The sequence below is a fragment of the Lissotriton vulgaris genome, unplaced genomic scaffold (genome assembly GCF_964263255.1).
Source record: "Lissotriton vulgaris unplaced genomic scaffold, aLisVul1.2 SCAFFOLD_4523, whole genome shotgun sequence".
NCBI classification, from domain to species: Eukaryota; Metazoa; Chordata; class Amphibia; order Caudata; family Salamandridae; genus Lissotriton; species Lissotriton vulgaris.
This window is the reverse complement of record NW_028254896.1, coordinates 40,029-162,756: the sequence shown is the minus strand read 5'-3', so window position 1 is coordinate 162,756 and position 122,728 is coordinate 40,029. Positions and strand designations below refer to the sequence as shown.

At 45.9% G+C, this 122,728-nt stretch overlaps 1 protein-coding gene across 1 annotated transcript; it reads left to right on the top strand.

Moving 5' to 3' along the window:
- Positions 1-1,423: 1,423 nt before the first annotated feature.
- On the top strand, positions 1,424-52,020 carry LOC147659377 (ubiquitin thioesterase OTUB1-like; the record flags this gene model as incomplete). The annotated part of the gene is made up of 3 exons (XM_086951788.1): positions 1,424-1,508; positions 8,926-9,120; positions 50,281-52,020. Coding segments are annotated over 3 exons (478 nt in total), but the record flags the coding sequence as incomplete, so codon positions are not given.
- Positions 52,021-122,728: the final 70,708 nt, after the last annotated feature.

Here is a 122,728-nt window from a genome sequence, read left to right as displayed (position 1 = left end):
TCTCCCTCTCTCTCCCTCTGTCTCCCTCTGTCTCCCTCTCTCTCTCCCTCTGTCTCCCTCTCTCTCTCCCTCTGTCTCCCTCTCTCTCTGTCTCCCTCTCTCTCTCCCTCTGTCTCCCTCTCTCTCTCTCTCCTCTCCCTCCGTCTCCCTCTCCCTCTGTCTCCCTCTGTCTCTGTGCCTTGGTCTGTCTTAGTCTCTGCCTCTATCTGTCTGCCTGTCTGTCCCTATCTCCCCCCTCTGTCTCCCTCTCTCTGCCTCTCTGTCTGCCCCTGTCTCTGCCTCTATCTGACTGCCTGTCCCTGTCTCTGTCTCCATCTCTGCCTGTCTCTGTCTCCCTACCTCTGTCTCCCACCCTATGTCACCCCACCCCAGCTTCCCGGGCGCGCACACTGCCACCCGAGCACTTCACAGGTCTTTAAAAGAACATTTACTTGTTAATGAGGCTTTGTTGTGAATAGCCCCCATAGAGCAGAGTGTCTAGGAATGCCTCCTAATTAGTAGCAGTTAAGTGCTAAGTGCCCGCGACACACCCACCTTTTGCAGACGACACAGTACTGTGTCGGGACACACAGTTTGGAAAGCTCTGCCTTAGCTATTGTACAGTGTAGGAGTTTTATCACAGCCCGAGAAATTAACAGAATGTTACGATCTCTTGTGCAATGACTGGTCTCTGTGCAACCCGAATGATAGCTTCACACTGTCTCATAACCCCAAGTCTGGCAAGTCAGTGCCCATGTGTACCACACTCATGTAGACCCGGACCAGTGAACATATCTTCCTTTCTACCTTCTGCTCAGAGTCCATTTTTCAGGTAGCACCATGCCAGGCTCTGCATTTGGATCAAGGCAGATTCAAAATCCAGGAAGTGTGCAGACAGGATGGACCCTATCAGGGTTGGTGAGGCTCATCTCTTTTTGGGCTCGAAGTATATATTATTGTGCTCGCAATATAGTAAAACTAAAATGGGAAGAATTGTTTTTCTTTTTGGCCCCAAGTACCAAAGAAGGATTTCGTGTGAAATACTGATTGGAGAGACAAAAGATACCTAGCAATGGGATAGGCCAGTGTGAGGAGCATTTGAATGAACAGTTCAAATAAGATAAGATGGGGCAGTTGAGGGCATGACATTTTTTCAGAAGTTAGTTGAAAATTGATAATTTTGATTTGTTTACCTGTATGAGAAGAAATGAGCATTCTGATTCTAAAAGTAAGCCCTGTGAGGCTAAACCATAATCTAGTATTGCACAAAAATCAATTCATTTCAAGCAGAGGTGGGTGTAGGAGAGAGGTTTATTACTGCCAACCTGACAATGCAAGATTTTATTTAGGGGTGAAGGAGATAGACAACATGCAGGCCTTACTGCAGAACATGTCACTCAAAAAGTGAACTCTTGTGTCTTTGTACTTTTGTTTGTGTCTCCAGGTTCAAAATAATAGCAGCCAAAAGCAAAGAGGATCTTGTAAACCAAGGCTTTACAGAGTTCACCATTGAAGATTTCCACAATACAGTAAGTCCCATGGAGAATGGTAGGGGTGTCTGGCAGAGTTGGCGAGGAAGTAGCTTCCATTGTTTATCCTACTGCATTGCTATGTGTTTTATTTTGGCGATTGGCCGTAGTTTTGTGCTCAGTATGTCTAGGGCATTGAATGCACTTCCATTACACATCAAAACCCTGCCCAATTTGTTGGCCTTTAGGTAGGCATTAAAAACATTGCTCTTCTCTTCCTGTTAAACTTTCTTTCTGGTCTTTTCCCCTGGCTCTGTTTCTTCAGCTAGCAGCAAGCGCTCTTTTTGGGTATACAAGGACTTTATAAGATTCTCTAACATAACATACTGCACTATCCGAGAGAACTGTATCCCTCTGTTTCGCAGCATGAATCTTTCTGGATTCACTATGCTGTGCATTATTCTGCAGTCTAGTGGTTGGGTCCTGAATCGTAGTCTTTTTTTTTTTTTTTTGTAGCCCAGGTGGGCGTCTACGTCCCACCTTTTGGTGTACTTCCTGTGACGTCGGCACGTTTCCTGCGGAGGCTCCCCCCTCTGGGCACCATCTTCAGTTTATTTTTTCCGCAGTTGTGTCTGGATCGTCACCGAAAGGCTTCAGTGTTTTTGGAGGAAAGAAGAAGAAAAAGGTGAAATTTTCACAGAAAAGATTGGAGAAGGTACTGAGGGAGGAACAAGATCAACAAGCCGGGACGACGAAGAAGGAGGAGAACTTCGAGATCTTCGACGTCCAACGGAGAATGCACACACAGGGGGCCCCCTGAGCGCAGGAATGGACAAAACACCCTTTAAATTCTGCCGTAATTGCCTCCACAAATATGCGCAGAAGGACCAGCACTCGGTCTGCAACCTCTGCTTACCGGTCGACCACGAGAGCAAGGATTGCAACGCCTGCTCTGCCTTCACCCCGAAGACACTCGGGGTTAAAGAAAGGCAGAGGAGAGCCAACTACTCCATGCAAAGCAAAGGCCAATCTCCGTCGCTTCCGGACCTGGGCCTCCCCAGCGACGAAGAGGACAACATTGCCGAGGGACCAGATGACTACACGGTCGTAGAGACCGATAAGAAGGCATCTTAAGAGGTAGGAGAGACATCGACCCCTAAACCCCGACAGACTCTCGAAAGCCCGATCAGGACTCTTGAAAAACAGAGTCTAAGTCCTCGAAGGGAGCACCGGTGCCGAAAACACGTCGGCCGCAGCTGCATCCAAGGACAAACAGCCCAGCAGATCCTTCGAAAAGGACTCCCAGGCGCCGAAGGTTGCTTTGACGTCGTCGACTAAGTCGAAGAGATCGGCCGAAACGCTCGACGCCGAGCATGCCTCCGAGAAGGCTCGTGGCCGAAATGAAGAACATCCTGCAAAGGAAGAGAGAGTTCGACGAGAAAATGAAGAGGTTCACTATTCCTTCTAAACCCCGACTACGATTGTCGAAATAGAAGAGGAAGAGGAGTTCGACTCCGAATGGCCGCCGAAAACTCCTGAGCACCAGGAACACCTAGAGGAAAAGGGCCTATACTATAAGAAAGAAGGCGACGATGACCAGCAAACTACTTTCGGCTCGGCATTCTCGATGACACAGGACCTGGATTGGCAGGACCTCGACTCCGAAAACCCAGACGAGCCCGTGGAGACTTATCCTTCAAGGCCTTCGCCACCAGATGACATTGGGGCCTATAACATGGTTATCAAAAACGCTGCAGCGGCCTATGGAGTTAAACTGGAGGAGGAAAACTCAAAGGCATGTTTCCTTTTAGAGACCCTGCTCCCCACTCAAACAAAGAGTCAGTTCCTCCCCATGCTTCCGAGTGTCATGGACCCAGCGACCTGCAGGTCTGTAACTCCTACGGCAGAGATAAAATACAAACACTCCTCTCAGGACCCTCCCTACATCCAGGGATCCGTCACAGTGAACTCCATTATTGCGACAACAGCCAGAAAGAGGGCAAACGTCCCAACAACATCAGGGCCACCACCAGACAAAGAAAGAAGGAGAATGGACCTAACTGGGAGAAAAATAGAGAGAAATGCAGCAGTACACTGGCGCATGGCGAACTCCAATGCCCTACTGAACAGACACCAGTACCAGCATTGGAAGGAGATGGGGCAACTGCTCAAGCACCTCCCCGAGGAATACCAGCAAAGGGCATCACACCTGGTGGAGGAGGGAAAAAATATAGCAAATGCTTGCCTGAAAACTGCCTTGGATGGGGCGAACACATCCAGCAGACTTATGATGCTAGGAATCACAGAAAGAAGCTTAGGATCTCAGACTTCAAGTCGGAAGTACAGAACAACATTCTGAGCACTCCTTTCAATGGAGAGAGACTGTTCGGGGAACCGGTGGATGAAAAACTCACCCAGCTAAAGAAAGAAAATGAAACTGCAAGGTCCATGCGGGCCTTACAATTCAGAGGGATGAGAAGGGGTACCCCGACAGGGAGACCAAACGGAAGGGGAGGAACCGGGTCGGGAACGTCACACCAGACATTCCAGCAGGCACACCAGGGCGACAGTCAATCCCAGCAGGGGCCGCAAAAGCAAACCTGGCAGTACCAGCCTCGGGGCCCGTCCTTTTGCGGGCGGGCGAATGGACGAGGGCAAACAAGAAGAGGGGGCCAACAACCCAGCTCAAAGTGACTCTGTCACGCAAAGCGTGCCCATCCACACGATCCCTCAGAGGGTGGAGCACAAGAAGGCCAACAAAGGGAGTTACACAGACCAAACATCGACGACCATGTAGCATCAGTAGGAGGCAGGCTAAGACAATTCTTCCAGGAGTGGAAGAAGATAACTTCAGACAAATGGATACTCAACATCATACAGTTTGGATACTGCATAGACCTGGAAAAGAAACCACCAAACAGAAAACCAAAGAGATAGGCGCATTCAGGAAAAGAACTAGCGCTACTCCTAGAGGAATCACAAGAACTCCTCCGAAAGGAGGCCATCGAACCAGTTCCATTCAGAGAAAGGAGCAAGGGAGTGTACTCAAACTATTTCCTAGTTCCAAAAGTGGACGAAACACTAAGACCCATCGGGATCTAAGGTTCCTAAACAAATACATAAAGACAAAAAAGTTCAAAATGACATCCCTCCAAGAGGTCATTCCTCAGATAAGGGACGGAGACTTCATGTCCACCATAGACCTCAAAGATATCTACCTGCACATTCCCATGAACAGGCAGCACAAACATCTGCTAAGATTTACCATCGACAAAGAACACTACCAGTTCACAGCCCTAGCCTTCGGTCTAAAGTCCGCACCAAGGGTGTTCACCAAATATCTCGCAGCCTTGGCAGCGGTCTGCGCAGGGAAGAGATTCATGTATACCCTTACCTTGACGACTGGCTAATAAAAGCAAGTTAACACAGGACATGCAAGGAACACGCACAGCTGGTCACTGAGACACTAACAGACCTAGGATTCTCCATACACTGGAGGAAGTCCTCAATTGAACCAGAGCAAGTGAAGATCTTCCTAGGGGAACAGATCAACACCATACAGAGCAAAGTGTTCCCCAGCGACAAGAGAACACTGGCTCTGCTGAAGGAGACACACCACTACCCGAAGGGGCGAGCTCTGACAGTGAGGACAGCGAGCAAGATCGAGGGGATGATGGAGTCATGCATACACCTGGTCCCCAATATACGGCTCCACATGAGACCATTCCAGGAATGGCTGCTACAACAATGGTCACAAGCTTCAGGAAGTTGGGAAGATCTAGTGGTTGTAACGCATGCAGTGCAGGAGGAGATTACATGTTGGAACAGGGAGAACATAACAAGGGGGAATCCCTTAACACCACCAATCCAAACGGTGACCATCACCACAGACGCATCCCAGATGGGACGGGGAGCACACATGAACAAGCTCAAAGTGAGGGGTCTGTGGATTCCAGCAGATGTGGCCAGACACATCAACTACCTGGAACTGAAGACCATGTTCCTCGCCCTCAAGGCATTCCAAAAACTGTACAACCAGAGAGTTTTGATACAGACAACACAACATCGATGTTCTACATCAACAAGCAGGGAGGAACACAATCAGTCGCACTGTCCAACCTAGCACAGGAAATGTGGAGATGGGCCATCCCACTCAAAATAGACCTGCTAACCATACACCTACAGGGAAGGACAATGTGAAAGCAGACTGGCTCAGCAGACAGACTTCAGCATCCCACGAGTGGGAGCTCAATGCACAGGAAACGCAAAGGCTATTCAGGATGTGGGGAACTCCGACGATAGACCTATTTGCAACACACCAGAATGCAAAATGCCGATACTTCGCATCCAGGCATCCAGAGGAGCGATCCCAGGGGAATGCCCTATGGATAAGCTGGTCGAAAACATTTGCCTACGCTTTTCCCCTGATACCGCTGATACACAGGGTACTCGACAAGTGCAGAACCAGCAATATGACACTGATCTGGGTGACGCCTCTGAGGGCAAGGCAGACCTGGTACTCACAAATAATGAAAATGGCACTGGGACCACCCCACAAGTTCGGGGAAAGAAAGGACTTACTCTCTATGCAAAACGTAGAAGTACTACACCCAGAGCCAGAGAGCCTCAGCCTAGCGGCATGGCTCCTGAAGGCATAGAGTTTGCACACCTAAGGTTACCTGAGAGCACCCTACGGGTGCTACGAGCGGCAAGGAGACCTAGCACACAAAGGTGCTATGTGGCAAAATGGAAAAGGTTCACACAATGGTGCAGCAAGAAGAAACTACACAAGATGACAAGGGAATCAACTGTGCTAAGATATCTCACGCACCTTCTGAAAGCTAAACTAAGTTCATCCTCGCTAAGAGTACACCTTGCAGGGATAGTAGCCTACACAAGAGGAGAGACAGGAAAGAGCTTCTTTACATCACAAACAGTAAAGAGATTCATGGAAGGGGCAAAAAGGATCGCACCACCTAAGAGGATGCCGCCTCCGGCATGGAACCTTAATTTAGTCCTAACAGAGCTCATGAAAGCGCCCGTTGAACCCATCCATAAGGGCTCCCTCCAAATGCTGACAATGAAGATAGCCTTTCTTGTGGCAATCACCTCGCTTCGCATGGTGGCAATCACCTTGCTGCGCAGGGTAAGCGAACTACAAGCGCTAACACTGCAAGAACCTTAAATTCAGATACACAATGATAGGGTGGTAATGAGAACTGACCCACACTTTTTGACAAAGGTGGTTTCGGGGTTCCACATGAACCAGACTACAAATACCAAGCTTCTTTCACAAGCGCAGAGAGGGCACTGCACACTCTGGACGCTAGAAGAGTGTGCATTAAATAGAAAGAACTAAAGAGCACAGAAAAACAAAGCAGTTCTTTGTGTCCTTCGCAAGCAGTTTCCTGGGTAGACCAGTAACAAAGGGGACCATCGCATGATGGATCGCACAAACTATACAATTCTGCCACAAACAGGCAGGCCAAGAACTAGCAGAAGGGGCACAAGCCCACTCTACCAGGAAGAAGGGAGCAACAATAGCCTTCCTGGCTAACACACCCATTCAAGACATGCCTGGCGGCAACATGGGCTTCAGTGCACACGTTCACTAAGCACTACTGTGTGGATATACAAATGAACAAGGAAGCACAAGTGGGACAGAAGGTGCTTCAACATATATTCAACAACCAAAGCTCATCTTCCACCCAGCCGCCACAGACATAACAAACCGCTACAAAGTCTATGCACAGCACAGTGAATCCAGAAAGATTCACGCTGCAAAACTAATAGTTTCTTACCTGTCTGGGTAGTTTTGCAGCTTGAAGATCTTTCTGGATTCACTAGCGAACCCACCCACGTCCGCCAGAAAGATGAGGCAGGAGAAGAAGGTGGTAATACAAGGTCAATATAGGAACAGACACCTTAAAGGACAAAGCGGAAAAATCACTTACTTGAAGAAGAAATAGAAAACATTGCCAAAGGATTCACAAAGAACACAAAAACAAGAAAAAAGAATCCGAAGATAGCACCCAAAGGTGGGAGCTTTCGCAGGAAGTGCGCCAACGTCCTAGGAAGTACACCAAAAGGTGGGACGTTAACGCCCACCTGGGCTACAAAAAAAAAGAAAGAAAAGACTACGATTCCGGACCCAACCACTAGACCGCGGAATAATGCACAGCATAGTGAATCCAGAAAGATCTTCAAGCTGCAAAACTACACCGACCGGTAAACTATTCGTTCTCTGATCACTCTTTCACATCTCCACAGGTGAGAGCAACCTTTAAACCATTTTGCACCATGATTGTTTCCACACTCTTTTCTTGTGTTGTGCGGTTACTTTAATGAAGGGCTTGGACCAGCTGCACCACAGGTTTAATTGCGTCAGCGTTTGATCAGATAGTCTAACAGTTCTCGCCTCTCCATTGACCAAAAAATCATATTTAGAAACACAGTACCCTTTAAAGCAAATGTAGAAATCTCTTGGTTTTACTAGATTCCGAGAGCCAAAACTGTACAGCTTGTCACAGTGGTCTCAGATACATAACTGGGAGGACTAGCGCTATTGAGAAGGTAAGCATCACAGGATAACTGCTTTTACATTTATTAGAAAATGGCTGCTTATGTCCATTAAAGTATGCAAGTTAAGAATTCAGGCCAGTGAAAAGCGTAAAGAGAATTATATTAGGAATTGCTACTTCACTTATGGAAAATGACTGTGGCTCTCTACAACCGCAAGCCCACCCTCACCTGCACCATTACCAACCTACAGTAAGCATTTGAGATGTCACTAATGTGGAATACAAAGAAAGCCCACTAAGGAAATGTACACAAAATCTACAAACCTAGCTAATTCTTAACAGGCATTGTAACTGGCATTGTAGCAAAGCATGCAGGAAGTAGGTAATTCCAGCTTGTAAGCTGTTGTCCGAGCTAAGACCAATGACTATATGCAATCCTTCTTTGTGGGACCAGGAGAAAATTAATTAAGCTGTGACTGCCATTATCCCATGATAGTATGAGGCAAGGCATGATTTTTTGTAGTTGCTTTTTATTGGAGTAGTTGTTCAGGTGTAAGTTCTGAAATTTGAGGGGAGAGGAAAAGGAACTAGGTTCCTCAGCACTTGTGTACACCTAGGACAGTCACCCACCTCAGAGCGCAGAAGATTGAGTTTCATATGTTCTCATTGACTCCCACTGTCATCATCTCAGTCTTGTCAGGGTTCATTTTGAGCCAGTGACTGCATACGCCAGCCCCAGATCTCCTCCAAGCTCTTCTGGAATCTAGCACCTGTCACACACTCATCGCTATCCAGAAATTGGATGATCCGCTCATCCTCCTGCAACCTCTTATATTCAAGCAGTAACCCTAGATGGTAATGGATGTGAGTGTGGGGTGGGGGGAAATGCAGGGGCTGGATACGTGTTTGAATCTGTGACTCCAATGTCTTCCTCCAATATGTGTCCTTTCATTCAGTTCATGGACCTCATCGAGCTAGTGGAAAAGCGCATGCCCCTGACCGACCTGCTTGCTGCCTTCAATGACCAAGGCATCTCGGACTACTTGGTGGTGTACCTTCGACTGCTGACCTCAGGCTACCTGCAACGGGAGCACCACTTCTTTGAACACTTCATTGAGGGTGGTCGCACTGTCAAGGAGTTCTGCCAACAGGTAACGTTGCCTTGCACCTCTCTGTAGCAATGCTAGAGTTTGTAGCAGGAGCTCACTGCAGATTCCTCGTGCAACCAAGGCAGTTGCTATATATTGTCATGAGAAAAGTAATTTGCCATCACCCCCCCATGTCCCTTCAGAACAAGTAGCATTTAAGAGGTATATTTTCTCCACTCCGTTATCCCAGGATCCTCTCTCACTTCTTGAAATGTTCATATGCCCTGTGTCACGTTTTTACTCAAGGCTTTTGGTGGACTCACTTTACAAACCCCGAAAGATATGCATTCGTTTTTTTGTGCAGAACCTCACTTAGCCAGCAAGGACATCTGAACATAATCTGGTCTGTCCTTGTGCATCTACATTGTTTTGATCTCTGTCAGCATATTGGTAGACTGAGCCTTAGCTTGTGGATCAAAAGTGGGTTTTTCTGCCCTACAAGAATATGTAGGGAGTCTGTTGCTAGAGAGCAAACTGCTTGTTAGGGTTGTTTCTTGCAAAAACCATATGTATTCCCTCAGGTTAAAGAACCTTTTATTTCACCATTTTGCTCATGTGGAAATGATTATCTTCGTTCCTGATGGTGTAAGAAATTCCAATGCTGACACTTTAGACCCAGAGGTGGCCACAATCCACATAAGGTCTTCATTTTGGAATGGCAAGTGGTGCGATGAATGATCACATAGTTCTTCTAAGGAGCGATTAAGTCCTATTCTGGGAAGTATTCTGCTCAATGTCTGTGTGATACTTTCATAGCCCAGCTATTTATTAGGGGCTCACGATAAGTAAAGTCCGATTTTACAGACCTTTAAAGTTAATAAAAAATGTTCAGACTTCACAAAAAATATCTGATTGCATTTCAAATAAAAACCTCAATTGCTCACAATGCGAATTAATACCGTATGTGTTTAAAACAGGCTTTAAAAAATGTAGTCTTAAATACCATTAAAACAAACAATCCGTCAATATATATGAATTGGTACACTTCACGCTTAACCCACAGTTACAAATCCCCTCAATTTCTTATAGGAGTCTTGCCAACTCCAACGGGGCGTAAAAAATGGGTTAAGTCAATTCTATTTTTTTTTAATTGGAGGCCTCGTTTTTGGATTCAGGAGAGGGTAAGTATGTGGAAATACTGTATCTGCTTGCTATGAATCGCATAAAAAGATAATGGAGCTGTTCTCTATTAAAGAAATCTAATCATATTTCTAGGAACCACTTCAACCCTAGAGCACAATTCAAGTTTTTACAGACCCAGTATTCTTAATAGGGAGGCATCTAGAGATAACTGCTTTGCAATTACAACCAACTGCTCTCCCAGCCTCTGAGCCCTTTTAAATCACTATTCACAATTGCATCTCTGCAAAATATAGCAATTTTAGCGTGCATGGAATTAACAAATCCATGCCAAAGTCGTAAGGTTTACAGTGTACTTGTGCAATGTTCTGAGGTAAATCTGAGTTCCAACTGTATTGCTTGGAATATTGAAGATGTAGATAGACACAACATCATTTTCAAGCATTGCCCATCAATCAAATTCCAATCCAGTTTTCCACCCATACAGAGGATCTTGCCACCATATAACAGATTGGTTTGCACCATCACTTAAAAAACAGATGGTAAAGAAGAGCCATCAAAATTGTTACTCAATTTATGTAGCTTGGAAAGGATTCATCAAGCCTGTGATTTTAGAATACCGATAAGCATATTCCAGGATGCTTTATTATTAAAATTCATGGCTAAATATCTGTAATATATTTCCTCCACTTTAGCTTAACCAACATACTAATGAAAGGAATTAATGTTGGCCCCAAACCAGATTGTTTTAGTCTCGTCCATAGTAATTTACTTTTTCATTTTGCAATATTTATAAAATGCTCTTAACTTCCTTTAGAGTCCTAGTTGAGTCAAGTCAATAATTACAAGGCTGTATGTGTACATAGAACATGATGGCTTCCCATCCTGGGTGAAAAAGTTATTCTTAAAAGGGTAGTGGGAAGATCATGTAAACAAAGTGGAAAAAATGTTGGGGGCTAAAACAGTCTTGATGTAGACCAGCGCTTTTTAACCTGTTGTCCGGGAACACCTGGGTGTCCACGAAGCTCACTCCGGGGTTCCCCACCTGGTTCTGAAATTAATTTAAACAGGTTACTAAAGTGTGTATAAATAAAGAAGCAATGTGTAAAGTAGAACATCTTAAAAGGTTCTGTAAATGTGAAGTAATCTGAGATTCAAAGACTAGAAATTAGGTTGGCATCTTCAGATTGATTTGTGAGGCAGTGCAAGTGCATCAAATAGAAAATAGTATGGACAATGAGTTGCCTTAATTTACTTTTGAAAAGCTCCAACCTTCCTATTAAATTTTTTTTATTTTTTATTATTGGGAATTCAATAAAATATTTCATCGTTTTCCATTGTTTTGGGATTTAAAATATCAAATTTGCTTATTCCAGAATCCCCGGCTTCCAGTAATAACTCGGTGGGAGCCCCCATATCGGAATTACTATTCGGTGTGGTTCCATCGATTCCAGTAATGATTAAGTGGGGGGGTACACAGAAGTGAAAAAGGTTAAGAACCACTGGAATATTTTTTAGACCAGAAGCTACTTAAATCTAATTCACCCATGACCAATTCCCCTGTGGAGTTCTTGCAGTATTGATAATAAAACTTGAGTATTTTCAATTCGTTTAATTTCTCCCAGAGTATGTCATGAATGACCAATTCAAATGCTGTGCAAAAACTGAAAAAAACAGCAAAATAATTTGCCTCTTACCTCCATCGACTAACATACAGTTTTCACAGCTAAAGCAGTGGTCCACTATTGAATGACCTGCTTTAAGCCCACCTTACTTAATGGGGATTAATTCATGGATCTCAATCCAATATTTCATAGATTTGAGTATTCTCTTTGTGTAAACCTAAACCCATAAGACTTGTAAGTCTATAATTTGCCGAAGCAGAGGAATCATCCTCCTTAAAAATTGGTTTTTATAACTGACCCGTTCCAAGTTTCAGGAAAATGTTCACTTATTAGTACATGAATAAATAAAAGCACTTGCTCTCCAGTCAACAGTTGGATTTAATTATGATTGCTAGTAGCTTGTTACATACAGATTGAACTGATTGGTAATTCAGAGTGACCGTTGATATACATTTCCTCCAGGTGTTTATCCAAGAATTGTTTGGATCTATACAAACTACCATGACGTGTTTCCTACCCATGCCGTGCTGAACTAGTCTTCGACACTCGGTGTGATGTTTGGATGAGGTAGCTGATAGCATCTGTTCCCAGTTAGCATTATAAGAGTGCCCCCTTTTCCCCCTATAACATGGACATATATTATGATCTTTATCAAATATATTCCTCCTCTAGCAAGATTTCTTTGGCTATCCTCCTCCTCTACTTTAACCTTCTTGGGTGGTTTTTAAAGTTCTCCTCCAGGGGATACTCATCAATGGTCATAATCTATGAATAATCCCCGCCTATGTGCGGGATCCCAGAGCATATAGAAAATACATATAAAGATATATGTATATATATGTGAAAACATATATTTGCTACCTAAACATTTCCCAACTGGCAAATCTGCTGCAAAATTACATAATTAGCATACACCCAGTAGTACTCTCCCTACCCCTAAGGAAGAGAGAGAGAGTAGTAAACTTCTCCAGTATTAGGGGTGTCTTTCATAGATTCACATGCTTGAATATTCCCCGTCGTCGAAGTGGGAGTCTCACGGTACATAAAATAGCAATAAATGCTAAAATATACATAAATGTGAGCACATAACATAAGAAAAACTAGAAGTAAATACACAACTGAACCTCTAAAACAATTCCTCCATAGGAATGCATGGTAGAGAAAGAAAACACTAGTAACATATCACTGTCATTATGTTAGTCCACACTACAGCCAATCAGGCGCCAGCACCCTCTAGAACCTTCTCCTCAGAAGCTCAAGCCCTCAGATTTTCTACCGCACGTCGTGTGAAGGGAGTCTCCCTGAGCTCTGCTCAGTTTTTTCCTCTACTGCTTCTTGTTTCCAGAACTTTCATCATGTCAAGTAAGTCTTTATTCCGACCTTGCTCTTCTTGTGGGAAATTGCGTCTTTTTAAAGAAGACCTCCACAAGAAATGTATTCATTGTCTCTATCCTGAGCATGAAGTTGGCAGCTGCAAGTTTTGTAGAACCTCAGCGGTTATGTCAACTAAAAAAGTTCCGTCGATGACTGCACCGTCGACGACGGCTTTGTCTACGAGCCTACCGTTGATGCTGGATTCATCAAAGTCATCTTCGACGATGGCCATTTCAGCACCGTAAACGATAACGTTGACGGTGGCACCATATTCTTTTGCCTCGTTGCCCCTTGTGCCTCTATCTACTTCCGTTTCTGCATCCGTTGGCACTGATTCGTCACACCATCGCCGTCCACTGTCGTGCCACCAGTTGTCTGCTCCAGATCTGCAGCCTCCATCACCTAGGTTTGCCACTACCTCTGAGCCTGACTCTGACTCTGGTAATGATGTGGATGACACTTTGAGCGGCTCACAGTCCATCTGATCTCATCATCAAATGTCAAGATTCCGGCAGTGATAACGAAGGCGGCGACCAGGAGTCTCACGCTGAAGACCAGTTTGTTCAAGTTCCAATGGCTACTTTACCTTTGTCTTTGATTTCGAATCTCCAGCATATGCTGGACGACTACAACAGGTGTTTTCCACCAACGCCTCAAGGTACTCCTAGACCGTTATCTGCTGCGACTGCTCCGCCAACTGCTCCACCGCCTTTGCCTCCGACGCCTTCTCCTAAGGTTCAAACGTCGGTCAAGATTCACACTACTGTGTATCTTCAGGATGCGGATGATGAGGCAGTTCCAGAACGGGAGGACGGAGAGGTCCACGATGACACAGATAATGAGGATGCCTCAAACGGCATGGCAGAGTGGGACAACTACCAAATGCAGACGCCCTCTCCTCAACCATGAGAATCTGGAGATTCCCCTCCAGTCGATATTGCCAGTTTTCATCTTTTGATAGATCGAGCGGCTCAGCGCTTTAAATTGCTGAGGACACAGAGAGAGGATGACAGTTTCCTCTACGACTTCAAACATCAGCCTTTCAAACCAGTCCACACAATTCCAATAATCGATTTCATATGGAAGGAGGGAGTTAAGCTCATGCAGGCTCCGAACTCGTTACCTGCCCAAGTACCGCGCCTTGAAAAGAAATATAAGGCCCCAACTGGTTCACCAGCATGCCTGGTCTCTCATCCTAAGCCGGATTCGGTTGTGGCTCAAGCGGCACAGCGCTGGGCCCGTAATCCAGCGTGTATATTTCAAACTACAACTCCCATAATGCCACCTACGGCTAATATGGGCTAGTATTAAAAGGAAAATAGTAGAAGGACTTACTGACCGTGAACAAAGCCCTGTGAGGCTGAAACGCGTTGGTGGGGTGAAGCGCTGATTAAAAGGCTTCAAAAAGAAATTTGGTGTGCCGCTCCCTTTGTGACACAAACTCTAATTTGGGTCAGGATCCGACCCCTGAGCCGAGCACACGCTGTTGAGCGCATAGATTGTCTGCAGGATCACTTTGTGGCAAAAAATTCAATGCAGAAAGGTGCGCCCGATTTCCGTGATTCAAGGAGAATACTTCCTCGAGAAACTCCCTCCTCTGAAGGCAGAAGGACCGTGCGGCTGTGCGAAACCAACTGCTAATCACTTGGAGAGAGGTGAGTGAAACGACTGAATATTGTGAACTGCACAAGCTAAGTTAGCGGAAATCGAAGCGATCGGGCTCTGCAGAAGTTCAGAGACACCGCTTCTGTTTAATTAAACACGCGGCAAACTTCAGCGAACCGGACCAAAGTCTAAAGAGCCTTAAAGTAACAGTAGCCAAATAAGTCACCCTTGATGTAAATGGTGTGGAACTGAAACAAACCTAAATATGGAAGCGCGAGTGGCTAAACGCGCCTCCAAGGCAACAATGAGGTTTAAATCCGGAGCTACAACATCCAATGTAATTTAGGAAAATGTGACACCTGATAAAATAAATGTAACGCTCAGACAACAAGTGAACCTTTTGGAGCGTTTATACAAAAAAGAAATCTACAAAAGCTGGGAAGTGATATCACTTGAGAATTATGTGGAGGTTAAACGTATCCCACGAGGCCTTCGCATTTTCACTATGCCCACACACCCGGATACTAAAGAAGACTTAATAACAGAATGAATGGATGGATGGATAATAATACCAATTGTTCACTGAATATGATGAGACTGTTGATCAAACACGCCAAAATTGATATAGATGATTTAACTATCAAAAGTAAAGAAGCGGAGGAAATATTACAAAAGAAGGCCAATCAGGAAGAAATTACAAAATTAAGAAAAGAAATGGAAACACGACTTGATCAGTATGAAAAAGAAATTGAGGAGAGAAAGAACGAAAATTCAAACAAGATGAGTAAGACTACCTACATGGTAGAATCCTGACATTTGCAAAACGCTACGATAATTTGAAAAAGAACTATCCCTTACACAAAGTTGCATCAAGTGCAAGTGAGTCTGATATCAGTGAGGATGGAACCACACGCATAGCACCCCAGACAAAAAACTTGTCTGTTTTAGACGAGGTGACATTGATAAACTTGGAGAAAAGCATGTCACGTGGCGGAGGAAGGGGAGGAAGACCATATCGAAGAGGCGGACGAGGAACAACAACACAAACACAACCAACCCCCTCACCAGCACCCGAAAAACCCACAGATCCAAGCGGCCCAAGAAGACAATATCCCCTCCGCAACAGGAAATAGTGAATCTGATTGTCAATCTTTCCAAGTATCAATTAACAGAAAAAGAAAAATTGGTGCTTAATAAAGGACTGTCGTTCTGTCCGGGGTCTCATTTTGACTACACTCAGACCAAAATTGACATGTACAAGTTTGTCAGGAAATTAAAACTTGCCAAGATACACGCTAACAAACCCACCATGCATGATGATCAAGCCGTTAATGTTGAAATAAACGAAACAACAACTACCATTGAACAGTTACCTGATTTGAGGAGAACTTTTGAAATGCTATATGAACAAGGTGAAAACAATCTCTCAGACATCCAAATGTTGGAACAAATGGATATTAGAACAAATGAAAAACCAGATACAGGATTAACAAGCATTTACAATGCAATGGTCTCGGCAATATTATAGGTAGAGCTATTGGTATTGCTCATTATTTTTTTTATCTTTTTTGTATCCCTAAATAAATGGCATTGTCATTTCTATCGGCATTAGCTTTTTTTGCATATGTGATACCTATTGCATTAGCAGAGAGAGAGTGAGGTAGTGAGAGAGAGAGAGTGAGGTATTGAAATAGAGAGAGAGTGAGGTAGTGAGAGAGAGTGAGGTAGTGAGAGAGAGAGTGAGGTAGTGAAAGATTGAGGGAGGGAGAGGGATGTTGTGAGGTAGTGATATAAGCATAGAGTGATGTAGTGAGAGAGAGAGAGAGGTAGTGAAAGAGAGTGAAAGCGAGTTATGTTATTCTAAACTTTTTAAGCGCACAGACACCCAGGGGTTTCATGGTGAGTTAGTGAGATAGAAAGAGTGAGGTAGTGAGATAGAGAGTGATTGAGGTAGTGAGTTAGAGAGAGAGAGTGAAGTTGTGAGCTAGAGGGTGAGGTAGTAAGAGAGTGAGGTAGTGATGTTTTGAGAGAGAGAAGTTGTGAGATAGTGAGGTAGTGAGATAGAGTGGTGTAGTGAGGTAGAGAGAGTTATGTAATGAGAGAGAGGTAGATAGAGTGAGGTAGTGAGAGACTGAGGTAGTGAAAGAGTGAGGTAGAGGGATGTTCTGAGGTAGTGAGATAGAAACAGGGAGTGAGTTTGTGAGGTAGTGAGATAGAGAGAGAGAGTGAAGTTGTGAGGTAGTGAGATAGAGTGAGTTAGTGAGGGAGTGATGTAGTGAATTTTTGAGGGAGTGAGTCGTGATATACTGAGGTAGTGAGAGTGAGATTGAGATAGAAATAGAGTGAGCTAGTGAGATAGAGAGAGTGTGAGATAGAGAGTAAAGTTGTGAGGTAGTTGTGAGCCAAAAAGAGGGAGGGATAAAGCAGCCCTGGTTGTAATGCAGTGGTTGTAATGCATTCCTATATGAGCCACAGTATTGCCGCCTGATTGTCTGACTTTATATAAACTCTGCAGAAATAATCTGAAAACAAAGGGGAACTTATAGTAACGCATTCGTGGCTCAGTTTGTTCGTCACCAACAGACTGCTTTGTAGATAGATGACAGGGTTAAGGGACCTGTTGCACAGGTCTAGTCTAGCTGCAGTAAGCTTCAGGGCACTGTACTGGGGAGGTATGTCCAGCGTTAATGGACTTGCTCTGGTACCACGTTTGAAACAACGTGAAGCAGCTCAGAGTGTTGATGTGCCTGTTGCGGGGGTCGTCTTGGGACCTGCAGGTGACACGTGCCAGGTGTGGTGAAGAAGCTCAGTGGGTGAAGCGCTCACTGCAGACAGCGGCACGTCACCTGTATGACATCATCCGAATTGCTGCTGGGTTTAAGTGCACCCGCGGTGTTGCCAATTCCGCTGCCAGTTGTCTTCCTGCACAACTCCGCAACAGACCTGCAGGAAATAAAAGGAAACTAATTACGGGCCGCCGGTGGCCCCGGATCTGTGCCTGCGGGAACCTTCGTCGCTGCTCAAATTGTTGATGCCATGGCTGGACATAGTCCACGGAGCAACCTGAAACAGAAAAATAAAATTATTTGGCCCCCAGCAGAGGGGAAAGGAGGGAGCCTGGGTGTCCTGTCTGTGAGCTGAGTGGCACAAGTGACGAGTTTTTGAAAAGAGCAGGGGAGTGGATTATCACTGGGAGGGTGGGGGGGAGTTAGGGAGACCCTCGGAGGAGGCTGCTGGGCACAGGGAGGGTGGCAGGCAGGTGGAGAGCGCGGAGCAGGCATTGGGCGGGGGTGAGTGAAGGAAGACAGGCAGGCATGCGAGAGAGAGAGAGAAAATATGAATGAATAAATCAGTAGTACTATAAGTGCTTAGAATTTACTGTGAGAATCTGAAAACTGAGGGAGAAGAGGGGTGGGGGGGGCTGCAGGGCGGAGCCAGGAAGGACGGTCATGAATGCAGGCTGGCGGTGCAAATGCAGGATTTATATAAACTCTGCAGAAATCTGAAAACAAAGGGGAACTTATAATAACGCATTTGTGTTCGTCACCAACAGACTGCTTTGTAGATAGATGACAGGGTTAAGGCGCCTGTTGCACAGATCTAGTCTAGCTGCAGTAAGCTTCCGGGCACTGTACTGGGGAGGTATGTCCAGCGTTAATGGACTTGCTCTGGTACCACGTTTGAAACAACGTGAAGCAGCTCAGAGTGTTGATGTGCCTGCTGCAGGGGTCGTCTTGTGACCTGCAGGTGACACGTGCCAGGTGTGGTGAAGTAGCTCAGTGGGTGAAACGCTCACTGCAGACAGCGGCACGTCACCTGTATGACGTCAAGCAAACTAAATATGTCACACAGCAGAACACTACTTCTAAGCTTACATACACATTACTTAACTCAGTCGGTACAACTTGTACTATAAGGTGTATTTGAATCAATTTAATAAAGCCAGTGTTTAAAAAAAATAAAATAAAAGGACATATACTTGTTGAGGTGGGACGAAGTAAAAAAATATAAAGAGCATCCAAGCCAACACAAGTAAAAACTATAACGATGTATCGATACGCAAAGCGTAGCATTTTAAAATAAAAAAATAACAATGGCACATTGTACCATACTGTAGAAAAGAGTAGCATGGCAACCAGTCCATCCCGAAAGTTGTACTTGATAGCACAATAAATGTGTTATTACATAGCATTCAGATTATTGCTAGATTGAAAAAAAGATTCTCAACCCCTGAATTATGATGCAACGCTCATAGTAGAGGTGAGCCTGCTATTTGTGCCAGCATCACATTCGAGGAGACACTCCACACGTCCATGCCCAGTGGTTGGGACGCGTCCCAAAAGGACTGCATCACCATCATATGGTGGGGTGGGTGCTAGCTAGAGTGCAAGAGGAGCAGTTTTAAAATATGCCCTAGGACGACTCACTCAACATTTTTAGTGGACACTTCCCAGTGTTGGCAACTACTTTCTTGAACGTGTTTAGTTGAGAGCAGCTAGCATGACATTACTCCAAGGGGGGGGGGGGGCAGAGCAGGACGACGGAGCTGCGGGCGGAGGGAAGGGGGGGCAGAGCAGGACGACGGAGCTGCGGGCGGAGGGAAGGGGGGCAGAGCAGGACGACGGAGCTGCGGGGGGAGGGAAGGGGGGGGCAGAGCAGGACGACGGAGCTGCGGGCGGAGGGAAGGGGGAGGGGCAGAGCAGGACGACGGAGCTGCGGGGGGGGGGAAGGGGGGGGCAGAGCAGGACGACGGAGCTGCGGGCGGAGGGAAGGGGGAGGGGCAGAGCAGGACGACGGAGCTGCGGGCGGAGGGAAGGGGGGGCAGAGCAGGACGACGGAGCTGCGGGCGGAGGGAAGGGGGGCAGAGCAGGACGACGGAGCTGCGGGCGGAGGGAACTGGTATGCGATATGTCATGCCTCTTCTGGAATATTGCAAGGGAGCAACAGGCATGCGATATGTCCTGCCTCTTCTGGAATATTGCGAGGGAGCAACAGGCACGCGATATGTCCTGCCTCTTCTGAATATTATGGGACACAGCAATAAACTGAATGATAGCAACTGGGTGGCTTTAATATCTGAGAAGCATGCTGTATGTTTACAAGAGAACTGGCTATTGTCTACTGTACACGTAAATGGTTTTCACTATGTATTCTCACCTGCAACTGTGGCATCGTCTGGCCATCAGAGTGGGGGACTATTAACTCTTGGAAAACTCACGCTGGCAGTCAAGATAATAGACTTATTTGGACTCTCCTTTCTTTCAAATAGATTGACAATTCCCGAGTGACGAAACTTCAATGATATTTAAATATTTTTACCACAATAATTGTGTTAATAGTAATACACGAACTATTGATTCTCTTGCCTCTGCTCTAGAAGTTATTCTAACGGACATAAATGTGGCTTATGTGGTCTTATGGTGGAAGGGATTCCAACCTTAGACTATGCCCCATCTCCGATGATAGCCGGTGGAGCAGTGGGGTCTGATTTCTGCAACTTTTTGAACTTTGAGCATACTTTGTGTGGCAATGCAGTGAATCAGGTGATAGACAGGTTATGGTCTTATAATTAGGACTGATATGCAAACTAAGGAGATCTTGAATCAGGTAACATTTACAAGTAGAGGAAAGGCGTCTGTGATAGATTTTATTGCACTTCTCAAAGCTTAGGCGTGGAAGGTTTACAAGTTCCTCATACTGGAGTGTCATCGGAGTGATCACAATCAACTTGTGTTAAGCCTTGCCATGGGGTTGCCTCCAGCACGTAATAACAAGACGACTTGCCCAATTGAGTATACAAGAAATTGGGGAGGGGGTGTCGCAAGTGGAGATATATCGACCAACAGACCTTCCTAGCCCAGCTTTTGGAGAACCGGATGGATCATGGCAAGCGTTTCATGGCTGAACTTAAATCGAGTGTTGTATTTGGAGCTTATCATGAGATTTGTAAAAGGGCCTCAGAGCAGGACGACGGAGCTGCGGGCGGAGGGAAGGGGGGCAGAGCAGGACGACGGAGCTGCGGGCGGAGGGAAGGGGGGGGGCAGAGCAGGACGACGGAGCTGCGGGCGGAGGGAAGGGGGGGGGGCAGAGCAGGACGACGGAGCTGCGGGCGGAGGGAAGGGGGCAGGGCAGGACGACGGAGCTGCGGGCGGAGGGAAGGGGGGCAGAGCAGGACGACGGAGCTGCGGGCGGAGGGAAGGGGGGGGGGCAGAGCAGGACGACGGAGCTGCGGGCGGAGGGAAGGGGGGGGGCAGAGCAGGACGACGGAGCTGCGGGCAGAGTGAGGGGGGGGCAGAGCAGGACGAAGGAGCTGCGGGCGGAGGGAGGGGGGGGGAGCGGGACCGGGACGAAGAAGGGCTGCGGGCGGAGGGATGGGGGAGTGGGAGGGGGACGGAGCTGCGTGCGGAGGGAAGGACAGAGCTGGACGAAGGAAAGCGGAGGGAAGGGGGGACGAGCAGAGCAGCTCAGAGCAGCTCTGGAAACCACCACCGTCTTTCTCCGAGGCAAAGCAGAAATGCCTCGGAGAAAGCATGGTCATTTTCGCATTTGGGGGCGTGTGTTTTGCTGTTCTGAGTGACGGACAACGTCACTGTCTAAAGAACGCAAAAAATCACGCCCCCAAATCCGAAAAGGACGGGGCTACATTGGAGTGACTGATCTCTCCTCCAATGGCTGGCCTCCTTTTAGGAAGCCAGCCAATGGGGAGAGACAGTGCAGGGAGGCGGGTTCTGAAGCCTTACTACACAACATACGACTCCTACCGGAAGCTGGCAAGCCAGCATTTCCGGTCCTCGACCGAAAAAGGAAATCCCGGTTCTATCCTATTCTGTCACCAGGCAATAAAATTGATCTCTTCTCGGACGCTCTCAATGAAGAGCTAGATAAACTGACAAAGGCAAGAAAGAATAGCAGAGAAAACTTAACATTGGATGAAAGAAAGGCAATAAAATCTTTCATGGAAAATGAAAATATTACAATAAAACCCGCGGACAAAGGGGGGAATATTGTAATAATGGAAACGACTGATTATGTTGCAGAAGCGATGAAACAACTGAATGTACAACACAATTACTCTAAGCTCACAAATAATCCACTTGCCAAAATGACAAAAGAACTGAAACAACATCTAAAAGAGTGGCATGAAAGAAAATTGTTAAGTGATGATGAAAAGAAATTTTTGGATGCAGACTTTCCAACAATGCCCTGCATATATTTCTTGCCAAAAATTCACAAGACTTTGAAAAATCCACCGGGGAGACCTATTGTCTCTTCATGCAGCTCCTTATATGAGAACATTTCTAAATATGTGGACACGTTCCTTGCACCCATTGCTCAAAGCATGCCCTCCTACATTAAGGACACAGGAGAATTTTTAAGAACACTCCTTAATGTAATTTGGAATGAGGAATACCTACTAGCCACTATTGATGTGGTATCTCTCTACACATCAAATAGACATAATGTGGGGATTGAGGCATGCCAGTACTTTCTAAAACAACGCAGCATCACCACATTGGAACACACTAACATGCTTTTACAAATGATCAACATGTGTTTAACGAATAATGTATTTCTATTCAACAAAGAACTGTATAAACAGGAATGTGGCACCGCCATGGGCATCTCATTTTCACCGAACTATGCAAATACCACCATGGGATAGTGGGAAAAGACCATTGCATGGAATAGTACCAATCAGATGTAGATCGCATTATTTTATGGGTGCGATATATAGACGATTTGTTTTTAATTTGGCATGGATCTGACATGGAATTTCGAGACTATTTTTCAAAATTGAATACAAATGATGTGGGATTACAATTCACCTGTTCAACAAGTAACAAACAAATCTAATTTCTCGACACCAAAATCTATATATCTGATGGAAAACTAAAATCAACACTGTTTCGTAAAAAAACAGCCACTAATAGTGTGCTGCACGGGACAAGTTTTCATCCCAAGTCACTATTGAAAAGCATCCCATATGGTGAATACATAAGGTTAAAAAGAAATTGTTCTGAACCTGAAGATGCTGAAATCAAAATCCAAGAGAGCAAATTAAGATTCAAATCAAGAGGATATGATGAACGCATTTTAAAGAACTGCAAACATAAGGCTGATCAAAAGACACGAGCAGAAATCCTGATTGAAAAACCTAAAAAATCAATAAAAAAGGATCCACCAAGATTTGTGACCACGTACAGTAAAGAAAGTGGAATCCTCGCCAACAAAATGAAAAAGTATTGGCATCTCATATTGGGAGACCCGGATATTGGAGAACTAGTGGGTAAACAACCAGCAATCACCTACAAAACAAGCACTGGCGTTGCCAATAGGTCTCGCAGTAGGAAAGTTGGAGCTATTACAATTGCAAATAACAATGCCTTTTATTTTGCATGTTAAAAACATAAAGGGCTTTGTCATTTAAAAAACCAATATCTCCAACTTTCCTACTGCGAGACCTATTGTGCACTGCACAGTGTGTGTGAAAGTGGCACTGCGTGGCTGAGTGGCGTTGCGTGGCTGAGTGGCGTGTGTGGCGTTGCGTAGTTGAGTGGCGTTGCGTGGTTGAGTGGCGTTGCGTAGTTGAGTGGCGTTGCGTAGGTGAGTGGCGTTGCGTAGGTGAGTGGCGTTGCGTAGGTGAGTGGCGTTGCGTTGCGTGGTTGAGTGGCGTTGCGTGGTTGAGTGGCGTTGCGTGGTTGAGTGGCGTTGCGTGGTTGAGTGGCGTTGCGTGGTTGAGTGGCGTTGCGTGGTTGAGTGGCGTTGCGTGGTTGAGTAGCGTTGCGTGTGTGAGTGGCGTTGCGTTGCGTGTGTGAGTGGCGTTGCGTGTGTGAGTGGCGTTGCATGTGTGAGTGGCGTTGCGTAGTTGAGTGGCGTTGCGTAGTTGAGTGGCGTTGCGTAGTTGAGTGGCGTTGCGTTGCATAGTTGCGTGGCGTTGCGTAGTTGCGTTGCGTAGTTGCGTGGCGTTGCGTAGTTGAGTGGCGTTGCGTAGTTGAGTGGCGTTGCGTAGTTGAGTGGCATTGCGAGGTTGAGTGGCGTTGCGTAGTTGAGTGGCGTTGCGTAGTTGAGTGGAGTGGCGTTGCGTAGTTGAGTGGAGTGGCGTTGCGTTGCGTAGTTGAGTGGCGTTGCGTAGTTGAGTGGCGTTGCGTAGTTGAGTGGCGTTGCGTAGTTGAGTGGCGTTGCGTAGTTGAGTGGCGTTGCGTAGTTGAGTGGCGTTGCGTATTGCGTAGTTGAGTGGCGTTGCGTAGTTGAGTGGCATTGCGTGGCGTTGAGTGGCATTGCGTGGCGTTGCGTAGTTGAGTGGCGTTGCGTAGTTGAGTGGCGTTGCGGAGTGGAGTGGCGTTGCGTGGCGTTGCGTAGTTGCGTGGCGTTGCGTAGTTGCGTGGCGTTGCGTAGTTGCGTGGCGTTGCGTAGTTGAGTGGCGTTGCATAGTTGAGTGGCGTTGCGTAGTTGAGTGGCGTTGCGTGGCGTTGTGTAGTTGAGTGGCGTTGCGTGGCGTTGCGTATTGCGTAGTTGAGTGGCGTTGTGTAGTTGAGTGGCGTTGCGTATTGCGTAGTTGGGTGGCGTTGCGTATTGCGTAGTTGAGTGGCGTGGCGTAGTTGGGTGGCGTTGCGTATTGCGTAGTTGAGTGGCGTTGCGTATTGCGTAGTTGAGTGGCGTTGCGTATTGCGTAGTTGAGTGGCGTTGCGTAGTTGAGTGGCGTTGCGTAGTTGAGTGGCGTTGCGTAGTTGAGTGGCGTTGCGTAGTTGAGGCGTTGCGTAGTTGTGGCGTTGCGTAGTCGAGTGGCGTTGCGTAGTCGAGTGGCGTTGCGTAGTCGAGTGGCGTTGCGTTGTTGCGTGGCGTTGCATGTGTCAGAGGCTAAATGTAGCACAGGGAGACCTCCAGTGGTAAGACAATCAAAAACAACTTAGAAAACATTTCACAGTATGAAAAGATCAAACTCATGAACGAGCGTGATACACCTCAGCTAAAAGTCATGATAAATAACAACACACATTAGAAGTGAAACTGCAAGTACAGAAGGACCAGCTTTGCTTGTTTAAAACTCCCACTTCAGGCAGATGAGTGTAATGTGTAAAGCGTCTTGTGCACATGAGCAGATCGTGGAGTCTGGAAGCAAATACAAACAAGAGGAATGACTGAGGCGCATTGGTGTGAAGCACATCAAAGGGCTTCTCCTCCCCTAATTAGGTGAGGAGAAGCCGTTCCGGGAAACTGAAAGTACGGCCGGCCGATAATTAGGGGAGGAGAAGCCCTTTGAAGTGCTGGGCTGGCTGGCCCTGAATGCGCGTGCATGTTTTCACGTGGTTCACGTGAACAGCATGAAAACCGAGGGGCTGAAAGCCCTTTGGTTTGAAGATGTTTTCGCCACATGAATTCTCGCTCCGCTCGATGCGCTTGCGCACATTGATAGGTCGCGAGACCTAAAAAATATCTCACTTCATGATCTCCTGGTGAAAAGCTATTTTGAAAAAACACCGAAAAAGAATTGGCTACAAACGCAACGGAATGGCTTCCAACCATGCTCATCATGCAAGGCATGTAAAATAGGAACCTGTAAAAAAAGCTATGAGGAACCTAAAAAAGAGGATGTTAGAACACATCAGGGCGGTCAAAAACAAAAACATGCTCTATGCAACCGCCAAACACATCAATGCCTGCCAAGAAGGAGACTGGAGAACTATGAGATTTTATGGGGTGAAAATGCTCACAAAAATGGAAAGAGGAGGCGACACAGTTCGGAAACTGCGACAAATGGAGTCTCGCCTAATCATTCGATTACGAACGAAAACACCGAGAGGCATGAACTTTGGGGAAGACCTTCATATATATCTGGAGTGACCTTGATAGTACCAGCTTAATAGACTCTCAATTTGATGGGGTACTATACCCAATTACGAACTAACTGTAATAACAGGAACTATTCCAGTTACAAATATGAAATCAATTCAGCTCATGTGATTTAACATGTTAAGACAAGTGCATGAAATTAATGACACACCGGTCTTTCTGTTTTTTTAAATTGTGAATTGTATATATACTGTTTTCAAACTACAACTCCCATAATGCCACCTAAGGCTAATATGGGCTAGTATAAAAAGGAAAATAGTAGAAGGACTTACTGACCGTGAACAAAGCCCTGTGAGGCTGAAACGCGTTGGTGGGGTGAAGCGCTGATTAAAAGGCTTCAAAAAGAAATTTGGTGTGCCGCTCCCTTTGTGACACAAAAAAAAAAATTATATATATATATATATATATATATATATATATATATATATATATATATATATATATATATATATATATATATATATATATATATATATATATATATATATATATATATATATATATATATATATATATATATATATATATATATATATACACACTCCAACCAGTTACTTGTGCAACGCCTTTGCACAAAGTCCAGTACACAGATGAATGAATCCACAGCCAGTTTTGTATGGATATTTTTCTTTTATTCCATCAAAGTGCAGAGGTGCAACAAAACGCCGAACAGACGCGTTTCGGGCGTGAACGCCCTTGCTCACTGTCCTATATATATATATCTCTAATACTGGAGAAGAACAATTGTTACTTACCTGTAAACAGGTGGTTCTCCAGTATTGGTGTCTTTCATAGATTCACATGCGACCCACCTTCCTCCACTCAGAGGCTCTCTTCTCCTCATGCGCTCTGGGTCTCTTTGGTGCTACGAAAATCTGAGGGCTTGAGCTTCTGAGGAGAAGGTTTTAGAGGGTGCTGGCGCCTGATTGGCTGTAGTTTGGGCTAACATAATGACAGTGATATGTTACTAGTGTTTTCTTTCTCTACCATGCATTTCTATAGAGGAATTGTTTTAGAGGTTCAGTTGTGTATTTACTTCTAGTTTTTCTTATGTTATGTTCTCACATTTATGTATATTTTAGCATTTATTGCTATTTTATGTACCGTGGGACTCCCACTTCGACAACAGGGAATATTCAAGCATGTGAATCTATGAAAGACACCAATACTGGAGAACCACTTGTTTACAGGTAAGTAACAATTGTTCATTTGCATACAACAATGCTTTATCGCCATAGGAAAAACCTGTAATTGCAGGCATTTGCCAGTAGGCTGCAGTAGAGTATAAAGAAACAAAGAAAACTGACACCTTGCCTTTAAGGCATTAGAGTAGGGGTACCGTGCCTTTAAGACCTGAAGGCGACCCCTTGCTCCCATGGTGCACCACAGGTGGCAGTCGGGTTAGTTCTTTTTTCCGGCTCCTACTGTGAGGATCCTGGAGCTTGAGCTCTTCAGTTTTTGACTGAAATTGTTATTTTGAGTGAATTTTCTCAGAAAATTCGAAGTCTTCTGGGATTTTAAGGCTTCTGCTTTGTTTTTTGTGGTGTCCCACAAATTTCTCTTTTTAAGAATGCCTGCTTTATTCTGGAAGTGTCCTTGTTGTGACAAGAAGATGGCTCTGGCTGACCCACACTCTATGTGCATTGTGTGCTTTCCATCTGCACATGACCCGGACCAGTGCCTTCACGGTCAGAAATTCTCTAGGCGGACTCTTCGCGACAGAGAGCGCATTAGACTTCATGCCCTCTTGGAGAAAGACAAAAGTCATCAGGTAGGTGGCCATGGAGGCACCAGAACGTAGTCTTCAAGCAAGCATGCTCAAAAACGGCGACGTTCCGCACATCCTGCCTCCAGAAAAAGGAAGTCGCCGTCTAAGAGGCCCAGACGCTCTTCTGGATCACCATCGCGACGTCGAAAGTCTCAGTCGCAGCCAAGTAAGTCAATGTCGAGACGCCACACTTCGGGCTCGAAGTCTGTGGCTGCTGCTGCTGATGTGTCCAAGTGTCCGTCGATGTCGAGGATTCCGTCGACGTCGAGACACACTCCGCCGCCCTCGACGGGGTCAGCGTCGAGAGTTAGGACGCCTTCCAGATTGCCGCCGGCTGGAGTGCCGCCGTCGAGAGGGTCGTCGAGATCCCACCATTCGACGTCGAGGAGGTCGACATCTAGGCGACGTCAAGAGTGGTCGCCGTCGACATGACATCTAAGAAGGTCGTCATCGACACAATGTCGAAGGTAGTCGTTGACAGGACGCCATGGAGGTTCGCCTTCGACTCGACGTCGAGGTCACCGACTCGACGCCGAAGATCGCAGTCGAGATCGCCAAGGCGTGTACGATCTAAGTTGAGAACATCAAGGCCCCGTTCAACGCCATTGGTCACACAAACGACGTTGAAGCTTTCGCAGTCAAGGGAACAGGACACAGTGATTGTGGAGTCTCCTGGTTCCAGGTCATCAGGGGACAGATCTTCATCTCCTCACTTGAAAATCGTGGAGATCTCTCCAGAAGAGTCCCCCAGATCTGCGGACAGATCACGCAGTGTGTCATCTCACCGTCCTCAGGGTGCTGTTTCGGGCGGTCGCAGTAGTCCGGGCTCAGTTTACTTCTGCACGTTCTCTGTTTGCTCAGAGGACAAGCACTCCAGTCAGGCTGACTAAATCTCCTCCATGGAGGCCACGTTCTTCACCCAGACCAAGATCTCCTACCAGAGCACGCCCTCTGGTATGGCCCAGAACACCTGCCAAGACCTTCCCCCAGACCAAGATCTCCGCCTAGACATCTGACTAGATCAAGGGGTCGGCACAGCCATCGAGACAGGTCTCATCACAGAGGACGCACTAGATCTCCAACTTGGTCCTCTTCCACAAGGTCTACGGTCCAGGACTATTCTCTGACCTTCTCCTCCACTCCTCTGTCAAGAGTCTCACCTATTGATGGCATCGCAACCTTCACAGATGTGCTGGGCAGGGGAGCAAAGAAGCTGAACATCTCTCTGCATACTCCTGTGGTCCCTACTTCTATAATTTTCGACACACTTCATCACCGGACAGCACCAAGACCTCTGGTGCCTAGCTTCCTTGAACCAGCAATGGCTACCTTCCTTACGCCTGCAGTTGTAGGTTCTGTTCCATCAAGGCTTGCCAAGAATACAAGGCACCCGCAGAGGACCCCTTGTTCCTAAGATCGGACCCTCCGGCTGATTCAGTTATCGTGGCGGCTGCCATGAAGTCTCATTCAGCCTCTACCTCATCTTCGGTACCCCCAGAGAAGGACAGCAAACTAATGGATTCGTTTGGCAGGAAGGTATGCAGCACCTCTGCTTCACATATGAAGGTGGCCAGTGCTTCTGCTCTACTTGGGAGGTACAATAGGTCCCTCTGGGACTCCCTTACTCGCTTCGCAGAGAAGCTTTCGAAAGAAGACCGACAGGATTTTGTCGAAATCCTACAGGAGGGAGAACTCGTAGCCAACCAGGTCATTAGTGCCTCTGACCTCGCGGCCCATGGCTACTCCCATGGCATCTGTTCACGACGTTCAGCGTGGCTCTGCCTCACAGGCCTCAAACGGGATGCCCAAAAGAAAATCTTGAACCTCCCCTTTAATGGTTCTTCTCTCTTTGGTCCACACGCTGACGATGAAATTACCAAAATGAAATCTGAAATGGACACTGTGAAAGCTGTGGGTTTTGAAAATCGTAAGGAATTTAAAAAGTGCTTTCGTTAGAGGGATAAGCGTCCTTACCAGCAGAGGGTTCAAACCCCTCAATGGTCTTCCCAAACTTAACAGAAAACACAATTTCAGCAGTGACGTCCTGGCAGAGGCAACAATAACCAGCAGCAGTCTGCCTCCAAACAGCCTCGCAAGCCCTAAGCTGTTGCTTCCTCCTCAACTGTTCGCCACTCCAGTGGGAGAAAGTGTTTCTCATCATCTGGAAGAGTGGAGATCCATAACAAAGGACAGATGAGTACTGAATATTGTGCAGCATGGTTACTTGCTGAGGTTCAAGTCCCCTCCTCCGCAGGTTTCTCCTCAAGTAAAGCTACTTCCCCATTTCCACAGTGAGCTGCTGCAGGACAAAGTCTCTGCCCTCAAGAAGAAGGCTATAGAGGAGATTCTTTCCATGCAGAGGACTCGAGGAGTCTACTCCCGCTATTTTCTTGTACAAAAAAGAGGAGCAGTCAAAGAATACAGGCCCATTCTAGACCTACGACTACTAAACAGATTCATCCGTAAAGAAAAATTCTGCATGCTAGCCCTGCATCAGATCTTTCCCCATCTCCATCTGGGGGACTGGATGTGTGCCATCCACATGCAGGACGCTTACTTTCACATACCTGTCTCAGTGAGGCACCGAAAGTTTCTCAGGTTTCAGATAGGGCCCCAGTACTACCAGTATCGAGTGCTAACGTTTGGCATCAAATCCGAGCCACGGACATTCTCAAAGGGCATGGCGGTGGTGGCTGCTTTTCTCCACAGGCGGAAGATCTTCGTCTATCCTTATCTAGACGATTGGCTGCTGAAAAGCTCCACTCCGGCTCTGCTTCAAGACCATCTTTCGTTCGGTCTCAACCTGATGAATTCATTGAGGTTGAAGGTCAACTTCAAGAAATCAGTACTCAATCCTTCCCAACGGATTCATTACCTGGGCGCTTCCCTGGACTCCGTTCAAGCACGCGTGTGTCCTTCGGAGGAGAGATTGTCATCCATGCTTCTGAAGTGTCATCTTCTACTGGACAATCACAGTCCCACTGCCAGACAAGTGTCCTCTCTCCTGTGATCGATGGCCTCGTGCATCTACATCGTGCCCAATACACGCCTTCACATTAGGCCTCTGCAGCAGGCTCTCGAGGACCAATGGTCTGAGGTCAGGTCACTGGGAGGACCGTGTCTCTCTTCCACTAGGTTCCAAGAACTCAATCAAATGGTGGATGAAACGCTCCAACCTTCTCCGGGGAGTTCCATTCCATCGCCCTCCTCCACCTCAGTCCGTGATCACGGATGCCTCGCTTCAAGGCTGGGGTGCTCATATGGACCAGCTTCAGGTTCAAGGCCTCTGGTCCGAAGTAGAGCGAGGCTACCACATAAACTTCCTCGAGCTTCGAGCCGTTCATCTGGCGCTCAAATCTCTTTACCCGTCTCTGCGCACCAACTACATCCAAGTTCAGACGGACAACACGACAACCATGTTCTATCTGAACAAGCAGGGAGTCACCAGGTCAAGAGTACTATCCCTGGTAGCGCAGGTCATCTGGCACTGGCTCCTGGCAAGAGGTCTATCCATCGTGGCAGTTAATCTTCCAGGAATACAAAATGTCCAAGCGGACTGCCTAAGCAGAGACTTCATAGAAGCGCACGATCGGGTGCTCAACGAAGAAGTTGCGCAGGAGGTCTTTCATCTATGGGGCGTACCAGACATAGACCTGTTCGCAGACGCCGCAAATGCAAAATGCCGCGACTTCGCGTCCAGGTTCCCCCAACAGGGCTCACGGGGGAACGCACTTTTGATCAGCTGGTCGCAGACATTGCTGTACGCCTTTCCTCCCCTGCCTCTGATCACGGCGGTGATTCAGAAATTGTACAGGACCAACACCAGGATAATCCTGATAGCGCTGGAGTGGCCACGCCAGTGGTGGTACCTGGATCTCCTCCAGCTGTCGGAAGTCCCGCACGGGCGACTCCCTTGCCGTCAAGACTTGTTGATCAAGGACCAGGGGAAGGTGTTTCCTCCCAACCTCCCTTCCCTTCGCTTGACGGAATGGCTCCTGAGGTCATACTGTATTGACACTTAGACCTCCCAGCAGACTGCATGAACATTCTGAAAGAAGCCAAGAGTCCATCCACTAGGAAGTCTTACGCTTTCAAGTGGAAGAGGTTTTTCATATGGTGTCTTGACAGCTCTCTTGACCCTATCCACGGTCAGGAGCAGGTGATTCTACCCTATCTGTTGCATTTAGCAAGGTCAGGCCTCAAGCACCCCTCCATCAGGGTTCACTTAACGGCGATCACAGCCTATAGGAAGTCACCTACTCTGACATCATTCTTCCTTATGCCTGTGGTTAAAGATTTCTTAGAGGGGCTTAAAGTGTTTCCACCAGTGAGGTCTCCCTCTCCTCCCTGGAAGCTTAACATCGTACTTACTAAGCTGATGGGTGCTCCTTTCGAGCCTATACATAAGGCTTCTTTGCAGCACTTGACGTGGAAAGCTACCTTTTTAGTGGCAATTACCTCCGCCCGTAGGGTTAGCGAAATCCAGGTCCTGTGTTGTAAGGAACCGTATACAGTGTTTCACGCCAACAGGGTGGTACTGAGGACACACCCAGGTTTTCTGCCTAAGGTAGTCTGAGACTTTCATATCAACCAGTGTATCGCCCTACCTACCTTTTTTCCTCAACCTACCACTCCCCCAGAGTGGTCTTTACACTCTATAGACCTCTGGAGGGTTCTGAAGTTTTACCTGGCTAAAACCTTTCAACTTGGGAAATCTGACCGGCTTTTTGTTAATTATGGAACCACTAATACCGGTCTGTCCGCTTCAAAAAGATCTATTTCTCGCTGGATAGTCTCTTGTATAGCTCTGTCTTATCAACTAGCTAACAAGGCTTTACAGGGTAGACCTCATGCGCCTTCTACAAGATGGAAAGCTTCTACTACTGCTCCCCTTCGTAATGTAACAATCTCTGAAATTTGCAAGGCGGCTACATGGCGGTCTGTGCATACCTTTACCCGCCATTATTGCCTAGACTCAGATACACAGGCCAATGCCCAAGTGGGTCAGGCCTCCTTGAGGAATTTATTTGCATAAATTGTATGTGAAATGTACAATTTTTCAATGTCTCTATGTATACTTTTTTGCTCGTCCGCAAGACTTTGGGTATGAGTTTCCTAATCTATTCATAGATTATCACTTTTGATGAGTATCCCCTGGATGAGTAGGATTAGTTACTTACCTGTAATCCTAGTTCTCATCCAGGGGTATACTCATCAGTCATAAGCTCCTGCCCACCTCCCAGGGCGAGCATGTTCATAAAGTTATGAGATGTTTACTGTGGATCTACTCCGGTGTTATGTACCTCCAAAAAGAACTGACCCAACTGCCGATTGTGGTGCACCATGGGAGCAGGGGGTCGCCTTCAGGTCTTAAAGACACGGTACCCCTACTCTAATGCCTTAAAGGCAAGGTGTCAGTTTTCTTTGTATCTTTATACTCTACTGCAGCCTACTGGCAAATGCCTGCAGTTACAGGTTTTTCCTATGGCAATAAAGCATTGTTGTATGCAAAGGTTTTCTGCTCTATCTCTCTTCCTTAGTGGTCTCTTCCTTAGTGGTTGGGAGAGTACTACTGTGTGCATGCTAATTTATGTAATTTTGCGGCAGATTTGCCATTTGGGAAATGTTTAGGCTGCAAATATATATATATATATATATATATATATATATATATATATATATATTATATATCCTAGTTCTAATCCTGGGGTATACTCATCAAAGTCATAATCTATGAATAATCCCCGCCTATGTGCGTTATCCCGGAGCATATAGAAAAAATTAATAAATATATATATATTCACTGAAAAAACCATAGGTTTCACACCAGTTATAGTTAGGAATTAGCATTTAAAAAACCTATTAAATTCACTGACAAAACCATAGATTTCACACCATTTATAGTTAGCTGGAAATTTTACTGACATAAAACCATTGAAATTCCCACGTTATAGTTAGTTGGACTCACTATAACTTGCGCGCCTGTAATGCACTGCTGATGACGTCACATATTACATCACTCATGACATGGTCAGTGACATCACTCATGACATCACTGATGACACCATCCAGTGAATGTGTCTTTCTGAAAAATAAATATGTTTTATATATGTATTTGTAAAGGTCGATGGAAGAATAAATGTTTAAATAAGTGTGTAAATGGATGTTTTTTTTAAAAAAAATTGGTTGGGTAACTGGCTTATTACGTGTATCTTAGTGAATACATATATTAGCGAGTATTGTTTAAATATTTAAATGTTTGTATCAGTGTTTCTCTTTGTGTATAAGTGGCTGCAGGGGTTGGTGACTGACTCACTGTTTGTATGTGTTTTGAAGACAGCATATGTGCAGGACTGTATGGGTGGATGAGTGTGTATATGTGTGTGTTAGTGAGTGAATGACTGTCTCACTAGTGTCTTCATTAGTAACGACATATGTTTTAATCTAGTATATGTGAGTATTGATGTATATAAGTGAGTATAGTATATATAGTGAGAGATTGTAGGAGTTCCTGTTTAAATAAGTATGTGTTTCTATAAGTGATTTTTCAGTGAATTTCAAAGGTTTTTTAAATGCTAATTCCTAACTATAACTGGTGTGAAACCTATGGTTTTTTCAGTGAATTTCAAAGGTTTTTTTAATGCTAATTCCTAACTATATAACACCTGAAAGCCCACCAGGAATCTCCAGTATGCGCCAGGGGACTGCATTGCAGAGAGGTGTAATGAAGCCACAACCCTTTTTACACCTCTCTGCAACGCAGCCCCCGTGCATGTTTGAAGAGGGTGAACTAATTCCCCTTGCATACTGGGGGCCCCTGGGGGCCAATTAGCCCACCTGGAACCTCCAGTATGCGCCAGGGGCTGCATTGCAGAGGTGTAATGAGACTATGCCCCTTGTTACACCTCTCTGCAACGCAGCCCACTGCCGCGTTTGCAGAGGGGGAACTAATTTCCCTTGCATACTGGGGTTCCCTGGGGTTAACTGGTCCACCAGGAGCCTCCAGTATGCGCGAGGGAGCTGCATTGCAGAGAAGTGTAATGAGGCCACACCCTTGTTACACCTCTCTGCAATGCACGCCACTGGCGCGTTTGTAGAGGGGGGACTAATTCCCCTTGCATACTGGGGGTCCCTGGATCATATCTGCCCAAACACCGATATTCCGAACGATTATAAATTACTTTTCTTGAGAAACATTTGGATTATCATGTCCTATACTTTGGAATTTTTGAAAGACTGACTTTGAGGATGCTATAAATTACTCAAGTCTGCCCGAATTGTGTGGGTAAAATTGATACCTAGTCACTTTGAATAAGAATATACTTATGTCTCGTCTAACATTTGGAAGAAATATCTAGTTATATGACAACTGGATACCGACATAACTTGAAGGAAATAAGAACGCCCTAAAGAAGTTCTGTTGTACAGAACGAAACCTTTCGGCTGGCTGTGGTACATAAACTTAAGGAAAATAAAAGCATTTGAATATACACCAAGATTCAGCGCTTCAATAAGGACTCTAAGTGATATGATTTGATTGGACTCATTGTGAAAGTGGTGCTGTGCCAAACTTTGGAATATTCTCCACTACTCTCTACTACTTACTCTGTCCTACTCCACTACTCTCAAATACTCACTGTCTACTACTCATTCTCTACTACTCTACTACTCTCTACTACTCTCTCTCTACTACTCACTCCCTACTACTCGCTACTCACTACTCCCTACTACTCACTATCTACTACTCTCTACTACTCACTCTCTTCTACTCTCTCTCTACTACTCACTCTTTACTACTCACTACTACTCTCTACTACTCACTCTCTACTTCTCACTCTCTACTACTGTCTACTACTCACTCTCTACTACTCTCTCTCTACTAGTCTCTACTACTCACTCTACTACTCACTCTCTACTACTCACTACTATTCTCTCTGCTACTCATTCTCTACTACTCTCTACTACTCACTCTCTACTACTCACTCTCTACTACTCACTCTTTACTACTCTCTACTACTCACTTTCTACTGCTCTCTACTACTCACTCTACTACTTACTCTCTACTACTGTCTACTACTCACTCTCTACTACTCACTCTCTACTACTCTCTACTACTCACTCTACTATTCACTCTACTACTCTCTACTACTCACTCTCTGCTACTCTCTACTGCTCTCTACTACTCTCTACTACTCACTCTCTACTCTCTATTACTCACTCTCTACCTCTCTACCTCTCTACCTCTCTCTTCTTCTCTCTCTACTAATCTCTACCTCTCTACCGCTACCTCTCTACCTCTCTACCTCTACACCTCTACCTCTCTACCTCTCTCTACACGCACACATATACACATATATGCATATATATATATGCATATGCATTTATATATATATGTATGTGTATGTATAAAAAAAAACAACAAAACATTTTTTTTTTAAACAGCTACTTTTAAAACTGTCATTCTTTTTCCCCATGGTACTCTCCCCGGTGCGCGTACCGGTGCGCGTACCGGGCGCTCATCCCGCGAAAATCAAAATTTTTTTAAATTTTTTTTTTGCTCCGCGGGGCCCTTTTATGGCCCCCACATCAAACCTAGGGGGTCAAGGGGGGTCTACTCTGCCCCCTTATGGTCATTTCCCTCTTTGTTTTGGCCACCTCTCGTGTCTCGATCCTACCGAGACACAAGATGGCGGCCGCTCCGGACTGTTTAGAATGTTTACAGACACCCCAGAGCCAATCAGCTTTCTGCGCGCAAGTCGCGGTAAGCGCCTGGTGCGCGTACCGGTGCGCGTACCGGAGCGCGGCTATAGATATATATATTTTTTTGAACCTTAATTACTCAAAATCCACTGGAGCACATATCTTGAGACATAGCAAAGGCACATTGGGCTACCAGTCCCTACAATTTTGCCAAGTTTGGTGGAAATCCATTCAGCCGTTCGGGCTAAAAGTGAAATCGACCGCCCTATGGAAATTAACATGGGGAAAACGCGTTTTGGGACCCCCCTTTTATCTCGGCCCCCGCTTGACGAATCCCCCCCAAACTTTCAGGGAAGGACCGGAACGCCGCGAGGCCATTTTGAGGAAATTTTCAGGCAGATTCGTCAACCAGCGCCAAAGTTATTCCAAATAGAATTTTCAGATTTAACATTGAAAAAAATCCTAACTATAACTACCTACTGGCGACCGCCAGTAGGTAATATATATATATATATATATATATATTTTCTATATGCTCCGGGGTCCCGCAAATAGGCGGGATTATTCATAGATTATGACTTTGATGAGTATACCCCTGGATGAGAACTAGGATTACAGGTAAGTAACTAATCCATTGACAGTGTGAATCAAACCATCCCAAAATTATTAAATTTTTTTTCTCCTTGACTTGACCTGTCCAATTTCTTCAATTTTCAAGAGCTGACCACCTCTGTTAATACTCCATTACACCAGACAATTATTTTATGGTCCAATATTTCCAGATTATTCAAATTTACACTTGTCTGGAGTTGTGTAAGTAGCGCCAATTGTTCCTCATTTATGCAAATTGATAAACGCCTCAGAACTTCCACATGAAGAGGAAACACCTTTTGATGTAAACTTGTTACATAGACTTTTAGCTATACTCTTTAACACCTTGGCTGCTAAGGCAATTCCCATCCTGTGCTGGAAATTGCTATTCTACTTTATTCATGACGAGCTCAGCTCGTCATAAGCACAGCTCCAGTGTGCCTCATGACGAGCTGAGCTCGTCATGAGCAGGGAAGGGGTTATGGAAAGTGAACGCTACCTTCCTTATCCACAACATGGAAGTCTGAAACCCTTCTCAAATATCAAACTGGCAGAAAAATGCATTTTGTTACTCTGGGCAAACAGTTGTGATTCTATAATATAGGATCTAAAACTATTAAAGCACCAATTAGCCAAAGTTTTTTGCATATTTTTTATTTATTTGAAAAGTTTCATAAAGCGCGAACAAGACCCGTACGGGTATCGGAGCGCTGTACAAAGGAGCAAAAGCATAAAGGGACATGCAAGGTACCAGAAAATCAACAAAAGACATAGGGAGCACGTGCAAAAACAGAATAGCAATGTTGAACCGAGGTAACCATTTACAATATTTGGTTTGGTGGTGCACTCCTGTAGTTATATCCTTTTTAACTTTATTATAGCACACTTGTCAAAAATAACAATCAATCGGTGCGCCTCGGCTACGTGTGTTGTCTATACACGTTTACTGAAATTGTATCATAACAAACTGTGTTTGAAATAACATTTTGTTGTAAGGCAATAGGACCTGGTACGGTTAACGTGGTACTAAATGTAATGAACTAATTACGTACTGTATATAAAGAAATAAATGCTTAAACAGTAGAGCATGAAATAGATTGAAGTCGACATTGTGATTAATTTTGGCAAGAACTTTGGTTCACAGTGAACAGTGCACACTGCAATCAAGTCTGTGAGCTTGTTATAATTTGCTGAACCGAGGTAACAACTCCTCTTGTGGGACATGTAAAGTTCCAGCAGCGCAACAAATCTCATAAGGCAACTGAAGAGACAAAAATTAGAACTTTTGAACAATAGTATCAAAGAGTGTCAATAGGAAATAGAAGTTAAAATGACTATGGTACTATTGCTGTAAATGGTCATTCAAGGTAACCATTTGACATGTTTTTTAAACTAGGCTGTAGAAGGATTTAATCGGATCTTGGGAGGAAGAGCGTTCCATATTCTTTGTGGAAGACCAGGGAAAGTACGATTGTATGTTCTTTTCTTTATGAATTTGGGAGGTTTCAACAGGAGGCTGTTAGAGCTTCTTAGGTTCCAATTCGAACCCGAAAGTTCAAGTTTATTTGCCTGGTTCAGGGGGGTGTTGTAGTGATTAAATGTGTGTGTCAGGCAAGCTATCTTAAAACGTATCCTTGCTTCGATAGACAGCCAGTTTAATTGCATTATGTCCGGTGTGAAGTGGTCATATTTTCTGGAACAAGTGGTGAGTCTAGCCAAAGAATACAGAGTGGCTCCAAGAAGTGCCCATCTAGCTTTAGGTAACCCAGCTAGGGTCACCAATCCATATTCCAAGCGTGAGATAACTAGGGATTCGACTGCAGACTGAATGTCTTCAGAAGGCAAGAATACCTTGATTTTCCTTAAAGTTTTGAGCTGATGATTGGCTCCCCTTATAGTTGCACTGATGTGTTCTTGCATATTCAGGTATTTTTCCGAAGTTATACCTAAAGATCTCGCAGAGTCAACAACATGAGGGGTGCAGTTGAGCGCTGTAAGTTGTTTGAGTCAGTCTTGAGTGGGTGGAGAGTGATTGTGGGGGGCAATCGGGAGGAATTCTGTTTTGAGAGTATTTAGCAAAAGATGATTGAGTTTACCATTGTTGAGTTTTAAGCAACTCACAGTTTAGAGTATTTGTCACCTGGTGAAACAGTTTTCAAATACAGTTGAGTGCCGTCCAGCATACATATGGTATGGAATGTTATAATGGTTCAAGATTTCGATGAAAAAGTTGAAAAACATGGACGAGAGAGTTGAACCTTGAGGCACTCCAGCTGTGAACAAGGTTCTGGTTGCAAGGGAGTGGTTGACTTTGATTCTTTGCGTTCTGTTTTGCAGGAAGTAGGTAAACCAATTAAGACAGGGCCCGTTAGCCCCAACCTTTTTTTAAGAAGACCAATCAGGTTTTCATGTTTGCCCATGTCAAATGTTGAGGACAAATCAAGAAGGATCAAAAGACAATGCACATTCTGGTCAAGAGATCTCAAGGCGTCATCAACAATGTGAGTTAGGGCTGTTTCAGTACAGTGACCTACTCTGAAACCTGACTGGTAAAGGTCAAGGAGTTGAAAATTCTCAATGTGGTTGCAGAGCTATGTGAGAACGCATTTCTCAAGCATTTTGGCTAAAGTGATGATATTCGTGATTGGCCGGAAACTGTTATTTATTTTGAAGGTTTTGTATAGCGCAAACAAGACCCTTGCCGGTATCCGAGATCTTTACAGGGCAAATATAGGTGATGGAACTATACATAAAAATACAATGAATTATGTGAATACAATAGTTCTTTGGCTAGGGGAAGCGATTTAAGAGGAATTCAGTTTTGAGGGTGTTTAGTTTTAAGTCGTTTTTTGCCAGCCAGGTGTTTTTTTGGAGCGTTGAATTAAGGGACTTGATGTTGCGGAGCTGCTCCAATTTATGGCTTCTTTGAAACCTTCCAATCACTTCAACGATCCTCTACCATCTATTATGTGGGTCATGGCTGATTCGGTACTGTGTCCTGATCGAAAACCTGATTGGAAGTGATTGAGCAGGTTGAAGTGGTCTATGTGGTTACTAAGTTGCGTGTGAACACATTTTTCTAGTAGTTTGGCCAGGGTCAGGATGTTGGATATTGGGCGATAGTTATTCATGTCTGACAGGTCCGCCGATGGTTTCTTTAAGATGGGGAATACCTGACCAGCTTTGAGGATGTCTGGATGGTTCCTTGCAGAAGAGCGGTATTTGTAAAAGTGGTCCATAGGGGCATTAGCATTGGAATGAAGACTTTTAAGTGGATTGCTGGGAAGAGAGTCTGTTAGGATCCGGTAAGTCTGCATTTGGCTTTTTTGGGATGGGAATGACTTGACACATCTTGAGGCAGTCCGGAATCTTACCCTGCATGAGAGATTCATGAATAATCAGGGACCTGAGTGGAAGAATGGCTGGTGTGAGTTCTTTGAAAACTAGGCAGGTAGAGGATCGTTGAAGTGATTGGAAGGTTTCAAAGAAGCCATAAATTGGAGCAGCTCCGCAACATCTGGAAGTAGAAGGAATTTTATGTGGCATTCCTTTTAGGAGGGTAAACTGTGGGGTAGGAAGTAGGTGCTCTTGCTTATTAAACTACCTTTTGCTTTTGTTTAGGTATGTATTTGTACTAATCCATCAAACATGGGCATTTCCCTTAACAGCAAGCAACAAATTATCATTCTATACATTATTTACTTTATGCTGTCAGAATTTAGAAACATCATTAAACCATGGGAACTCCAAGACAAAAGTTAATTTTATATATTTTGAGGGATTTGTGGAGCGTGGACATGACCCGAGGGTATCCGAGCACTGTACTAGGCTCTAGTTTCAGTAATATAAAGGTCTACAAATGGAACTATTTACAGATGCTTATTTCATGATTCCAAGAGTCTGGGGTGTATCAGTGCACTGTCCTGGAGATAGTTTAAATATTCCAAGTGTCTACACTACATTCATAAGAGTCTGCCAGTGGCTGATGTTTGTAACCCATCGTTTCATAATTACAGAGAGACTGCAGTTGGAACAGTTACTCAGTTTGTGAAGTTAGAGCCGGCTATAGAGTGGCATATTCTCTTGGGATGATTGTCATTGTTGCTTCATTCCTTGTTGAGTGTTCTTGCAGGAAATAATTTCGTCATCAGTATTGATTTCACCTCCTTCTAGATAGCAGGTATTGAATCGGTGCTAGTTTCTGGTGGGAGGGGGTTCCAGATTATGGGTGCTGCTCTGGAAAGGCTTTGAGCTTGGCTGTGGAAGCATGTATTTCTCTAATCCATGTTACTTAATCTGGAATTATCACTTTGTCCTTGAAAATAATGACTCATACAATAATATCAAACCAACCCGAATATTAAGAATTGCATAATCTGCACTCTTGTGAAAATTCCGTGATTTTTTTTTTTTTTTTTTTTTTTTTTACAAAAGTGGCTGAAAAATTGTTGTGAAAAAAACCGGACCCCCTTGTACTGGCTCTGCGCTGCTGCTGAGCCCGTGCAAGCTAGTAGGCAGCAGAGGTGTTAACTTCCTCTGGTGCCTGCCTGTGAAATGCACAGATCTTCCTCCTGTGCAATTAGCCTGGATCCATTCCCCGCTGACTATGCAGGTGCTTGGACCTTACCCCTGCCCCCACACCCTCTGCTGCACTTTCTCACTCCTCTCTCTTGGCCCTCTGTCTCCTGTTCATCCCTAACATCCCCACGTTTTCCTCGTGTATTTTTTTAGTTTTTTGTATATAGTGTGATCTTGGCACAGACATTAGGCCACACCCCCTCCTCCTCTCATAACCAACCTAGCCCTCCCACTCCCCTCTCCAGTCTTATGCCCCCCAACCTTCTCCTATACCCCTCCCATCCCGCTCCTATGCCCCCTCTCATAAACCCTTGCTGCCCTGCAAGGAATGCAAACAGGTTGTCTGATGCCAGCGAGAGCGGGGGTTTCAATCCGCACTCTGGCATTAAACGTTCTCCAGTTCGAGGCGAAGTGCTGCTGGAGTCTCTGCGAGGTTACAGATTATGATGACATAGCACTGTCTCCAGCAGTGACAGAGAACAGGCATTGTAGTATTTTTGTGGCAGGCACATTTTCTCCCTACCCCAAAAATACTGCAAAAATTGCGGTTTCAGGCAACAATATTTGCCTTTTTTGGCTGCAAAATTTGCCACCCAAAGCCACAAAATCTAATAACAGTTCTTCAATCTAAGTGCCCATGTTTTCATCTTTCAGAGACCTCAAAATTGATTACAGCTTAAACCAGCATAGTTGTTTAGAAATGGTTTAACTTGCTGCTTTCCATATCTTTATTTTTAATTATTTTAATTCTGTAGGTATTGAGCTCTTGACCACGTGGAGTATCAGAAACTTGACCAATTGGAAAAAAAGAATCTTAAACTTCCTTTCCATCTGTTTTAGTTACAAAACACAATCTGTCTCAAATAATTAGATGAAATCGTTTTTAGGGAAGTTATGAAATATCTGCAGTAGACACCCCAAATTTAATAGTGTCAACTTTTACTGTCTTTTGCCGTATCTAATTAGGTTCATGTACACACAGATTAATCTCCCTTTCCTTGCCCTACTGTAAGGATACCTCAAACGTTACCTTATTTCCTTTACTTGAGTAGGGCTGTTCTATTTCTGTATCCCTTGGGCCTTATACTCCGATCCAATTTTTCTTATTATGTCAGCAGGTTATTTTGAACAGCAGCACAACCCCTATTCCCACACACCCCTGATGTTGGAAGAGATCACCTACCTTGGTGTTTTTCCCCTTCTTGGGTAGTTTTACATGGGACACAGTAAATGTTTGACTAGACTACAGATATTGTGTTTTTAGCCATCTCATTAGTACTCAACCCAAATGGTTACTTGCCCTCACTTTCCTGCCATATGGCCTTAACAGAATTCCTATGACCTGCCCTTGAGTAACCCCAGAAAAGTACATAAGCCCTTCTAGGTAAAACATGTATTTTTTAAAATCGCGCTATATGATCAATATAGCTCATTATGAAACATCAAATGACCTATCTACAGCTGCTCTTATATCAGCCCATTTGGGATTATTCCCCAGTGAATTTGTTGGCAATGCTTTGACCACCTTAATCTGATATGGCATACAAATGTTTAAGTTCCAAAGCCATAGTTTTTTGTGAGCATCGCTGTTTAATGCCAATATTTCAAATGTAACATGTAAGGTTCTCTAAGAATTTATCCTTTTGTTAAAAACCCCTCACTTACCAGCCTAGTGGTGACATGCTTCATCATCGGATTCCACCCTAGTGGCCTAGCGTCACCAGGGTGTGCCACAACACCTGGGTTACAGTGGAGCAGGTTGTGAATGTAAGTGCAGAAAAAATGTTAAAAATTGTCCTGGTTTAACTTAAATAAATTTTATTAACAAGAAACTGGACAATGTTAAAAAGGGTGAGGCGAGATACTGTGTGGGTATATTAAGAACCAGAGTATCTCCTACATATGTGATGGTCTACATGTTTCAACCGTGATTGGGATATACCAGTTTTTCATCAGGACCGGATAGTCAGGGAACTGGTAGGTATGTGCCCCCTAAAAGGCACACCCTGTCCTCGTTCTCTGTGACCCAGCACACCCTAGTGACGCTAGGCCACTGGTTTAAATGAAAATGTTCCTTGGGCTACTGTCCTAAAATAAGAACTTGAGAAATCTGCTGACCTACTTTTGAAAACCCCACGGCCTCCGTAGAATAGAGACGCTCATGCGTTGCGATAGCAACAATCACGTGACCGAAGGCAGTCCCCGCCCAACCCGGAAGCCCAACTGGTACTGAATACCCACGGCCTCCGTAGAATAGAGACGCTCGGGCGTTGCGATAGCAACAATCACGCGACCGAAGGCAGTCCCCGCCCAACCCGGAACTGGTACTTAATCACACACGAGACAGTTCAGCTTCGTAGCAGGGCAGCGGAGGATAAGCATAGGTAACCGGCATTTCCACCATGAAGTAACTGTAAGTAGAAACGCTTCCCTCAACAGGAACCAATGCTAAAAACGACCCACTCGCCCTCACGGCGCAACTCAGCGGTCTTTTATAACAAATATTTGCCCTCTAACGATTCTGCCCATGTTGTTACAGAAATCGGTTAAGTAGTGGGGATACCCCCTCCCGCCCTCCGATGAGATAGGACTCTTAAACAGTAGTAAGCTAAACACTTACAACAACCTTGTGTCTGTATTTGTCTGTTTTATGTCAAGTAAGCCCGAGTATGTCGATTGAATGGCCACAGATAAATTACGCACTTCTAACTTCTTATTCGCGATCACCATTAATGTATGGCAAGATATTGATATCACAACACCTTTATAATCAGGACGAACGCCTGAATTAAAATTAACTAACGGCATCAATCACGCTGCCGTTGAGCACGCACCTCTTGATATGTATGGGTGCATCATCCAGACAAATATCCCGCACTGGGTATTGTCAGCAGGTGATAGTTCCACTTAATAAATTCACAAGATTCCTTTTATTTGAGAGTGGTTGTAAGCCTGAAGAGTCGAATGGCACGACACTGCGCTACGTAACAGGCATGTAACACTGTTCACGTTTGACTGATGTCTGTTTTTATTCTTCTTTCCCACAGGTCTTTTTTTCATTGTTTTGGACTCACCCACTGTGGTTAGAGTCTTCTTTTTACGCCAGATAGCAGATTTTTGCTATTTTGGGTCACAGAGAACGAGGAGAGGGTGTGCCTTTTAGGGGGCACATACCTACCAGTTCCCTGACTATCCGGTCCTGATGAAAACCTGGTATATCCCAATCACGGTTGAAACATGTAGACATCACATATATAAGAGATACTCTGGTTCTTAATATACCCACACAGTATCTCGCCTCACCCTTTTTAACATTGTCCAGTTTCTTGTTAATAAAATGTATTTGTTAAACCAGGACAATTTTTAACATTTTTTCTGCACTTACATTCACAAACTGCTCCACTGTAACCCAGGTGTCGTAGCACACCCTAGTGACGCTAGGTCACTAGGGTGGACCCCGATGATGAAGCATGTCACCACTAGGTTGGTGAGTGAGGGGTTTTTAACAAAAGGATAAATTCTTTCCTTTTGTCAACCTGCCACCACATTAGGAATCTCATTCTGACTTTCCCATGATGGTACTCCTCTCTTTGTTTATTTAGTCCTTCCACAGGGGAATGGAGTACACTCCTTTCACCTTCAGTGAACACGATCCCTTACTCTCTTTTTTGTTAGCATAGGTTTTAAAAACTGTAACGAAGTTTAAAAATAACTGCGATGAAACCATATCTGGAAAGGTAGCGGTTTCAGTTTGCATTTTCTTTGTCTTCTTTCTTAGAAGGTTGGAAAGCATGTCTTCCACCTGTTTGGTCTTAAAATTCTTTCCAGCATTTTTTTTAAAGAGGAAACTAAGCAAGTTGATGCTGATAGATCTAATTGTTTTTCCTGTTCATCCTTGTGGCCTTTTAATAAATTGAAAGTATTTTTAGAACCTTCAACAGTTACTTCATTTCCAAATGTATTCTTTCTGTCAGAATTGGTAGTTTGCCCTTTGTGTGTGGATTAATACTTCACAGTGATGTCTTTTTAGTAATGGGCATCATCAGTGGAAAACATTATCGGGCCTTCTTTGTTTTTCCAGAGAATTATTTCAATTGCAATACCTTCCTTATTTAAGAAACGGTCTGGAGAAAAACAGCTTTGGACCAACAAGGTTACATTATATTGCTGAATGTGAATTTGTGTAGAAATGTCCAAAAGGACACTTAAAAAATTGTGAAGGCATTAGACTGAGGGGTTAAGCTTGAAGGCCAAGAAGAAGGACAAATCAAGGGAGCTTCACAAGAGGGTTATTTCTCTACTGAGACAACTCCTGGGCCTCAAAAGGTCTTCTGAAGATGGAGATAAAGGGAAAAAAGATCCAGAAGAGAAGAAAAAAGATTTAATCTAACCTGGTGATCCCACTCACCATCGAAAAGATCGATGTGGGCTAATGTTAAGTTGCCATCAATAATTAGATATTTTCCTCACCAAATCACCACCACCATTTGGCGTCAGGAAGATCTTTCTCATCGAAGAGTTCCCATCGTCCAAAGTCAACTTATTGATCGACAACATAACACTCGACATCCAGATACTTGAAACGGAGCTCTATACAGGCTCACCCAAAGGATTGCAGTATCTTCTGCATCTTCAGTAGAAGAGGTATCTTAGCCAAGTTCAGGTTGTGGCCCTATTTTGGATATGGGACCAGCTTCTCTTGGGCCTACATCTATCGGAATTCCTTCAGACTAATCTGAGGTCACCAAATATGCCTCAACCTGTGATTTTTGAAGGTGATGGTCTCAATACCTACCTTGGTGTCACTGCAGGAAAGGGCCTCTTTTTGTATGATCCTCAAGTTTTTGGACTGATGGTGCTGTTTTTTCGACTCTGTAATGCACTCAGCCCTGCTGTCCAGGCTCCAGTGCATGTGCTCTGGCCCTAAAAGTATGAGTACAATTGGCTAATATTTGATTGGATCACTTAACTATGTATAAGCCCCTGGTATAGGTTACAACCGGTACCCAAGTATAGGAAGCTGGCGCTACATATGGTATACCCCTGGGTGGTTATACCATGCACAGAGTCCAGAGGTTCCCCCAGAAGTGTACAGGGTGGAATGCAAGCCAAAAGTGCTCAATTTGTGGTAGTGTGGGCAAACAGCCTTTGGCCTAACACAGAGGAGTGTAAGACTTGTGTTGTGCACACAATGGCCAATAAATGACACACTACTCAAAAACGAGATTCACACCAATTTTATAAAAATATGCTTTGCTCAAGATTTATTTTAAGAGCAAGATCTTTTCAAAATGGTAAGTATGTTTCAAATAGGAATTCTTTTCAAGTTCTTTGAAATTTTAACATATTGAGGAAAAAAATAATGCGTTTTTACAGGTGAGTGAACAACTTACAAATCCAGTCTTCGGGTTGCAGAGTCAGCAGAGGGCAAGGTTCAGGTAAGCACCAACACTGCACCACCATCGGGTGCAAAGGTCAGAGTTGAAGATCCGGCCCAAGGTTACCCAATGGAGACTGGGGGTGCTTGAAGACATACTGCTTGCAGGTAAGTAAAGCGGTTGCATGGCTCAAGCTTCGAAGGTTTAGGCAAGCATGGGGGTGGGGTCCACAAGGCAGCACCAAACCTACACCACCAGTGGCACAGGGGTGGCCGGGTGCAGAGTGCAAACAGTGTTTGACGTCCAATGCACTTCAGTGGAGAAACCCGGTTTGGAAAACAGGCTGCAGGTGACGGGCTGGAGGCTGCATGAAGGAAACCAGCAACAGCAGAGGTAATCTGGGATGCTGTAGGTCGTAAGGACACGGTCGGTTGAGGTCCTCACTTCCCAGGGGCTTTGGGTGCAGGAGTGTCCTTTGACACCTTGTGGAGTCCAGGAGGGCTCAGTCAAAGCTGGACTTGGACTCTCCGGATCAGTGAGGAACCTTTTCTGGATCGATGGGCCACCTGGACACAGGCCAAAGGCATCGGGTGCAGAGTGGTCAGGGTTCCGGAGGGCACCAGAGTCCTTTGGGTTGGTTTCTTGTGGACAAAGCTGCTGTTCCTTGGGAGTTCTGGTCGTCTTCAAAGGCAGACAGTCCACCCAGGGGTTGTGGATGTCGCTAGCTGCAGGACAGGCTTTGTTCTTTTCGCAGGGTATTTGAAGCTGCAGACAGGCTGGTAGGGCCGGGGCCAAGTCTGTGGGCGTCAACTGTCTTCTCTGCATGGCATCTGCATCGTCCATCTTCTTCTTAAGTCGGCAGGAACTATTTTCAGGGTCTGGGAAAGCCAACTAAATACTAGATTAGGGGGCGTTTTAAGGGAGTGAGAGGCAGGGCCAATGGGCACCGTACCTGGGGTGTCTACACTCTCAATTATGCCACCCTCCTGTGGGAGAGGGCATAGTCTTATCCTTGATTGGAGGAGTTCCCCATCTTCAAGATGGCGGGGACTGAAAGGTGTACTTAACCCTGCCTCCTTCACCTTAGGGGTGGAGTTGGCAGATGTGGGCACACCTCCTATTTTGCCTAGTTTTTCCCACCGGTTTTCCCGACCACAGTGGGGGTGTAAATCGGGGGCTGCCATCTGCTGCTAGAAGCAGAGGCTGGAGGTAGCATTACAAAGGCGGCAGGCCTTTAAAGCTTCCCATTCGAGCACTGTGCCCATCCTGGGTGGGGGAGGTGTGACACCTCCGCCCTGTATGTGCTTTGTTTCTGTTCCCAGAGAGTGGGTGCTCTCGACCTAGGGGGTCCAGAAACATGTCTGCTGGTGGCTGGCAGCCGAAAGCCACTCTTATGACCACACCAGGGTTGGTAGGTTTTCAGGGGTCACCTTTGAGGTGCTCTCTGAGTACATGTTTCAATAAATTCCACAATGTTATCAGTGTGGGTTTATTGAGAGGAGCAGTTTGGTACCAAACACTCCTGGGATCAGAGAAGCCATCATGGTGCTGGGGAACTCAAGCTGTCGAGTTTCCAGCCCATGTACTTTCTATGGCTTCCCTGGCACTTACAATATCTAAGAATGGACTTAAAAATTGCCATCCCCACATCAGATCCACTTCTCGGCTGGAACCACAATCTCAGTGAAATCGCCTGTGAGGACTGCTGGACCGACGGCTAACTGTCTCTCTGGACCGAAGTAGTCCCTATGTCTGGCTCCAAACCTGTTGTGGCTAGTCCAAGAAGGATTGGTAGTTGTGCTAGCCGTTTGTTCAGGAACCGCAACACTGATTACACAGATTTATTGGAACCTACTTACCTCCAAAGAGCTTACTTAATAAAACATACTTGCCTTTCAAAAATCATATCCCCGGTTCCTCTTGATAGATTTTTGTTAGATTTTTATTGCGTTGTGTTTCTTACCTAGTGTTTTACTGCTTCTAAATGCTTTACATCTGTTCCTTTGACTACGCCCGACGGCCCTATGCCGCAGCTACCCAGTACTGAGCTAAAGAATTTGTTAAAGTAACCTCACTGGACCTAATGGAGATTGTTACATTATTACAATGTGCTATCTCACAGCCAACTCACATAATAACCCACTTTCCTACAGTCGCCAATTTAAAAAAGCCCCACTTCCCCTAATAAGTCACACAAGAACTTCCTACACATGACTATCCTCTCTGCAGAGGCATAGACATGAGAGGCCACCTTCGGCATAAACTGGAAGCAAGACAGACACTTAATTTCATTGCTGGGTCACCAGCTAGAGTGTCTATGGGATACATTTTTGAACTCCAGTGACTACTAAGGCTACAACACCTAGTTTTTTTATTTTTTATTTTAAACACACCCCTCTAGAACAAGATTGACTTGAGCCAAGGCCTGACTAGATTGTGTCAGTAGTCAGAAAATGCCACTCCTCAGGTACAGGAACATCTGCTCCCCTTGACATGGAAAGGAAGGACTGAATGTTGCACAAAAGATCTGTAGTACTGCTACCGTTGCTATAGCCCTCAGAGGGATGTGCCCTTGGGCACTCTGGGAAACTGTAAACATTTTCTGCTTAGTTGCCTGCAGAAAGATGGCTAGATATCTCTGAAATAGAAATAGGCAGCATTCGAAATTGAAACTAAATCACCAATGCCTAGATATTTTGCTGATCTGGTGATAATCAGAGTACTCTCATATGATTACTTTGAGAGGATCATCCTACCTACAGCTGACATCTCTGAATCCAGATGCTTGATTAAAGATCCTTAATCTTTAATTGTTTCTTTATTTGAACAACATGCAGAAGAGGAGCTGTTCTGCATGAAACATGAAGTGAAGACCTTAAAAGTGGTGGGATAGAAGACCGGCAGAAGTACTACACGTTTCAGTATCATCACAAAGACTGCAGATATTATCGCCAGCAGAGGATTCAATACTCTTGTTGGCCCTACCAGCCACATCATCAGCAATCTCAACAGAAATACGCCTGCTTTAATAAACAAGAGACCAAGTCAAGAGCGTCCAGTGGCCACAGGCGACCAACCCTTATGGACACCTACCATCCAACAGCAGTCAATGGTGCAGGATATTTACTTGCTTCATTTTAGAGCACCACCACCACCCATTTCACCAGCGTCTACAGCAACTACCTTAGTTGCGCATTCCAGTCTGTTATTTTTTGCTCACTGTGCCACTCTAGACTTATGTAAGTTAGTATTGTCCATGCTCCTCATGGGAACAGTGCATCCCAAACTGCTAGGCAAGGCCCACTCCTGAAGGGACCACAAACAGACCCTTTTCAACCTCGTCACTAAGGTATAGTATAGATCAAATAGATCAGCATGAACTGTTCCAGTTGCATCGACTATTGATCGCTCTTGATCTACCTCTCTATTGCCATTTCTTTAGGATGCAATTTAAAACAAGTGCCATTTTATTGACTGCATTTGAATAGTCCTTGCTGTGAAAATAATTGGCCTTTTCAACTTGTAGTTATTTATATGAACATGGCTTTCCTAAATAAAGTGTAAAGTTTTGATGTCCTTTATATTCTGCTGATCTGCGTTCTCTCCCCAACAGGAAGTGGAGCCGATGGCCAAGGAAAGTGACCATATCCACATTATTGCACTGGCTCAGGCGCTGCACGTCTCCATCCTGGTGGAGTATATGGACCGTGGCGAGGGCGGTAGCACTAACCACCACATCTTCCCTGAGGGCTCGGACCCCAACGTGTTCTTACTGTACAGGCCGGGACACTATGACATTCTATATAAATGAGACACCCCCTACAGGAGAGGATCCTATCGCTTGGGGGGAGTGTCTGGGGTGAACAAAAAAACAAAAAACTTTGAAAAAAAATCTAGCACTGTACAGAGTTTGTGTGGGTTGTAAATGATATTAATTGATTTTTTTTTCCTTTGCTTTGTTACACTACCGTTCATGTTTTATTAAAAGTGTCCTGGTGAGAGACCAAGCCGGCTCCTGCTGCTGTGTAATGTGTTTGGGAGAAAGAGGGGTGGGAAAGGGTGGCTGTGATCATGAAAACATTACCATCTTGCCTTTGTAACACCTTTCTTAGTGTTTGCTTTGTGTGCATGTGTGGCTTGTACATTCTTCCTGAATGCCAAGCCCTCGAGTGGGCCTGCACCGGGTGCTTCTAAATGGGTTGTTTTTGATCGGCCATTTGAGGTTTGACTCTGCGTTTAGTTGTTGTGTGACCATGATTGTCTGAATCTACTTTGGCTTTACCAGTTGACTTAGTTTTCGGGGGCTCTGAAGCTTTAGCACAGCAGAGCGACTAAGGAAGACTCGAGAAGGTGTCCTTTTAGGTCAAGCCTCCTGGACAGCGCAAGCCGTCTGGCTGCAAAAGACATCCTGTAGGCTTACCAAGAACATACAGGGACTGGCAGCCCGCTGATTGCTAACCACTGTCTGGCTTTGTCACTCTTATTTGCTTACTTTCTATTCCATGGATTGCATTCTTCTTCTTGTGTTTCTCTTCCATGAACCATAGCCTCTTTAATGTCTCTTTTATTGACTCACTTTTTATGCTTCCACTGTTCATTTTCAGGGAGCCATTTTTTCCGAGCACTCGATGAGTGAATATGTGTTCCAACTGTCTCAATCATGTGCTTTCCTTCCCTCCACATTGCTCTCTCTCGCCTATTTGCTTATTAACTACGCTGTTTGTGCTCTCAGCCATGTTTCACCCAACCTTTTGCACTCCACGTTCTCTTTCACCTTTGTTTCTGTATTTTTCCAAGTGCTCTCCCTCATGTTTTGTCCTCTATGTGACGCTTTGCTTTTCTCCCACCCACTGTCTTGCTTCAACCCTCCTTCAACCTGCTCCCGCAACGGACACATTTATTTTTTCTGTTTTTTTAAAGAAACACTTTTGCACTACTTTAAAAAAAATGACAATAACCAATCCATCACAGATTGGTACACAAACATGAAAAGTGTACTTATGTAGGCATGCAAAAGTTTACAAAATGGCACGCTGCTTTTGCGTCATGGCGCCTCTTAGCTCCCTCAGTGTTTCCCAACACTTGGGAAAGTAAAGTAATTCTTCAGTGGCAGTATGAACAATCATGGCTGGCACAGGATCTGCTAGCCTCAAAATCCAGGTACAAGTCGTATCCGGGTTTACTTTTTTAAGCTGGTTCTTTGCGGGTTGTTTTTAGCGGGGGGCTTACTGCACAGCTGTCATAATGCTGTAGATATATTTTGCTGTACCTGCTCATGGGCACTGACATATTGTGTCTGATTGACCTTGTGATCTAAGAGTTTTCGCTTTAATAAACACCCAATTTCATTGTTTAGAGTCCCTGTCATCAAATCTTTCATGGAGGGTTTTAAACTGGTTATCTCACCTAGGGTCCGCCTTCCCTGCTCTGGAACCTTAATGTCGTCCTCACCAGACTTAAGGGTCCTCCTTAAATGCTCTATAACAGATGCACTCTTATGGGTGAAACGGTTCTAAATGGCTTTCTTCCTTGCCCTGGTTTCCGAAGTGATTACCAAAAGGCTGCAGCTTTTTTATTTTATTTAAATGTTGTTTAAATTATCCCCCTCCACCTCTGGTGGGATAACAGGCCTAAGATTCCTCTTGAGTGGCAGGTGCTCTTGACAGCCTGATATCTATGTTAATCAGCATGGTCCAATGGTCTAAATTTGCAAATGTTTTGATGGATGAGGAAGTTACTCACCACAAGAGGAACACCCTGTCTCCAGGGTGGTGAATGAGTATAGGCTATTCCCTGGCAAAATAGGATAACTTTTAAGAGTACAGTGCAGGCAATGGATAGGCTGTGTTTACTGTTTAACATGGCATGTCAGTAATGAAAATTAAACCAACTGGAGGAGCACGAATAGCTGAGTGGAGAAATGTGTATGCTCTTTGAGTGCACTGTGGAGCAATGAATCTGGAACTTCAAAAAAGAAAGGAACATTTCAGTGACAATAAATATGGAACCGTTTCTAACCTGTAAACCTAGTTCTTTCTCGGCGGTACCTTAATTGAAATCATAAGCACAGAATAGTCCCACCCATGTGCGGAATCGAAATTTGCCTAGCTTAGTAACGGTAAGTTTCAATTCTATTAAGGACACAGAGGCGAGGATTATGCTTTTTCCTTTCTTTGCTTTATTATATAACCTTTTTTTAGCAGCCTTAGAAAACATCAGAAAATGTTTTATCCCAACCAAATGGGAAAAACAATCTTAAGAAGACATTAAACCGAACAAGTCTGCGACCAGACTACAATTCCCATGAGTCCATAGGTCACTTCCAACATTAGTCTTTCACAGTGTCCACAGAATCCTAGAAAGACCCTTCACTGCATCTGTCCCTCCCTCGCGCGTACTCCTCAGAATCACTGGTCTTGTTTGGAACCATCATTCCCTGAAACAAAGTACATCATGTAAGATTCTCCAGAAAAACTGTGAAAACACAACAAAATAGTAATCTAGAAAAATACATCGAACCATCATATGCATGCCATGCCAACACGTCCAGGAAAGCTTTACTTACTGCCATACGGTAGGGTTTGCACCAAATGTGCTGCGGGAGGGCTAATCCTTGCCTCTGTTTCCTTAAAAGAATTAAAACTTATCGTTACTAAGCTAGGCAAATTTCTATGTCCGGACCGGAGGCTCTGATAATGCTCGTTCAAAGCTCACTTACCGCCAAATGGTACCAGATCCCCAACCGGTTTGAAATAAAACTAAAAGTGGAATCTGAAGACCAGTCCGCAGCTCGCATCAAATCCTCCAAGCGAGCTCCTAGGGAAAAGGCTTTAGAAGCCATTGCACCCCTGGCAGTATGGGCACCAAACTTCTTTGTGTCCATCCCCGCTTCCTGCATGACCCAACGCACCCACCTAGCAATGGTGGGGGAAGAAACTGCTTTGTGCGGCTTCTTTAGTGCAATAAGGAGTTGTCTCTGGCTCGGAGGGCGTAAATCGGAGGTTAAATCTTCATAAGCTTTAAGGCAATGCACAACACAGCTTGGGTACATCCAAAAAAGCTGGATATGAAATTGTTCTTGAAGCGGATTTTGTCCGGCGACCAATCGTAAACGTCACCCCATCCGGGGAGAAAACTTGCACCGAAATGTCTAGTGCACGGACATCTGAAACTCTGCGACAAGAAACCAAACCTAGCAGCATGGCCAACTTAGCAGAAAGTTCCTTCAAGGAAATATATTTATTAGGCTGCCAGGACAGAAACAGATTCAGGACCAAATTGACATCCCATAAGACTGAGTAATGTGGCTCAGGAGGTAAGGATAACCGAATTCCCCGCAAGAGCTGACAGACAAAGGGATACTAGTCCACAGGGGGACCATTGATCGGGCAATGAGCCGCAGAAATAGCTGTAAGCACCGCATTAATGGTTCGGTATGCCAGACCGTCCGTCGCCAATTGTGCCCAAAAATTTAGAATGGAAACGACTCCTGTGACTACGGGATCCAAGTCCCGTCGAAGACACAAACGTAGCCATTTCGTCCAGGTAGACCGATAGCATTTTGAGGTACTGGTAGCCCAGGCCTTTGATAAAAGGACTTCAGCCGGTCTCGAAAGGCCTGGGAGAGACCAGCATCTCCTGAAAGCCGCCATGCCATGAGGTGTAGAGAACCCTGGACGATCAGGCGATGCTGCTCCCCGACCAGATTCTGAAGGAGATGAGGAAATGGGGGGAGTGGGATTGGAAAATCCCCAAAAAGCTCCGGAAGAACTGGAAACCACACTTGGTACCTCCAAAGTAGTGTCACCACCACCACCTCTGCCTTCTGACGGCGGACCTGAGCCACCATTCTCACAATCATGGAGATCGGAGGGAACTCATAACTCCGTTCCTGACCCCACTCTTGGAGAAAAGCATCTGATGCTTCCGCAAGCAGATCTGGCCTCCAACTGAAAAACCTCGGTAGCTGATGGTCCAGACGGGACGTGAACAAGTCTGTCGAGAAAGGGCCCCAGAGATTGACCAACCATTGGAAGACTCGAACATCCAGTTTCCACTGGCTGGAATCCCGCAGGTGCCGGGAATGCCAGTCCCCCACCTGATTGGCCTGGTCCGGTAGATACTCCGCTGTTATGGAAATGTGGTGCTCCAGACAATAACCCCAAAACTCCTTTGCCAGGTTCGCTAGTCTGAGACCGAGGGCCCCCCAGGTGGTTGATGTAGCGCACCGCGGAGACATTGTCCATTTTTTTTAATAATGTTTTTATTGAAAACAATGCAGGGCACATGACAGACAGATGGCACAGACATTGGGTAGCACAGGTTACATTAGACATTTTCGACATACTCATCAGCAAAATCAGTGGTAAGAAACTCATCCCCATTGGTACTTCTCTGGAGTCCCTCCCTCCCCCCACCTCTTACTCACTCACTCTCCCCATCTAGCGTTGGTGGTTCACATAAATAACCTCTGTATTTGTTCCAGGCCCCCCACATTTTCTCCCATTTCCGGGGGCATCCACGGTGCAGATAAACCACTCTTTCTGCCAGCATTGCTGCATCCAGGTCCATGCACCAATCTTTAAGCGTCGGTACCTCCTCAGATCCCCCAATATTTGGCTATATTTTGTTTAGCATACATTACACCCAGCGTCACCCAGTCCAGAGAGGGGTGAGTGAGATCATTCGGCTCCCATACGTTCAGGAGGCAACATCTGGGCTCCGGGACAACTGACACCTTGACCACCTGAGACACCGTTCTCATGATTTTAGCCCAGTACCCTGCAATCTTGGGGCATTGCCATATAGTGTGAAAGAATGTTCCCTCCTCCCGCAACCCCTAAGGCAAAAATGGTGTGTGGCCCTCCCTATGGTGTGAAGGATGACCCTCGGATAGTATACGCAGTGTTATATCTTTAGCTGTACCAGTCGGAGTCTAGAGGGTATAGCCACCTCCCACGGGGAAGACCGCGCTGTCTGCCTCGCTGAGTTCCCCTCAAATCAGTGGACCATTTGAGCTTTAATTTTAGTGTTGGGTCCGGTGTGTTGTTGACTAATTTACTATAAGTAAATGAGGTCGCCTTCTTGGGCATATGCTCAGTAAGTAATCTGTTCTCTAAAGGAGTGGCCTCTGGCACATCGGTGCCTGGTAGGAGAACCTATTCCAGGGCATGTTTGATCTGTATATATCTGAACTTTCAGTGGGTGCTAATTCGTATTGAGCCTGAAGCTGGTCAAATGACACTACCGCACCCCTCTTCCATAAATCTCCCACCGTGGAGATGCCTATTAGGTCCCAAGCCCCGAATCCCTTGCTATTGCGAAGTCTACCCAGTTGCCGGCTGACCAAAGAGGGTTCATTTGAGTGATAGTATCTTTGCATTTACGACGGGTTTGTGCCATATACCAGATGCTAACTGTTTGCGCCATCAGTCCCAAAAGGGAGGAGGAGCAGCTCCTAACATATAGTGCGGAGAGAACTCCTGCCTCACCCAGTTCATACCTGTCCACCTGGAACGCCGGTTCTGTCTGGGGTGTGTGTAACCACTGATTAATTATTTTCAGTTGGGCTGCCCAGTAATACAACTGAATATCTGGGAGGGCTATACCACAGTCATACCAGTCCCGGATCACTTTACCCCTTGAAATACGCGCAGGTTTATTTCCCCAGAGCAGGCCAGAGACAACCGCTTCTATATTTTTAACATATTTTAAAGGGACTCGGAACGGGGTATTTTCCAGTACATAAAGAAGTCGGGGAAGCGTCATCATTTTAAAAAGAGCTGCCTTGCCCAGGAAGGTCAGAGGCAGGTTATGCCAGTGTATCACATCACACCGAAATCGTTCAAGAGGGGGCTCTAAATTTTTGATAAAGAAGGCATCTGATCCGGGCGTTACCCTAATACCCAGGTACTTAAACGAGTCTTCCGTAATCGTAAGTGGACAGTCCGCAGGAGCAATGGGGGCGGGCCCTAAAGGACGAACAACACTGATTTGGACCAATTGATGGTATAACCCGATGCCCGATCAAAGATTTCACAGATATTTAAAAGTACTAATATTGAGCGTCTTGGGGAGGACAGGTATAACAGCACATTATCCGCATAGAGAGAGATGCGCTCCTCCCAAGTCGCAGTCCAGTTAAGTCCCCAAATCATGGGGTCCCATCGGATCCAGGCCGCCAATGGCGCCAGCGCAAACAGCAATGTAGACAAGGGGAAGCCCTGACGTGTACCCCGTCCCAACAGAAAGTCTCTAGAGATATGGCCATTCACCACCACATGTGCAAGTGGACGCGAGTACAGTAATTACACCCATGCGCTGAATTTGGGTTTGAAGCCCAGGTTTCTGAGTACTGCGAACAAGTAAGGTCATTCCACCATATCGAATGCCATGCGGGCGTCAAGAGAGGATAACTTCAGGCTCTTAGAGATATGACATACGTGCCAGTACTGCCTGCACCCTTCTGAGATTAAGCTCAGTATTCCTATTGGGCATGAACCCGGACTGATCCGGGTGAATCAGGGTTTCGATGTGTGGGGTTAGTCGGGTGGCGAGCAATTTCGCTAGTATCTTGGCCTCGGCGTTGAGTAGAGATATTGGGCGATATGAGGAACATTCATCCAGGGGGTTTACCAGGTTTTGGCACCGCAATTATGGTAGCTATTCGTTGATCTCCGGGCAGCTCCCCCTCTTCTAGGCTATTTGTAAACATTGTTAAGAGATGTGGGGCAGTCAGTTCTGATGTGCATTTATAGAGCTCAATGGGGATGGGAGTCAGCAGTTCAATAATCGTAATATCGGCCTCCAGAAATAGAGCCGCTTAATCATACAGGGCAGGCATTTTAATATCTTTAATGTATGTTTGTGCCTCCTCTGTTGTCATGTGAGAGTTAGAAGTGTATTCTTGTTCAAAATATCCAGCCAAGAGATCCACAATGTCTTCCGGGGCGGTTACCACTTCCCCAGTCAGAGTACGGAACTGTGCTATCGTTCTCTGTGCTCTTTCATTCTTATCTAACCACGCCAAAAGCTTGCCCGCTTTGTCCCCTACTTCATATACTGTGCGCCGTGTAGCTTGTAACCTCAGTTTAACCTGGTCACGCTGATATTCTTTGTGTACATTGCTTAAGGCGAAGATTTTGTGCTGTATCAAGTGGGATTCTCTTCAGGTTGGGCCTGAAACTCCGCCAGATCCGCCTCCAGGGCCTCTAATTCACCTTTCGTCTATAGCCAGTTACGGAGGCGATTGCCTGTCCTCTCACCACTGTTTTATATGCTTCCCACATTATACTAGGGGATTGCACTGAGGACATATTTTCTTGGAAATAATGTTTTGTGACTGTAACTATATCTTTTCGGATCACAGGGACCTGGAAATAACCTTGAAAGATAGGGAAAACACGCTTCCTCACCCTAATTTGCATCGTGTAGGTTAGGGAAATGGGTGAATGTTCCGAAATGCCACGTGGACGAATCTCAACATTTGTTAAATGGGGCAGGCTGTAAGCTGAAAGGAAAAAATAGTCTATACGAGAGAGGCTATTATGCACCCGTGATTGAAAAGTGTAGCGCTGCGCATTGGGATTTCTATACCTCCAAGCATCCGTGAGACCTAAAGCATCTATGAACCCCTTCATACGGGAAGCACCCGCTCCAATCGGCCTACTTGGGTAGCGGTCCCTAGTGCCATCTAGGACTGTGTTAAAATCGCCTCCCAAAATCAGTTCCTCTTCGGGTAGGTTTAACAGGAATGTACTAAGCATCGGGAAGGCCATAGTCTGGAGGGCCGGGGGAATGTACACTGACACATTAAAATGCTTCCCCTCCCACTGACATGATATAGCTGCAAATTGTCCCTGATCATCTGGCAAGGTATGGTGTACTATCAGTGGGAACTGCTTACGTACCAATATCCCCACCGCTCGTGAGCCCGAATAGCTGAGTGTACTACCATTTTGGATCCTCAGCGATCCATAGCTCTACACGCCAATCCTCTGCGCTGTTTCGTTACTGCCGCAGTGTAGTCCGGGAAGATCGTTATGCGGCGTTATCAATACAGATCGGAGGGGCCTGCCGAGCGGCTTATAGGATTGCATCATGGTCCCTGGAATTGAATATACGCTCCAGGATCGGTCGTGGGGGGCCCCTTGTTTTGGCCTACCACCTGGGACCCGGTGTCCGCGCTCAACAGAAAATAAATTTGACAATCCTCGCGGCTGGAGGTGAGTTGTTACCGCACCTCCAGCCCCCGGGGGGGCAGGGTGATATCCCAGTTGTGATGGCAGCCTACTGTAACGATGTAGGATAGGTCCGCATGTGAGAGGCGTCACACCCACAATGTTTATCGTGCCCAGGGGTTGCCTCAGCCTGTTTTTAGTGTGCAGCCTCTCCCCGGCGGCCAGCAGCGTGAGGGCTCAAGATGGCGACAGGGGGACTTCTTCAGCCTCCGCCCGACCGCCAGTCATTCACTTGTAACAGCGTTGCTGGGATGCCACCAGTCCTTACCCCGTATTATCACGGACTCCGCTGCTCAATGCTACCTCTGGGACAGAGGGGGGGGCGCGCTCCGCCCGCCGACACTACCGCTCCTCCCCGATCCAATCCCCAGGCCTCTCAACCCGCATACCTCTGTGACTGTGGGTCCTGACTGCCGTGTCTTAGTATGCCGCTGGATGCCGCTCACCGTCTCAGCTTCAGGGGGTCCCGTTTCTTCCCGGAGTTGATCGCGTACGATGCCTGCCACTTTCCGCCTTTTCCCCCTCACGTTTCTGGGCAGATTGGATATCGGATATCAACACGGATAGCCTGGGCCAGTTTTGGGAGCTCTGAGCCTCTCTAGGCTGCGGCCATATTCCTTAGCTGCTAGCCACGCCCCCCTCAACATTGTCCATTTTTAACATGAAGTATGAGCGAACTCTGTCTCTGGTCCAGCACTGGACTGCGAACGACCCTGCCAGAAGCTCCAAGCAATTGATGTGTAATGTGTGGTCGTCTAAGTACCAGGCGCCTCCAGTGGAGAAATCCCTGCAGCAGGCGCTCCACCCCGACCTGCTGGCGTCGGACTCTATTACAATGTCGGGGGCCTGAAAATGGCCTTGCCATTCCAGGCGTCCATGTGGGAGAGCCACCAGTGCATATCCTCTTTGTCTTCGTCTGACAGGGGAACCATCTGTTCGTACGACAAGCCCCTTCTGAGGTGATGTGCTTTCAGGCATCGTAACGCCCTGTAGTGTAAGGGGCCCGGAAAGAATTCCTGGATGGACGAGGAGAGCATGGGGGTCTTGGAGATGGTCTGCCACAGCAGGTGCCAGATCTTGGTCATCTTCCGAGACGGAAGGCTCAATGAGGCGTGGTTCGGGTCCACCAGAACTGGATTAAACCCAGATCTTTTGACTGGGTGGGAGTGTTTGATTGATTCAGATGCTCCGTCCATCACCACCCCCTTTTTTACCGCTTTTGGCCGCCATAAGTGTGGCAGGGTATGCTCAGACGTGAGTCCCTTGCTCACTTTGCCACTGGATTCAAGCAAGCCGGGCTGAAAGATGGCTGGAATGCCAGAAACCGGTCCTCGGAAGCTTGCTTCTGGTCCAGGGAATACATGGCTTGGCAGTTCGGGCTGGACTTTTCCCATGAGGCACAGGGCCAGACTGATTTGCATATAGCCATGTCTGAACTGGGGTGGCAGAGTGGGCTAAAGAACGGTGATGGATTAAACCCAGATCGTTTGACCGGGTGTGAGTGTTTGATTGATTCAGATGCTCCGTCCATCACCACCCCCTTTTTTACCGCTTTTGGCCGCCATAGGTGTGGCAGGGTATGCTCAGACGTGAGTCCCTTGCTCATTTTGCCACTGGATTCAAGCAAGCCGGGCTGAAGACGGCTGGAATGCCAGAAACCGGTCCTCGGAAGCTTGTGTTCGAGGCATGTGGGCTGCTGAATTCATATCTGTGCATAGATCGCCGCCTAGTGTTGGGTCCGGATGATTGCACATTGTTGTCCTGGAAGAGTCTTCGAAGTATCACGAGATAGGTGGCTCCTCCCCTGGACTACAGTGCGCATGGGCATCGACTCCATCCCCAGATTGTTTTTTTCCGCCATTGGGTTCGGATGTCTTTGGTTCCCTCTTGTCTGAATCGATAAAAAAATAGTAAATTTCCTCGAGACCAAAAGGTCTTTAGTATTGCGTTCGGCTTAACAACTTCCTCGGCTCCGAGCCGAGCTCTGTACTTCCGCGTGCTTTCGGCGCGGGAGGCCTTGTCGACGCTCCAGACTCATCGACCATCCATCATGGACCGTAGTCCATTCAAGAGATGTCCGGTGTGTTACTCGAAGTACCCACACATCAACGTCCACCCGGTGTGCAACAAGTACCTGTCGCCGGACCACGATGAGGCCAAGTGTATGGCCTGTTCGAGATTCCGGTCCAAGAAGACACTCAAGCTCCGTCGAGCTGCGCGCCTGGAGGCCCAGCAATCTGCTTCGGCGCCTACGGACGTTTTCGATGCTGGGGAGGTCGAGGATGAAGATATCCTGGACGTCTCAGAATCTAACCCCGCGTCGGATGTCGAGGAAGACTACGACGCTGAGGCCGAGGCCTTCGAGAACGAAGAAGTCGTCGAGGAGGTAGGAGACGACGACGGTGCCCTAGGGGCCTTGGAGGATAGCTCGGACGAGGAGCTTCCTCAAACTGACTCTGGGGCCGTGCCAATCGATAAATCCCAGGTCGAGGGATCGCCTTCGGGCCTTACCCAAGACCTTGACGAGAGTTCCTCAGCCCCGCCTGTAGGCCCGGCCACGAACATTGGTACCGAATCACTCCCGGTGAAAAAACCGAAAGTGAAACAGACAGTCTCGACGCCTGTTGCTGCGCAAGGGCAGATACCGAAACTGAAAGTGCGCATCGCACTGGTCGGTTCGGAGGCCTCGGCGCAGAAGAAACCTAAGATGGCCGTCGAGTCGAAGGGCACAGTCAAAATGGCCGAGCCGAAGGCTAACACGTCGAAGGCTAAAGCGTCGACGCCAAAACCTATCGACGCCGACAAGGGTCGAGTCGACCACAAAAAGCCTGTCGACGACTCCAGGAAGTCTCATGTGGACCCGAAGAAGCGGCCCGATGACCCAAAGGTCCTCTCTGCACCGCCCCCACACGACAAGGCCAAGGGGCCTGCGCCGAGTGTGTCGACTCCGAAAGGGGGCTTGAAGGACTCCACTCCGAAACCGTCCTCAAAGGATTCCGTCGAACCGGCACGTCCATCGGCCACGTTCACGAAAAAGGTAACGGAGTCCCTGCAGCGCATAAGGGTAGGCACCGCAGCAGCCGAGCCGAAGAACCCCCCGCCTGCAAAGCCTCTTGAGAAACCGGCGAAGCCGTCCACGCCGATCCTTTTTACTTTGCTTTCGCTGCTAAACCGGGGGCCGGCGTGCCCGAGAAGGTATCTTCGACGCCGAAGGCGCCGTTGGTGGTCCTTGGCCCGCGGCCTCGACAACTTTCAGTAGAGGAGCGTCAGGAACATTTCATTGACGCCGAAACAGGCAGGCTTTCCTTTCTTAAGAGGAAAATCACCCCGGAACCCCTGTTGGAGTCTTACAAAATCCCCCTAAAGAGGAACATGGACTCTGCCGGTGCCCCAGCTTTGGTGGAACCCATTTCACCACAACTTCATGAGGTCTCGCCCGCTCACTCCGACGTGGACAAGGGTGAGGGCGATGACGAGGATGAATATAGCTATCCAGTCTACACAGACCCTGAGGATGTGACAGAACCCTGGTCTGCTGGTGGTGAGCCTGGGAATCCACATTCAGGGCAAGACCCTCCGCTCTTCTCTGCTAAAACTTCACCTACTGAAGACTCTGCTGCTTTCAATGCCCTCATTGAGCGGGCAGCAGCCAATCACAATGTCCAGCTGCATGCTGACCCTGTGGACGTAGATTTCCTCTTTGACACCTTCTCAGTGTCTGAAAAGACTGTAAAATCTCTGCCAATGCTGAAAGCCGTTTTGAAGCACGCAGCTGAGGTCTTCAAAGAACCCACCAGGGCAAGAGTCATCAACCCGAGGATTGACAAAAAGTACAAGGCGGTGCCCATTGATCCAACTTACATTAAAGGACAGTTGCCTCTGGACTCCCTGGTCGTCTCGAATGCCCGTAAGAGGGCCAACTCTCAGACTACGGGTGATGCTCCTCCCCCAGACAAAGAGTCCAAGGTCTTTGAGGCTTCAGGGAAGAGGGTTGCAGCGCAGGCAGCTAACATATGGCGCATCTCAAACACACAAGCGCTCCTAGCGCGTTATGACAGGGCGCACTACGATACCCTAGAGACCCTTTTGGAACATCTGCCTGATCAATATAAGGAAGGGGCTGAGATGCTAATTCAGGAGGGGAAGCTTATCTCCAACGCTTCCATAAAGTGCGCTCTAGACGCAGCTGACACCGCTGCGCGCGCTATTAGCTCCAGTGTTATGCTCCGGAGACATGCCTGGCTAAGAATTTCTGGTTTCAAGCCAGACATACAAACCACCATCTTAAACCAAACAGTCAACCCTGATCCCCTGTTTGGCCCGGATGTTGACACCACCCTGGAAAAAATGAAAAAAGACACTGACACTGCAAAATCTATGGGTGCCTTGCAGTCCCAGCAGTTCCGGGGTGGGTCCTTTCGTCACTCCAATACCAGAGGCACCTCCAGGGGTCAGCTTTCGCAGTCTGCGCAGTTCTACAAAGGCAACACCCAGACTACTTATGCCAACAAGAGTCGTGGTGGATACCGCGGCAACAGCGCCAAGGGCAGAGGACGTGGCAACAACAGCTCCAGGTCCTCTACCACCAACAGTGACTGTGTCACTGCCCCCCGACCACACAACACCGGTCGGGGGGAGACTCCAGCAGTTCCTGCCCGTGTGGAGATCCATCACCACGGACAGGTGGGTCAGAAAGCTTATCCAATTTGGTTATTGTCTGGAGTTAACATCCACTCCCCCCAACATACCCCCAAGGCACCGTCCTATGTCGGACGAGCACTTGCACTTATTGCAGCAGGAGGTCAACGTCATGCTGCAAAAAGGGGCAATAGAGCTCGTGCCCATGCAGGAAAGAGGCACAGGAGTTTACTCCCTGTACTTCCTGATTCCAAAGAAAGAAGAGTCCCTCAGACCCATCCTGGATCTCAGGCCCCTCAACTTCTACATCCTGTCGGAACACTTCCACATGCTAACACTGCAGTAGGTGCTCCCTCTGCTCCAACAGGGGGACTTTCTCGCAACTTTAGATTTAAAGGATGCGTACTTTCACATTCCACTGCACCCTTCACACAGAAAGTACCTCAGGTTCACCATCCAAAACCAGCACTACCAGTTCAGGGTTTTGCCTTTTGGGGTCACCACAGCACCCAGGGTCTTCACCAAGTGCCTGGCGACGGTGGCGGCACATCTGAGACGGCAGAACATCCACGTCTACCCCTATCTGGACGACTGGCTCATCCAAGCGAAGTCAGCCCAGCAGTGTGCCAACCACTTGTCCCATACCATTCACCTCCTGCACGATCTGGGATTCTCACTGAATTACCCAAAATCCCACCTCCAGCCCGCCCACGTACGGCAGTATCTGGGGGCGACCATAGACACTCTGGCGGCCACAGCACAGCCAAATTCAGTGAGAGCAGCATTCAATCGCTGATCCAAAAATTCAGACCTTAACACTCGCTTCCAGCGAGAGTGTTCATGCAGTTGATAGGCATGATGGCCTCTTGCATTTCCATAGTCCCGCACGCGAGACCACATATGCGCCCGCTTCAGGAGTGCTTAGCACGTCAGTGGACTCGGGCTCACGGGCAGTTGAAAGACCTAGTGTTGGTGAGCGGTCGGGCATACAACTCTCTGCATTGGTGGAATCCACGAAACCTTTGCAAGGGCCGACCATTCCAGGAGCCTGTGCCACAGATCATCCTGACGGACGCTTCTCTCCAGGGATGGGGAGCGCATGTACTCCACTACACTGTGCAGGGACTATGGACAAATCAACAAGGGAAGATGCACATCAATGTTCTAGAACAGATGGCAATCTTCATGGCACTCAAAGCCTTCAAAGTACATCTGTGCAACAAGGTCGAGTTGATCCGGACGGACAACATGACAGCCATGTACTACATTCAAAAGCAGGGAGGAACACACTCTCCGCAGCTGTCTCATCTGGCTCAGAGCATGTGGAAGTGGGCCATTCAGAGGAACATCTTCCTCATGGCAGAACACCTCCCGGGCAAGGACAATCAGATGGCGGACCTGCTCAGCAGGCACAGCCACCAAATGCATGAGTGGGAGATACATCCATCAGTACTCCAACCGTACTTCCAAAGGTGGGGTCATCCAGAGATAGACCTGTTCGCCACAAGGGAGAACGCAAAATGCCAAAGCTTCGCCGCCAGGTTCCCACACCCGCAGTCGCAGGGCAATGCGATATGGATGAACTGGTCAGGCAAATTTGCGTACGCTTTTCCCCCAGCACCTCTGATACCGCTGGTGGCACGCAAGCTCAGGCAGCACTCGATGACTCTCATCCTGGTTGCTCCAACGTGGGCTCGTCAACCATGGTACACCACGTTTCTGGAACTGTCCGTGGTGCCGCATCAGAGGCTACACCTCACACCCAGCCTTCTGACGCAGAGCCATGGCGACATTCTGCACCCAGATCCGCAACAGCTCAACCTGGCGATCTGGCTCCTGAAGTCCTAGAATTTGGCTACCTGCACTTACCTGCCGACTGTATGGACATCATTCGAGAGGCAAGAAAGCCCACTACTAGAGCATGCTATGCGGCAAAGTGGAAGCGGTTTGTCATTTATTGTGCAAACCACATCATTAACCCGCTAGATGCTTCTATTCAGAACATCATCTGCTACCTTTTCCATCTATACAAGTGTAATCTGGCCTATGCTTCCATTCGCATTCCTCGGTCTGCAATGGCCGCTTATCTCCAAAATAGGCAGCACCTCTCCCTCTTCAGGGTGCCTGCCATCAAAGCTTTTCTGGAAGGACTCAAACGAGTCATTCCGCCGCGGACTCCACCAGCTCCTGAGTGGAACCTCAATGTGGTCCTTATCAGGCTGATGGGTCCTCCCTTTGAACCACTGCATTCCTGCGAGATTCAGTTCTTGACATGGAAAGTGGCTTTCCTCATAGCAATTACATCGCTACGGCGGGTTGGTGAGTTGCAAGCCCTCACTATCCAAGAGCCATTTATCCAAATTCATTCCAACTGGGTAGTGCCTCGCACTAACCCTAAATTTCTTCCCAAGGTTGTGTCTCAGTTTCACATCAACCAAACAATCGAATTACCTGTTTTCTTTCAAAATCCTGAGTCACTGGCAGAGCGGATGCTCCATACCCTTGACGTTAAAAGGGCCCTAATGTATTACATTGATAGGACCAAGGATTTTAGGAAAACTAAGCAACTCTTTGTCGCCTTTGCACCACAGCACAAAGGTAACCCTATTTCCAAGGCTGGTATTGCTAGACGGATCGTTAAATGTATCCAGATCTGCTATCTAAAAGCAAAACACACTCTTACCATTCCACCAAGAGCCCACTCCACCAGGAAGTTAGGGGCCTCTGGCATTCCTTGCAAACATTCCTTTGGAAGACATATGTAGAGCAGCCACATGGTCTACCACACACACATTTACTAAGCATTACTGTGGTGATGTGCATTCCAAACAGCAGGCAGCTGTAGGGCAGGCTGTTCTCAAAACACTTTTACAAACAACTGCAGCTGGCACGGGCGGCCGCCGCTAATGGAGGGACTGCTATGTATTCTATGCACAGATATGAATTCAGCAGCCCACATGCCTCGAACCGAATATGCTACTTACCAGTATGCATCTGTTCTTGGCATATAGGGCTGCTGACATTCATATCGCCCGCCCTCCTCCCCGGCGCCTGTTGCAGCTGCAGTATTCACATATACTCATAGCATGGTCATCATTCACTGAGTTTCACTCCATCTTGGCCACAATGGCTAAAAACAATCTGGGGATGGAGTTGATGCCCATGCGCACTGTAGTCCAGGGGAGGAGCCACCTATCTTGTGATACTTCGAAGACTCTTCCAGGACAACAATGTGCAATCATCCGGACCCAACACTAGGCAGCGATCTATGCACAGATATGAATGTCAGCAGCCCTTCATGCCAAGAACAGATGCATACTGGTAAGTAGCATATTCGTTCCGGTCCAGGGAAGACATGGCTTGGCAGTTCGGGCTGGACTGTTCCCATGAGGCACAGGGTCAGACTGATTTGCATATAGCCATGTCTGAACTGGGGTGGCAGAGTGGGCTAAAGAACGGTGATGGATTAAACCCAGATCTTTTCACTGGGTGTGAGTGTTTGATTGATTCAGATGCTCCGTCCATCACCACCCTTTTTTATCGGGTCCACCAGAAAGCCTAGGAAGACTATATTCTGAACTGGACGAAGAACTGACTTGTCTTCGTTGATGATGAACGCCACGTCTTGCAAGAGCGAAACCGTCTGCTGCAATTGAAGTGTCAACCTCGGAGGGCATTGCAAAATGAGAAGGATGTCTTCCAAATAGACAGTCATCCGAATACCCTGGCTCCGCAGGAACTCCACTGCTGGGTGGACAACCTTTGTGAAGCACCAAGGTGCTGAAGAGAGATTGAACGGAAGGGCGGTAAACTCGTAAACCTGTAGCTTCCACTTGAACTGCAAAAAACGGCGGTGCGGAGGATGGATCAGGACCTCTAGATACGCATCTTTGAGATCCAACCCCGCCATCCTATCGCCTGGAAGGAGAACATCCCGAAGAAGATGGATCCCCTCCACCTTGAAGAATCAGTACATCAACCAACCGTTGAATTCTTTTAAGTTGATGACCGGCCGTCGTCCCTCATCGATTTTCTGCACTAGGAAGATATTGGTCAGGAACCCATTGGAGCGCAGAGCTGACCGACAAATTGCTCGTTTGCGGAGGAGTTCTGAAATTTCCTTGTCGACCAGCTGTGCATCGGCCGTGGAAAAACTGATCGGGTGTGGAAAGCTTGGCTGGCGGGGTGAATCGTAGATTTCGATATAGAAACCCTGAATAGTTTGCAGAACCCCAGCATCGCTTGCGAAATGGCTGCCCAAGCCTCTTGGAAGGCCGCCAGCCGACCCCCAATATGGACTTAAGAAGCTAAAATGAATTTACCGGTGGGTGCAGGTCCGCCTGCATTATTCTTGCAGCCACCACGGCGCCGGAACAGCTGCCCTCTGGCCAGGTAAAAATTGGTGTAATTGGCGGTAGAGTTGTACTGCCCCTGCCCGGAGCCTTGTCTCCTGCCGGGGTTGTGCTGTCTGCCACAGCCAGTCGCGCGGCTCCTGCCACGACCGGCCCCATTGGAAAAACGGGACTGGAAGACCCTTTTGATGTTGGACTTGGCCTTATCCAAACTAGTGAAGGTGGACACAAATATCCCTAATTCTTTTACAAAAGTGTCTCGGAAGAGGCCCCCTTGCTCTACCGCTCCTGCTTCGGAAGAAGCCAAGTCGCCCAGTTTTGGGTCCAACTTGATTAAAAGTGAGTGTCGTCGCTCAGTCGAAAGGGCACAGTTGGCGTTACCCAGAAAGATAATCGCCCGCTGGGCCCAATTCGAAAGAACGTCAGGGGAGATGGTCGATCCCGTCACTTTCGCCTAGTCAGCCACATCCCAAATTTTTGTTAGTGGTCCTACTGCCTGTAAAAGCTTATCCTGACAGGAACGCCAGGAGCGGTCTATACCTTTTGCGGGGGTCTTTCATATACTTGGCCAAGAAGGTGGCCATCTTGGAGTCAAGCTCGGTATAAAGGCCACCTTCCCGTCCAATGTCGGTCGAGGACACTCTGCCCTTAGACACCCTCTGGCCTTATTCTCCAAGGGCTTGCAAAGACAACCCGCCACTAACTTGGCCACCTTGTCCCCAGCAGCCCAGGCCGCAGACCGTGGATTGACAATCTCACCTGGGTCCAGCATGCCAGAGGAATCCTGTTGTAACTCAGCGGCAGAACTGGTCGGGCGCCGAGACCGGGAGGCCCCTTCCTCGTCATCTATCTCTGCTGGGGATGGAGAGTCCGGGACAACGGAACCAGAAGGGGCCGGGGGATGCGCGGGTCTACCGTTTTTGCTAGAAAATCGCTTTTGAGGCGATCAAAAGCGGCCTTGTCCACCCTCTGCAGCTCCCCCGGGCCCTCCTCCATGCGACCCCTCTTAAGTAGTGATGGACCCTCCCCCTGGGGTAGGTTAGTAACTGGCCTCGGGGAATGTAAGTGGGAGTATGCCAACTTAGTGCATTCAACTATAATGCGATTAGACAAGCGCTCCTTCACAGGCCCAACTAAGTCATTCACACATCTGTAAATAGACTCCTACACAGCCTCAAAGATCTGGTCATCCAAAGGCAAGTATTGGAGTTGTTCCTCCTCATAGTATTCTTCCTGAGAAACGCTGGTTACCAAACACTGCGGCAAACTGCTGGGAAAACCCCTGCTAAATATAAGGGGAAACTGGGAGAAAACCCAGAATGAATTACAGGCAGCCTGAAAGACTGCAACGCGTTTATGTGCGGGGAGAAATTCTGCGATAGAGGCTGCACCTGCCTCGAGTGCACCGGCCCTCAGCTCAACTGACGGGGCCCAACCGCCACCCAGCGCGCGAGAAAGCTCACCGGGAGCACATGATGTGCAAACAGCCCGCAGGCGATTTTCGCGGTCACGCCCCAAAACGGACCCCCAACGGGTGTGGATAATTAATTATAGTGAGAAATACGGACCCCCCGGATAAGGCTCGCTGGACTGCAACTCACACCGCGCGTCTCCTCATCGAGCTCCCCCTAGCAGCTCAAATAGGAGACCGCATCAGCTGTGGGCTGACCGCGAATGGAGCGAGAGCGCTCCAGTGGCCGAAGGGAATCTATAAAGGAATTACCAAGCAATCAAATCCCAACAAAGTGACTCTGGGTCCTGTTTACAACGGAATCAGGGACCCGGAGCGAGTAACGTTTAGCCGAATGAATGCAAAGAATGAAACAGTCAAGAGAAGATAATGAGGCTTAGCTTTGGCTGCGAAGCAGCGAAGAGGAGGGGCAGCTGCAGTGAAGGGTCTTTCTAGGATTCTGTGGACACTGTGAAAGGACTAATGCTGCAAGTGACCTATGGACTTATGGGAATTGTAGTCTGGTTGCAGACTTGTTCGGTTTAATGTCTTCTAAAGATAGATTTTCCCATTTGGTTGGGATAAAAAAAAATCGGATGTTTTCTAAGGCTGCAGAATTTTTTTTTATATAATAGGGAAGAAAGTTGAAATCATAATCAGAACCTCCGGTCCTGACATAGAATTTTGGAACATTGCTTCTAAAGTATATATTTCTGTTTTGCATCTTACGTCGGGTAGGCTGTGAATTTTGACTTGACACCCAAAAAAATTAGCAGCCTATAATGAAGGGTATATTTGCTTTAAAAATGGAAAATGTCCCTAGAACAGTAGGTGGTATTTAAAAGCCTCCTTTGATAACCTTTTTTAATTAAAAAAAAATAATTATAATGTAAAGGGAAAATTATAAGGGCAGTGTATCAAATAGGATGTAGTAATGTCAAGCTGAAAAGCAACACAGCAGCTTTAAGGAAGGGCTCCATGTTCTCCAATATCCCATCATGCCCTGTAGGTGTCAGTTTCTTGTTTCTGGCTTCTGGTGACAGGATTCTGGAGCACTGAGCTCTGCCTTTTCAGGCTTTCCTCTCTAGGAAAACCCTATTGCAGTGCTTAGGATTATCAATGGAGATCACCTGAAGGAGAAATTGTTCTCTTTATCCAGTCCTGCATCACTAGCTATCAGCAACAATAAATACACAGAATGCTCCTTTGTTGATATGTACTTATCTTTTGAGACATACTGCTAGAAAAATCACCAGACGGCCTCTGGTATGTTAGCTTTACTGCTTTCGAAATTGGTGATTTTAGTAGAACTGTGGAAATAGGAACTAACAGTAAAAACATGAGGATGAGGAAGTTGCTACCCTAGAGGGATAGTCTTCCTCACCCTTCAGAAGTTATAAAGGTAAGAATATGTGAAACCTTGTGTCCCGTTGGGTGCAGATCACTGTATGATTTTGCATATTGGAGCATTTCTTGTGAAGGTGGATTTTCTCCCACCGTCAGCAAAGAAAATTCTGCCCATCAAAGTTGTGGTTGGGGCCCTGATTTAATCAAGAGTTCACAATGCAAACACTAGGGTTATCAGTGAGCCAAAAACTTGAAATGTGTCAAAAATGCTGCTGCCTGCTTTGGCTGAAAAACAAATCTGGTGTCCCGCCTACTCAGCACACTACATTGGCCCCTCCTATGACGATAATTGGTGCCCTCTGCTCCCACTCTTTTGTTTCGATTTGTGGAGGTTGGTTAGCTTTTTTTTTTAAGTCAATGGTGTAGAAGCCATGGAGATAGGAGCTTTTTGTCACAATCCCAAGGCTCTGGAGTAGGTGCCCATACAAATCCCAAGCGTCCGAGTCCTGATAACATTTAGGATGACACTCCGAATCCTTGTGTTTGCTTTGCTGTTGACTTGTTTTTGTATGTTATTGAAAGCTCGATGTGTTTAGAGGTGACTAGGTCTGCTTTTGATGTGATCTATATGATTAAAAGTAAAATACCAGATCCTGAACTACTTTAGACTAGTTTAACTAAAGCAGGGGCCAGGTAAAAAGAGTCTGCTTCCTCATATGATCCAGGATATTCTATACATAGAAGAGCTGGGAGAGAAGTATCTAAAAGGAAAATACATTGCAAAGAACATTGTGCAACAGGTACGTATATCATTTAAGTTGTAACCAGAGATACCCAGCACTTCATAATAGCTAATTGCATGCAACAGCACAGCGAGGTGTTAAATCTACACAATTTAGTATTGAAGGTTATTCTTCATGAATGGGAAGAACCAGGTCAAATTTCTGTTTCTCAGTATGGTACTGTAAGCTTTATATGCCTCAAAGAATGCATGAAGTCCTGCAAAAAGTTTAAGTGGGATTAAGTGTTTCACAGCTTGGCAAGGAGTCTGTCAACCGCATTTGGAGAAAGCAGTGCAGGTAGAGGTAGAGGTAGAGGTAGAGGTAGAAATAGAAATAGAGATAGAGATCGAGATGGTTACTACCAGAGGTAACTCCATGTTGTGTAAAACTCATGAGGTTCTCAATTCACTTGCAGTGCGGACAAATATGATCATGTAGGTAGCACAATCACGTTTCCCATCAGGCACTTGTGGATCGGCTGGGGACTTGGACCTGGTCGAATTGATGGAGAGTGAAGTGGCGTTTCAATCAGACATTGCATTTGATGGATTGATGGGGGTCAAGGCTTTTGCATTACGATTAATAGCATCCTTTATGGCCTGATGACATGCATTTGTGAGACTAGCTCATTGATGCTTGGCAGAAGAACAAAGTATTGACAATCCCTTTTTAAGGGGGTGGAACTCTTGAGATTGGCTTGCAGAGAATGTTGACAGTTTTCAAAGAATATGTATGCTGGTGCCCTGAAGCATTCTTGACGGTTTACATCATCCTCAAAGACACAACCATTGCGCTGTCATACATGCATCAACAGGGCAAAAAGTGTCGCAAGCGGAGTGTATGACAGGTTGCAATGAAGAATAGTCATCTGCCATCAGCGATACATCACTTGGGACTAGAAGGGAAATGCAGCTTTGAGCATGCGTGCAGCTATTTGTGGTTACTTTGCTGGAATGCATTCCTGACCAATGGGTCCTGAACGTGATTAAAAAATGGTACCTGAATTTGTTTCCCCTCCCTGTGAGATTGTTGGTGAGAGATGAGCACAATATGTCCAAGGAGGTGAGAGTGGCTTTTGTAGAAGATATTCTCATTTTACTGGAAACTGCTATTGACCCTTCTATCCCGAAAGACATGTGTGGAGAAAGAGGTTGCACTGGACTTTAAGAGGGTAAAATGCTATATTCAAACGGTGCTTTTCAACGTGAAAACTGCAGTGCCTCATTTCTCAAGTTAAGTTGATGGCATTTTGGACTATAGAGAAGTTTGTTCATGTGTCCTTAAAGAAGTATCTTCACCGGTACCTGAGGTTCACAGTCTAGAGCTGTCATTTCCAGGTTATGGTTCAACCATGCATCCTGAATCCAAGCTTCTGAGTCTTTAGAAACCTCTTGTTACCAGTAGTTGATCAGTTAGATCAAGAAGGGCTTCTTTCTGTTCCTTTCTGGATGGAGCTGATTCATGTCCTTTCTCTGCACAAACGATTTTGCAGCTTCAATCCCAAGACTTCACAATGATTGGAACAAGGTTTTGCACATCTCTCCGAGGAGTGTTCCTTCTGGAGACAGTAGTGCTAAAGTTCAGAACACCACTGTATTCTCTTTTGAGGCTCCATTACGCACAGTGGTGTGGATATCTACAGTCTGCAGGACCAAACAATGCTTCTCCTTGTCTTGTATCCTATTCACTGGATTCCAAGTTCCAAATTCAAGGTCTTGCTTCTGGTAACTGTTTCTCCCAAGGAAGGTGTAGATGAGGTGATTGAACTGAAGTAGACCTGAGGAAAGTTGTTCTTGGGATCAGCTTCTACCAGTTGTCCTAACAGATGCCAGGAGGTTGTGTCGCGGGGGGGGGGGGGGGGGGGGGGGGGGGGGGGGGGGGGGGGGGGGGGCAAGGAGCAGAAACCTCCTCGGCCTCCAATCCAATAGCTACATAAATCAGACATCCTCCCCGCTGCGCGGGAGCGCGCGGGAGAAGCCCGGGACAAGGGCCGGACCGTTTGAGGCCGTTCGAGGCCTAAGAGGACTGGCCTGGCCCACCCCCCTTGGTTCGTGTCACTGTCATCGTGCCTGGACCTCGAGATTAGTGAGTACTCTACAGGAACTATAACTGCCACACATCATGTGCACTCGGGGTAGTCGCAGTAAGACTGCACTGGGTTTGAGCAAGTCTAATGGGACTTTGGATGATTTTCTTGTAAAAACAAACTTGGCAATAGATGCCGAAATCACTAAAATGCAGAAGAGGGTTTCAATTGAGCTAGACGCTGCGCGCAGGCTTTCCCAAACTTTCGCTAACTCTAAAAAATCTTCTCTGGGAAACATTGCGTCTGCTGCATCCCCCCAACAAGCTTCACGCCCCCTTCCTCTGCTAATCCACGCCGACATTCATCATCCCCCCCCCTTCCTCTCCGCTCCCATTAGACTCCACTTTTATTTTCACTTCCATGCCCCCTAAACCTACTGAGGGTCATGTGCCTACCGGACAGGGAACCTCTATCACTCTGCCGGACACCCCCACCCCTGCCCCTTCCTTTTCTTTAGTAAAAAGTAAAAATCTGGATCGCCCAGCCCTGAAAAAGAAAAATAATGCAAAATCTGCTTACGCTCGCAAAAAAGCAAAAATTGCAAGGCAGCAGTTTTTCAATCACAGAAGAACCCTGCCCAATACAGGGGAGCTTACACAAACATCACATTCGGTCATTCAGCCAACAGGGGGTGATAGCGAACTTACCCATTCTAACAACACTCTTGCCCCTGCTTCAGAGAACCTCGCTGTTTCTGACGACAACTTAACAGGGGGAGGGAAAAATGAGCTAGGGAGGGACATGGACAAGGCGGGTGACGATGAAGACTTTCTCAAAACAGTCTGGGTTACCTTAAAACAACTATTGTTACCTTTTGAACTCAGACTGTCACGTATTGAGAATCACCTTCTTGAAATGGATAAGACCTTAGTATCCCTGGCCACGCTTAGCCTAAAACAGCTGGAAGCAACATATCCCCATATCACTGAGGGTGCCCCCCAGGTTAGTAATGATGGTATTCAACCTGCACTAGCCCCTAATGATGGCATCCAACCGGCTCTAGGCCTTAATGCCGCCTCTCTCGCTCCTTTAATTCAGCCCTCACCCTTGCCCCCTCCACTACCTAAACCTACTCCAATTCCCAAACCTCGGACAATCTCAAATGTCTCTGTTCCCCCCACATCCAACTCATTAAAACCAGAGATAAAACCCCCCAAAAAACAGGTGCAGCCCAAAACTATTGCTAGAGCTGCCCAGAAGGCGAACAAGACTATCAGCCCTCTTTCACAGTGCACATTCAATCAACACCAAAATCATCAGAATTTTCGCGGGGGCTATATTGATCTCCCTCCTGATGCCGGGCCCTATGTTGTCATCTTGGCTGGGGTTCCTCCGCTTGACCCCGATTCAGTGGAGACCCAGTGGTCCTTAAAGAACAAAGTGATCTACTGGCTAAATGTCAACAGGCAGCTCCCTCACACCACCAGGAGCAGGGTCCTAATGGTCAGGCGAGTCCCATGGGTGGGTCGCACTCATAAATCTATACCTGGAGACTGCATTGTGGTCTCATTTGCAGACCCCCACACAGCCCAACTCATCACCACTTGGGATCCATATGCGACTGACCAATCCATCGTCACCAAACCCCTTACCTTTTTTTACCCTCCAAAACAGACAGTAGAGCTACCTGGGGCCTGGTCTATAGCCCACAATCATAGATGGAAAGGGCAGGGGCAGGGATGGCAATCCACTAATAACTGGTGGGGAGGAGCACCCACTATGAACAGGTTTGAATGCCTAGATCAGGTGGATTGACTGGGAACTATCGATCCCTCACCCCTGTCGAGTGCCCAAAATGACCCAACGAATGTTAGTAACAGTGATAAATTATCACCCATTAACAAAAATTCAACCCTTCCGGGGGCAGATCATCCCTGCCCCGAACAGCCTCCCCTTCCTGTGCAGGCCACACAACAGCTAGAGATGGCACATTCCCTAGTTCCGTTAGACATAACGGGGAACTTGGGCCAACCATACCAGAAAAATAGTGACTTAAAGCATTCACTCCTATCCTGGAATGTAGCAGGCCTGGGTAATAAGATCACCCATAAACCTTGGTTGTAGATTGTGCAGAAGCATGGCATCCTTTGCCTGCAAGAAACCTGGCTTGTAGAGGAAAGTCACATTCTGGGGTTTCGAACATTACATTCACCCGCTGTTCCCTCTCCCCAGGGTCGCAATAAAGGGGGTCTGTGCATATATATTTTGAATGTAGGGGATGTAAAAGTATATAATTCCCATTCCGATCAATACTTCCAAATCCTTTCATTTAAATGGGGCACCACACAAAAGGTGATACTGGTGAACTTTTACAATAACATGCCAGCCAATGAAATGGAAATGATTTTGAACAAAATGAGCCATCATATCCACAATCTGAGAGATCAAAACACGGGGGACCACACAGTACTGTGGGTGGGAGATTTTAATTGTGCCATCTGTCCATCTTCTGAGTTAGGTTTGTGCGGCCTTTCAGATCATGAGGAGGATGGCCCTTTCCACTTCTCACACACCAATCTGGGGTCTCTCCTTAACAGTATTATATTCTCTTTTGATCTTACCTTCATCAATCAGGCATGCTCCCCCCCAGTTCCCTTTGCCCCAACATATAATGGAAGAGGCTGTGAAACTACAATCGATTTTGCACTAATATCACCCACTAATCCCAATTTTATAACCTTTTGGGAGATTGGGGATGATCCAATGAGCGATCATTATCCTATTATTTTTGGGGTAAGGCTGGCAGAGGGGAAAGCAAAGGAATCCAGCGGGCTCTTTATCCACTTGAGGTCACCCTAACAAAGATCAACGGCTACGTGATAAAGTGGGAGAAAATGAACCCTACAATTTTCTTCCACAACCTTATATCATCCTGCTTTACAGACATATTTGTCTGTTTAGAAGAAGACTCTGATCCAAAGGCCATAATGGCAGCCTTCTCTAATATCCAGCGATATATAAAAGATATGCTAACTAGGAGCCACAAAAAGAATGGGAAACACACACGTGGGTGGTTTGACTCCAGGTGTACAGCTGCCCTGAAGAATTTAAAGAAAGTTTTATCCGCCATTCCCAGAGACAGGGTTCAAATTTCCCAGGCGAGACGAGAGTACAAGAGGGAGATTAACCATCGGAAGGCGACAATGAAGAGAGAGGCCTGGGAAGCTTTGGGGGAAGCTGCTAGGAACAAGGACACTAACCTCTTTTGGAAAGTTATAAGATCTGTATATAACACAAAAGATGGTGACAATTCCATAGATGTAGCAATTACGGCAGAGCTTTGGGTAGAACATTACGGCAAACTTTACGCCAATAGCCAGGGGGACACCTGGAACCAACAAAAGGCAACTTTACCTTTGGATAAATCAACTAAGGATTACCCGTTAAGTGATCCCCCAGTATCCCCCTATCCAATTGACTTGGCTTTTACCTCCCTAGAAGTGGAAGATGCCCTCAGGGAAAGCCCGTCTGGGAAAGCCCCTGGCCCTGATTACACCCCAGTGGATGTCTACAAAACAAATCTGGATTTCTGGGTTCCCCTGTTAACTAATGTTTTAAATATGGGTAACAAATGTGGCTTAATTAACACCTGGTCAGACGCAATTGTAGTGCCCATCTTTAAAAAGGGGAATAGGGACGATCCTGCTTGCTACCGTCCAATTTCGTTATTGGACGGACTTATGAAAATAGCAGGAAGGATCGTCCTTAAGAGGATCCAGCATTGGGAGACAGGAAAAAGGTCATCTCGGAGCTCCAATATGGGTTCCGAAAGGGACTGGGTACCCAGGAACAATCCTTAAACCTGTCTTTATTGATGTCCAAATACACTGAGGCCAAAAAAGGGGACCTGTTTATTACCTTTGTTGACCTTAGCTCAGCATTTGATTGTGTGGACCATCTGCTGCTTTGGTCAACATTGGAACATATTGGGGTGGATCCTATCATTATCATATTCATAAAAGAATTATACAGAGATGCCGGTGCTAGAGTGAGGTTCGGGTCCCAGGGGCAATGCACACAAAAATTTGCCATAAATAGAGGGGTTAGGCAAGGCTGCATACTTGCGCCCCTCCTATTTAGTTTTTACATAAACTCCATCGTAGAGCATTTAACAAACTGCCCAAGTGATTACCCAGCCGTCAATGGTAGGCCTGTACCCATTCTCTTATATGCCGATGACGCGGCAATTATGTCTAGGACTAAGGTAGGGCTGCAGAGAGCCGTAACTGAATTCTCATCCTACATGGGGAAAAGAAACCTGAAAGTGAATATCTCTAAAACTTTCTCCATGTCCTGCACCCAAAAAAACAAAAGACCACAATGCTCAATATATCTTGATGAGCAAAGAATCGAGATCACGGACACCTTTTGCTACCTGGGCGTTGTCTTTGAGAGGAGAGGAGGTTGGAAATATGCAGTATCTGCTAGGAAACTAGCCTTCACCCGTGCTATTGGGGCCCTGCGAACTTTCGCAGCTAAAATTGGGGGCAAACCTATTGCTGAGATGTCACAGATCTATCGGGCCAAGTGTATAGCGACGGCCACCTATGGAGCAGGCCTATGGGGTTTCGAAAATGTGTCCTCACTACAAACCTGTGAGAACCTTTTTATCCGCTACTTACTAGGCGTGAACAAAACTACTTCGACTTTCATGATCCACATTGAGTCTGGCCTCAAATACCTCAGCGACATTATAAAGTTGTCACCGTGTTTGCTCTGGTACAAAATTTGGACCACTGTGGAATGCCAATTCAACAGAGAACTCATCACAGACTGCTTGACCTTGGATGGCGCATCAAAAATCAAATGGCTACGATACGTCCAGATGATGTTCTCTAATATTGGACATCCCGAATTTTATGATGACCCAGAGTCCTTAGCAACCTTGTCCAGGTCAGCTCTCAAAAAACTTTTAATTACACACCTAGAAAGCGTTAGATGGAACACTGAGAAACTCAAAAGTACTACCCTGAGTTACCAACAAATCACCCCTATTGAAGGTTTACAATTGTATCTCAGGATTGAAACTGCACCCTACCCTCGCATGCTTCTTACCAGGCTGCGTTTAGGGATTTTCTTTCGTATGGTCACTTTCCCAAAACAGAATGATTGGACTTCGTCGAATCTAATTTGTCCATGCGATGATCATTCATCACAAAGTAACATTCATATTATGTTCTTTTGTAATCTGTACTCTACCCCGAGGAAACTGTTCCTCTTACCTCTTCTTAAACGCTGGGGCATAAGAACATGTAAAACTGCTTATCTGAAGTTACTCTTGTTAGATGAGGTGCATGTTATTTTTGTTGTTTCTCGCTTTTTAATGTCAGTAATGAAATACAGAAACTCTATGATCTAAGCTTGATAGGTCTAAATCAACTAAACACTCCAATACGAGGCCTTCCGTTTATATGTCTATCACTGACTTCTTATATATGTAAAAATGTTTTATAGATTTTTTACAAATTTTCTCTATGTGGAAACTATTTTTAGATTTATGGTATAAACTGTACTTGTATGCTTTTATGATTTTTCTGTTAAATCGAATAAAGCTAAATTTGAATTTGAATTTGAATTTAGTCTGGAGCATGCACAGGTGACGTTAGTAGTTCCACTTTGGTAGAGACGGGATGCTTCGCTTTATTAAGGGAGATGAGGATTACACCATCTTAGGGACCAATGGTTCAGCCTTTAGTGCAGCAGAGCAGTCTGGAATATGGTCTTGCACTAGGATCTTTGGTTGATTAAGATATTGAGAAAGTGTACCTGCTCAGGCAGGGGCTCGCTTGACAGTCAATTTAACTATGCAGAATCAGAATTTAAGTCATCAATTTTTGCATTGTACATGTACTTCCAGGAGGAGCTACTAGTTGATGGGGCTGAATCCACTTGCTTTTGCCATTCCAGCAATATTGCACAAGAAACTTTTGCCTTTGGATTGATGAAGCTCAATATACGTCTAAAGGGGATTTTGAATAGTTTTCAAGCTGCAACACTCTAGGTTAGGGTGTTTCCTACCTTTTTTGTAATAAGAGCTATTTATGTTCAGCGAAAATCATAATGGGATACTGATATTTTTAGTGTAAAAATACAGTTAACTAATTAAGGACAGACTCAATAACTGAGTTCTAGTGCAGAAATAAAAATGAAAAAGATGAAAAAGATGTATTACAGGAATTCAGAAGGTGTGATACAGCAACCATAAATGCAAACGCATAAGGCTATTCCCATGAAAGCTCTCCGCAAATAGAAAAATACAGACTAAATGTGCACAATCAAAATAATGTAAAGTCCCAAGTGAGCAGCAAAATGAATAAGAAAATGGACAGCATACCTGGTAGCAATGGAACGTTTTCTGGCTCACCTCAAAAATTGAGGGTTTATATACAGTTTTCTTGCATAGGGAATCATTCTGCTAAATCATGCTGTGAGTAATGGAATTATATTCGGCAAATCAGAGCACAGCTCTATTAAACACCTATTGTCTTAGTATCTAAACACTACCCCACTGCATGGATATTGATTCTGCCCACTCTATGCTAATGTCATCTGGAGATGGCAGGACATACTAGTTACACAAACAACCGCAAACTATTGTGAATTAATGGAGGACAGTGAGCTAGTGGAACAGCCTTGTGAAATGCAACATCATTGTGTACGTGTTGGAAAGATTTCTGTGAAAACAGCAAGAACAATGAAAAAAAACCATGACTGTTTGACTGTATGCTGCAGGAATTATAAACAGTGAACATGTGGGAGAAAGCATCCGTTCTGAACATGATGGCATCTAGGCCGATTTCGGCCGTTTCCGACCGGTATTTGGCCTACTGAGATGTAGGGGACCTTTTTTTGTCCAATTCGGTATTTTACCGATTCGGTAAAATTACCGAATCGCAAAAATACCGAATCGGTAATTTTACCGATTTTTTTTAAATTTGGGATGTAGGTGGGACTACTTTCAGTCCCACAGGCCCTTCAGATTCGGTATTTTAACACCCAATCCAATTGGGTGTTAAAATACCGAATCCAGGTGTGCATGCACATGTGTGCATGCACACCTATGCCATGTGACAGACAGACATGCCCTTAGGGCATGTCTGTGTGCCACATGGCTCACATGCCTTTTTTTGGGGTGCTGGAGGGTGTCAAAGTGACACCCCCTGCACCCTTGCACAAATCGGTAATTACCGAATCGGTAATTACCGATTCAGTAATGCCCATTGATTCCTATGGGCTTCAAGGCCCATAGGAAGCAATGGGGGATACCGAATCGGTATTTACAGAATCGGTAAATACCGAATCTTACAGATTCGGTATTTACCGAATCTGAAATACCTACATCTCCCCACCTCTAATTTACCACTTCATAAATACCGATTCGGTATGATTCGGTATTTATGAAGTGGTAAATGTAGATTTACCTACATCGGGCCCTAGGAGAGGTGAGAAAGGAGAGAGAAAAGTAGTGGGGAGTAGGGGAGGTGAGAAAGTGAGTATAAGGAAAGAGACAACCATAGAGACAAAAGGAAGTCTGCCTGAAGATCGACTGGGTAGGTGACGACCAAGGAGGGAATCCACGGCCTATCTCCCCTATAGCTAAACCAAGTAGCTCCATCGGGCATCAGACAAAATAGTTTGGTCTCAAGTGTCGAGGGAAGAGGTTAACAGAAAAACAGGGTGGGGACAAAGTGCAGGGGCAGGTGAGGGCAGAGGACAGAAGCTGGAAAGAGTAGGAGCGGAGAGGGGAGAGGGTTGGGGGAAGGGAGAGGGGAAAGATAAGGTCAGGAGAGACGCGGGAGCGTTTGCCCGAAGTCCGGCTGGGGAGGTGATGGCCAAAGGAGGGAGTCCAAAGTCAATCTCCCCTATAGCTCATGAGATAGCACCACCGGGCATCATACAAAAGTAGCTAGGTCTCAGCTGTCTAGGGAAGTAAGCAGGGAAAAGGACCAGGTGGGTGACCTTTCTGCCATGGTTGCGTTTGGGTGCCTCCCGGTGTATACCAGAATTGTGCTGGGCCACGGAGACTCTGTATATTGTTGTGTCTTTGTATTGTTTCACCCCTCCTTCTTGTTGCTGTTAACCTGGAGGCATACTGTAGTCCGATTTTAAGATGGTTGCCTCCTGTGCCCCCCTGTGTGACCTGTGGAGCCTTGTCTCCTTTTGTTGTCTCTGGGGGCCTGGTTGGATGTGTTGCGGCGGGGCCGGGCAGCCTGTTATCTGTACTAGTGAGCAATCTCTTGAACAATATTCAAAATGTTTTGAAGTCCTGAAAAGAGATGAGCAAAAACCACAGATACAGAGGGTCTCTTCTTTAAAGGACTGATGTTCCTGCTAGTTTCTTCGTAGAAATGGGTGTTCACTAGGTCTGTGGCAACTCCCAGAATGCATATGTGGGGCTCACTATGTAGCGTCTGGAGGTTGTTCATGGGATGCGTAAGCCTGGATGGGGATTCCTGGGAGGGATTCTGCTTTACCCTATGATTTTAAAGCCAAACAGGACTAACATGCCCTCTTTGTTTACTTTTCTTAGTGTTGGTTGAGGGGCCAGGTCAGTTGGGCAGTTGTAGGAATACAACATTGTGTCACACTGTGGTGAAATAGTCAATGTGGCAACAGTGTCTGTACTGATAAATACTTTCTAAGAAAATAAACAGTGTACTTACTTACTAAAACATGCTCATTTTGAAACGGGGAAAGAAGTCCAGGTTGATAACAATTTAACTGCCTGAACGTAATTCCAAATTGGTTAGTCTAAATAGATGAAAATTAGCAGTTTGGTAGAACTATGGTACCAACTGAGTTTATTCATTTCAGCACCAGAAAATCCTGGTCCATCTGTCATGCAGTGACAAAATTGTCAGCTTACAATTAGAGAAAGATAGAGGCCATATCCCACAGCAGACTCACTTCTTGCAATCTGGACTACAATGCCTTTTAAATTGGAGAGTAACATCTAGGTTCAAATACTTTCTTTTGCTGAGAGAGCTATAAATTAATATTTCAAATTCCATAAAATTCAGATCAACTAATGATCCTAACCCAGTGTGAGAATAAAGAACTTCAGAAACCTCTGTTGGCATCTCTCTATAAAACAAAGAGTTTCATGTGATCAAACCAGAATAATTTTGGAATCTAATAAACAATTTTTTTTGTAAAAACCCTCTCGATCCTACAGAAGCAGCACATTATACGTTCTTATCCCCAATGTCTGTTGTGGCTAAGATGACTAATAAAGTAGGCGGTCTGATTGAGGTTGCTGGAGAATTCGGAGTCAATGGTTATCTCAGTATTTTGCAGTCGCCATCCAATTGCAGATTGTTACAGTCCATATTGGAATGGAGCGCTAGGAGGTGTTCACTGCTAAGAACCACAGCGGACTCTTAATCTCTAGCTCTTGCACATTCTCAACCTGTGGTTACCCCTGCAACCTAGTAGGACAGGGAACAGCTCCTATGTTCAAATGCAAAGCTTTGACCATTTGAGCTACATACATATGGGTATGTGGCACACCATGTTCTTCTAATATGTACACTAATTCTGTTTCTGCAGATAGTTGGGGATCGGAACTGGCTTCTCTTCCAAGATGCAAATTCTTCTATGGTATCCAAGCCCCTATTGTTGGACCCTTTTTGGGTTAGGACTGTTATTATTTTTCTCTTCTATATCTTCCTTCCTTGAGTTACTCGGGAGTGGACAGCAACTTTGAGGACTTGCTCAGCGGAATGCACCAACGAACACATGAATCAGAAAGCAATGCTCATGTGCTCCATCGTTACTTCCATTACTACTTGACTCCCTTGGTACACCTGTTCTCCAAACACAAAAAAACAAAATATGAATCCTTCACCTACGCCTCCAGGTAGCTACACCAACAATCCATGGGCAATTCCCTATTGATAGATTAGTCAAGGATATTTGCTTTTAATTTCCCCCCACTAATGCTCATCCCATATGTAGTGAGAAAGAGGGGGTTAGCATAAATGAATCTAGTCCTCATAGTTTCTGCCTGGGCTCGGCAGCTATGGTACTGTACTCTGCTACTGTCTATAAATCTCCACAAAAGCTACCGCTGCACCCAGATCTTCTCATGCAACATCAAAGCAGTGACTTCACCCTTATCTCAGGTCACTCAATCTTGTGATTCAAGACCTCATGTCACAGAATTTGGCAACCCACAGGATCCCAAGGTTTGCACGCAAACCCTTAAAAAGGCCAAAAAGGCCACGGTTTAGGTATGCTATGTGGCTAAGTAGAAAATATTTGTAAATTACTGTAGCAAACTTGAGAAACAGCCCTTTGAAGCCACAATACAAGCTATAATCTGTTACTTGGACATACAAAAGTTAGGTCCAGCATGTTCTTTCATAAGCCTATACTAAGCCGAAAGATCACTTACTTGCAAAATAGCCCGTCTTCAAAATTGGGGTCTTAAAGCCTTCATTGAAGATCTCAAAAGGCTTACCCACTTCTAACACCTTCACATTGTCCATACATGATTTATCCGGAAGGTGACCTTCCTCGTTGCAATCATTTTTCTCTGTATTGTTAGTGAACTGCAAGCCTTAACTGTCAGGAGACATTTATCCAAGTGCACTTCTGGGCTGTTATTAGAACAGCCTTTTTTCTGCCAAAAGTTGTCTCTCCCTTCCACATCAATAAACTATTGATTTTCCCTATGTTTCCCCCGTAGCCACATTTGGTTGTGGATATGCTGTACAGAATGTAGATGCTAGAAAAGCCCTTATGTACTATATCGACTGGACCAAATCCTTCAGAAAAACCAAGCAGCTCTTTGCAGCTGTTGGCCAGCCCCACCTAGGAAGTCTAATTTGCAAAGAAGACCTTGCCATATAGACTATCAGATGCATTCAAATTTGCTATGTCAAAGCCAAACACACATGGCGTAGAGCACACTCAATTAATAACAAGCCGTGATAATTCAAAACATATGGCCTCTGGTGCGCATAACAGACACCAATAGGCTATGGGCGGAGCTACGTGACCGCCCATGGCCTGTTGCGTGTTCTGTTAAAAAACCGCACGCACGCGAAGGCCAATGAAAATGGACCTTGAAAATAACACGCACGAACTGCGTGGAATTTCCAGGTCCATTTTCAAATCCCCCGGGGAAAGGACTCTCGCTGCGCGACACTGCATGCGCAGTGTACGGCAGGCCCGAGCCCTAAAAAAAAACCACTGTGGCTTTCCTAAAACTCTGTCCAAACAGCTTCAGTTGCTGCTTGCAAGTCACCATTTTCAGAGGGGTGTTTTTCAATCTATCCACAGCACATGCTTGAAACAGAAAGCATAACTGTAACAATGAAGCTGGAAACAGGTGAGTAAACTTCAAAAAATGTATTTAAGGGAAGAAATACCAAGAACTGGAGATGTTCATGGAGATCTCCCTCTCCAACGGCCCCTAGCCAAACTCCTTGAATGCTAAAACTATTACTGCATTAGTTTGTCATTTTTACACTTCTAAAAACTGCTTGTTCATAGGTTGTACTCCATTGGTATTGGTTTAATAAACAAATATAGCAATAAGTAACAGAAAGGTGACCAGCCAACCTTTGCATCGCAATGGTTCAAATAACTTTTAATCCATTATAGCTAGAATCTTTTTTTTGTTAAAACCTACAAAGTATGCAACAGATGATGATTAATGTGGCAAATCCATAGTTATGCAAAATATGCCGCAAATTGCGTAATTCCAGTGTCCCTGCTTACACCATCCCTAGGCGGTGAAGTTTGCTTCCTGTTCTTTCTCATGTCTGAGATGGGCCTCCCTCAAGAGTGATGACTGTGACAAAGATAAGTAGGATTACAAATAATGAAGATAACTGGGAAGTAGAGCCACTGAAATTATGGCGCAGAGGTGGACTACATTATGTGGCAAGCTTGGATAAATTATATAACAAGAAAAAGGCAAGTTATACAGCATAATGTGGAATCTTTCTGGGACAGTTTTACTTCATGATTTTACCATTTTTAGGTCTCGCTGAGTCAGCGCGCATGCGCTGTCGGAGAGACATTTAGTAGTGGCTTTTGGAAGTGCTCCCAAAGCGGCCACCAGCTTGCACTCACGCCCACAAGCTTTAGTGCGTATTCGCAATCACTTTCACTTTCACAGCGATCGTGATGACTTTCTTTTTCACGGCCGCGCGTCGTTACTATTACTGCAGCACGACCAATGCTTGTTTTGAAGGATGCCACAGTTCCTACAGATCCTGTTGCCTTTCGAAATCCACTTTAGAAAATAGCTTTCTATTTGCAGATTTTCATTGGGCTCACCATTGTGTCCTTAGCTTCACAGATTGGAGTGAAACAGGTTGAAACTGACATCAGTTGTGCAGTATACGATGTCTCTCTTAGACTCCACCATCAATGGACATCAACTTCAGGGCCATCTGGAGATAATTAAAAGATTCAGCTGCCTTTCTGGGCCCTGTAAATGACATTCATACAAGGAATCAGGAGCTCTGATATTCATCCGAACGAGCGTTACTGAAGAAAATTAATTTTTTTTTTTAAATGGATTAACACTTGAGATTCATTTCTTGGGAGTAGGCAAAGAGTTTTCACAAGTTCAACATTCTGAAGGAGCTCAGTTCAGGCTTGAAAGAGAAGACGTTGTATTAATCTTATTCTGGTAGTAATTTCGCTAGGCTGTCGCTGAACGAGGTGGGTGCCAGCGACTAGTGCCCCACAAACTATGGATTGTGCTGCTGTCTCCGGTAATAGGGAGCCACCATTGGGGAATGGTGTCCATGCTGCCTTATTACTGTGAGGGGCAAGCGGTGTGGGCGCACGAATGGTGAGGAGATCCTATTGTATGCGTGTCAGTCAGGGATGGCAGGTCGGGTGCTGGGTCTTTGCAGGGTGCACTGCCGAGCTTGTCTGTCTGTTTGCATCGTTTTGCTTGTGGTGGCATGTTACGTTATGTTAGTTATGTTAGAGATTGTCTTATAAAGCGCTCAGCTACTCGGGCAAAGTGTCCCGGCACTATAAGATCTGCAGGGCCAAAACCGAGAAGAACGCAGGAGGCTTCTGTCCAAACAGCCACGTTTTGAGCTCTTTCCTAAAGGAGAGCAGACTGTCTAGCTTCCTAAGAGACAGAGGCAGTTTGTTCCACAATTGAGGTGCCAGAAGTCTGTAGGAGCGTCCCCCACTGCAAGCTCGTTTGATTTTTGGAACAATAGCCAGCACATGGGATCTGGAAGGATGGTAGAAACGTACTCTATTCCTTAGATAGAAGGTGCCAATGCCATGAAGAGATTTGAATGCCATAGTAAGAGTCTTAAAAAGAATGCGTTTACGCACTGGCAACCAATGAAGCGAGTTTAAAAGAGCAGAGGTGTTGGACTTACGACTAAGGCCAAAGATTGCACTAGCGGCCGAGTTTTGAACAGATTGTAGGCGGGTAAGGAGATACTCCGGGAGGCCTAGATAAAGTATGTTAGCGTAATCCAATCGTGATCCAATCAAGGCCTGTACCGTGATCCTTATATGGACATGTGACAGAAAGGGAAGACATTTCATAAGGATTTTTAAGAGGCCAAAACATTGTCTCACTACACCAAGAATCTGGGGTTTGAGAGTCAGTCCATTGTCCACTTTCACACCCAGATTTTTCACCATGGGGGTGGCAGCTGAAGGGGGAAACATATTGGCTGGCCACCAGGATTTCCAGTTGGCATCAGGGGGGCAGCCAAAAAAAAAGAACCTCTGATTTATCGGAATTGCATTTTAGTTGATTCAGTTGGAACCACGAGAAAACCGCCTTGAGGCAGCTCATGATATTAGCGCTGTTGAAATCAGTATTCTTAACACAGGTAAAAAGCAGCTGCTTATCGTCGGCATAAGACACAATCCGGGCTCTATAAGACTCCACCAAGGCAGCCAAGGGGGACATATATATATATTAAAGAGAGTAGGACTTAAAATAGATCCCTGTGGGACCTCCTGAGGAGGAATTGAGGCTGAGAGTGGAGGGGCCCAGATTGATTGTTGGCGGTCAGATAGAAAGGACGCAAACCAACTGAATAACGTCCCTCTCAAGCCAATCTCCTGGAGTCTTAAAAGAAGACGTCATGAGGGACGGTATCAAAAGCCGCCGACAAATCTAGCAGGACCAGCATCGCCTTCCCTCTGTTGTCCAAAACCTCCTTAATGGATTCAGTGATCTCCAACAACGCCGTTTCCGTGCTCAAATGTGAGTGAAACCCGGACTAAGTATGATGGAGAATGTCATGAGCCTCGAGGAAATTGGAGAGGGAAGAATGGACATGTTTTTCTATAACTTTGGCCAAGGCCAGGAGAAGCGAAATAGGTCTATAATTGGAATGGGCAACGGGATCAAGGTTGGGGTTTTTTTAATAATGGAAGGATGAGGGCCTTTTTCCAAGTGCTAGGAACAGTGCCAGTGTTAAGAGAGTGATTAAGAACTGGATTAATGATAGGATTGATGACATGCGCTATCTTGGCAAGGAACTTTGCAGAGCAAGGATCCGATGGCGACCCAGATTTTAGTTTGGATAGAAGATCCAGTGAAAGGGGAGGAAAATTCGTGAGCAGATATCGCTCAGAATCAGAGGAAGGGACGTATAGAGTAGGGCCAGGATCGCTAGGTGGGCATGTCAACGTAAATGAGGCCTGAATGTTTTTAATTTTGTTAGCAAAAAAATTGGCCAGTTGATTAATCCAAGGTTCCGAAGGAGAGAATTTGGAGATTGAAGTTGAAGGGGAGGTAAATTCCTTGACAATAGTGAAAATTTCCTTACTACTATTAGCTGCCGCTTCAATTCTTTTAGCGGAATAAGACTTTTTCTCAGAGATGATGTCTTTATGGTAGATTTTAATGTGTTCCTTATATGCCTCCTTGAGTAACACATCATAATTCTTGCACCAGGCTCTCTCAGCTTTCTTACAGAGCCTTCTGCTTTCGTGTAACACAGGAGTAAACCAGGGAGCAGAGGCCCGAGAGTTATGCTTGTGGCCAATAGAGCGGGGTGCCAGCTCATCAAGGCTTTGTGTAAGCCAGGTCTAAAAAAGATCTAAGTCATAGTCCAGGTCACCTGTGAGCTGGCAAGGGTGTAAGGCCAAAGACTGAGCTAGCATGTCAGGCGACACGCGGTGGTATGAGCGGGTGGCAGTAGACTGGGGCCGCTGATGGTCGACTTAGTCACACGCAAGATATCGAAATTCACTAGATAGTGATCTGACCACACCAAAGGTAAAGGAGGGGAAGGGTTGATTGGGATAGTGGAGAAAATTTGGTCCAAAGTATGGCCTTTATTGTGCGTGGCTGTGGTGAGATAAGGAATCAAGCCAAAGGGAGTTGTAACATCACGGAGTTAAATGGTATCGCCCGCGTCTACCACATCCATATGGATGTTAAAATCCCCCAGAAGCAAACAATGCTTGAACTTCATAATTATTGAGGAGATAGCAATGTGAAGTTCATCATGAAAAGATCCGACATAACCAGGTGGTCTATACACCAGTAGCCCGGAGCATGAGTGATGGGGTGAGAAAGACAGACAAAAGCCCAAAGACTCCACCCCATGAATAACTTCCGTTGGAACAATGCAGCATGTATAGCGGCTATCCACCACAATTGCAACTCCCCCACCCTTGCCCGTCACCCGGTCCTTTCTCAGAATGTAATAATTTTGAGGAAGAGCCTTAGATAAGTCAGGGCTAGAGGCATCTCCAAGCCAAGTCTCAGTCAAAAAAAGACATGCGGGATTGGACTCAGTTAGTAGATTGAAAAGATCAAAGACATGTTTGCCCAAAGACCGCGTGTTGAGTAGCATGCATGAATAATTCTTATGAAGGTTTTCCCCGGACAAGTCTGGGACGGCCGGATTAGGAAAGCACTGAGATTCCCTACTAGATGGTTCATTAAAAGTAGTCCAACCACAGCTAGAACAGTGAATGTCTCCCTTTAAATTATTGGGGAACACAGGGCAGCAGCAACCGGTATACTCCCTTAGAGTTGTTAGGTAACCTGACTCATACATAAGCACATTACCAGAGGTGATGGCTAAAGATACAGCCGTCCGCCCGCCCGCCACCCGATGCCTCCGGGACAGGAGCAGACGTGCTTACCCTAGGCGCACCTTCTTGCGCATCAGGCGCGCCCGCTGCGCTCGTCCGCTGCACGTCCTCGGAGGAATACGTAAGATATAGGGAAGAGGAAGTGAGTCACAGGACGCTAAAGACTAGCGTGCTGACTGCCGATTCACCCAAGATGGCGGCCACACTGTAGGCAGCGTTTTAGCCGGAGTGCCAAATGAGGTAGGGCTAAGATATTAGAAGAATCGCTTCAATGTCAGCGCAGCAAAAAGTGAGACAGTATCTGCAAAATCACACTGTCACCAAAAGTAATTTTTAAAAAAGCATCAACGACACACTATCACGTAATATTTAAAATACACAGCCTCAATCGCAAATGTATCGACTAGCCTAGCGCGCGTTCCCGGCTGAGCCTCAGGAACAGATCTAAGGCGGCGCTAGAAAGGGGGTGTTTTATGCTCACAGGACGCTAAAGACTAGCGTGCTGACCGCCGATTCACCCAAGATGGCGGCCGCGCTGTAGGCAGCATTTTAGCCGGAGTGCCAAATCAGGTAGGGCTAAGATATTTGAAGAATCGCTTCAATGTCAGCGCAGGAAAAAGTGAGACAGTATCTGCAAAATCACACTGTCACCAAAAGTAATTTTAAAAAAAGCATCAATGACACACTGTTTGATATTGTTTGTGGCCATGTATGTTTCAACTTTCTTGCCTTGTGTTGGTTCTGCTGGGAGTGTTTCCATTTCTCTGGAGTCAGGTTGTGCACCGTTGTCTGTCGGTGGACCCTTCCCTCCCTGTGGGCTCCTTTGGGGGCTTTGTAGCTTTTGCTGCTTCTTGTGGGGTATGTCTCTGGCCATCTTGGGTACATGTCAGCCGCTGCAGCTGCAGGCGTTTCCTGGCTTTCACCGTGGGCGGGTCCCGGGGTGTCTGGTGCGGTCTCCTTTCGGGGGCCTGTTGGGCAGTCTATGGTTACCGTGGGCTATGCCATGGTCTTCGTCATTTTCTTGCTGGCGTATGCCGGCGTGCCGTTCCAGTCCCTTCCTCTTTGTTTGTGGATCCGGTCCTGGCCACCAGGGTGGGGAGCATGGTCTTTTGGGGTCTGCATTGGCCGCAGTGTTGGGGTTCCCCACTGCCGAACGGCAGTGACCCTGTGACCTAGAAATTGGTAACTACACAGCTCCTGCGAGTCTCTTTTTGGTGCCCAGCAATTTGTCGCTGTCACCCATACTTGCGACTTCTATTTCCACGATAGTCACTTTTGTATGTACTGTATTCATGTTACCCAAAAAGTGGGTGGGTAGGTGTGTGTGTGTGTGTGCGCTTGTGTGTGTGTGCGCTTGTGTGTGTGTGTGTGTGTGTGTGGCTCTGTGTGTGTGTGGCTGTGTGTGTGTGGGTCTGTGTGTATGGCTCTGTGTGTGTGTGGGTCTGTGTGTGTGTGGGGGGGGGTCTGTGTGAGTGTGGCTCTTTGTGGGTCTGTGTGTGTGGGGGGTCTGTGTTTGGCTCTGTGTGTGTGTGTGTGTTTGTGGCTCTGTGTGTGTGTTTGTGGCTCTGTGTGTGTGTTTGTGGCTCTGTATGTGTGTGTTTGTGGCTGTGTGTGTGTGTGTGTGTGGCTCTGTGTGTGTGTGTGCGTGTGTGTGTGTGGCTGTGTGTGTGTGTGTGGCTGGCTGTGTGTGTGTGTGGCTGGCTGTGTGTGTGTGTGTGTGGCTGTGTGTGTGTGTGTGGCTGTGTGTGTGTGTGTGGCTCTGTGTGTGTGTGGCTCTGTGTGTGTGTGTGGCTTGAGTGTGTGTGGCTTGAGTGTGTGTGGCTTGAGTGTGTGTGTGTTGGTCTGTGTGTGTGGGTCTGTGTGTGTGTGGCATTTGCAAGAGATTAAGCTATTGGCATTGTAAATGACAATGCCATTTATTTTTCTGTTTTCAAAACCAACACATAAATAAAAATGTTGTCATTTACAATGCCAATAGCTCTAACTTTTGCAAAGGCGAGACCGTTACATTGTAAATGCTTGTTTTTATTTTGAATCAACCTAGTGCAACCCTCATGCAAGCGATACCAGCAGCCGAAGCCGCCGAGTACCCGCCGCCCTAAAAGCACTATGTAAGTCCCGGTCGAGCAGCAGCCCCGGACTAGCCGTAGTGGGCACCGGGCAATCCCCTGGTGCGCTGCAAGGGTGGGGGTCGGTGGGGGCCGGATTTTAACCCCTGGGGGCCGTTTTTTGTTACAGGGCCGTTTTTGCAGCATAGCTGCAAAATCGGCCCTGCAACAAAATCGGCCGAAAAACTGCACTAGCAAAGCGCTCGGCGCCACCCCCAAGCCCGGGGGGGGGCAGGGGGGCCAGACGAGCACTTTGCCGGGGCCGGTTTTGGTTCCCAGTCCGGCCCTGTCGAGCAGATGAACGGCTTCCACCTCATCAGCGTGGAAATGAAGTGCAACTGCCCGAGCGCCTACAGCGGTCCCATGGTCGAGGTAAAGAAGGCGCTAAAGCAGTGCAACTTCTCGACGTGCACCAAGAACGGGGCAAAGGAGCCTGAAGACCAGCTGTCCTCCATGCAGGACGCCTACACCACCATCCTCCGACCGGGGCTTGGTCGAGGACCAGACCAGAGACGGGCTGCTTATGACCCCCAGCTGGGCAGCTAAGGCCATGCCGTTCCTCACCAAGGGCTACAAAGAGAACATAAGGGGTAAGAAGCATTTGCGCTGGCAAGTTTGTGCGGGATATTATGTTAAATAATGTGATCTATCCTGATGTGTCCAGTTATGAGTATTTCTTCCGTAAGATGCATCAGCACCTCGTGATGTGTAGTAAGTAGTAGGCGCTATATCATTGCTATACCATTTCTTTGCCGTTACACTGCTTCTTGGCTCTGTTTTGAAAGAAAACATCTGCTTCCACTTACGGTATATATCATATAAATGTGTGGCTGCAAGAGGAGGGAGCGAGAAAGCGACAGGGAGGGAGGCAGTTTGCAGTGTGTGACAATACAATTGACGACATGAGGTGGAAAAAAGAGGCTGTCTCTCAATTAAATAAATTCAAGTAATGTGCACAGTGCGAAGATTACGTCCTTGTTTTTTGAGGACGCTGGTGTTGAATTTTAAAGAAATGCATTTTTAAGGCATAATGCCCAAGGAAAGGAGCCTATGTGAGACTGTTAAACCATCCTAGCATTTAATACAACAGTCGCCAGTGCCCTGTGCCCTGCCCCCACCAGCTCCCCTCCCGTCCCCCTCCCGTCGCCAGCTGCCTCCCTGCGGCCCGAGCCCTGGTGTCCCATTCGCCACCCCGCTCCCGCCTCCAAGCTCATCCTCCCTCCCATAGCCCCTCATATAGAGCCCGCGCAGCGGACGCGAGCAGCGGGCGCGCCAAAGGCAAGCCCGTTTGCGCCCTTTCCGTGCCTGGACCGCGCCCAGTGTCAGAACCCCTGGACTCCGAAGCCCCCACAACACCAGACTGCACTACGACTCCAACACCCTCCACGCACTCAACCCCGGACGAGATCACTCCTGCTACCGGGCCACCCCAAAGCGCACCCAAAGACCCTTCACCTGCCGGAACAGCAGCTTCACCAGCATCCGGCCCACCAAACCATCAACCAGAGAACCCAACCACCTCCGATGCATCCTCCTCAACACCCGCTACGCTCGTAAGCACGCCATTGAACTCTGGGACCTCCTAGACTCCACCAAGCCCGACGCGCCTTCCTGAGGGAAATCTGGCTAAACGCCGCCTCCGCACCAGACATCGCCATAGCCATCCCAGAAGGCTACAAGATCTCCTGCAGAGACCGCACCAACGGAGTGGGAGGGGGAATCGCCATCATCCACAAGGACACCCTCAGAGTCTTGACCAACACCGACGACACCCTCACCACCGCTGAGCACATGCACTTCCAGATCCACACCGACCCCAACACAACCCTTAGAGGAACACTTCTCTACAGACCACCCGGACCCCGACCACAGTTCAGCGACTCCATCGCCGACCTCATCAGCACCCACACCCTCGCCTCCACGGACTACATCCTCCTCGGGGACTTGAACTTCCACCTCGAGAACAACAACGACGCCAACTCCACCGCCCTGTTCGACAACCTCGCCAACCTCGGACTCAAACAGCTCGTGACGACACCCACCCACGCCGCTGGACACACACTGGACCCCATCTTCTCCGCAAGTCCCCGCGTCTCCTTCAACCACACCACCGAACCCCACTGGACAGACCACAGATGCGTCCACTTCACCTTCAGGAAACCCACCACACACCACTGCACCCAACAGAGGCCACGCCTCTGCTGGGGCAAGCTCACCGAGGACCAACTGACCACCACCCTCGCCCTAGGACCACCCGCCGACCCCACCAACCCCGACACCGCCGCAATCAACTTCAAACAGTGGATCAACGACTGCGCCAACACCCTCGCCCCACTCAAGACCTCCGCCACCAATTGCATCAACAAGAAAGCCGCATGGTTCACCGAAGCCCTCCGGACCTCCAAGCGCACCTGTCGGAAGCTGGAGAAGAGCTGGCTCCGCGACCGAACACCAGACAGCTACACAGCCCACAAGATCGCCACCCGCAGACACCACCAACTCATTCGGACCGCCTTCAAGGACCACCTAGACAACAACCCACACAACAGCAAAGAGCTCTTCAGCATTGTGAAAGAACTCTCCAACCCCAGCTCCATCACCAACGACATTCCACCATCACAAGACCTGTGCAACTCACTGGCCACCTTCTTTCACCGCAAGATCACCGACATCCACGACAGCTTCAACACCGCCACCCCAACATCCACCGCCGAGACCACCACCCGCACCAGTCGCCTGAACGCCTGGTCCAACATCAGCGACGAAGACACCATCAAGACCATGAACTCCATCCACTCCGGATCCCCATCTGACCCATGCCCTCACCACGTTTTCAACAAAGCCAGCACACCCATCGCACCCCATCTCCGGGAAACAATCGACATCTCCTTCGAGACAGCAACCTTCCCAGAGAGCTGGAAACAAGCAGAGATCAGCGCCCTACTGAAGAAACCCAAGGCAGACCCCAACAACCTCAAGAACTTCCAGTCCATCTCCCTGCTCCCTTTCCCGGCGAAAGTCACGGAGAAGATCGTCAACAGACAGCTGACCCGCTACCTCGAAGACAACAACATCCTAGACCCATCCCAGTCCGGCTTCCGCAGCAAACACGGCACCGAGACCGCCCTCATCTCCGCCACCGGTGATATCAGGATCCTTATGGACAAAGGAGAAACGGCTGCCCTCATCCTGCTGGACCTATCAGCTGCCTTCGACACGGTCTGCCACCGCACCCTAACAGCACGCCTCCATGACGCCGGAATCCAAGAGAAGGCCCTGGCCTGGAACACATCCTTCCTCTCCGGCAGAACACAGAGCGTCCGCTACATGGCACCACTTGCCCTCGTCGCACTACAACATAGCCTCAACATCATCTCCTATGCCGACGACACCCAGCTGATCATATCCCTCACCGAACACCCCCACACCGCCAAAGCCAACCTCCACAGAGGAATGAAGGCCGTCGCCGAATGGATGAAGGACAGCAAGCTGAAGCTGAATTCAGACAAGACGGAGGTCCTCATCCTCGGCCCCACCCCCTCAGCCTGGGACGACTCCTGGTGGCCAACATCGCTAGGAACAGCCCCAGAACCCACCGACCACGCACGCAACCTGGGGGTCATCCTCGACTCCGCCCTCTCCATGACCGAGCAGGTCAACGCTGTCTCCGCTTCCTGCTTCAACACCCTCCGAATGCTCTGCAGGATCTTCAAATGGATCCCCTCTGACACGAGAAAAAACACCACCCAGGCCCTCGTCACCAGCAGGCTGGACTACGGGAACGCCCTCTATGCAGGAACAACAACCAAGCTCCTGAGACGGCTGCAACGCATCCAGAACGCCTCGGCACTACTGATCCTCGACGTACCCCGACGCAGCAACATCACACCCCACCTGAGAGGCCTGCATTGGCTCCCCGACAACAACAGGATCACCTTCAAACTCCTCATCCACGCACACAAAGCCCTACACAACGCTGGACCAGCATGCCTCAACGACCGACTCAGCTTCTACACCCCCACCCGCAGCCTCCACTCTGCCAACCTCGCCCTCGCCACGGTTCCACGCTTCCGGAAAACCACAGCCGGCGGTAGATCCTTCTCCTACCTCGCCGCCAAGACCTGGAACACCATCCCTACCAGCCTACGACAGACCCAGGACCTGCTGGCCTTCAGAAGACTTCTCAAGACCTGGCTTTTCGATCAGAATCAGCCCCCCTCCCCCCCCCCCCCCCCACCCCCCAGCGCCTTGAGACCCCCACGGGTATGTACCACGCTTTACAAATGTAATGATTGATTGATTGATTGAACACCCCTTTCTATTCTGATTATAATTTTATGTGAACGAGTACCCTGGTGATAAATACAATACGTTTCACACATAAGTATGGAGGGCATCTCACGTGAACCAGCTGCTCCTGTCTGCTATCTATAATGAATCACCTCCAAACCTTTTGTTTTAAATTCTAGCTTGTTTTGACCACCCACCTCACGCCTTTCTTATTTCATTTAAAAATGCACCTGCGCTGGACTTGAAGCCATGATGTTTGCGACGCCTTTCGCTGCATAGCAGAGGGAAGACAAAGGACGGACAGATTATCTGAAGATAACGCCCTCGCGTGACAAGCACACAATGAACGAATTACAGACAAGACCCCTCTCCCTCACACCCATAAATAGGCCCCCTGATCCAGCAAGCCAGTGGGGTTGCTGCGCCCTCCTCCCTGCGCTGCCCACTTTTCTCTGCCTTATAAAGAGACTCAAGAAAAGTGCCTACTGTCATGCAGTAGTAACCTCCGTGGATAAATGCATTCTCGGGTTAACAATTCATTGCCAAACTCCCGAACAAATCGCCAGTTTTTGTTAAAGCAACATTCTTGCTTAAAAGAAAACAAAAACAAGTTTTGGCATAGCCAATAGGTCTCGCTTTTGGGACCTTATAAGTATTTAGGTATGCAGCACAATATCCTTGTTTCACATGGTAACACTGTCTGGGAAAAATAATCACCTTATCCGTACTAATTAAACACCCAAATACAGCAATAAGCAACTGAAAGATGACCAGTCAACGTTTGCGAAAGGCCTTACAGTGCGCAGGACACGCGTCTCCATGTTTTTAGAAACAGTTGATCCGTTTAAGCTAGAAACAATTATTTTTGCTAAAATCTCCAGATTATGCAGCAGGTAATGGATTATGTGGCTAATACAGAAAATCCATACTTTTGTGATAAATGCAGCGGCCTCAGAATTGCATAATTCTAGTGGCCCTGCTGGTAAGTCATTGCAGCACTATCCTGAGAGAAGGCACAGTGAGGTACGGTTAGATAAACGGCACACCTTCATTTTAGGCCTCATAAATGAGCGCCCCTTTCTTTCACAAGGATTGTGGATTGCAATTTCAATAGGTGCATAGTTTACAGCGTGCAATATAGTCTACACCGTGGATATACATTCAGGTCAATTATGCTGATATTTAAGGAAGAAGCATGGTAAATACCCAAGCCTAGCTCTATCAAGATGTTACACAATGCAACGCAGCAAGTAAAGTTGCTGTGCTACGTTGCGTTAAAGAGAGAGAGCAGAACAGCACCATACCTACTAAGGAGTGGTGTGGCTCACTGGTTAGAGGCGGCAGACCTGGAAGCAGAGAACGGCCCGGGACCAGGGTTCAATCCCCGACGCGGCAGGGTCGTGAACCAGGGTCAGCGGACTCGATAATTCTCGCCTCGGTGCCTACTCTAACCAGGGATCACACTCGGCAACTCTGGGCATTAGCTTGCCTCATCGCCACAACGGCCCCCCACAAATGCCAGGGATGCCTGGTTTCACCTTGGAGATACCCAGGAGGGAACATCTCACAGGGAAAGCCAGGACGGGTTCCCCAGCGGTCTATAGCGCCAGGACGCTTCCGGGTAGCAGTGCGCTTTACAAGACACACACATTTACATTTACAAGAAGTGGCGCTGCGCTGCTCTCTCCCTGTGGTTGTGCACTTTAAGGGCCATGCGCTAAAACAAACTCCCTGGATCCATTTTACAAGAGTGTCTGCGTGGTTTGACACATAGGTTTTGAACTGGAAGGTTCCTTACCAGTACAAACACTATGCTTTAAGGCTCTTACAATTTTATAACTGGGCTGTAAAATGCAGCACAGATGCAAAGTGGGAAAAATTAGGAGAAATGAAAAATTTCTTGTCACTGCTGCTTCAGAGGCATAGTTGCTTATTTAAAAGCCCCTTGCGCAGCCAAACATCATTTTTCATCATGTTAAAAGTGACGCACCGGCGGAGCAAGGGGTTTGTAAATAAGCCTTGTAGTATTTTGGCCCACACCCCTGTCTTCAATTGTTGGTAGATAGGTATTTGCGTCAAAACCCATTTGTGGGTGCATGGGATGGCCATGCAGCACCCAAGGAACTCCCCCTTGATGCAAAGTAACGCAATGCAGGGCTTTGTGTAACTTCGTTACTTTGGATAACTACCCAGAGCAAATTCTGATTTGTGTTGAATAGTAAATCCCACCTGAACACTTTACGTCAGGTTTTTATTAGAAATGTAAAATAAAGTGTTTGTGTAACTGGGTCCTAAACACAGTGGCGGCAGGCATGGCTCGCGGGCGGGTTGCGCGGCGTGGTCGTGCAATAAAAACATTTTTAAAATATAAAATAAACTTACCTTGCCGTTGGGTCCTGCGTCTCTGCTCCTGCTCTCCTCGTGGAACTTGAGGAACAGGACGCAGGCCCCACTGACCAATCCCAATGCTGCAGAGTGCAGCGTTGTGATTGGTCCGACGCTCAACAAGGGAATGGGGGCCTGGGCTCGTTATCCATGCAGACTGTAAAGCAGCCCGCATGGAGAATGGGGAAAGTACGCATGACTGGTTTGGGCGGCCCAAAAGGACTGACCAAACAGTCATTGTGCACTTAGGAGTAGGAAAACCACTCCTCCCCTGCTCTGCTCCGAGAGCAGAACAGCCCTACAAACCCACCCACCCCGCCTGCAAAGCATACAACGCTTAAAATTATAATAACTATGTTATTATCGTTTTATGTTTCTTCTTCCTTGGACTACTTAAAAGCAGTGGGCTACGCCACTTCGCCATGGCGGTGGAGGCGCCACTGCCTACACATGCAGATTTTGGTGTGGAAAGCACCAAACCCGGCATATTATGCCCTACTTTTTGGATATACCTTAGGTTAGGTTAATTTTTTGCAAAATTTCAAAGCATTAGATTTTACTAGTTGTGATAAATATCACAACACCCTCTGGGGCACCTTTAATGGAGGCATTAGGATCAGTGGCGCACTGCACACACAGGACACACACCCAGGGGAGCTCCTAACCTCATGATGCAGTGTCTGGAGCCCCAGGGGGCACTGAAGCTTTAGGGGTGATTATGGATGCCGGTAAGGCCTGAATAGGTATTGATCCGCCATTAAAGAGCTTACGGCTCGTGGTTAGCGCGGGCTGCCTGTGCTCTCGCCGCCTCCAGGCGGATCAATAGTGCTCTTCAGGGAGGGCGGATCCTCCCTCTACACGTCCCAAGCATCATTAACTTCACAAGCCGCGCTCTGCCGGTGGATTAGCGCCATGGATTTCTTGTCAGGCAGCCAGGCCTTAGAAGGCCTTCCTCGCGGCCACAGTTGGCCAGCTGAGGCGGAAGTGAAGGGAGAGAGCTGTGCGGGAGCCCGCAAGAGTCAAACTTCAAGCAACGTTCTCTCTGGAGAGGCCAGGTCAAAACTGAAAGGGTCCATAATATTAGAGTCCCTCACCACAATCTCGGTCCCGTCAGACCTCATGAAGGGTGTTCCAGATCCTGATGTTTGTAAATGACAAACAATTGAGGAATAAACGGGTTGCCTTTGTTATTATTCTCCAAACCTTTGATGTAATGGTTGTTCCATCAAAGGATGGTCTTGCTTCTTAACTTGGACTGGTTGAGGCCGTCACATAAATATCTTTATTGCTTAATTCAGTAAGAGTTTCACTCCTTCTGAAATTTTGGAAGGTCTCTGGAACCAACAGGTCTGTGTTCTGTTCCAAAGATGTATGGTTTGAAGGGCAGCCCTGGGCCCTTCAGATCACACTTCATCTAAACTCCACAGGGACGGCGGACATGTTCACAGCCATTCCTGCATTTTGTATTTTTTTTATTTTTATATAGCGTAAATCAGTGGGTGCCATCGGCCTGGAGCGGTAGCCCGCACTGTGAATACATAAACAAAATACATCACAACAAAATGAAAATAAGCCACTTATCTGGCTGCACTCCTCGCTCCAGTCCCGATCTTCTATCCCGTTGTATGGGCCCAGCCAACTCTCTTAACCAATCCTGACGCTGCTCTCATGCTGTGAGACCAGCACAAGGATTGGGTGTAGCAGGCTAGCTCTACGCTCTTCAGGCCATGTTGGCCTGTGGTTGGTCTCCACCCAGCAGTTTTCAGACAGCTGGGTGGAGAGCTTCAAAGTGCACATATCACTTTCACAGGCGCAAGGCAGCCGGCCAAAATGACATGCGCACTTTGGGGCATCCAGCCAGCCACTGCTCCTGTCCTCTGCTGACAATCAGCAGCAAAGGATACACCCTGTCTGTCTCTGGGCTCGGGGCAGGCTGGCTGCTGCAGCGCACACAAAGTTAAAAAATAAAATAACGATGAAATCTTTTCATTGCCATTTTATTTGTTCCTGCGGAGCACCCAGAAGTTGGGGGGGGGGGGTCGACAGTGCCCCGCCCAAGTAAAGAAACCACCGCTGTTCACCGGTACTTTCAAGCGCTGCACGACCCAGGAGGAGGACACATCGCTCCTCAAAAGAGGGACTTTTTTTTTCTGGACTTTGTCATAATATCCACCTTGGCTTCCTTCCACCTAATAGCGCCTGGAAACTTTGGGCAGGTATGAAATTACAGACTATAAATAGAGGTGGGTCAGCCAATAAAATAACAAGGAGAGCCGAGCCAAGGGTACGGATCGACTCTAAGATCCTGTGCACGAGCCAATCCTTGGAAATGTTTGCCATATAAATCATGTAACAAACATCACGTAAAATAAGATAAAGTCTCTTCAAATTTTTTTTTAAAAGTGCATTTCTCTAATATGCGGCAGCTTTGACATTAATAAGTCACATTATAAGTTCATTTAGAGTAATGAAGAAAAAGAGGAATAGGTGAAAGAAAATATTTGAGTCAAGAGGAGGGGGGGACCAGGAGCTCGTTTCGGTCCAGTGTCCGTGCTCCACAAATGACTGCTAAATCACAAGGGACACTGTTCCGTGTAGAGGGTGCAGCGTGTCACCCAGTCTTAAAAGAGGAAACTTTTAAGACTGGGTGACACGCTGCACCCTCTACACGGAACAGTGTTCCTTGTGATTTAGATACAAAATATTTACCTAAGAACAGACAGGGGCAAATTTACAAGTACTGCACCCTACATCGTCGCAGCATCACTTTCTTTGACGCTGCGTTGAGGCACAATACTGAGCCATATTTATTTACAAGGCCACGCAAAGCCACCCTGTGTGGCTTTTAATGGCCTTTAAAATATGGCCTCCTTTCACGCATTACTCTACGTGAAAGAGGCGTTGCTGGGGGTGTTCCCACGCAACACCCATGGATTCTGACGTATTACCAGATTTACAAGGTTTCCTAAACCTGGGAATGATTCAGATTGTAAAGTGGCACAACAAGTAGATATACCTTTATTTCGCCTGTTTTTTCCTCTTTCTCCATAGTGCAAGGGTCCCGGCATTGGTGCTAAGCAGCCAATTGTGCGCCAGGGCAGAGGAAAGCACAGGGATGTGTTGTATTGCTGTAAATGAGACGCATCCCTGCACTTTCCTAATGACTCATCTCGGCGCAGCAAGATGGTTTGCAACGCCGCGCTGCGCCATTGTCTAGTAAGCGTGCTCCACAGTTTGGCTAAGAGGAGAAGCTGGGATTAATTCCATGTTTCCTGGCTTCACTTTGTGAAAATCAGCCACTAAACAAGTATTCATTTGTCCTTCCTTTTTACCTCGACTCTTAATGCTTTGTTTTTAGGTCTCGCGACCTGCACTGCACGGCGCAGCAGTGCTCACGCAAGTTGCGTGAGCTATTGTAGTTAAAAATGGGGAAATCCAAGCTGACCTAGGAATTGCAGACGCTCGTGCGTGTGCGTTTCCTTTTCAGCTCCCCCCTTGGCCTTTGCGTGCGTCTTATTGTAAAAGACTGCACGCAATTGGCCCGAAGCACGCACATAGCTTCTCCCATGGCCTATTGGTGTCTATTAAGCGCAAAAAAGCACGTAATAGACACCAATAGGCCGTGGGTGTAGCTATGATTGCGCCCACACAGGCGTGACGTGCGCGCCACTTGTTCTTTCCTATAGTTGTCCACCCAATACCCATTTATCAATCCCTGCTTCATTCCTCAATCTGTCACTTCCACACTGCGCTTCTTTTCCTGCCTCATTTTCCGTCCTTTCATTGTAACTTTTTTTCGCACGGATTTCAAACCCACAAACCTGGCCACCTTTTTATCTCTGCAGCAGTGTCACACGTTTTGCTTGCAGCCGCCTGGAATGCTTCATCGCCCCTACTGTCCACAGATTTCACGCCCACTTGCTACACGCACGCAACACCGGCTCCTGTTTGCTCCCACCAGCTCCATTTTAGGCCGGAGTATTAAAATGACAGTTTTCAATAAAGGTTTATGCGGAGCCATAAAGAATAGGACTCGCGTCCCCTGCAACTGGAAAATTACACGGCGATGGAAGGTACAGTAAAAGCCGGCAGGGAGGCTCCTGTTAATAGGAACCAGCTAAACCTAACAGTAGCATTCAAAGGCCTCGCTGGTACATAACGCCGCCTCTCGGGTTATTAAAACTGCACAGGACTTGGGAGGGCAACAGAGAAATGTGGGGTGATATAACGCAATGTTGACTATTACGCATTCTTGTTATTTTTGCCTATGATAATGTCCGACGGCCCTCCCTTGCCTTCGAAAGAGAGGCTTTTAGGTCCGTCAACTTCCCAATGAAATACAAGTAAAAACAGAAGCTCAGTAAATGAATTCGGTTTTAGGAAAAAGGCACAATTCTTAAACACAAATGTTTATTTTCATAAAATTACCTAAATTTGCAGGAATTACAAGTAATGTAAGGTTTACAACTACAATTACACAATTCAAAGAGCAGTGTAAATTGTTTAGTAGTGCTACGCTGCAGGGTACCTAATTATAAGTAGCAAAACATGATGCGCCATGAAGAGTTAGTGCTGAAAATGAGGACAATCAATGTAATGCCGCCGGCAAACAACCACCAATCGCTACAGGTCACAATGGAAAGGTTTCAGAATTGCCTATTGCTCAAGCACTAGAGCACTGAAGCATTTATACTACGGTGCACCTGTGTAAGAATGGGTTACTAAACTGTGCCAACAGATCCCAGAGCATTAGTAATGATGCAGATTGCCACTCTGAATTTTACCCCACCCAGGAGTGGAACTTGGAGGAAATAAAAAAACAAGCATTGGCATAGCCAATAGGTCTCGCCTTTGGTACCTTATAAGTGTTTAGCCATGCAACAGTTGATGTTGTTGCACCAAGGATATTGTGCTGAAAAACTAAACGCTTATAAGGTTCCCAAAGGTGAGACCTATTGGCTATGCTAATGCTTTTTTTGTGATTTGCGTCTATTTCACCCCAGGACATACTCTCTCTTTCGCGCTTTCCCCCTCTCTCTCGTTCTGTTGCTCGCTCTGTCTCTGTCGCTCGTTTTAAATTGTGAATTGTGTGTAGGTTAGAGCAAGGATGGCAGACGAAAGCCATATGAAAGCACAGCTCATTTTCTACTCGGAGTTCTAAGAGACCTGGAGCTGAGCCAGAGCCCAGCATCTAGCTCGAACCTTGGTCGACCTTTAAGTTGCTCGCTTACCTCTAAGTATAAAGGGAGTCAAGAGCAGGGCAGTGGGTGGACTGGGATCTAACCCGGAGAAGAGAGGCAGAGGAATGCACATTAAGATTAATTCATCAACATTTTGAGGAACTGCTTTGCTCCAACATGTTGCCTTCAAGCCACTCCAGAGTGTTGTAAGAAAGGATTAAGTTAGAAAACATGCAAACAGTTATTTATTGTTTTAAAATACACAACTGACATCAGAAGTTTTCTTAGTGTTAAAGGAACTAGAGGATGGTAGGAGGGTACATAAGAGAGAGGCTTAGGGGAATAGGAACATTTTTGGAGCACTAGAGTTAATAGAGCACAGCTAATGGTAGCAGACAGAGAATCTATGCATGCCTTAAGAATGCATTGTGATGTTGCTCCACCTACACACTTACACTGGGTGCTAGAGAGTGGCAGCAGCAAATGCTGTCCAGTGGGCACTCCTGCATGTGCCTTTCCCATATACTTTACCCAGGGCCTGGTGACTGCTTGTGGTCTCTGCCTGTAGTTATTTCCCTATATGTACTGCCCACCATTACTATCACTGGTTTACAGTATCTTCTATTTTCTACATCACTCATACCTGTTCCACACTGGTATATATTTAAAAGGAATTATTGAGGAAAAGGTACAGTTGTATCAGCACTGTAGACAAGAATTGTATACAGCCCAATTAGGACGTGGTGCACAAATGTGCTTGTGACACATATGAGTGGCGACGCAAGAGACAAAGTGAAAGATAGCGAAAGGAGCTTAGTGACAACGGCGATACTATGTACAAGTGACTGTGTGGTTCAGCATGAAATGATTTACAATAGTTGCATAGAAATGGATGGCGTGATTTAAATAGACCAGTCCAGTAGAGTTATCCCAAAAGTGGAAAGCGTCCCCAAATGCACTCGAAAATATGATTTCAAAAAGGGTTTTTTTCAAAGACACACTTGTAGAAATTTCCTTTGAATAAAAATGTATTTGAATTTCCTTAAATTCTTCATTTTTTTCACGATTTTATTTCCACATCAATGAATTAATTTCACATGTATGTAGCCCTTGCCCAATGCATTTCGAGCGTTTAGCCCTTCATCAGGGGCTTCATTCTGTCAAAAAGAATATACACAACGTTGTGATGAAACAATAATTAGCATACTTCTAGAAGGTCAAACCTGTTTTGAAGAAACATTAACAGCAAATGTATTTCGATGAATTAACCTTATATTCCCAGATATTTTGTGCTGAAAAGGAAGTGAATGTGAAGGCTGTTTAGATGTACAGTGACTTACTCTAAAAACATAAATTAAAGGTGTGAAATTAGACTCAGAGTTCGAAAGGTGAAAGTGAGCAATCCCGGTATGTAAAAAGGCCGGAGTGCATTGGAGTCAGTGAAGTAGTATGTGTCATGCCAAAAGTTGCACGAATGTTGCAACGTTTAATAAATATTATAGCGTACTTTAAGCATACCCTTGTAATATGGTCTGGGTCATCATTTGTTAAAAAACCTGTGTGGAACAACGCTTGTTTCTAGAATGTGCAAGAAATACATAGTCAATATTGTGACAAACACGTAATCTATTAATAGCGAGTAATGTGTAAACATGACTCACAAGCGTTTCGGATTTGGAGTTTTGTTATCCGAAGTTCAAAATAAGCCACTGGGTCTAAAAATATAGAAGCAAGCGTAAGTTCAGGTGCACCTGAAAAGTAAATATATCGCTCAATCCTGGTTATCTTACAAGCATTTTACCGCGTATTGGTAGAGCGGAGGCTTTGTTCCATCGCTTCCGTGAAGCACCCGGAAGTTGCAGTTTATTTACGAGTCAATGAAACGCGTCTCAAAACACGTGATCAACTATGTGCAATGGAAAAAATACTAAGAGAACCATGTAACGGGGGAAAAGGGATTCCAGAATATCTGTGAAAGCGAATAAAAATATATGAAAATAAAAAATCGGGTGTATGTTTCCTCTAGAAGAATAATAAAAGTGATGGTGAGAAAAATGTGTAGAAACACAAGAACAACGTTAGGGAGTAAGGCTTGAAAGTGTCAATATGTGAAAAATCAGTGGGTAACACAACAACTGCTGTACATGTTGAGAATATAATTTTACAGTTATGTTAATTTTACATTCATATAATACGGGTTGGCACAACTGAAGAAATTTCATCACTGTGAGAATACTTGAAAATGTATGATGTATATAACATGCTGCTCAACGTTTTGCTGAATAGGGGTGTGAAGGTATGTACAGAAGTCTGATGGTAATAGTTCACAAGAAACAATTAAAATCTACAAGATCATTGAATCCTTTTGGATGAACAGTATTGAGAAAATTAATCCAGAAGATTTCACGGCGTAGAAGATGTTGTGTATTATCTCTTCCAGGGAGGATTTGAGGTTGTTCCAGTACTAAGAATCGCAGTTGACTTGGAGTATGATTATGGGTGTTACAGTGTGATGCTAATGGTGACTTGGCACTTTTAGTCCGGGTATTGCTTTTATGCTCCGTTAGTCTCGTTTTAATTTTCCGTTCTGTTTTTCCCTCGTAGGCTAAGCCACATGGGCATTTAATCATATAAATGAGATTGCTACTGTCACATGTTGCGGTCACTCTCAATTTTATTGTGGTTCCTCGACTTGGGTGTTGGAATTCTGTACCTTTTATAATAGCGTTGCAGTTTCCACAATTATAGCAAGGTAGAGTGCCTTTGTATGAGTACTGTTTCTGATCATCCCTATGATTTAGTAATTCTTTGATGTACTTGGTGCTCTGGTAAGCGAACCTAGGTGTATTGGAATATATTCCGTTGAAATCATCCTCTAGGGTTAGCAAAGACCAATGCTTTAAAATGATTTTTAATTTGTTGGCTCTCCATAGAGTACTTTGAGATTAAAACCATTCTATTTTCCTCTTTAGGCTTGACTTGTGTTTTTATTAGAGTTGTACGGTGCAATGTCTGTACTTTGGATGCAGCTTCTTGTAATATTCCTGTTGGGTAACAACGCACTTTGAATTTGGTTATGGTAGTTTGCATGCTTTCCTTAAACGATTTATCCGTTGAAGAGATTCTTTTTAATCTCAACAGTTGGGAATATGGGAGATGTTTCTTAAGAGAATGTTGGTGAAAACTTTGAAAATGTAGCAAATTGTTCCTGTCGGTACTCTTGGTATACACTGTCGCTTCCAGCTTTCCATTAATGTTATGTATCATCACATCCAAGAATGTGATTCAATCTTTGTGTATAGTGTGTGCAAATCCAATCCTGTCATTTACCTGATTTAGTTTGGATATGACGAGTTAGTTCATGTTCAGATCCCTTCCACAAAATGAATGTCATCTATGTACCTCTTATATAAGAGGAGATTGTTCGACCATTCATGATTGTTCAAGATGTTATCCAATTCAAACCGGTACATGAAAATGTTCGCATACGCAGGAGCTGCTCAATTTCCCATTGATGTTCCAGAAGATTGAATGAAGAATTCATTATTCCAGCTGAAATAATTATGATAAAGCGTGAAATGGAGTAAATCCGTAAGGAATGTTTTTAGGTCTTCATCCATGTCCGTCATCATTAAAAATGATGCCACTGCTTCTAATCCAAGATTGTGAGGGATTGAAGTGTATAAAGATTTTACATCAATGGTGCATAGATTCATTTCTTTGGTGTACATCGCTGAGTGCTCCTCCAAGACGGTAAGAAAATTGGTGGTGTTCTTTATGTATGTCGTCATGGTTTGTACTATTGGTTGTAGGTGTTTATCCAAATACTTTATTGGGGATGCTTTCCACTTTTGGGATAACGCTACAGGACTGATTTCATTTTCCTCATACTCAGGAGGAATTAGCAAATAGCACTGACCCACTTTGAATTTAACTTTATTACTCGCTCATAATACAAAAGGAGTGCGAGTGTTCTTCATCAAGGAGTGATTTAAATAGAATCACACGGAATGCGGGCGCCTTCAATTGCGCTGAGGGGTTGATGACGTTTCAATCCTATGGTCTTAGGATCATCTTCAGGACGATGTCTTTCACTTTGTCGCTTGCCTCCGCCATTGATACAGATTGGGATATTGCTACATGTTATTATATTATTGCCCAGATCTCAATCGGTCTATGGGTCATACTCCTATGGTAGTAGTAGTATAAAGCTTTATTCGTTTTTAGAACTAGATAAAATCATAAAAGCAATCAACATATTATACAGTTTCATCGTACTTGACATAAAACAGGCTAAAATTAATATTAAACAATTTCGTGTCAATTGCCGGATAAAGACTATTATATCTACAGATGAAAAAATAAAGAGATTATAAGGGATTGGGTACCGTCGGTTAATAGTAAATTTTCTGTACCAGAGGCAAAAATATATAGTTTAAAACTCCAGAGAGAAATATTATAATACTAGTTTGGGACTATGGTTGGTCGTAAGAACAACGTATTTTAAAACAATTTTTAAGAAACATAGCAATACTTTTGGCAGTTGTTACAGTTTCTAGGTGTTGCAAAAACAGGAACGCAGGTCGGCATCTCCTTAAGCTTGGGTCAACAGAATTGGCAGTAACCAGTGTTTGCGTGGTGAGTCATACTCCTGTGTTTTTTTCCATGTTCCACACTGGAACACATGTCTTCTGGTCTTTTCCTTTTAAGGGTCGAACCTGTGACAGCTCATGAATATGCACTCTTGCCAGCAAGACTCTAATGTATACAATATAGGGCTTGCAACCTGCACACTGTCAAGGCAGCCCAGTACTATGGGGCGACGTGCCTAGGGTGGGATGCCGGTCCCAGACGGGGAGCTGGTGGCGGATAATGCTGCTGGCACCAGCCTATGACGCACATGCTCAGGCATTGGTTGCCGGGCGCGCGGCGACCCAGAAGTGCTTAAACACTTCGAGGTCACAAAGGATCTGGATTATGTCGGACCCTTCCACTTTAAAAGGGCAGCAGAGCTGCGAAGTAGTCTCTTTCACAGCTTGTTGCTCCAAGGAATACAAGCTGCCGGCTGCCCAAATGGGCAAGAATCTAATTTTGTCTTTTGTTTTCTTTTGTTTCCCACTCAAGGTCTACATCTCAGCGTTTCAGGATCTTGAGCAGAAATGTGGCCATCGGATCTTGGGCCAGGCTGGATCCACACATGCTTGAGTCTCAACTTGCCTGGCCCACGTTTGTAGCACACGCGGTGTCGGATCTGGTGTAGAGGCTCACGTGAAGGTGGAATTGTAGGGTGAAAGGTTTTTACATATACTGGTTTTCGGCGACAGCTGTATTTATTGTGCCCTGGTAAAAGAGGGTGAAAGGCTAGTGTGTATATATACTGGTTTTCGGCGACAGGTGTATTTCTTTAACCCTGTATAGGTGGGCCAAGTGTTTTAAAGTATTTTTTCAGCTTTGTAAAGGAGGGAGTACCCAAACAGGGCTATTTGGTTGTCACTGTATCCTCTGTTTTTCAGGCAACACGTCTCCCAGCAAATTGCTTATCCCTTGAATTAAAGTTCACAAGATGCTTGTTGATGGATTAAAGATGTTTATTGGTAGTATACAACCCCTAGGCACAAGGGTCCTTCTTCCTTCAATAACTGCTCATCTCTGTCTGTGTTCCCTAGATTCTACAATCCAGAATCCAGTAAACATGTCATGTAACAACAGGGTTACTAAGTACTGTTGCTAAGATACAACATATCTCCCTTACCCTAACAAGAGAAAATAAAAACAAAAAATAAATGAAATAAAACTAACAATATATCTTAATAGGTTAAACGTTAAGTTTTCTAGAATTAACATTCATCTAAGTACAAACATAGGGGCATATTACCAACAACTAGCGATAATTATCGCTATGTTGGTTTAGCGGCGATATTTTTATCGCCGAGCTGCGGCGATTTTTATCGCTTAGGAACCTTGCTATTATCAAGGTTTATCTCCTAAGCGATAAAAATCGGCCGAAATGCATGAATATCGCTGAAAAGTCCGCGATATTCATGCATTACCGAGCTAATGCTCTTAGCCATGTTATCCACCTACCGTTGGATAACATGGCTAAGAACTGCTCAGGGGCAGGTGTTAGCTTTTGGAGATATTCGCGCTTAGCGCGAATATCTCCAAAAGTTGGTAATAGGAGATAGCGATGTTAGCGACTGTTTCCAGTCGCTAACATCTTGGCACGCCCACTTTGCATGTCATTAGTGATAAATATCACTGACATGCAAAGCGGGGCCCAAGATGGTCGCTATCTCCTACTAGCTGTCGCTAACTGGTGTTAGCGACAGCTAGGTAATAGGGAGAGAATTTTATCTCCGCTTTCTTGGCTTTTAAAGCCAAAAAAGCGGAGATAAACCCCCTTGATAATATGCCCCCAAGTTCTTCATCCAAATCGCTTTGTCCTGTCACGTTTCAATACCATACCTTCATGTACTTTATGTGACTTAATCTGTACATTTACCAAATCTTGGTTCCTTGCATCACCACATTCCAATTCATTATATATGGTCATGCTCCTCACATTTCACCGCTTTCCATCATTCAACCACACACTGTTACCTTCAACTTTAGTGATCTGTTTGGATTTGGACCGTTTTGAGAAACTTGTTCTTTGGTTCCCATATAGGTGTGTTCGTACCCATTCCCCAACCATGAATTTCCTAGTATGTCTCTTGATTCTATCATTATGTTTGTGTACATACTTACTTTGATAATTCTGTACTCTACACAACATCTTTTTCCTATTTGTTTCTTGTAAAACCCTATGACACATCCATGAAGGTTTCACCTTGGAACATGCCGTGCGGCCTTTAGAAAGACTAAAAGGAGATTCACCAGTGGCTGTATGAGGGGTATTCTGATAACACCATAACATCTCCTTAACAGCATTTTTGCAATTATCACCATTGGCATTTGCTAACTGCACACATTCCTTTAATACTCGGTTAAACCTCTCCACTAAACCGTTCTCTCTTGGATTATAAACAGCTGAGGTACAATGTTTAACACACACATCCTTTAAGTATTTGGCAAATTCATCAGCTATAAATTGTGGTCTGTTGTCAGTTAAAATGGAGCTAGGATATCCTTCCCTACGAAATACTTCCTAACAAAACTCAATTACAAGGAAGCTTTGTTATCCCCTCACAAATGCAACCTCTGGCCATTTGGTATAATAATCCATTATCAAATCAAATAAAAAAACCTTTATTCGGTTTTCGTATGTTTGAAAAACCATAAAAGTACATATGCAAAACAGTAACTTTACCATAAAATCGCTAAACATTTTGGTATATACAAATTAAAAAGGTACAGTCTTTGTATTTTTATAAAATACAATTAAAAAATCGTTATTTTTGATAGTCAGAGTCTAGAAAACATGAAGTAGAACAGACATGTGACAAAAATCAGAATGTAAAATTTCGTAGTTTATTCTAGATTTGTCCTGTGTCTTATTATGAACTTCAGGAATCTGACTACCTGTTTCGCAATGTATTCTTCCTCTAAAAATTGAAAACAAAGAAATGCTGGTCTGCGTCTTCATAAATTCATAGTTTTTAAAATGGGAATTATCCAGCGCTTTCTTTGCTCTATGAAAAACTTGCAAAAGAGGACGGTATGCATTGTAGTTTGGGTGGAAAGTGCATCGCAAGGGCAAAGGGATAGACACTTTGCCCAATCGTTGGTTCGCGGGAAGGTGACAAGACGAGGGAAGGTATTCACCCTAAACCTTGTTAATAATAACCTTTCATAGATAGTTAAATTAAAGGTTAAGAAAGGCTGAATGGACATGGATGTTTGTACCATTAACGTATGTTGCAGATTTTTTGGGAAACCTCATTACTCAGACGCAGCTGCTCTAGGTGTGTAATGCACATTGTTTTCAACGCTTTCCTCGATTGCTCTACAATTGCTTCTGGTGTGTAAAAATATTCTGACATTCCCAGATCGAATTGGAAATTCTTAATATAAGCAATCCAGCCTATCTTCTGAGCATTTTCTAGCATGAGACAATCCTGTATAAGATTTTGACAAAAACTTGTTCTAGTGGAAGTCTAAATGCGATGCCACAATAGAAGTGGTTGAATTCTAATTATGTCTGTCAGAAATGACAGACCCAATTCTGTGTGGCATGAATAAGTTGCAGAGCCCTGCGGTAGTGCAAGGAGAAATCTTAGGAATTAATTTTCCACGTTTTGGATAGAGTCCACCTTCCCGTAGCCCCACACTCCAGCCCCATAAATTGCAGTACTTCTGCATTTGGCCTGATGTATATATATTAGTTCTGTTGGGGGTTGTTTCCCTAATCTATGTGAAAAATGAACCAATGCAGCTGTAGCCCTAGTGAACAACAATTTTCTGATCTCACCTGCTTGTTTCCACAATTGCTTGTTATCTATTACAATCCCTAAATAAGTATATGTCTTTGTACGTTCAAGCTTTGTGTTATCTATGAAGATTGCCTTAGATCTCTGTGTGTTAGGGCCTGACATCATAACATAGGTTTTTTTAATGTTAATTTGTAAATCTAAATTGGCTATAAAAGAGTGATATTTTACAAGGGCACTCTGCAATTCCAGGGGGGTACGAGCTAAAATCACTGTGTCGTCCACGTAGAGCAGGGCAGGAATAGGTCGCTTTTTAATTTGAGGTAAGTTCTGGCACCCTTTCACCATGTCTTGTTCAAGACCGTTGGTGTAGAGTGTAAAAAGAAAGGGTGCCAGGACACAGCCCTGCCTTACTCCCCGCTGTACACTGAACGGCGCCGTTAATTGTCCCCCAAGACCGTACCTCACTCGTGCATTTGCACCGGAATATAATTCCCGTAAAAAGTTTACTAAAGGCAATTCAACCCCCATTTCCACTAAAATGGACCATAGCTTACTGTGACTAACGCAGTCAAAAGCCGCTGATAAGTTGACATATGCCATGTGCAAGGCCCCACCCTTCGTGGGCCTCCCACGAAGCTCGGGCCCTGCAATGAGACAACGCCGGACAGAGCGGGGCCTCCTTTTTCCTGAGCTGGGTTCCAGGAGAGGTGAGGTACACTCCCTGTACTATTCAGATGTAAGAGACACCGTTTGGTACAGAGGAACACGATTTTGGACTATTTATGTATATCCTTTACAGATTGTCGTTACGTTCACTTTATGTATGCAGTAGCTAATGCTTAGAACTCTGGCCCTGAAGAAAGCCATGGGATCTTGTCCCTACCGGCTGAAACATGTTGGCCTTGTAAATGCAGTTATATGTTTAGACTGCTTCCTCTGCATTGTTCTTGTTTGTTTGTGGGAAAGGACAAATTACATTAGAGTTTTTCGCTCACACATCTTTTGATTTTTGCACTGCACTCGATCCCATCTTTATCATTTGTTCATGGGTACCTTAGCGATTGATGGTGTGACCCAATTGAGTAAGGGCGATGGATGGGTCTCATTGATCAAGAGACATACCACCCCATTTTTGGATGACCAAATGAGAACACGTGATCTACATACCTATTTGATGGGAATCCAACACATCTCTGTACGGGTCTTACCAACAATCTCAGTAGGTCCTTCGACAGGTTTGTCCTGGCACACATTCTGATATAGAGACTTATATAGCTCTATTAGCGCCTAACTCACTTATGTAGGAGTTTTGCAGCAGCTCGGAGTACTTGAAGCTCCGTTATAGACCCCCGGTTCTTTTGTTGTTAGGATTATAGTTAGGGGGATACGAATTGGGCAGGTCTTTAAATTTCCCTCAGACCCTTCTTCAATTGTTTGTGTTTTCCCACCCTTAGCATGTGCATATTTGCCTATCAGAAGTGTCATATTAAAGACCTGTTCTGTAGTCCCAAGGCCCTCACGAAACCCAAATTGAAGGTCCAATAGGATCTTATTTTCGTCGGCCCAAAGCTGGAGGCGCTCGAGAATAATTTGTCTGGCCACCTTACCCAGAGAGTCCAACAGCGATATCGGACGATAACATGAGGGAGACTATCTGTCTCCCTTTTTGAAGATTGGTACCAAGATACTATCGGACCATGAATCTAATAACCCTACCGTGCATGATGCCTCCAGTACTCGAGTTAAAATAGGGGTCCACAGTTTTGGATTGTACTTATAAAAATCAACTGGGACCCCATCAGGGCCTGGGGCCTTTCCGTTTTTACTAGCAAGGAGGGCTAACTCTACTTCCACAAGTGTAATGTCAAGATCAATGGGAAAAGACGATGTGCTGGTTAACTTATTTATTCCCATCATCTTGCCTGTCGCTTGATCCTCTTCAGAAGGCAAACCAAATATCTCTGCAAAGTGGTCAATCCATGTTTGCTCGTCGATAGCCACATCGATTTTTGGGTTATCGTTATTGTCCGCTAAAAAGGGGGATTTAATTGTTGCCCAAAAGGCAATGTTATCTTTCATGGCACAACTTTTATGAAGTTGGGCCCATAATTCATTTTTCAAATCCCTTTTTCTTAGTTTTATTTCCATATTATATTCTCTTCTCAGGTTGGCTATTTCCTTTCTGTCCCTATTAGTTCTATGAACGGCCATTTTAAGTTTTGCATAGGCTTTGGTACATGTTTTATTAAACCAACATTTTGATTTAGAGGTAGTGTTTCTTAAATTTCTTAAATTGACACAAAGGGCTTCTTTTACTGATTACGTTATATCTAAGAGTTTCTCAGGACCTCCTCGTGTCCAGTGAAAGGATCAAGGCATTTTTCGATTGCCCTTAACAAGTTTTTTACTACTTTCATTGTAATCTCTGCTGGATTTACTTTTGCCCACTTTAAAGAAAAACTGTTTACTCTGTCAAGAGACAGAGTTGCTTGCCCAAGAATCCTTAAAGGGTTACCTCTGTCTGCTTGATGAGGGGACAGCAACGTGACACTGTTGCCATAGTGATCACTTATTGCAATATCATGCGTTGAGAAATAAAGTATTTGGGAAGAAAAATTTCTAGAAATTAATATGTAGTCTATTATACTAAATTGCCCTCTTCCATTAAAAGTACTAGTGAGGGGGATGGGAGGAATTACCCCTAGGTGTATGTGGGAAGTGGGTGAATGGAATTTTATTTTCATCCACGAGACCGCAGGTTAAACCGGTGCTGTACCGGCAAAGGGACTGATTAAAGTCACCCCCCCATATAATTACCATGTCCTTGCTTGTGTTGTTCCTTAATTCTTGCAAGCATGAATAGATTTCTCTTACTACACTAATTGTTTCATCCTGTTTCAGATTGTCATAGAAGTTGACCAGCACAAAAAGCTTACTTTTATTCACCCTTAACGTTAAAATTTGTTAATTTGCCTGTGTTTTAACTAGGACAATTTTCTTCAATTTAACCAGGTTGGAGACAAAAATCGACAGGCCACCCCTTGCTCTCCCAGAAGTTGAGGGGAGTGCCATAGAAAGGTAGCTTTTATAACCCTCTATATGAATTGCGGATGTGGCTCATGTCTCCTGTAGGCAGAGGATGTAAAATTTTTGGGTAAATTTATTCCAAATTTCGTTGTCAATTTTGAAACTCAATTCCGCAATGTTCCAGAAAAGTATACTCAATGAGGGTTTGTCTATATTATCTATTTTTAGAGGGCCTCTGGGAGAAAACCCAAAGTCTGTGTCTGAAGGATTTAAAATGGACGTTTCCATGCTTGCATTTTGAGCTACCTCTGTAGCTCGTCTCTGTGCCTCCAAACAATTAGGGCTTGTCTTAATCAGTCACTCTAAATCGTCCAGACCTAGAAGCGGGTAAAATCTATTTGTGGTTGGAATCTCGTGATGTAAATCCTGTCTCTTTATGATATCAGAGTCGAGAGCATGTTGCATAGGGTTAGGGGGGGGGGTAAAAAAAGCCTAGTGGAAGTATGTTGATCTCTCCCCTAGCTGGATAGTTATTTCCTGCTGCTCACAGGATTTCTTTACCTAACATAAGGGATCTGAAGGTAAGTACTATGCAATCTCCCTGAAGTGTTTTTTGTGCGAGTTCCCACCCACTGGACTTTCTAGCCATTTTAAATTCCCTGAATAAAGGATCTTTTAAGCCAGGTTTAGGTTTGGGACTAAGCAACTTCCTTTTCCCCATCTTTACTGTTCTCTGTACAGTCCTTTACCGTAAATGGTGTAAGTAAAATACAAAATTCTAGACCGACCCTGAATTGTAAAAAGGAAGACAGCTCCTAGATGCACTCTGCAGATAGATCAGTGTATCAAGTCCTTCAAAATCGTATAGCTTCACATTGATTATAATGGCGGGCTTTATTGGATGATTGTTCATGCAGGGACCAGGAAGCCAAGAGAATAGGCCCAGCCCGGCCTCAATCGGCTTTGCCCGGGCGAGCCTGCGCGCGTCCCGCGCCGCGGGAGACCACCCCAGAATTTGTAGGCCTGCCCCCTTGTCCTCTCACGAGACCCCGCCGCGCTGCCTTGTGGGAGTTGGTCTTTGGCAGCCGGCGGTCCGCGTCGGGTTCGGGGGCAAGTAGTGGCAGAAGCTGGGGGCAAACAAAAGGTCTGCAGGATGGACCATAGGAGCAACAGTGGCGGCAATCAAGTCCCAGCAGTCCCAGAAGGCAATCAGGTAAAGGCGTTTTGTGGCCTGGAACTCATCACACTCCTCCAACAGGGCCCGGGCGGGCACTTCAACACCTGACTTTGTTTCTTTCATCCTCCAAGGGTGTCAGCCTTACCTCAAAGCATTGCCTGATCATTCCAGAATACCTGGAGCATTGAGGATTTCACAGGACGCCGCGTGCTTCTGGCGCAGAATGGACCCGCGTTTCGTCTCTGGGTATTTATAGCGCCTCCAGCAATGGCGTATTTAGTTTCAATTCCCATAACACAAAAAGGACTGCATATGTCGATAGCGACCTTTTCCCATGGTTTCGAGGGAAAAGTAGTGGGTGAAATAGCAGTTTCCTGAGATTTGTGTGACTTATCACTACACATGCATGCTACACAATTACGCACACATCTATCTATATCTTTGTCCATGGCAGGTCACCAAAAATCATACCTAGCTCGTCTGTTCGTGCTCGTCATTCCACTGTGGCCTTCATGCAATAATGTCAACAATCTGTAACGCAACTCAGAAGGTACCACCAATCTGTCACCTCTGCTAAGAACACCCTCAGCGAAAGATAACTCGGAGACCATATAATTTTGTAATCGGTGAGTTCCCCCTTTTCGAAGGATAATGAATTTGTATTGGTGGATAGATTATTTATGATTTGTTGTATTTTGTCATCTTCAAGTACTGCTTGTTTCCACTCCTGTTCACTTATGGCACCTTTACAAGATTCCTCTACACTCGCTACTAGCCATTCTTCCTTGTCATCCTGAACATCGATATCATTATGGGGTAAGGGTAAGCGAGACAAACAATCAGCATTAATATTTTTATGACCGGGAACATATTTTAATTGAAAATTATATTCTTGTAGTCTATGCAGCCATTTCGCAATCCTCTGTGTGGCTCTAGATGCACCTTTGGTAGTAAAAATATCAATAAAGGTCTGTGGTCAGTTCTCCGTTCAAATGCTGTTCCCCAAATAAATGTTTTAAAATGATCGACACCCCACCAACATGCTAACGCTTCTTTTTTGATTACCGAATAAGTTGCTTCAGCATCTTTGAGGGTGCGTGAGGCAAAAGCTATTATGGGTTCTACTCCTCCATTCTTCTCCTTCTTTTCTTTGCATAAGTACTGCACCCAATGGGTCATATGGTTTTAGAGCGACAGCACTTACTATGTCCTATTTGATTTTTTCAAATGCTTGCTGACAAGTGTTTGACCATACAAAAGATGTTCCCTTTTTCATTAAAAGACTTAAATCATGTACTTTGAGTAGTGTTCCGCAAGTCCTAGAAAGGAGCGCAATTATTCTTTGTTAGACGGTGATGGGGCTTTTTCAATAGCCTCCAGCAGTTTCATTTTGGGTTTGACTACTTCATTAGAAATTGTGTGACCAAGATAATCTATCTGGTTGACTCCGAATTTACATTTATCTGCACACACAGTCAACTCAGCCTCTTGCAGTCTGTTTAAGACTTCTTCCAAAACATCATCATGGTTGAATAAATCTTTACCCCATATTAAAACATCGTCTTGAAATACTCTTATATTGTCAATACATTTTAGAATACTGCACATGAGTCTCCAAAAACCGCAGAAGCGGATGCCAACCCAAATGGCATTCTGAGATATCGAAATGCACCTTCCGGTGTTATAAATGACTTTAAATGCTTAGAATCTGAGTGCAATTTAACCTGAAGATACGCGTTGGATAAATCAATTGAAGAAAAATACATGGCACTTTTAATGTTAGCTTTCATCTCATTAATATGTGGTAATGGGTGACAGTCAATCCATATATTACGGTTTAAATCTCTCAAGTCCACATACATGCGTAACTTGCCATTCGGTTTTCGTGTCAAAACTATGGGACTGAGCCATTACGAAGCTTCTATAGGTTCTATGATTTTAGTTTCACACAATCTGTTCAATTCTTCTTTGAGTTGAGTACGTAATACAAATGGAACATTCCTGACTTTGTGGACTACTGGAACACTATCAGCTTTAAGTATGATCTTATGTTCAAATTTAGTTAAACATCCTAGTTCTTCGCTGAATAATTTTGGAAACTTTGTTTGCCATTTGGATGAAACACAATCATTAGTTAATAACACTTGATCAGGGTGATTGGGATCTAATATGATGCCTAAGTTCTTTTGATTTCTCCCCTAACAAAGCCCTTCCATGCTCTACCACATATACTTTGCTTTGAGTGGACCTGCACTTGTAGGATAATTGACATGTAAAATATCCTAATAAAGGTAATTTTGTACCACAATAACCTTTGGGTTCTACATCTGGTGGTAATAATGCAGGTTTGTTTGTATTTTCCCACATTTGTTTGTTGATTATAGTGTATGGTGAGCATGAACCCGCCCATAATGATGTAACATTTTGGTTGATCAACACATTACATCTGGGAGGTTGATAACCTTCAGATATTTCATTTACTTTGTTGTCATAAATTACCATGACTTCTATATCATCCTCATCTAAATCATCGTCATAACATTCCTCATTATCTTGAGATTCTACAACATTTATGGAATTTCTCCAGCTTTCATTGTTGCGTGTTCTGCACCATTTAGAAAAATGACCTATTTTTTTTTCATTAGAAACACGTAACTTCAGAAGCAGGACATCTATCAAAATCAGCAGTGTGTTTAGGACTTCCGCTCCTGTAACATATGCGTTTACTCATGTTTGGTTGTCCTTTACCTGTAAATGGTTTAGAATAATTAACTTTCTTTTGTTCAGTTCTGTGTTCTACTTTCTTGCCCTTGTTTATTGCACCAACATTATGGGTATAATTTTTATCCTTATTTTGCTCAAAATTCTTTAACCCTTTCGCTGCTGATGACGAGCTGGGCTCGTCATGGTGCACAGTGGTCGTGTGCTGATGACGAGCCCAGCTCGTCATTAATAAAGGAAAATAGCAATTTCCAGCACAGGCTGAAAATTGCCTTAGCAGCCAAGGTGTTAACATAATGGGAAGTATTCTCCATTCTTCTAGCAGTATCAATGGTTTTTTGTAAAGAGGGATTTTTGAGTTCCAGTAGACGTTCTTGGATTTTCATATTATTAATGCGATTAAGAAATTGGTCTCTAATTATTTCTTCATGTAAAACGTGGCTGCTAATGTTCTTAAAATAGCGACATATTGTTGGACACTTTCACCAGTTAACTGTTAACATGTCATGTAACAACAGGGTTACTAAGTACTGTTGCTAAGATACAACACCTTGGATGTTCTAGGGGAAGAGGCATAACTAGGTTTTTTGGGCCCACGTCTTTTTGGTATCCCGCAGGCTCCATTGGATTGGCATAGTGCACCCGAAGTGAAGGAAAAGATTTGGAAAGGGGTGTAAGTGGATATCTTTGATTTGCTCCTGGATAAGTGTGATAGGGAGGAATAAAAAAGGTTCAAGGAGTGCGCGCATTCCAGGGACTGTGGCCACTGGCCTCACAAAAAGAGGATCGAAGAGACTTTAGTCAATTGGTTTAGATGGTTACCCAATTATCAGGCAGTGTTAGCTGAGCATTTCACTAACTTGTGCACCCGGCTGGCATGTTGCCAGAATAGGATTGCTTGTGCACATGATGAGTATGGCGGCGTGGGATGGAAAGAATACGACAAAGAGTTTAGGAGGGCTAAGGCAACTGATCCTGACTTGATGTTGGATCAGGTTGATATTGTTATATAGTTACGCCATATGAAGCAACTGCACCAGGACGACACCCCCAGTCAGTCCTTTCAGTCAGGCTCCTTCGGCAATGCGTGGGTGGGTGGGAAGATGGAACAGGCTGGAACTACAATAAGGGGTCCTGTACCAGGCCGCCTGGGTCATGTAAATTCAAGCATGCCTTCTCATTTTGCAGTCTCCCTTCGCATCCTGATTCAAACATTTTCAAGAAATCAAAGAATAGAGGGGGAAAATAGCTTAACTAATGACCCAATGCTTGCAAGGCCCCCTCACCAGTGAATGTGACGTAATTGATCCTATGTCTTAATAGGTGTGGTAGTCTGGCGGCAGCTCACGTTCTTTCTGAAGGTTTTAAGGAGGGTTTCAGGATAACAGCCACAGGATATGTGGGCTTTCCCCATTGCAAAATTCAGCAGTCCCTGAGGTCTAACCAAGCAGTGGCTGCAGCAAAGATTGATAAGGAAGTGAGGTTGGGGAGGGTGGCTGGCCCATTTCAGTCGGTACCCTTGGAAGGTTATGTCTGCTCGCCGCTGGGGGTGGTGCGAAGGAAGGACCTGGGCGAATTCCGGTTAATACATAACCTGTCCGCTCCTAGTAGGCAGTCTTTAAATGAAGCAATTGATGGTACTGTATGTTCTGTCAGGTATGCCTCCTTAGACAAGGCAATTGAGATACTCCAGGAGCTGGGATCGGGTACCCTCTTGGCGAAGTCCTTCATAGATTCGGCCTTGCTGCTTCTCCCCAGGCACCCTCAGGATTATACGAATAAGTGTATGCCCATGGATTGCTCGGTCTCTTGCTCCTACTTTGAGAAGTTCAGTTCCTTCCTAGAGTGGGTGTTTAGGCAGAGAGCGGGACATCAGTGGGTGTTGCACTATTTGGATGATTTGCTTTTCCTACGCTCGCCTAGCTCACCAGAGTGAGGTGAGGCATTGCATTCCTTCAGTGCATTGATGTGTGAGTTTGGAGTTCCCCTAGTACAAGGCAAGACTATTTGATCGTCAACGGTCATTGAGTTCCTGGGTAAATTTATTAGATTCTGATGCAGGGGTGTCATGGCTCCCACAGGGAAAGGTTTCCGCCTTCTCCCTCGCTTTGTAGGATTGTTTGAGTAAGGGAAAAGTCACATTACATTAGTTATAGATGATAGTTGGGCAGCTCAATTTCGCTTTGAAGATCTTTCCCATGGGCCGCCCATTTTTGTGATCCATTGCGATGGCAATGTCGGTTTTGAGGGAGAAGCACCACCACACCAGGTTGTCCTGTGAGGTACATCAGGACATGTGTATTTAGCTAGCATTCCTGTGGGATTGCAATGGCACTGTGTTGTGGCCAAGCCCCGCCAATGCAAGTGAGAAACTGGGCCTTCTTACCGATGCGGTGGGTAGCGAGGGGTCGGTGCCATCCTGGGCCCAGCACTGGCGAGCGGCCTGGGTGGAGTCCGGCCTGTCTGCCAACATAGGTTTCTTGGAGCTTTTTCCCATTCTGGTGGCATTATCCATATGGCCGCCAGACTAGCTCCGCAACCTGTCAGTCATATTTTGGTCTGACAATATGACAATGGTCGAGTCTATTAACCATCAAGCATCCAATTGTAAAATGAAATTGAGGTTGTTGAAGGAGATAATGCTCCAATGCATGAAACTGAATGTGTTGTTTAGGGCCAAGCATGTCCCAGGGGTGCTAAATAATGCTGTTGGTGCTCTGTCTTGTTTCAAGATGCAGGTGTTCAGGTCTCACCACACGGAAGCAGCAGAAGCCCCAACGCCTTTCCCAGACCATCTGTGGCAACTGGTGTCCAAACTAATCAGACCTTGTGGCAGCAAGTTTAGCACCTAGGACGAGGCGGGCTTATGAAGGGTCATTCAGCACCTACTGTAGTTTCCTAGGGGATGGGTGGGAGATGGATGTGCCCTGAATCAAGTACTATCCTGTCATTATTAGTAGCATTGAGGAGGGGGGGAGCTCTGCAGCAGGCACACTCCAGCAAGCGCACAACGCCACATGGCAGCAATCTCTTTCTTCTAAAAAATGCACTGCCACCAGGACCCAGCTATATCTTTCATAGTGCAAAGGCCTTTTCTGGGATAGCAACGTTTGCAGGTGACCCAGAAAGATGCGCGGTGCCCCATTGTGTCGTAATTTGACGATGGCCGGGTTAGCGCTTAGCTTTGCTACACGTTATTCTCCTTAACTTGGCCATATTAGAATACGCCATTTTGTATGCTACGGCGGCCATTTTAGGGAATGAGCGGACTCGTGGTCAGCATGCCCTTTAGTCCTTTGTCCGTGCCACTGACCACCCGAGTTTACCCAGCAACAGGCTATTTTTAGTAACAGTCAAGTCTGTACATGCGCAGTCCCAACTGACCAGTCACCCCGCAGGAATGTTCCACCAAACTGACCAGTGGAGCTGTGACCCCTCCCATGAGTTGGCTGTGTTCCAAAAATGACCATATATGTACATAAAGCTCTGTAACCGTGTACCGCCTACCTTTTTTATTACCTGTAAAGTGTATAAAAGAATGATTCACACCAACGTTCGGTGTGATACTTCTTGCATTGCCGAAGGGTGCTGTAGGAATGTACCACCACCCCATGGGGTCTTAATAAACTTGTCTTTTGTACTTTTCAGTGTCCGTGCCAACAGTTCTTTCGGTGTAAGTGGGTTATCTACGGAGCATGTAGGCCTTGGGAACCCGATACCACAAATTGGCGACCACGAAGGGACTCATCGGCGACTCGGATGCCCGAAGGAGAGGTCGTGACGAAGGATTGGAAACTCGCCATGGACGCGTACGCTGCCACCGAGTGACCCGAGTCTTGGCACCCACG